The sequence below is a fragment of the Schistocerca piceifrons genome, chromosome 11 (assembly GCF_021461385.2).
Source record: "Schistocerca piceifrons isolate TAMUIC-IGC-003096 chromosome 11, iqSchPice1.1, whole genome shotgun sequence".
Taxonomy (NCBI): Eukaryota; Metazoa; Arthropoda; class Insecta; order Orthoptera; family Acrididae; genus Schistocerca; species Schistocerca piceifrons.
The window spans coordinates 55433918-55578096 of NC_060148.1; the positions used below are offsets into that span (position 1 = coordinate 55433918).

General features: G+C 39.7%; 1 protein-coding gene across 1 annotated transcript; it reads left to right on the forward strand.

Annotated features, from left to right (window-relative positions):
- The first annotated feature begins 47150 nt into the window (after window positions 1-47150).
- LOC124720513 lies at window positions 47151-101917 on the forward strand. The gene is made up of 4 exons (XM_047245872.1): window positions 47151-47255; window positions 77669-77749; window positions 88083-88163; window positions 100592-101917. Exons 1-4 carry the CDS (start codon window positions 47244-47246, stop codon window positions 101396-101398), a joined length of 981 nt encoding a protein of 326 aa, XP_047101828.1. The 5' UTR covers window positions 47151-47243; the 3' UTR covers window positions 101399-101917.
- The last annotated feature ends 42262 nt before the right edge of the window (window positions 101918-144179 follow it).

Here is a 144179-nt window from a genome sequence, read left to right on the forward strand (position 1 = left end):
CCTAATCCGATGAGACCGATGACCACGCTGTCTGGTCTCCTTCCCCAAACCAACCAACCAACCAACCAACAGAGATAAATATCTATATATACTTATATTCATACCTTTGCATTAATTATTTTTTAAAAAACATCATCCTTTGTCCCCATTCCAAATATTTTTGAGCAACAAATCATACGATTCATCATTCTTATCTTCTCTGTTTTCCTACTCATTTGATCTAGCATCCCACAATGCCCACAATGACTTATACATTTCTATGCACTTCAATCTTTTCTTGTTTTGAGCTTATTTCCCACACAACAACAAATGTAATCCGCCCAACTGGTCTGTGTAGTATGCGGAAGACTGTCAAGAACTTTCAATACTGCCCACAGACGGCACAATATTTCGAGCCAACACAATATAATTCCAAAGCTTTTGAGGTTCTCAATATTGCTACACAACCCCTCAATTTCACACTTAGATGGCCAATATTATTGCCCACCTGGGAAATATAATATTAATAATTTTATTGCAGCCCAGTAGCCATACAAAGTCCAAGTATAATGATAATAATAAACGAAATTAGAAATTTTACATATTCTGATTTGCATAGTCACTTATTGACCATGTCCTTTTGGTACAGAGTTCTATATTGCACCGTTTGTATATTTGATGGTACAGTTTACATTCACATATTACATTTGGTTTATGATATGACGTGTTGTTGCTAATATGGTGCTGGAAATCATGAGCTGCCATTCTGGTGATCACATACCTTATTTCGAAGTTTTCCTTTCTCCATGTTTGGTCAATCATGGCGCCTGTGCTGGAGAATCCTGGAGATACATCTTCCCTTTTTTACTTCAGTGGCTTCCAGGCTTTCTGAAAAGCTGGTGTTGGGTAGCATCAATGAGGAAGGGTTCCCTTGCCAGCAAGTATACAAGTCTGGATAGTGTTTTTTTGGACAGTCCTATTGCTTTCTTTATATAGGTCGCCTTTATTCTTTCTAGTGTCGCTAGGTTTTTCACTGTAAGATGATTTCTATGGTGTAAGTCAGTATTGGAAAGATTTTGGCTCTGAATAATGGCACTGAGGCCTCCAGGCAGAGGGATATAACGTTTGCCATTTCATGGATTGCTACTGTTGCTTGTATTGCTTTCTCTGTTACATGTTTTGTATTTTATAGTTTTTTGTATCGTGACCCCTAGGTACTTGAAGTCTGGTACGATTTTCACATTTCTCTCCTATATAAAGATCTCTGCTGATGCAGGTTCTCTTCCTCCATTTCGGAGTACCATCACTTCTGCTTTTGACACATTTATTTCGAAGCCATGATCGACACACCAATCTTCCATATCGTTTATTGCTTCTTGTAACTTTGCAATGTTCTTTGCGCCTATTACAATATCATCTGAATATGCACATGAGATTACACCCTTGCTTTGGGGTATTCTCACAATTTCTTCCACACCAACGACAAATAACAGGGGACTCAGTGGGTCTCCCTGAAGTACTCAGCTTGATTGGAGTATCGACTGCAATAGGGAGATGTCCGAGATCCTTATTTCATTGCATCGCAGTTTTCAACTTACGATTTGTTTCCATATGTTGCTTTCCCTTAGGATTTCTTCTAGTTTTTTAGTCACTAATTTGCTGCTTATAAAGTCAAAAGCTTCTGTGAAGTCTATAAATACTATGTACAACTTTTCTCTGTCTTCAAGGGCTCCCCATACACTCTTTAGCAGCAGTTCTGTTGCAGCCATGAGTTAATCTTACTTTCCTGCATCCCATTTGGCTTTTGGGGAGGTGTTGATCGATTGTTCGCTTTATTCTTTCTGTTATTATTTTTGTAGACACTTTGAAAGTTAAGTGTACGGGGCTATGCCTCTGTACTTGCTACGGTCCTTGGGATCTCCTGCTCCTTTATATAGCACTGTTGCTATTGACTGTCTCCACTGCTCTGAAACGGAGGCTATTTCTAAACACATGGGAAATGAAGTCAATATTATTCACCGTCTAGGGCCCACTTAATTTCTTAAGTAGTTTATAAGATACAGCAGTCACGTGGCGTATACTATATTTGAATTGGTATCTGCAATCACAGTTTGCACTGGTCTATACATGTTGCCCTCAATACAAGGAATTGTAGTACTTACACTACTGGCTATTAAAATTGCTACACCACGAAGATGGCGTGCTATAGACGTGAAATTTAACCGATAGGAAGAAGATGCTGTGATATGCAACCGATTAGCTTTTCAGAGCATTCACACAAGGTTGGCGCCGGGGGCGACATCTACAACATGCTGACATGAGGAAAGTTTCCAACCGATTTCTCTTACACAAACAGCAGCTGACCGCCGTTGCCTGGTGAAACGTTGTTGTGATGCCTCGTGTAAGGAGGATAAATGCGTACCTTCACGTTTCCGACTTTGATAAAGGTCGGATTGTAGCCTATCGCGATTGCGGTTTATCGTATCGCGACATTGCTGCTCGCGTTGGTTGAGATCCAATTAATGTTAGCAGGATATGGAATTGGTGAGTTCACAAGGGTAATACGGAATGCTGTGCTGGATCCCAATGGCCTCGTATCACTAGCAGTCGAGTTGACAGGTGTCTTATCCGCATGGCTGTAACGGATCGTGCAGCCACGTCTTGATCCCTGAGTCAACAGATGGGGACGTTTGCAAGACAACAACCATCTGCACGAACAGATCGACGACGTTAGCAGCAGCATGGACTATCAGCTCGGAGACCATGGCTGCAACTACCCTTGACGCTGCATCACAGACAGTAGCGCCTGCGATGGTGTACTCAATGACGAACCTGGTTGCACAAATGGCGAAACGTCATTTTTTCGGATGAATCCAGGTTCTGTTTACAGCATCGTGATGGTAGCATACGTCTTTGGCGACATCGCGGTGAATGCACATTGGAAGCGTGTACTCGTCATCGTCATACTGCCGTATCACCCGGCGTGATGCTATGGGGTGCCATTGGTTACACATCTCGACCGAGATGTGTAACCCCTCAATTTCACACTTAGATGGCCAATATTATTGCCCACCTGGGAAATATAATATTAATAATTTTATTGCAGCCCTCTTGTTCGCATTGACGGCACTTTGAACAGTGGACGTTACATTTCGGATGTGTTAAGACCTGTGGCTCTAACCTTCATTCGATCCCTGAGAAACCCTACATTTCAGCAGGATAATGTACCACCGCATGTTGCAGGTGCTGTACGGGCCTTTCTGGATATAGAAAATGTTCGACTGCTGCCCTGGCCAGTACATTCTCCAGATCTTTCACCAATTGAAAGCGTGTGGTCAATGGTGGCCGAGCAACTGGCCCGTCACAAGATGCCAGTCACTACTCTTGATGAACTGTGGTATCTTGTTGAAGCTGCATGAGCAGCTGTACCTGTACACACCATCCAAGCTCTGTTTGACTCAATGCCCAGGCATATCAAGGCCGTTATTAGGGCCAGAGGTGGTTGTTCTGGGTACTGATTTCTCAGGATCTATTCACCCAAATTGCGTGAAAATGTAATCACATGTCAGTTGTAGCATAATATATTTGTCCAATGAATATCTGTTTATCATCTGAATTTCTTCTTGGTGTAACAATTTTGATGGCCAGTAGTGTATATGATTTCGCTTTCCAACAGTGATCAGTCATGCACATTTTCAACAATCTAATGGGGTTCTCACACATTCAATACTGTTGTCAATATATTAATCATCTGACAGTGAGTTCTGGCATATTGTCAATACCAGGAATATTGACAGAGCAGTACTGATAGACGCTAAAATATTCTCCAGTTTCACATCATTTGCTGTCCAGGTGTTTGCCCAGTCTCATGAAACAGTTGCAGGCCACTAGCTTGTATCACAGAACTATTGTTTACATTTACATATCCGACCAGTCTTTAATTCACATTGACAGCTATAGAGAGAAATGAATAGACAATTAATGTTGGAGTTTATTGAATTTTAGTATTGGCGGACATAACTGCGCTCAACTTTAAACATTCAAATGACCTGCATGTGCCCAAAAATCCTTACGTTACACTTAACCTTTAATCAACAGGAACTGTGGATTTAGTAAAGGTGGATTACACTTGACAGAACGTCACCATCACATCTGTCACACCAAAAGATTTTCCTCTACGGTTCAAATGGTGGCATTCGCACACACTGTCAATGGAACGTCTACAACATGTCACGTCGAGGTTTCTCACGAATAATGTTCCAACAGGCGATAGTGTAGCGTACTTAGATAGCAACTGTTACATTAAGTCACAGTCTAACATAACAGTCGCGACACTCACTGCTGTAAAAGATGTTACCGTTTGAAACCTGGAGCGACACTAGCGCTCCAAGCGGCGTGAAAGAAGAATGCCAGATGCGTCATAAATACGAGTATAATGTTTTGGATGAAATGCTGTGTGGCTAGGGCCTCCCGTCAGGTAGACCTGTCACCTGGTGCAAGTCTTTTGAGTTGACACCACTTCTGTGAATTGGGTGGCGATGGTGATGATATGATAATCATGATGATGATGATCAAGACAACACAACACCCAGTCCCTGAGCGGGGAAAATCTCCAACCCAGCTGGGAATCAAACCTGGGTCCCTTTGCATAGCATTCCATCGCATTGACCACCCAGATATGGAGGCAAAAACTTGTGAATCCAATGGCAACCTACAAAATATTCGTGAGGAAACATTTGTGACACTGACAGAACTGCAGCTTACCACATTCATATTAAAGGAATATAAACACACAAATTCATATGCATGAAGCACAGACGTGTACCTCTATGTGCAAAGGGGACCGACACCTCATTTGTCGTTCCATAGGCCTACTGTGTCCTAGTCATTGTCACCTGCTACCACAAGTACGACCTTCATCTCTATATTATTCTAACTGCGACAAGCAATTGCCAAATAGTGGCAGAAATACGATGAAAACATTACGATGAGCTAATTCAAGCGTCTACTTAAGCACCTTAGTGAAAATAACATTACTGCCAAAGTCACAGTTTGGATTTCTTAAGGGTTCCGATATTGAGAGTGCTATTTACACTTACAGTGAAAATGTCCTTAATTCATTAGACAACAAAATAGAGGCAACTGGCATATGCTGTGACCTGTTAAAGGCTTTTGACTGTATGAATCACAACATTCTTTTAAGTAAATTAAAATTTTATGGCATCACTGGTAGTGCTGCAAAGTGGTTTCTGTCATATCTTAATAATAGAAAACAAAGGGCAACATTACGTAACACTTCAGCAGTAGGCAATCAGACATCATCTGACTGGGAAGAAATTACGTGTGTTCCTCAAGGTTCCATACTAAGTCCATTAGTTTTTCTTGTGTATATAAATGACTTGTCACATGTTACATTATCATATGCCAAGTTTGTCTTATTTGCAGATGATACAAGCATGGAAATAAATAGTAAATTAAATATAAATTTAGAAAGGGCAGATAATCAAATTTTTACTAACATTTATAAGTGGTTCATAGCCAATTCACTGTCACTAAACTTTGAAAAGACCCACTATATGCAGTTCAGAACTTCCAAGAAATTTCCTTCTAGCGTATGTATAAAACATGACGACATGGAAATAGGAGAAGTTGAGGGTGAAAAATTCTTGGGATTACAACTTGATAATAAATTCAGTAGGGAGCGACATACTAACGAACTGCTAAAGTGCCTAAACGAGTCTGTGTTTGCGATGCGAATGACGTCAGACATAGGAGATATAAATATAAAAAAACTGGTATTTTTTGCTTATTTTCACTTCATTATGTCATATGGTACCATATTTTGGGGTAGCTCCACAAACCGAGAAAAAATTTATAGAGTACAGAAGCGTATAATAAGTGTAATGTGTGGTGTAAATCCAAGAACATCATGTCGAAACCTATTCAAGGAACTGGGCATACTAATCACATATTCGCAGTATAGTTATTCATTAGTGGAGTTTGTTGTAAATAACACATCTCTTTTTCCACCTAACTGCTTACTACACAGTATCAATACTAGCAACAAGAACAATATACATAAAGATTTAAGATCACTTACTCTTGCCCAGAAAGAAGTCCAGTATTCAGCAACTTATATTTTCAATAAATTACCAACAACCATTAAGAGTTTAGTTTCAGACAAGGCACAATTTAAACATAGTTTAAAAGAATTTTTGGTAGCCAACTCCTTCTTTTCCATCTATCAATTTCTCAACAAGTGCAGTAGACCATTTTAATGAAAATTTATTATACTTTAATTTTTGACAATACTTGATTGTAACAGCCAACTAACTACCTACTGTGTGAATGGATCTATGGAAAGCGGTTGTAAGTCTTAAGTCTGTAAATAGTGGAAGTTTAATTTTAAATCTTGTACATAATTTGACTGTTCTTAACTGAGACTCATCGAAATGAGTAATTTACTTTAATTTTTGACAATACTTGGTTGTAATAGACAAGTAACTAGCTACTGTGTGAATGATAGATTTAATGAAAGCGGATGTTAAGCATTAAACCTGTAAATATTAGAAGTTTAATTTTAATTCATGTACATAATTTTACTGTTTATTGACTGAGGATCATTAAAATTAATTAAACTCAAGTTTTTCTAATTACATTTTTGTAATGTTTGTATTTACATGTTCCAGACCCAGGAGGATTCCCTCTTTAGTGGGTCTATGGAATAAATAATTAATCTAATCTAATCTAAATCTAATTACGCTATATTTCATGCAAAATCAAACATTTCAATAATTTTCAAACAATCTGTCAGTGAACAAGGCGCTAAACAAAAGAATGTCATCACATGAAGGAAGCAAAGACAATTAAGTGACAAGCAACAGAAGTGAATGAAATACATGCCAAAGAAGTCAGCAGCCCAAATGAACCAACTTCTTCAGTTTCTTATTTGGTTTCTCATTGTTAGAAAGTAAGTCTTGATTCCAATATCTGAGGCAGTGAAAGAATGTCACTTTCACAAATAACCTGATCAACAGCAGCTTAATTTCTTCATAACATCCAGGAGGAAAATTTGGGATAGCCATTAACAAGTCCACATATAATGCACCACAAGTTTCCTTGTGAGCATGTTAATCAAAAACTGAAGCCATCTGATCTTCACAATCCCTCAAAAAAACTAACTTTTTCATTGCTGATAACCAAGCTTCGAAAATTGTCTTCATAACTTTTAAAATGGCAATGAAATTTGTCATTTGCATCTAAGTCCTGGCTGTTGTCTACAAGCAGAGTCCTGCATTTGACACAATTATGTTAAGGACAAAGTTTCTTCAAGATGTAGTGAACACATATCTCATACTATTTTGTTCTCCCAGATCTGCTGGAATTTCCATATTTGGTATATTTGTGACAGAACTTGTGTGACACTTGCATAACAATGGTGAGACCTGTAATGTGTGAGCAGATTTCATGTCTAGTATTGCCTGACCCCAGTCAATTCCTTCACAAATACTGCTTGCCACATTGGAAGAGTTTATCAATTTACTTAACATACAGTTGTTAAATGCAGCACAAAATTGCCTTGGAATGTGTTGCTGCAAAACCATCTCTCTACCTTATACTAAAAAAAAAGTTTTCCAATGTGTCTTGGTTAATTTTACATGAGAATAAATACAATTTGGTTCCAGTCCATACCTCAGCAGCAAGCATTTCCAATGCACATATATTACTTAGAAACTCCTTTACACACTTTATCCTTGTGGAGTAATCATTTCCATCATAGTCTACAAATTACAGAGAGTGAATCCATGGCTTCATCAGATGTAGAACATCTAGATGCTATACAAAGGCACAGGCCCTTTCACACTGTATGCATTAAAGATTTCAAAAATGTCATTAACTTTGTGACAAAAGCCTGCAGTAACGATTTCAGATAATGGCATATTACCACAAAAAACAAGTGTCAATACCAGCTTAACACATGAAGTGCAGTTCCATTTTAGAAAAAGCTGGCAGTTCCATAACTTTAGTCAGCTTGAGAGCTAACTTGTGTCTTCTGTGGAGTTCATCTGAATAGAGCTGGGACGTATCCTTCTGAATAGAGCTGCAACATATCCTTCTGCATAGAGCTGGGACATGTCCTTCTGAATAGAGCTTAGACATGTCCTTCTGAACAGAGCTGGGACATGTCCTGCCAAGAGGCAGCACCAACCAAACAATCATTTAATGTATGAATTATATCATACCCATACAGATTGTTTCTGATACTCCTTAACAAATGAGGGGTGTCATAGAAGAAGTAGATCTTCATATACCAAACTTGGATTGTCTTGTGTAATTCCCAGTCTCTTTCCGCTGTCCACAAAACCTGAACCCTGGTCAGTCATACAAGTCTTTACCACCAAGCCAATTTCCTTAAGTCTTTTTGACTACTTCATGCAATATAGCTGTCAAATGCATAGCTCTCACTGTTCCTTTACAAAAACATTACAGCAATGGTCGTTTGAAAAACGAAAATTGCCATTAATCATTATCACCAACACACTGTGGCATGTTTAGCTGTGGGTGTAAACTCCAAGTCCTCAAAGCCAATAACACTATCAGAAGTGTTGTTATATGTTAAATTTGCCAGTAGAGACATTTCATCCAATGACACATTCACTAGTTTATCAGTACTGGAGAAATGCTGTAACTTCTGCTTTAAATAGTGGAATATATTGTCACTTATCCCACATTTTATTTGTATGCCTCCCACATACCCCAGTAATGTACACATTGATGAAAGCATAAAACATTCTGACAAAAATCTGTATGCCTGAGTGGTGTAATATAATAAATTTAGAGCAAACAGCTTATTTTCATCTTTCTATCTTGCAGCACGTTTCTCGTTCAGTGGCGTGCTAGGCTCAACAACAAGTCAAGGACATCTTTTTTTAAATATTGGGATCCTATAGTTTTCAAAATTTGTTTCTACATCTTCGCATGATCCTTCAGATGCAGTTTCTGTTGCTGTCTGTACTTAAAATAATAGGCACTTTCCTTGTCCCATAATAGTTTTGCACCAAATCTATCTGCACCTTCTCTTGCTTCACATGCTTTTGCAAGACAGGAATAACTAAACTTAACCTAACAACTTCATCATCAAAGCAGGTCTGTGTTGATGATTCAGATGAATCTGGCACTGATATATGGAGAGTTGAACTGACTGCTTCTGTGCCATAGTACTGTTCCACAACTGTAGACAGATTGTCAAACCTTTGTGGCAGTTTCCTCTTTGTTCCTCAGTTGAGGTAGCTAATTCAGGATGCCAAAGAGTGCGGGTACTGCATTCCACATGAATTCATTATTGTCTGCATTCATGAACTGGTTTTGCTCGAAGTTCAGCAAAGAAAACATAACATTATTATAAAGGTAGACAGTGTCTTTTTTCATAAGATTTTCTCATCTGCTATTCACTACGTAGCCATTTTCTGACCTCAAACGAAGTCATTAATAGACATGTAGTTTGCAAGCAAATCCTGATGACATAGTTTGGTAACATGATGGTATATACCTCTGGGGGTCCTTAGGAATCCTAAAAAGACACATGTGGTTTCTTCTTCTTTTTGTTGCTGCAGTTTATTGCGCTACAGACACGCCCATTTGTGAAAATCATTGTACAAACCAAACTAAACAACCACTATTCACTTTTGCTTTCACCATCGTGCCGAACTCAACAGAAGTAAATTTACAAACACTAAACAGCTCAGCTGTGTGTCTTATGGGACATTGGTGTGAAGAGAATGAAAGCTCATATTTAGCCTTAGCCTCATATAAACTTGCTTCTTTCTACAGTAGACACTCCATGAAATGTGGGGGTTAATGTATTTATGTGAAGAGAGTTATTTCATTTAAAGACAGTAATGACCTTACTGCATTAAGTGTTGATAAATATTATGAACTCTCCGCTATTGAAGTAACAGAACACAGCATTTTAAAAAAAATGGTAATTTGTGTGTAGCAACACCGAGTGGTGATGTGAAAATTTTTTCTCAAAACTGAATCGGACACAAGCTAAGGTATCTTGCTCAAAAACGAGCATAATCGTCTGTGAGGACCTCAGTATCAATACAATGAAGTCATATGATGTCATCTATGCATATTTAAATGTTTTGCACAGTTATGGCATGAATTCACATGTAAACTGTTCCACTAGAATAACCAAACAATCGTCTACATTGATAGACCAAGTAGCAACAGACACACACAGAAAAAATGCTGTATACGTGTTCAAGAGCTAGGCTTATCATATCATTTTTGCCAGATATTAAAAGTAAATTTTTGTGTAGAAATACCCCCTAAATTAAAAGTATACAAAAGGCTCGTCTCAAAGTCAAACTTGCATGAATATTCAGCCCAGATACAATATGAAAGATGGGAGGAAGTCTATGCAGAAACAAATGTGAACAAAATGCTTTATAGTTTCTTGCCCATTTTTAAACTAAAATTTGAGGAACCATTCCTCAAAACTTTGCATACCATTGAAATTTAAGAAAAAAATACATAGATAACCAGAGGAAACAAAAAAATCCTCTGTAACTCTTAGATATCTCGTTTCAACCAAAAATAGACAGACTGACCCAGCCTTTTTCCAATTTTATAAAAACTACAAGAGAATCTACAGAAAGGTACTACTAGCTGCTAAAAACCTCTCGCACCATAAAATACTACTGTGGGCAGAAAACAAAAGCGAAACAGCCTGGTATATTATCAAATGGGAAACAGCAAACGCAGAGCAAAAACATTTGAATTCACAAATTAAGAACAAAAATAGACAAACGAACCACCCAAAAGAAATAGTATTCATCAACAGTATTGCTAAGAAATTACAACAGAACCTGGAAGACATATCTTACTCACCTAGAACCATCCACGCAACTCAATAGCACTCTGTCCAACAACTGAGAAAGAGGTCGCACATGTTATACATCAACTACAAATCAACTGGTCTAGATGAAGTCCCAGCTTAAAGAATACGCAAATTCCATAAAAGCTCCATTAACAAAAATACTCAGTGAATCATTCAAATATGTTTCCCTGAGCACCTAAAAAAGCGATAGTCATACCCATACTTAAAAATGGTGATGTGTAAAATGTAGAAAACTACAGTTCCCAAATTTTTGAAAATGTAATGAAAAATAGGTTAATGCAGTATCTAAATAAGTTTAATCTTCTTTGCAAAGGGCAACATGGTTTCAGGCCCAAAAGACGTAGAGAATAAGCTATTGCACAGCTTACAAAGGTCATTCGTGAGGCACTGGATGAAGATGACCATGTGAATTGAATTTTCTTAGATTTATCGAAGGTATTTGATACAGTGGACCACATAAGTTTATTATATAAATTAGAGTTACCAGGAGTAAGAGGTGTGGTGAAGAAGTGGTTTAAGTCCAACCTAGAAAACCTGATGCAGCATGTTGAGATTTCACATACTTCAGAAGGATTTCTAGTAAAACACTTATTAGATCCAAAATATATTAATATAGGTGTCCCACATTAATGATTTTCCACAGAATACTATTTACTGATGACAGCAACATAGTGATCACAGCCAAAACGCCAACATACTTGTCAAGAAAGGCTAATGCGGTCTTCAAAGATGTTCACAAGTGATCACTGAAAAATAAAATAACATAAAGAAAACTAATTGTCTGTACTTTCAGTCGAATGAAAGACACAATCATGGTAAATTAACAATGATGTAAATGAATGTATCATGGATACCAGTTTTTTGGGATTGAAGCTAGACTGCCAGTTGAAATGGACAGAACATGTAAAAGCTTTAACAAAGAGACTGTCCACAGTATGTTATGCTCTATAAATAATTGCACCAGTGTGCAATATTTCTTGCCTCAAATAGATATATTTTTGATACATACACTCAAACCTCAGTTGTGGAATCATGTTTTGGGGAACAAGAGATGGAAATATTCAGTCTGTCTTTGATGTACAAAAAAGAGCCATATGGATAATAACAAATAACAGAAATAGGGCCCATTGTACTGATTTATTCAAAAAGCTAGTACTTCTCACTGTCACATGTGAGTGTATTTTAGAGACTGTAACGTATGTGAGGAAAAATATTCATCTGTGTGCTACAAACAGCTCAATATGTAACCATGAAACTAGATCCAGCCACTACTTATGCCTAAACAGGAAAAACAAGTACAAAACACAGAACAGTATGCTATATAATAGCCTAAAACTGTACAACTGGCTGCCACAGGAAATAAAAATAAACTTCATATCTTTAGCCAAAACCTAAAAACATATTTATTAAGTAAAGGTTGTTACAAAGTAAATGAGTATTTACAGTAATTGTAGATAGCTATTTAATTGACACAAATATCACATAAACCTATATAAATTGACAGTAAGGGGCATCATTATATATATTGTAAGAACTGACCTGTAAAAATTGTAAGAATTGAATTGTAAACACTATAATAACCCGTGTATGTTTTAGTTCGTAAGACACAACTGACGTCATACATACAATTTATATTGTTATACGGATGAATAAACATATCAGTCAATCAATCTGTTTAAATTACTGGCCATTTGGCGTGCTGCTAGGACAGTAGGCAACAAAATCTAGCGAAGTGTCTCAGCTGTGAATTAAGTACACAGTGTGAACTAATACGAAAGTATTCCCCACTGACTGGTATTACGAAAAGGTATTAATATGTACTAGAAGACAATACTAAATTAAAGTATTTTATAGGCTGAAGGAATACACTGCAAAATGAGCGACATGTATCTTGTTCAATGTGCTTTGGTCACGATTTTTCCAGCAGAACGGAGAAAAAAACTGGGAGTGAGGCTAATGTGGCACGCAGAAGTTCAAAATAAGATTCGTAATAAATTAACGAAGAAAAGCATGTATCAGAAATATATCTAGACATACTGTAGGCAAACCATCAGCTTCTGTGGAGGTGATAAATGATGACTCCTCCTCTTCCAGCACCTTGTAAAGAATGTGGAACTCTCCTTCACAGTCTCGATTTTTTAACATTTTTAACATTTTTCGAACCCAGACTCTTTTTGCTCTCTGTTCAGCATCAAGTGCAACAGCAATCATTAAAACTGCTTTAAACTAAATTTTGGCATTTTCTTCTAGAATAGTTTCAACGAGAAATATTTGGTGTACTTTACAACTGAATGCTCATTAGCGCAGCGGTAAAAACAAGTCCTCTATTGGGAATGCTATCAAGTGGACGTGAAGTAAATTATATGAAGAGCAGTTACTTATACATGTAAACATATATGGGAAATGTATTTTTCCTAGTAATGTTTGATACGGTATACACACACAGCACTCCGATGCATCTGTTGTATCAAACATTTTTACATAAACTTTATAACACCATTATATTTACAAAAGAAGATAAGATTGCAGATTAGATTTGATTAGTTAGATTTGATTAGTTAGTTACTTTTATGTTCCATGGATCGTCATCATGATGTGGACCAAGTCATGTTACTTTCATATTTCAAATTAATTTGTACATCTATTTGCACTCTAAACAACACCATACAATTTTTCCACCTGAAATGAAACAAGACTCACAGATTAAGTTAGCAATTCCTACCTACCACCTCTTGCATATTACACACATAGCAATTCTTCTACGGAATAGAAGGAGTTGTAAGGAGAAACTTTTGCAATCTTTTAGACATTTTAAATCACTGGGTAAGTGGTCAAAAATTTTTGTTGCAGCATTGTGCAGCCGTTTCTGTGCCGAAGACAACCTTGATGTTGAGTAATGAATGTCATTTTTGTCTTCTCGTATCGTAATTACTTACCTCATTGTTCCTTTTGAGCTGTAGTCGATTATTCCCAACAAACTTCATGAGGCAATAAAAGTACTGTGAAGCAGTAGCCAGAATAACCAACTCTTTAAACAGATGTCCACAAGATGATCACAGGTGAGCACCACATATTATTCTTATAGCACGTTTTTGGGCAATGAAGACCTTCTTAAAGATGGGTTACCACAGAACATTATTCCATATAATATTAGTGAATGAAAATAAGCAAAATATTTCAACTTACTGATTTCTCTCTCCACAAACTTTACTATGATTCTAAGTGCAAATGTAGCTGAACTATGTTGTTTTAGGAGTTCCAAAATGTGTTTTTTTCCAATTTAAATTCTCATCAATATTGACACCTAAGAATTTTGGTTTCCACCTTATCTATTACTTCATCACCATGTGTTACACTTATCACTGTTACAGTACCCATAGAGTTGCAGAATTGAATAAAATTTGTCTTTGTGAAATTCAGGGTGAGACCATTTGCAGAAAACCAGTCAATGATACTTTTGAGAAATTTTTTCTTCCATTTCTGTATGTATACTGGGAGTGATTACAATACTGGCATCATCAGGAAAAAGAACTAATTCTGCTTATTGTACATTATCCAGTAGATCATTTACATATTTGAGAAACAGTAGTGGAACTAAGATTGAGCCTTGGGAAACTCCATAATTGATTATTCAACAGTCAGAATTATGTCCCTGGTTTTGTTGGTTGTATTGCTACTAAGTACAACTTTCTGCATTCTTTTGGTTAGGTATGACATAATCGATTTGTTGGTTATACCATCAATCCCATAAGACTTAGGTAATTTAAAAGTCAGTACCCTGTATCTGTAGCAAAACCCACATACCCGTAATCGTTACAAGATTGGAGTATGTGTATTGTTTCATCTGCATATAAAAAACTACCAGAGTTTATTTACACCAACAAAGGAAAATTTATTTTCCGAATTTCAGTACCCATCCAGAGAGCCAGAACGCTGATGCTGCCTATATGTACCTCAATCTTTCAAAAATAGTGTAACATCAGTAATTCCCTTTGTATGTTGAAGTTTACTATCATTTAATCATCATGTGAAAGGTACTTTTCCAACAAAGACAACTGTTGATCTGCATTAAATATAAATTTTGTTTATGACTAATGCTGTAGTGATCTATTTCACTGTTACTTTAGGTGTCAGGTATCCTTAGCAATTATGTTAATAATTTGTTGGAAAAAATGAGAGTAGATACTTATAGCTACTGAGGACCTTTGGTAGCATGCCATGAGGAACGTTAATTGCATTCAGTTCCTTCTGTTGTGATGTATTGAGATTCTAAGGTCAAAGTTGTTATAAAATATTATTTAGCACAGCCTAATCAGCTATACAGCAGCCAAGTCACAGACTGTGATAATTCTAATCCTTTGAAGTACAGACCGCCTGATTCTTCGAGTGTTATTCCAATACTGCACCTGACTGCGTTCTTCTGTGCAGTTTTTGATGAACTGGAGCTTCTCCATACTAGAGACAGTCATATTCTCATAGAAACGAATGCTGTAGAATACCAATTGTGATATAATTAAGTAATTTAAAAATTAATTTTCTGTACTCCCCCTCCCCCCAAAAAAGTAGGGTATAGATCAACCAGCCAGCCATTGATATAATGTGGCATGTGTTCATATGAAATTATCAACTTCCGTAATACAGATGCGAGTGAAAAAAGACAATGTATGTGTATACAATCTGTGTGTTTCACTATCCACATGTCAACTTACAGTGTAGATAAATTAGGTGACACTTTATTGCACTGTGACAGTGTCAGGTAATTCATTATTACATATTTTATGAACAAGTTCATTTTTGTAAAATTTTAAGCTCTGTAGGTAAACATTTGATGTTTCGTTTAATAGTTATGGAATGAATAATTATTAATTCTTATATGTGCAATAAAATTAGACAGCCCATAGTGATTCTCTGTTCTGGATTTACTGATGTTGGTTACTGATTTGTTGATCTATAAATGAGTTTCTCAGGTCTAGTGAAATTTCTTCCATGCTTTTGTTTATAATGTAGGCAGTAGTGCTTCACCCATGCTCACATTATCATCAATTTTGTGGCCTGAGATATTTGAATACTTAGCACGCTCCTTACATTATTTACCATACCTGATTAAAATTGTTTGCCATTCACTTTGTCACTTTCTGACTTAATTTTAAAGATACAGTGTTTCCTCACTGTTGTGACTATTATATCCTACTTCAGTGTGTGACACGTAATGACATAAAAACAAAAGTTTTAAAACATTTAGCCGTGCCATGTACTTATTTTTTTAGGTTTGGAACTGATATTCTGCTAACAGTTTTTCTTATAGTAACTAGCACACATTTTTTCCAAGCTTTTCAGTTAGCATGTATGCTTATTTTCTTGCAGTATTAGTTGTAGTGTACTTCAGCTTTTGCCCATTAGTTGGTCTACTAACTACACCTGAATACTTTTTTTTCTATTCAGAAGTAGTCTAAGTGCAAACTTTTCCCAATTTAACTGTATTACTTTGGCTTTCATTGAACTGGACGCTGGGATCTGCTTTGATCCCTGGTAGTTTCCATAGTTATGATAATTGCAAATTATTACATTAAGAAAGAAAGATAGAAACAGTGTTTTATGTCCTGTTGACAGTTAAGGAAATAAGAGATCGAACTGTTCTCAGATTTGATGTTATCATAGGGAAGGAAAGCTACTGTGGCCCTTTCATGACATCATTCCAGTACTTGCCTGTAGCAATTTGGAAAACTATGGAAAACGCAAAAGTGAATGGCCAGCCCAGAGATTGAATCTGGGTCTGCTATATTATCGAGATACACAGTGTAATGGGCTAGTTATTTACACAGTAAAAAATAAGCAATGTCTTCAGTGAATGGCTCAAGTTCACTTTTAAATGTGCCTAAGTCTAGGGTGGTTATGACTTGCAGCTGTTTGCCAAAGAGGTAACAGCAAGAGCAGTTAACAAATGTCATTTTTTGAACTCTTTGCCTTTCCATGGAGACACAAACATTGGCACCATCCTAAGAACCCTACTTTAGTGTGTTTTTTGTTTCCACTATACCCTTAAGATAAGCAGTAGTTTCCTTTGATAATCAATAATGCGTTTATGTCATCAAACATCAAATCATTGAATTTTTTTGCTCATACAAGGGCAGAATAAGTTTCTAGAGACTTAGAATTAGTAAGTGTTTATTTACTAAAATGTAAATTCCTGGGTGGAGCAGCACATAGAATAAGGCTGATGCGTGGAGCACAGAAATGTGCAACAAAACTGTGAATGCTGTTTCCCATGCTCCACACATCAGTCTGCTAAAGTGAGTACTAGCCTTTCCCTTGCTTCACATATAAGTCATTATTGTGATTATGAATGTAACGTATTAACACAAAATTTCCAATAATAGAATGAGTGAAGCTACAAAATGATTTAACACTAAACACGATTTAATGCTAAACACTTAGCAATAATTCCACATTTTCGTTTTCTTTTTCTTAATGTAGGTGGATACACCACATCTTAAATCTGCCCCACTGGACAATGTGATTGGATTCCACCCACTCAGTATGCGCTGAATTCTGTTTTTCTATGGGATTGTCAATGTTCATTAATCATGAACACAGTTCAGCTTCCTTGTTCCACTTACAGCCAAAAGCTTATTCTTTGTCGGCTGCAAATTTGCAGGAACATTAAAATTTCATTCTCAGCTGGTGTAACTACTTCAGAAAGTCATCAAGAATCTTTATTCATTATAAATCATTTCACAATGATATGGGTTTCGTCAATTTGATTCCAAGATAAAGTATATACAATGTGTAGCAGTACATTGTGTAGCATTAAATATTTGTTCTACAAAGTTTAACAATACATAATAATACAATTAAAAGTAACAGTTTTTAAAAGTTAATATAATAATCTGGTAAATCAAAGTATTCTTTAATATTATAAAAAGGGTGATCTGTTGACCAGTTCTACCACTTACGTTTGAAACTAAATATATCCATGGTCCTAGCAAAGACTGACTACTTACTGAAAATTCTGAGTGGCTTTACTTTGTGAGAATTTCCAGTCATTGCTAACCTGTGCCTAGGTAATATATATATATATATATATATATATATATATATATATATATATATATATATATATATATCTTTAAAAACAAAGATGATGTGACTTACCATAGAAAGGCGCTGGCAGGTCGATAGAAACACAAACAGACACATACATACACACAAAATTCAAGCTTTCGCAACAAACTGTTACCTCATCAGGAAAGAGGGAAGGAGAGGGAAAGACGAAAGGAAGTGGGTTTTAAGGGAGAGGGTAAGGAGTCATTCCAATCCCGGGAGCGGAAAGACTTACCTTAGGGGGAAAAAAGGACGGGTATACACTCGCACACACACACATATCCATCCACACATATACAGACACAAGCAGACATATTTAAAGACAAAGAGTTTGGGCAGAGATGTCAGTCGAGGCGGAAGTGCAGAGGCAAAGACGATGTTGAATGACAGGTGAGGTGTGAGTGGTGGCGACTTGAAATTAGCGGAGATTGAGGCCTGGTGGGTAACGGGAAGAGAGGATATATTGAAGAGCAAGTTCCCATCTCCAGAGTTCGGATAGGTTGGTGTTGGTGGGAAGTATCCAGATAACCCGGACGGTGTAACACTGTGCCAAGATGTGCTGGCCGTGCACCAAGGCATGTTTAGCCACAGGGTGATCCTCATTACCAACAAACACTGTCTGCCTGTGTCCATTCACGCGAATGGACAGTTTGTTGCTGGTCATTCCCACATAGAAGGCATCACAGTGTAGGCAGATCAGTTGATAAATCACGTGGGTGCTTTCACATGTGGCTCTGCCTTTGATCGTGTACACCTTCCGGGTTACAGGACCGGAGTAGGTGGTGGTAGGAGGGTGCATGGGACAGGTTTTACACCGGGGGCGGTTACAGGGATAGGAGCCAGAGGGTAAGGAAGGTGGTTTGGGGATTTCATAGGGATGAACTAACAGATTACGAAGGTTAGGTGGATGGCGGAAAGACACTCTTGGTGGAGTGGGGAGGATTTCATGAAGGATGGATCTCATTTCAGGGCAGGATTTGAGGAAGTCGTATCCCTGCTGGAGAGCCACATTCAGAGTCTGGTCCAGTCCCGGAAAGTATCCTGTCACAAGTGGGGCACTTTTGTGGTTCTTCTGTGGGGGATTCTGGGTTTGAGGGGATGAGGAAGTGGCTCTGGTTATTTGCTTCTGTACCAGGTCGGAAGGGTAGTTGCGGGATGCGAAAGATGTTGTCAGGTTGTTGGTGTAATGGTTCAGGGATTCCGGACTGGAGCAGATTCGTTTGCCACGAAGACCTAGGCTGTAGGGAAGGGACCGTTTGATGTGGAATGGGTGGCAGCTGTCATAATGGAGGTACTGTTGCTTGTTGGTGGGTTTGATGTGGACGGACGTGTGAAGCTGGCCATTGGACAGGTGGAGGTCAACGTCAAGGAAAGTGGCATGGGATTTGGAGTAGGACCAGGTGAATCTGATGGAACCAAAGGAGTTGAGGTTGGAGAGGAAATTCTGGAGCTCTTCTTCACTGTGAGTCCAGATCATGAAGATGTCATCAATAAATCTGTACCAAACTTTGGGTTGGCAGGCCTGGATAACCAAGAAGGCTTCCTCTAAGCGACCCATGAATAGGTTGGCGTACGAGGGGGCCATTCTGGTACCCATGGCTGTTCCCTTTAATTGTTGGTATGTCTGGCCTTCAAAAGTGAAGAAGTTATGGGTCAGGATGAAGTTGGCTAAGGTGATGAGGAAAGAGGTTTTAGGTAGAGTGGCAGGTGATCGGCGTGAAAGGAAATGCTCCATCGCAGCGAGGCCCTGGACGTGCGGAATATTTGTGTGTAAGGAAGTGGCATCAATGGTTACAAGGATGGTTTCCGGGGGTAACACATTGGGTAAGGATTCCAGGCGTTCGAGAAAGTGGTTGGTGTCTTTGATGAAGGATGGGAGACTGCATGTAATGGGTTGAAGGTGTTGATCTACGTAGGCAGAGATACGTTCTGTGGGGGCTTGGTAACCAGCTACAATGGGGCGGCCGGGATGATTGGGTTTGTGGATTTTAGGAAGAAGGTAGAAGGTAGGGGTGCGGGGTGTTGGTGGGGTCAAGAGGTTGATGGAGTCAGGTGAAAGGTTTTGCTGGGGGCCTAAGGTTCTGAGGATTCCTTGAAGCTCCGCCTGGACATGGGGAATGGGGTTACCTTGGCAAACTTTGTATGCGGTGTTGTCTGAAAGCTGACGCAGTCCCTCAGCCACATACTCCCGACGATCAAGTACCATGGTCGTGGAACCCTTGTCCGCCGGAAGAATGACGATGGATCGGTCAGCCTTCAGATCACGGATAGCCTGGGCTTCAGCAGTTGTGATGTTTGGAGTGTGTGTGTGTGTGTGTGTGTGTGTGTATGTGTGTGTGTGTGTGTGTGTGTGTGTGTATGTGTGTGTGTGTGTGTGTGTGTGTGTGTGTGTGTGTGTGTGTGTGTGTGCGCGCGCGCGCGCGCGTGTGTGTGTGTATTTTTGATAAAGGATTTATTTTATGATAGTTTTTTCTTGTGCCTATCTGCAGTTCAGCATCCGCTATGTGGTGAGTAGCAACCATCCTTTTCATGTTCATGTAATACTGTATGTCACAATACCCATTTACTCCCACTGATCACATTTTTCTCGTATACTAAGTATAAGCATGCGATTTTCACCATATGCGTGTATTTGTCTTGAAGAAACAACAAAATTAAGCAATTTTCTATGCAGTAAATGCATGAATCAGTTTAAGAGAGCATGTTGCAGTCTTTAAGAATGATTCAGTGTTCATGCTTTTGAAATCAATAGCTTACATTAAGTGCATCTGAAAAGTTTCGTGAATCATCTCAGAAAATAAAGGAAAGCAGGCTTACAAACAAAATACCTTTATTGGCATACAAAGTACTCACCATTAGCCACAACACATTTTTGAAATTGGTCATAGATGTGTTGAAAACTGTTAGCAGTCCTTCTGGAATTCTCAAAGCACTGTGGTCATGCAACAATTGCAAAGCCTAAGCCTTTCAGGGGTAATTTAAGGCAGGTAAACAGAAATAAACCTGCTGGCACCAAATCTGGAGAGTAAGGGGGGCACTTAAGAGCAGTCACCTTGCACTGAGTCAAACAGTTGAGCACATAGACGTTGTGGGTATCCAACTCGTGATCGTGATGATTTGAGCGATTCTTCAAGAGGTGTTTGCCGAGTTTTCAAAAGCTTTACTACCAGTTTCAGAAGTCTGTTGTAGTGAATGGTAATTACTCTTGTAAGCCCCTAAAGGTATTTTGTTTGTAACTCATTTCCTTTATTTACTAAGGCCATTGAACTTTCCAGTTGCACCGAGAGACAGATGGCTGAAAGGAGAAGAGGAATGCATCCAGAAGAAAGGAGAAGACTGGACCAAGCTGAAGACGGAGAGATGGTGGCAAGACAGAAGATGATGGAGAAGCCTATGTTCCATACAGACCCGGCCAGAGGCTGGAAACTGTCGAAGATGATGATGATGACTGCTAATAGTACATGAATGACACCCTGCTTCTAGTGAATTATAGTAATACTGATGTGTATATGCAATACTGTTAATGGCCTAAACAGTATGGGAAAAAACAAAGGTCAGAGTAGATAACTAAAATCTCAGCAGCACAGACTTCCTATAACGGTGAGCCACCAAACAAAACACACACACACACACACACACACACACACACACACACACACACACACCATCCATCCGAGATGAAGCAAGCTGGGATCTCTCTATTCCCTCACTTGTTTTCCCATCTGCCTCCTTAAATTCATTTTATTTTCATTTTTGCCTAATTATAGTACCATTAACATTCATGAGTATACCCTACATTTCCCTAAAAGAGAAGGGTTGGCCCTCAGTCTTAAGGAATACAGCGCCAACTCTAATTTTGTGCTTAGTTTTTTTAATGTAATTAATTTTCCAATTTATTTTGACCATTCATAGTTAATATCTTTTGCCACACATCATTGTAGCGTGAAATCAGTAATTGTTTCCGGACTTATATTCTATTGTTGATTTATAAACAAATATAAATTTTTTACTAATTATAAACATTTGGAAGAAGAACTATTAGTATTGTTAAAGTATTTATTTGGCTCTATTCAAAAACATATTAACAAAGCCAGCTCTTAATTTATTCCAAAATAATTACCAGGTTTGTCAAAAGTATTGTTTGTACAACTATATCTCTTAATTTAATTATTTAAACAAATAATTTGGCCTAACCTTTGTGATAGAAGGAACTGTTAAAAAGAAGGAATTTTTTGATGTATTCAGTTAATTGAATGAGTTATGTTTTAAATGTAGTTTCTGTAACTTAACATCGAATAGTATACAGTTTCAGTGCCTATTATTGTGAGGTTATGTAAAGGACCGATTTTTGGTCCCCAGACAGTCATTCCAAGGCCGATTCTCAGACGTGAAACATGTAATGTTTAGATTAACAACAATGCATCAACTTAACAGTGCAACAATTAGGCCATATGTCAGAAAATTAATGACAATGTGTGTTTAATTTATTTCAAAAATAGTGTCACACATACCATATTATTCTGCAAGAACTGTGTGGTTCGGTTTTTACTGCTCATAGATGTTCAACACCAAACTGTTGTGACAGTATGCTGATGCCTGCAACGCATCATTGAGGCTTATCAACATTTACCAATAGTGAACTGACCATAGAACTGTGTAATATTGGGGGGTTGTGAACAGTGAAACTAAAAGAACTATGAAATGACATTGTGCAACTGTCGGCTACATCATTTACGGTAGTCAGTGTTGAACTTCTACCCCCCCCCCCCATTTTTCAGCCAGTATAACAATGCAATATACCAACACAGAGGACTATCAACGTAGAAATAAAGCATGTGAATGTCACACATCCAGTGGCCGATCAACAATCTGCTTACAGATGCATTATCAACAGGGCATTCAAATGTACCTTAAATAAAACACACATATATTCAGTCTGAAATTAGTCTAATCCACAAAACAACAGCAAGTGCCTGAGAACAATTTGACACTCAATAGAACAATTGTGAAGCATACAGATTACACGGCAGCAAAACACTGTCCTGCAATCAGTAGAAGAGCTCCCACAAATGTCTGCTGCACTGTAGCACTACAAGACAGAAAAGAGGTTAAATTAATTTACAGGGTGAGGCCATTAACACAGGCCATCCCAGCCTATTCAGACAGGGTAAATAGAGCACTATGTTTCAGTGGATAGTGTGAAGAATTGTGTGATGTGTGTAAGTAATTTATTATGTTTATAGTTGCAGAATTATGACACCAACTTTGTTATTTTTTATGAAATCATTAAGTTTTTTTCTGTAGCACTGGACAGAACCCTGTAGCAGGGCCTCAACAACATAACATGTATCAGATCTCACTGAGGAGCACCAAGATTAGAGGGCAGCAAACCACTATCCTCCCATCAGCAGTAGAGCTGTCTGCTGTACTGGAGTAGATGTAACCAAAAATAACCTAATGTACAACTGATGTGTTTACCTGTGTGTCTGCAGCCTGAAGTCCCATTAATTTGTGCTCTGCTGTTGCAGCGACTGGACAACTTGCTCATAAAGCTGTTGAGACGCTCACCATGTATAGGAAAGATGAAAACATTAATATAACTATGGCAGATGCCGCCAAGATGTTAGAGCACTGGTTCAGTTGCCTGGGAACGGTATCCTTAGTGTAGCAGCAGCGTACCATTTGTCTTTGCAAACATTAAAAAAATGCTAACAATTATAAATGTGGACAGTAAAGTACACCAACAAAGAATAGAAGCAACTGACGAAACAAATGCAAATAATATTTCAGCAGCAGTAACATACAATCCAAAAGCTACTTCATGTAAGAGGAATCACAGATATACAATAGGGATCTACCAAAGGAGTGTTCTGCAAACACTACAGTCCATCACATTTCATTCTGTCCACATTTCACTCCATCTCTAGGTGTCTGGCAATGACTTACAAAATTAGTTACAGATTTGAGAATGTTACGTAGGAAAACTGCAGAGAGATGTGGCATATCTATGAAAAGTTTTGTTTACGGAAGATGCATCCTTTATAGACCACGAGCAAGTCAGTCTTCACAATTTCTGCCAACAGTCAGTTTACAATTCACAGTACACAGAAATGGATAAAAATACAATGCTGGTCTATCAAAGTTTGGTGCACGTCTTAAATACACTCTGCTACCTACATGATATTTTTATAGATACTGACAGAGAAAAAGCCTTGTTTCCTAAAAGTCCCCTGTATCGTCCAGAAATTATTTTTAGTGAAATAGCCAAATACAAAAGGATTTTCTGATTAAAATTTTTTGTTAGTATTTAATACATGAATGAATGTCACTGAAATTCAAAAGGATTAATGTTTTTTAAAGGTGTGTGTGTGTGTGTGTGTGTGTGTGTGTGTGTGTGTGTGTGTGTGTGTGTGTGTGGGCACACGCATGCTGCGCTCATGCTCTTTCAGCTCAACAACTAAAGGCTCAGTGTGTTGGGTTGTTGTCTAAGCTATTTTCACATAAGACACAGAAATTGCCTACAGTAACCATAACCCATAGAAGGTCACAACGTTTTAAAATTATAGAACAGATATGATTCTATGTACTAGTCAAGTAATTACACATTTCATTTGTTCATATGTTGTAATAACTTACGTTTTGTTTTGCTGTTTCACTTATATTGTGTTCCTTCACACTACTGATAAGGATTTTCCTTGTACTGTAGTTAGTAATAAGAATTTGTAATACTTCAGACACTGTTTAACAAATGCTAAATTGGTATGACTAGTGTTGGCAGCACACTCACGTTTGTGTTTCTCATTTTGTAGGCATGCATTTTGTTGTTTAGCACTAAATGAAAACATTTTAGCCTAATAACACAAGAAAGGAAACAATCTTCCACACGAAACCAAACAAGAACTAATATTAGACATGAAGGAACCATGTACCATGGTAAATTATTGACATTAATTTGCCAAATGAAATGAAAATCAGAATAAACTAGTGAAATTCAAAGTAGTTTTGAAAGTGTTCTCCAGGTCTAGATGAGCTCCTCCAAAATCTTGGGAAAAATAACATAATATTTTATTGTCATTGCCAATCTAACATCATTGTTTGTTCTTAACAAGTTGATAACATTCAACAAATCTGGAGAGTTAATACACTGATTTTATATGTTATTGGCAAAGGTTATACAGGCTCCTTTTTGAGGTTAGATTTTTAACATTTAAAAAGTACTTAATACAATATTACTGGTACAAATTTTCTTTTTCCCAGCACAAGGAATGAGCATAGCCATTGAATGGCATCGACATGTTAAGTACTAGCCACAGATTATGTAGAAATACACTGGAACAATTTAGTTGTATGTTGGAGTACAAAATGAAAAACAACAGTATAGCTTTACTTTATGTGAATGCACAAGTCAGCAAACCTCTCTCATCATATGCATTATGATCACCTAAACAGAAGTTGTGACTCCAAAAAGTTAGTAACTTCTCATGCCCAGAAGATACATTTTGTAGGTGGTGGAAGTACAGAAAAGATAAAATCTTTTCAGTCTTAGTGAAAATAAAGGACACGCTAAATTTCGATTACGCGATAAGCCACACAAATCTGAAGGCATTAAATTCAACTAAATACTTAGGGATTACAAATACAAATACCCTACATTGGAACGATCATATAGATAATGTTGTCGGTAAAGCCAACCAATTATGCAGATTTGTCAGTGCAAAACTGGCAATCACACTGTTTAATTAAAACCAAAGTTTTCCAGAAGTCTTGAAACATCATTGACGTAAAAGTTTCCATTGACTGTTTCCAATATCTGCCGTGATTTTCACGGTACCTGAATACTTACTGAGGCAAATAAAACGCAATACTTAAATAAAATTATTATTCAGTCACAAATACAAAAACAGTTACATTAGTATTATGAACATATCATCAATACTAAACATTTCTTGCGAAACTCAGCTATCTCTTTGTACTCATGAAGTAATGAGTGTTATCGGCAGGGGATGTCAAATTGATTCCATATTTTTAGATTTCCAGAAGGCTTTCGACACAGTTCCTCACAAGCACCTTCTAACCAAACTGTGTGCCTACGGAATATCGCCTCAGTTGTGCGACTGGATTAGTGATTTTCTGTCAGAAAGGTCAAAGTTCGCAGTGATACACGGAAAGTTATCGAGTAAAACAGAAATAATACCCAGCGTTCTCCAAGGAAATGTTATTGGACCACTATTGTTCCTGATCTATATAAACGACACAGGAGACAATCTCAGTAGCCGTCTTAGAGTGTTTGCAGATGATGCTGCCATTTACTGTCTTGTAAAGTCATCAGACGATCAAAACGACTTGCAAAATAATTCAGATAAGATATCTGTATGGTGCCAAAAGTGGCAATTGACCCTCAATAAAGGAAAGTGTGAAGTTATTCACTTGAGTACTAAAAGAAATCCGCTAAATTTCGATTACGCGATAAGTCACACAAATCTGAAGGCATTAAATTCAACTAAATACTTAGGGATTACAATTACAAATACCCTAAATTGGAACGATCATATAGATAATGTTGTCGGTAAAGCCAACCAAAGACTGCGATTCATTGACAGAACACTTAGAAGGTGCAACAGATCTACCAAAGAGACTGCTTACACCATACTTGTCCGCCCTATTCTGGAGTATTGCTGAGCAGAGTGGATCCGCATCAGATGGGACTGACGGATGATATCGAAAAAATACAAAGAAGGGCAGCTCGTTCTGTATTGTCTCGAAGTAGAGGAGATAGTGCCACAGACATGATAAGTGACTCGGAGTGGCAATCGTTAAAACAAAGGCGTATTTCGTTGCGACGGGATCTGATGAAATTTCAATCGCCAGTTCTCTACTCCGATTGCGAAAACGTTCTGGTGGCACTCACCTACATAGGGAGAAATGATCATCATGATAAAATAAGGGAAATCAGGGCTTGCACAGAACAATTTAAGCGCTCGTTTTTCCCGCTCGCCGTTGGAGAGTGGAACGGAAGAGAGACAGGTGATTTATTGAACTCTCTGCCAGTCACTTTATTGTGAATACCAGAGTAATTACGTAGACATAGATGTAGGTGTACCCACACGGTGTAGTTATTAAGGTACTGAAATCTAAATTGGAGTGACTCTGTTACAATTTTTAGCACTCCTCAAACTGAACTAATGTCACATCCAAGTAACTGCATTATTGATAGGCTGTAAATTTTTTTCTTATTCCCATAATATATAACAATGTTTCTTTCTGTTTTCGCTGGTAACCAAGAAAATATCTTAGTTAATTTGTTTTAGTTTTGACAATATTTCTGCTGAAGGAATCTTAATGGGGTTGCAGAATAATCTATGGTTTGCTCTGTTTGCAGAATCAAGGCACCTTCACAGGAAATACAAATTCACTCTGGTCATCATAAAATCAACCATTTTCAAAACATTGAAGGCTCGAATCCACTCAAAAATCCACAAAAATGCATCACTAATATTGTTCATGTTGTGTCCTCCTATCAACATACCTACATGATATAAATTGCCCAATTCTCCCGCCTTCCCCATACCCTTCTAAGCATTTTATAAAATTTTGATGTTTGTCACAAGTATTTGATTTGACTACATTACAATTAGTCTCAGCTTTATTTTTCTGTGCAAACATAATTTTCGTTGAAATTCTGAAAGTGTTCAATATGTTTCTCTTGTGGCATGCCTTTTCTTGATTTGATGAACCAGTTTTTGATGCTGGTTAACATCTTCTGATTGTATTCTGCTCTGACTGACTGTCATCAGTGAGAAACGCACTTGGTTCATGGAAGGTTCCCCCCCAAAATTATCCCCTACTAGCTCTTTCAAAATCTGGAACCCTATTTCCAAAACTTCATAGCTTTCAGATGAAGTCACTATAATGCCCAGCAGCAATCCTCCACACTCACTGTATGTGAGTAATACAAAAACTCTGCAACCATCATGGTACAGAGAACCTGTAGAATCTATAAAAACCATTTTGCATGCAGCTTGCCAGTGTAGGTACACTTTCTGCATTAATGGTGAACAATTGCTGAAAAGAAAATACACTTATATTAATACTGGCAGCATTTATGCAATCTACACTTGATAGACTACAACTTACTGAAAGTGCTCTCTTACCATACTATATAATCATCACCACTCAAAACCATCATAGAACATACAGTCCTAACTTCCACTAACTTGCCCTGATACTTATCATGCACAGCATGGATTGTGACTTTCATTTTTGAAGGGCAGTTGGTGTTCTATGTCACCTTATGCACTGCTAGATCATGAGTTCTCTCAAGACATGTGTTATACTGACAGTTTAACCTTTGTTTAAAAATGACTACTTTTTCTGAAACTTGTTCAGTGTGACCTACTGAGTATGCTGTCCCACTTTTCTCTTGAAACTGTGCCAACAACTACCAAAATTCGTATCTTGATTTAGCTTCCACAAGAAAATTCTTAGCTCTGGCACATCACTGTCATTATCCTTAATATCCAGCACATATGTTTTCTATTCTGGAAGAATTTCCTGTTGAGAAAAATAACAGTGTGTATTAGTAAGATGCCAAGTTGAAGATCTACCTCTCTTGAACCACAAATGAAACATGTGTGGTGTACACTAGAATGTCATAAATTCCATGAAGAAAAAACCAAGCATAGTAAAATTTTCAGACGAAACAGAACAAAGTGCCATCAGCCTCAAAAACTTTGGATAATTAGAGACGGTTTCAGAAAGACACAATAAACTATAATGAAGATAATTACTACGAAACCAATTCCATGCAATAATACAAAATCTTTGGGAAACAACTACAAGTGTATGAACCCCCCCCCCCCCCTACACTAATACTGAAAGGAGAAGATGGAAGAATGTCACACAGTAACAAATAAACAGTTGAAATCATGGCAAAAGCATTTAATAAACTGGAAGCAACCCACAGAAGTGTTATGAATCAATGTAGATATCCAAATAAAATCCAAACTCAACGAATTAAACCCTTCAACTTTCCAAGAGATATGAAAGGCACTCAAAGGACAAAAACTTAATTGTGATATGGTGAAGATTACGTTTTTGTTGAGATGTGAAAGTATTCAAGTGACAATAAGGACCTCCTTAACTGAACAATTTCCCCAAAACTGTATTATAGCTTCTGTCCATCCACTACACAGAAAGAGTGATAAGAGCAATCTGGACAACTGCAGAGGAATCTCTCTCCTTGACCGTACATGCAAGTTTTTATCAAAGATTCTATATGGAAGAATCAAGGAAGAACTAGAACAGGAATTACAGGAATACCAAGGTGGTTTTAGAGAGCAGATCATTAGTTTAAAGTCAATTATAGCATAGTACAGATAACAGAACAAATGCCTAGCAATAATAATTGTGGACTCGTAGGCTTTTGGCTGTCTCTACAGACCATCAGAATTAAAAATTATAAGAAAGCCCGGACTCAATCCTAAACTAATAGAATTTACTCTAACCAACACAAAATCAAACGTATTTCTGAACTGTTCCTCATAAAACAAACTTGTGATAAGGTGAATTCTCATCCCAGTTACCAGTACTGTTCAGCTGTGGACTGAAATGTGAGAATAGTGCAAGGTTAACTCAAAGCAGACAAGAACTGAAAGTACAAAGAATGATATAAGTTTAAACTGCTTGGAATTTGCTGGTGATCTTGCTCTCCTACCTAACAATTTTCAAGAGACTACACAGCAAGTTAAATTATGGCAAGCACAAAAAATTTGCTTATATCATTTGGAGAAACAAGAGATCATGGTAACTGACCCCCACTTGCAAAAAAAATTATAACTGAGGAACAGGAAATCAAAACTGTTTATAAATCTAAATTATTTCGGTGTAATCATGACATACAATCAACATGAGAGAGCAACATGGTAAACTAGAATAAAAAACTGAACAAAGTGAGTTACATTATCTGAAACACAACAAAAAAGAATGTCTACAGCTGGAGAATTAAAACATTATAAAACAGTTATACAAGCAGAAAGAACATATGGAGATGAAACCATCTTCAAAACAAGTAATACAGTAGGAAATGACAAAATACCACATGCATACATAAACTATATCAAGTAAATGGACATTGAAGGATGGCAACAAATGAAACAATAGACAAGGAAACAGAACCAGGAAGAAACACATCTAGTTCTTTGGAGATCTGATGAGAGCAGCAGAAAATAGAGTTAGTAACAGGATAGCAGATATATTGCAAATTAGTAAGTGAAAAATGAAACGGATCACGGAAATGGAGGAAGATGTAGGATAATTCCAAATTAAAGTAGATGACCTGAAAAAACAAAACTGTGAAAACTAGAATACTGCAAGAAACATGAACTACACTACAAACGGTGATCAATTAACTGACAGTATTGAGATAGCTCTCAAACGAAGAAAGAAAACATCTCAAAGTACGAAAACATCTCAAAGTACAAAGAAATGTTGGGCAGACAGAAATAAACAGCCTTTATCCAATAATACATCATCCTTGTAGAGACACTGTATAAATCTATGCATAACTGGCTATAGCTGCCCAGTAAAGACCATAAAATAATGTTAATAATAAAGGTAAAAAGCTAAAAACGGTAGTAGCAAAACAGTACTGTAAATAAACCACTGGCCATTAAAATTGCTACATCAAGGAGAAATGCAGATGATAAACGGGTATTAATTTGACAAATATATTATGCTACAACTGACATGTGATTACATTTTCACGCAATTTGGGTGCATAGATCCTGAGAAATCAGTACCCAGAGCAACCACCTCTGGCCCTAATAATGGCCTTGATATGCCTGGGCATTGAGTCAAACAGAGCTTGGATGGTGTGTACAGGTACAGCTGCTCATGCAGCTTCAACAAGATACCACAGTATATCAAGAGTAGTGACAGGTGTCTTGTGATGGGCCAGATGCTCAGCCACCATTGACCACACGGTTTCAATTGGTGAAAGATCTGGAGAATGTGCTGGCCAGGGCAGCAGTCGAACATTTTCTATATCCAGAAAGGCCCGTACAGCACCTGCAACATGCGGTCGTGCATTATCCTGCTGAAATGTAGGGTTTTGCAGGGATCGAATGAGGGGTTGAGCCACGGGTCGTAACACATCTAAAATGTAACGTCCACTGTTCAAATTGTCGACAATGCGAACAAGAGGTGACTGAGACGCGTAACAAATGGCACTCCATACCATCACGCCAGGTGATACGCCAGTATGGCGATGTCAAATACACGCTTCCAATGTGCGTTCACCGCGATGTCGCCAAACACGGATGCGACCTGGATTCATCCGAAAAAATGACGTTTTGCCATTCGTGCACCCAGGTTCGTCGTCAAGTATACCATCGCAGGCGCTCCTGTCTGTGATGCAGCGTCAAGGATAACCACAGCTACGGCATCCGAGCAGATAGTCCATGCTGCTGCGAACGTCGTCGAACTGTTTGTGCAGATGGTTGTTGTCTTGCAAACGTCCCCATCTGTTGACTCAGGGATCGAGACGTGGCTGCACGATCCGTTACAGCCATGTGGATAAGATGCCTGTCATCTCGACTGCTAGTGATAAGAGGCCGTTGGGATCCTGCACGGCGTTCCGTATCACCCTCGTGAACCCACCGATTCCATATTCTGCTAACAGTCAGTGAATGTAGACCAACGCGAGCAGCTATGTCGCGATACGATAAACCGCAATCGCGATAGGCTGCAATCCGACCTTTATCAAAGTCAGAAACGTGATGGTACGCATTTCTCCTCCTTACAAGAGGCATCACAACAACATTTCACCAGGCAACGCCGGTCAACTGGCGTTTGCGTATGAGAAATCGGTTGGAAACTTTCCTCATGTCAGCACGTTGTAGGTGTCACCACCGGCGCCAACGTTGTGTGAATGCTCTGAAAAGCCAATTATTTCCATATCACAGCATCTTCTTCCTATCGGTTAAATTTCGCGTCTGTAGCACGTCATCTTCGTGGTGTAGCAATTTTAATGACCAGTAGTGTAGTTACAGCTATTTCACTCTTTTGTTTGTCCGCAATTTTATCACTGAAAGTAATCATGATGAATTATAATTGCTAACTTCGACCAAGCGAATAAAAAGCGAAAATACCACGACTCCATGAGAATACAATGCACGTGTTACACACCACAGAACAACAATTACATACTGATACAGGTTTACGTGCACGCAGGTGAAAAATATCGCTCTCCCACTCCCCTTCCAGTTCTGTCTTCTCAATGGTCGTTTGGTTCGAGCTGGTATGACGTGGTGGAGAGAGTGCGAAACCACAGCGTGTGTTGTGACATCACAGCAGGTGTCACACAATATCGGCTCTTTGGCAGCCTGGAAGACCCTGCAACACAGACTGTTCAATAATGAACAAACGTTCGTGAATCTACCATTAATTCCCGCGTCTTGTGGTATAAACCTAAATTGTCATTTCAAATAGCATAAAATAAATATGGACGTAAGTTCCTTCACGAACGCCTATTACAGCTGCAAATATCATATTCGCAATATTTCGACTTTGTTGATGTGCAACTTCATAATTTTAACATAAGCTCGTAGAGTGACAATACATAAATGGTAATGTGCCTTTTCATATAACGATTAGCGATCCACACCTGTGCATGTTTTATGAATCAGAATAAAACTAACGCATTTTAATGGAAAACAAGTGCAGATGTGAACTGTAAAATATAGCAGGTGCATACCATGTTCATTTTCTGTTAATGGAAAATTACCACATTGGCTGTAACCTAGCCACCAATTTTTTTTTTTTACGTAGGATTACACAGTTAAAGCAGCAGCACACAAATTAATGCAAATATTACTGAAACTACTGATTCATGTCACGTCCTCAGTGACTAAGGGAACTAACATTCACGACTCTAAAATAATTGAGAAATTCAGTTACATGTAATTTTCACACATACACAAACACACACACACACACACACAGAAAGTGAGGGGGTGGGTGGGAAGAAACAGAAAGGAATAAAAATAAAAAGGTAAAAGTGACTTTATTTCGCCTCATAATATGATTACCAAAACACTGTTCTACATGTCAATAAAAAAATTAAAGTACAGTTAGGTTACATTTTTTTCATTATTTTAAAAACATTTGTATTTTTCTTCGTAGATGCCTCATTTCTTCACTTAGTATAATAATTTAATACAATATTTACACAACAGAGCAGTATGGAACACCTGGTAGAGTCGAGGCTATGTCTGTTTTTACATTGAAATCCACTACCTCTACATCAACACAGATACTCGGCAAATCATATTTAAGTGCCTGTAGAGGGTTCATCAAACCACTTTCACAATTCTGCTAGAGAAGGGAAGTTACTGCTCACAATATAACGGAAATGCTGAGTCGCAGCAGATGGGCACAACAAAAAGATATTCTTCACACTTAAAGCTTTCGGCCAAAGGCCTTTGTAACAACAGACACATGCTGTGAGCGGTGTGGTTTCAGTTGCCTGAGGCTGCAGTCGTGTGTGTGTGTGTGTGTGTGTGTGTGTGTGTGTGTGTGTGTGTGTGTGTGTGTGTGTCTATCGTTGACAAAGGCCATTGCCCAAAAGCTTTAAGTGTGAAAATGTTTTTGTTGTGCCTATCTGCGACCCAGCATCTCCGCTATTGGTGAGAAGTAACTTTCCTCCTCTAGTATAGTTACATTCCATCCTGGATTTTCCATTGTTTGATTTTCACCTTCACAATTCTCTATTATTCCCATCTCGTATAGCGCACAGAAAGAACGAAGAACTGTATCTTTCCGTACAAGCTCTGATTTCCCCTATTTAATCATGGTGATTGTTTCTCCCCATGTAGGTAGGGACCAATAAAATATTTTCACATATGGAGGAGAAAACTGGTGATTGGAATTTCGTGAGAAGATTCCGTCGCAACGAAAAATGCGTGTGTTTTAATGACGTCCATCCTAAATCCTGATCATTTCAGTAACACTCTCTCCCCTATTTCGCAATAATACAAAACGTGCTGCTCTTCTTTGAACTTTTTCAATGTACTCTGTCAATCCTATTTAGTAGGGATACCACACTGCGCAGTAGTATTCTAAAAGAGGACGGATAAGTGTAGTGTAGGGAGTCTCTTTAGTGGATCTATTACATTTTCTAAGTGTCCTGCCGATAAAAAGCAGTCAGTCAGATTTGACTGATTTATCGTGTAACCAAATTTTAACGGATCCCTTTTAGCACTCATGTAGATGACCTCACACTTTTCGTTATTTAGGGTCAACTGCCAATTTTTGCATCATAGAGACATCTTCTCTAAATCGTTTTTCAATTTTGTTTGTCTTCTGATGGCTTTATTGGTCGATAAACTACAGCATCATCTGCAAACAACCTAAGACAGCTTCTCAGATTGTCTCCCAAACCGTTTATAAGGAACAGCAAAGGGCTTGTATCACAGCCTTTGGGTACGCCAGAAATCGCTTCTGTTTTACTAAATGACTTTTCGTCAGTTACTACAAAGTGTGACCTCCCTGTCAGGAAATCACGAATCCAGTCGCATAACTCAGGCGATATTTCATAAGCACGCAATTTCAGTACAAGCCGCTTGTGTGGTATAGTATCAAAAACCTTCCGGAAATCCAGAAATACGGAATCAATCTGAAATCCCTTGTCAATAGGTCTCAGCACTTGATGCGAATAAAGGTCTAGTTGTGTTTCACAAGAACGATGTTTTATAAATCCATGATGACTGTATGTCAATAGACCGTTTTCTTTGAGGTAATCATAATGTTTGAACAGAATATATGATTCAAAATCTTGCTGCATATCGACGTTAATGATATGGGCCTGTAATTTAGTGTATTACTCCTACTACCTTCCTCGAATATTGGTGTGACCTGTGCAACTTCCCAGTCTTTGGTTATGGATCTTTTGTTGAGCGAATAGTTGTATGTGCTTGTTAAGTATGAAGCTATTGCATCAGCATACTCTGAAAGGAACCTAATTGGTATACAGTCTGGACCAGAAGACTTGCTTTTATTAAGTGATTTAATTTGCTTCACTACTCCAAGTATATTCACTTCTACGTTACTCATGTTGGCAGCTGTTCTTGATTCAAACTCTGGAATATTTACTTCATCTTCTTTTGTGAAGGCATTTTGAAAGGCATGCTTTTAGTAACTCTTATTTGACAGCACTGTCTTCGATAGTATCTCCATTGTTATAGTGCAGAGAAGGCACTGATTGTGTCTTGCCACTAACATTCTTCACATACGAGTAGGAGCTCTTTGGATTTTCTGCCACATTACGATACGAAGTTTCGCTGTGGAAACTATTATAAGCATCTCACATTGAAGTCTGCACTAAATTACGAGCTTCTGTAAAAGATCGCCAGTCTTGGGGATTTTGCGTCTGTTTATATTTGGCATGTTTGTTTCCTTGTTTCTGCAACAGTGTTCTCAGCTGTTTGGTGTACCAAGGAGGGTCAGCTCCGTCGTTTCTTAATTTATTTGGTATAAATCTCTCAGTTGGTGCCGACACTGTTTCTTTGAATTCAAGCCACATCTGGCCTACATTTATATTGTTAATTTGGAAGGAGTGGAGATTCTCTCTAAGGTTTTCGGTTTATGTTTGGAGGATTTTGTTACAATATTCAATCTCGTTATGACAACTTTGCGTTCGCTAATCCCTGTATCCATTTTGATGCCGATTATTAACTCAGAATTATTTGTTACTAGGAGGTCAAGTGTGTTTTCACAACCATTTACACACGCCAAAAAACGTTTTGCAACACCCCAGTTCCCAGAACTCCTGAAGATAGACGTCGACTGTGAATACTGTATCACAGACCCAGTTCCTTTGACTGTTCAGAGATGTCACTAAACCCACCCAAAGATGTAAACAACCATGAATGAGCAGCGCCTATTAGACGGAGGGGTCCGACAGCCGATCAGTTCCAGTCATTCCACCAGGAAGGAGATGCACGACTTGTGTTGTCTGTAGTTCAACCATGCCTAGACAGTCAATGCTGTGGTTCAATCGCATCTGCATTGCTACTTTGGGCCTGGAAGGACTCTCAGTGAGGGAAGTGTCCAGGTATCTCAGAGCGAACCAAAGTGATGTTGTTCACACATGCAGGAGATACAGAGAGACAGGAACTGTCGATGGCTTGCCTCACACAATCAGCCCAAGGGTTACTACTGCAATGGATGACCGCTACCTATGGTTTATGGCTCGGAGGAACCCTGACAGCAACGCCACCATGTTGAATAATGCTTTTCGTGCAGCCACAGGATGTCGTGTTTAAACTAAAAACTGTGCACAATAGGCTGCATGATGGGCAACTTCACTCCCGACGTCCATCTTCGCAACCATGACACCATGTGGCGCGGTACAGATGGGCCCAACAACATGCCGAATGGACCTCCCAGGATTGGCATCACGTTCTCTTCACCGATGAGGGTCGCATACGCCTTCAACCAGACAATCGTTGGAGATGTGGTTGGAGGCAACCTGGTCAGGCTGAATGCCTTAGACACACTGTATAGCGAATACAGCAAGGTGGAGGTTCCCTGCTGTTTTGGGTTGGTATTATTTGGGGCTGACGTACACTGCTGGTGGTCATGGAAGGCCCCATAACGGCTGTATGATACGTGAATGCCATCCTCCGGCCCATAGTGCAACCGTGTTGGCAGCATATTGGTGAGGCATTTGTCTTCATGAACGACAATTCGCGCACACCATCATGCACATATTGTGAATGCCTTCCTTCAGGATAACGACATCGCTTGACTAGAGTGCCCAGCATGTTCTCCAGACTTGAACCCTATTGAAAATACCTGGAATAGATTGAAAAATCGCCTGTGAGGAGTGGGACAATCTGGGCCAACAGTGCCTTGATGAACCTGTGGATAGTATGGCACGATGAATTCAGGCATGCATTTGTGCAAGAGGACGTGTTACTGGGTATTAGAGGTACTGGTGTGTACAGCAATCTGGACCACAACATCTGGAGGTCTCACTGTATGGTGGTACAACATCAATGTGTGGTTTTCACGAGCAATAAAAAGCGCGGAAATGGCGTTTATGTTGACCTCTATTTCAATTTTCTGTACAGGTTCCGGAACTCTCGGAACCATGGTGATGCAAAACTTTTTTTGATGTGTGTACTATTCACGTGGGCTCATGAACTAACAGCATGAAATAATTTTCAGAGAATGTGCTTAGCGCTATTTTTGACTATGTTTTATACATATCTCTGGAATTAAACATATATTTTCTTCAACATATCGAGGGTAAATTAAAGACACCATCAACTACAATCGTATAAGTCGGGTACATGTTTGAAATCAAACTCAAGTTTTCTTTGAACCTTCAGCAATTGTATCATCTGAATTGGGAGGTCGGGAAAAGCATCCAATCATTATTTTATTCTGGTTGCCAACAATGACCTCTGCCCATAATAATGCACAGGAGCTGTCTACTTCAATTTTGCAACAAGATAAACTAGTTCTAACAGCAACACACACGCCACCGTCAACCGTCTTCAGGCTATCCTTTCAGAACTCCGTTAGGTTCTTCACGAAAATTTCGGCTGAGCTTATCTCCAGCTTTAGCCTGCTTTCAGTGCCTATAACGATTTGAGTATCAGTGCTTTCTATTAGCACTTGCAGCTCTGGTACTTTCCCAACACCACTATAACAATTTACAACTGTTATACTGATGGTTCCTGTGTCTATGTTCTTCCTGTGTTCAGCTTGCGCCCTTTCTGACTGAAACCCTTTTTGTGTTTTCATGAGACCCTCCAACCTAAAAATCCGCCCAGTCCACGCCACACAGCCCCTGCTACTCGTGTAGCCACGTCCTGCCTATAGTGGGCTCCTGACCTATTCAGTACAACCCAAACCCAACCACCCTTTGGCGCAAGTCGAGGACTCTGCAGCCTACACCATCGTAGAACCGCTAAGCCTCTAATTTGGCCCCTCCACTCGGCTCTGTACCAGAGGTCCGCAATGGGTCCTATCGACTATGTTGCAAATGCTCAGCTTTGCCTTCATTTCGCTTGCAAGACTGGCAGCCTTTACCACTTCTGTTAGCCTCTAGAAAACAGAGAGAACCTCTCCTGATTCAAATTGATTCACATCATTGGCACCAACGTGAGCCACCACCTGCAGTTGGCTGCATTCTGTGCTCATCAAGGCATCCGAGAGGACTCATTCATCTGGAGTGACTCCATCCGGTGTGCACACATAACGCACATTGGTTTTCTTCCCCTTCTTGGCAGCCATGTCCCTAATGGGCCCCATAACGCGCCTAAAATTGGAGCTCCAAACTATCATTAATCTCAACCTCTGTGATTCTCCAGCGCTTGCAGGATGAAAGGTTTCCTCTGAAACAGGACAGGCAACAGCCTCTGGCTCAGCGACAGTGTCAGCCACAGGCAATACCTGGAACCTGTTAGTCAGACTAACAGAGGAGGCCTTACTCGCGACCACCTGGGAAGTCTTTCGTCGCCTGCTACGCCCTGGGCAACCTCCCACTTGTCCACAGGTGACGTGTCAACTTCAGTATGAGCGGTAACTGGGGTGGCCGCCGGTGAGGACCGACTGGACGTGCTGGACGTCTGTTGGGTCCCCATGGCCGGCCCGCGACAGTGGTGCCTATCCACTGCAGCCTTAAATTGTGTAACTGAAGCCATCATGGCCTGGAGCTGAGAACAAAGTGTCACCATCTTGGATCGCACCCACACATGACAATCACAGTCCCTGTCCGTACTGAACACCATGGAAAACTAAACTATCCTGATAAACAGACTACCAGCATCTGCTGAGGAACTCTACTGTAGGCACTGATGCGAACACAGGAACTGTGTCTAATAAATTAGATCAATACGCAGAGATTCGAAAATCTAACTACCAAAGCACTCAGGTGAAACGAAATAAAGGATAGAAAAATTTCCACTATCAGTCACAATAAAAGATTATTTATTCATCACACAACAGGTGTTTAAACATTCATATACTTGTTTATATTGCTGGAGATCAATAAAGATGAAGCTTCATTATTACAATTAAGTAATTTACATCCATAGTGGATAATGTAGAACTCCGTGGCTGTTCCCTAATGGTAAACTTAATAATTCGCCCCTGATTAGGAACTTGTAATATGCCACAAATTCGGTTTAATTTCTGATGCAATCAAAAACACGAGAACTGTGACTATTAGATATTATTTTAACACACAGGAACTCAAGAAACTACACTATTAAAGCACACAGATGATGATATAAAATTCGCTTCTGATTAGGAACTCGTAAAAGTTACAAAATCAGTTATTTGCTGTGTGTGTCTCAGCCATCTGCTGCTGCCTGACTAAACAAATTACTGGGAATATTACAGCACACACCTTAGATTTGCCTGTTGCAGAAACAAAATATTATGTTTTTTATAATTTTGTAAAAAGATACAATATTATGAGAAGGAAAGTTGTTACCACCATATAGTGGAGATGCTGAGTCGCATAGGCACAATAGAAAGACTCACACGTATAGTGTTGTTTCAGTTGTCTGAGACCGCAGTCGTTTGTGTGGGTGGCGTTTATGTGAGTGTGTATGCCTGTCTATTGTTTAAATAAACATAAGTTATACATGCCACTACATCTTCTTTGACATGTGCTAAGCCTCCTTGATCCTTTGCCATTATGAAATGATCATCCTGCTTTACTTCATCTGTAACGAGAAATACTTTGCAATACTCAGTGATTTTTTTTTATTTTTCAGCACTTGGTGTGAACAGGATCCTGATATGTAGTGCAATATTGACCAGGTGCCCTCCACTATCCCTTCAACATCATTCCCACCTACTACCACATTTAATAAATCTGGTACTGGGGTATCTTTAACTGCTGAACTTCAAAAGTTGTTTCAAAAATATCTGACACCTTAATAACCACACATCCAACTACTTCAGATTATACTATGAGGGAAAACATGCTCTCCGCCCTAAGTTTTTGCTCAGTTTCAAAAACCAGTCTAAGAGAAATGTGGTAATTTCCCCCACTTTTTTTGGTGGTATTTACAGAACCTATCTTCCAGACTGTCAGTCTGTACTTTTCCACGGAGTAAATAGGACCTGTTTTTATCAGACAGCCATTAGCTACTGAAATCAATCGAAGCAGTTGTATATTTAGAATTAGTAGTTACAGGTTCCTAGAAAACATTTCGTAGCTTCTGGCCCTTAAGTAATGTTTTTACATTCATAATACATTACTATAGATTTATTATTTTTATAAATTTCGCAGTGCTTTCCCAATTTTGAATTCGTTTCTTTGAACATTGTTTCTGTAAAGCAACCACTGTCATCTCATTATAGATACAAAGCACCAGTTCAACATTTTGCCTTTCAATTGAAGTTGGAAACAGAGATTTTACAGTTAGGGAATTTACATATAGTAATGAATCATCTTTTTCAATCATGTGTAGCTATTTTAGTGCTGTGACTGATTCAAAACCTCCCTCCATGCTCTCACTGAAATCAGGAAAACACAGAATCTGCTCCTTTTCATTGAACCAGTTGTTCTGGATACACTTTGAAAGATGAATTGCAGAAGTTTTTGCAGAGTGACAATACTTTATCTTTACTTCTGGCAGAGTACTAAAGTTAGATATTGCTTTTCTATTAACTGAATTATTGTCTGCCACTAACACAACCAGATCAATTTCAGCTGCTTCTAATTTAAGGATTACTTTTTTATGTATGAGAAAAGTACATCAGCCTGAATTGTTTTAACTGGGAGAATGTGTACCACATCCTTGTAAGGTGGATCTAAACTTTGTATCATAAAAATACAAGCACTTGTTGCAAACAAAAATTTGTCACTGTTGGAGGCACCACCGACAATATTCCCACCTTTGTAATCAAGCTGGGATTTCAAATGTATTTCATCAATTAACAGAAGCACTATTTTATCCTGTGAGGCTAATGTTCCAGCTTTTTGTATGATATAACTTCTAAATTGATCACTATCTTGTTCAATGCCTGGGCTAGTTAAAAGCTTACTATAGACCCTGGACAATGTATTTGTATTTGCCACTGCTTCTCAGAACCTTATGTCCACTTGGGCTAATAGTATTTACTAATGACCACATAATCAGAGTCAGCATAATATCTAAACTGAGATGAACTTCAACATTTCAGGAAAGAAACTTGTTCCTTTAAATAAATGTATTTTAGTTTCCCTTTCTGGCACCTTCTCTACTAAATTCTGCAAATTATATTCAATGAACGACATAAAATTATTAATACTGACCTCATCTTTATTGTACACAAAAAAATTTCCGTAACAGCATCACTCAGCTCTTGCATGTTGCAGACTTTTTTGGGAAATTTCATCTTTCCAACACATTTCAATTCCACATCATTCATAAAAACATTGAGAAATAAATCGCTGTTTATAACACAGTAGCAAACAACTCTTGGGTAAGGACTGTAGTTAATTAACAATAAACACGCACTGCCTACTTTGTATACTGCCTATTTTGTTAACTACAATCCAGTCACTATGCTTATAGCAGTCACTTATTTTACTTTTTAGCTGCTCTAAATTACGGAAAGAAGTCGCTTCTATCAATTTCTCCTGCGTTTCTACACTTTCTCGAATGGCGATGTGAAGGCACTGTCTTCTAGTCGCTCCCTGCAACTTTCGGGGTCCTCTCAGGCTGATGTTGGCGTATTGGACAAATATGAAGGGCATCCTGGTAACTTTGAAAGTATAGAGTATAGCATCTGAAAAAGAAAAGCTTAATGGGGGTAGGGCGTCAAACGGACCGACTTCGAGAAGGAGAGGCACCACAGGACATTTTAATTTTCACTGTCTGTACTTTTACAAATAAATTCATAAAACTTTGTCAGCATGACCAGGAAGGATTCGGGATTCACACTCATAGCAGTGGAAGTTTAAAAACACGAAAAAATAATATTTTTTAAATGCGAAATTTCATGATTTTTTCACTTACTGTTGGCTGCATTTGTTGCTATAGGTACACTTTTCTTCATAAGTAAGAGAGATTCTTCTTTGAATTTTGCACAGCTTACAAACCATACTTACAGCTGTATGAAACTCTAGAATTTATTTAATCTATGGAAAAATGAATGGGCTGTTACGTTTGAAACTTCGTGTTTAGAGAAAACTTGAATTTTATAGTTAATTATCTCAATTTGTACCACAGTTTTTAACAGATTTGGGGAATTCTGGAGTCTGATACACCTGTAAGTATGGTTTGCATGCTCTGCAAAATTCATCGAAGAATCTCTCCTACTTATGAAGAAAAGTGTACCTACAGCAACAAATGCAGCCAACACCAAGTGAAAAAATGATGAAATTTCACATGTAAAAAAAGTTTGTTTTGTTATGTTTTTTAACTTCCTCTGCTATGAGTGTGAATCCTGAATCCTTCCTGGTCATGCTGACAAAGTATTATGAATTTATTTGTAAAAGTATAGACAGTGCAAATTAAAATGTCCTGTGGTGCCTCTCCTGCTCCAAGTCGGCCCGTTTCACGTCCTACCCCCCCTAACATCAAAAGATAGTGATGGGCTGAACTGCGATTTTCCAATATCAGTGATTTCTGTGAATGCTACTTTTCAGTATCTGTTATTCTTAACTGTGATTTGTCGCAGTTAAGAGTCGCAGTTAAGGAACATACGTCGTGTATCCCTCCGCCACTGCTATTTCTGCGATTTCTTGCGACTTCTGCGATTTCTGTGACTTCTGCTACTTCTGCGATTTCTGTGACTCCTGCGATTTCTGCGACTTACCACCGTATGAAAAAGTTACATCTGTCCACACAGAAAATTGCATCTCAACAAACCTGTCATTGGTAAGTATGTTTTACGTTTTTTCTTCCGTTGGCTTTAATTTTGTATTAAAGAATCAACTGTGAAAATATTAATAGTGTAATTAATATGTAAGTAGCCATACAGTACCGTAATAGTTCGTGTTTAGAAAATGAATTCCAACATATTGTTATGTTCACAGGTACCCGAACTACATTTCAGTCACTCAGTAAAGCGATAACTCAAAATATCATTGTCAAAAGATCTGAAGAAATTGCCACTGCGTCTTTACACCATTTCCGTCAGACGAGAGGTTAGTTTCTAAGCGTTTCGATGGACTTAATTACTCAGTGAGGTTATTCTTGCAAATGTGATATTCATTACAGCAAATATGAGCAATCTACTCTGTCAATTATATTGCTAGTAATTAGTGACAGCAAAAATTGTTTAATAATCCTTGTGTTTTTGCAGACGCAGTTCTGACTCTGATTACTGGTTGCTGTACGTATCTATCCACATCAAGGCTGTTGAGAGAGACTCGTGAAGATTCAAGACAGCTCTTAGAGGATTTGCAGTTTGAAAGTGAAATAATTGTGAAATAAATGTGTGAGTGATTAAACTGTGTTTTATTGAAGTTGTTGTGCGATTTTAAAGGAATAATAAATGTTAAACACAGTGAGTGAATAATGAAAATCTCATTTTCCACATGTTAAGCAGTCCAATACCCGTAATTTTCCGCCACTTACTTATTGGTAAACACTTGTTGGAGAGTGACATGCCGCCCCCCCCCCCCTTTCTACACAATCTTGGTGTGACACTGACCTGTAACATATCCCAAAGTCTACAATATGCATTTTGAGGCTGTTGATATGAAAGTGGGAGGTACAGATCTTCCAGTTAAATCAGGAATAGCTTAAGTGCATTACTTGAAAGTAACACAGGAAGAGCTTACTTATGTAGGTGGTAGTAGTGTCGGCAAAAAGTTCATGTGTGTGAAGTTGCCATGTAGAACACCAGGTGTAAAACTTTTCTCCCTAGTCTTGAACTGTGTTGGAACAAAAGTGAGGCATTCATATGACTCAATAATACTGTTTTCATTTCACTACACTTATACAGATGTCTGAGTTCTGCTGTGTTAACATTGCAAAGTCCTGTAGGCGTGTGGAGTATTAACCAAAACTGTCATGTTGGAAGCAGAATCAAACACATTTGTTACGTTAGTTGATATTTCAGGAGAAAAAGGCAATGTTGTTCCTTATTAATATAATACATTCAGAGTCACAGCAGTGTTTGGCCAATGATAACTGATGCTGAATGTGCATGTCGTCATACAATATGAAGGGCTTGTTTCAATAGTGGTATAAGCCCATTACCTCCACTTTTCTGTCTATAATGCTTCTGAAATTAATAATCCAAACAAACATAAATAAAGGTTAATCTCTAGCAAGAAGCCAGAAGCTTGAATATTTCTGGTATCTCAACTGCAGATTTTTCAGCGCTCATTTAACTTTACGACTCTGTACCTCAAAATGAACAAAAATGGACTTGTACCAGTATTGAAATAAGCCCTTCATATGCACACACAGCACATCGATCTCGTGAGGCACAAGGCTCTCATAACGAGGTACGTACGTTGGTCAACAGATAGCACTAGGAAAAGTATGTTAACTGTGCTTTTTAGTTGCTACTTGCGACTCTTAGTTGCGACGTGTCACCGAAATCGCAGTTGGACTCGATAGCGTGTCGCAGAGATGAGCGTAGTACGAACTTTGGCCAACAGATGGCACTGTTAACTGCGCTTTTTTGTTGCTACTTGCTACTCTTAAGTTGCGACTTGTCACAGAAATCGCAGTTGGACTCGATAGCGTGTCGCAGAGATGAGCATAGTACGAACTTTGGCCAACAGATGGCACTGTTAACTGCGCTTTTTAGTTGCTACTTGCGACTTCTAGCCGCGACTTGTCACTGAAATCGCAGAAAGGAGTATGGAATTCGGCCCACAGATGGCTCACGGCGTTGAATGTGAAATGCTACTTGCGACTGCTAACTGTGACTGAAATCGCAGTTAGATTTTGTAAAGTTGTTATTGTGATATCTGTGACTTCTCAATCACTGTGATTTCTAACAGATACGCGATTTCCTGCCCACCACTATCAAAAGACATGCAACTACGCAATCAGCTTTCTCGTTGCGAGATAAGGCTTCTCCCTAACATTTGGCTCTTTAACCTGCCTTTTCTTAAGCGTCGACGATCCAATGGTGCCGTTAACAGTTTGCCAGTTCTTGGGTCGTATATGCTTGTACTGCTTAGTGCTTGATATATTTTCTTCGTTGAAATGCAGCTCACTAACCTTAAAAGAAGCGTAAAGTTGATTGTTAAAGATGTTATGAAAACTACCGTTAAGAGGGACGAAATTGTGTATTGATTCCATTCGTAATAGATTTTGGAATAAAAGCTATTATGTGTTACAATTTATTTAAGGGTACTGTAGTGGTTAACAAACACAACGATACTTACAACTGAATGTTTGCTAGGCACTCAATCTCGTCTGTGAACGGCCGAGATCTATTTCCGTCTTAGAGATCCATCAGACAGAAAATAAAACACAGAGACCTTAGGCCCATTGCCGTAATTGTCTGTGCAATACACAACTTCCGTGACATTCGATAGCGCTTTAACTTATTTGGCACAATCGAAAACGTTAACGTTCACTTGATCCGAAGCACAACACACCATGTGGTACTAGGTACTCAAAGAGATCGCTTGGTTCATGACTGCACGCATGACGTCACAGCCATCTGAGACGTGCGCTATGAGGCTTTGTTTCTAGAGAAGGCGTTGGCAAAACCACAGTCTAACATAACAGTCGCGACACTTAGCCTCGATTTTGTTGCCTTCAGCGCCAGCAGTGCTCCAAGCGGCCGGTAGGTTGAACTGTGAGTTCGGCGCGATCGTGAAAGCGAATAGTGATTGTTTATTTTGGTTTATACAATGGTTTTTACCATCGGGAGCGTTTGTAGCGCAATAAATTGCAGCAGCAATAGGAAGAAGAAACCACAGGTGTCTTTTTTAGGTTTCCTAAGGATCCTGAGAGGTATATACCATCATGTTACTAAACTGTATCGTCAGGATTCATTTGCAAATGTATGTGTATAAATCATGAATGTTTCGTTTTAGGAGAAATAAAATGGCTAGTTAATAGCAGATGAGAAGACCTTATGAAGAAAGACCCGGTTTACCTGTATAATAATATTAGGTTTTGTTCGCTACATTTCGAACAAAACCAGGTCATGAACGCAGACAATAACAAACTCGTGTGCAATGCAGTATCCCCACTGTTTGACATTCCTAATAAGCCACCTCAACTGACGATAAAGAAGAAACTGCCACAAAGATTCGACAATCAATCTAAAGCTTGAAAACAGTCCTATGACACAGAAGCAGCTAGTTCAACCCTCCATTTATTAGTGCCAGATTCGTGAGAATCATCAACACAAGAGCTGCTTTGACGATGAAGTGGTTAGATTAAGTGCAGCTGTTCGTGTCTTACAAAAGCGTATGAAGTTTCAGAATGTTCAGATCGCTAGACTTCGAGCGAAACTATTATGGTACAAGGAAAGTGCTACAGACAGAAAATTATTCAAATATTTGGTTTTTCGTGAAATGTAATGTAATCAGCTCATTATGTTTTCGGCATATTTCTCCCACTATTGGTCAGTTGCTTGTCCCACTTAGAATAATATAAAGATGAAGGTTGTGGAAACAAGTGACAATGACAAACACAGTAGGCCTACATAACGATAAACGAGCTGTCCATCGCTTTTGCATGTAGAGGTACATGTCTGTGCTTCTTACATGTGAATCTGTGTGTTTATATTCTTTTGATATCAACGTGGTAAGCTGCAATTCTGTCCAATGTCACTAGTGTTTCTTCACGAATGTGTTGTAGCTTGCCACTCTATTCATGGTTTTTGTCCATACTTGCGCTTATTTTAGAATCAATTTTAGAAACATATATGCATTCTGATACTACACAAACTCTTGGAGGCAAGAAACTAACTCGAATAATTCGGAAATTACGTAGGAAATGGATGCAAACAAACATTATGCTTACGACGCGTCTGACGTTCACCTTACCTGCCACTCTGAGCGCTAGTGTCGCTCCGTCTGTCAAACGGCAACAACTTTTACAGCAGTGAGTGTCGCGACTGTTATGTTAGACTGTGGCAAAACCCACTGTCGTTTCCATTCTCGCGGGCCCTTACGCCTTCCAGAGATGTAACCGAAGATAACTCTTTGGTTTGAACAGTTGCTCACCGAAGTTCTTTGGGATGTAAGGAAGTGCGCATGTAAATTCGACGGGCTTTGGTGTTTTGCCGCTGCTAAAACAATTTTCGTTCTGTTTTAAGGATGAAGCAGGAAGTGAGTTGAATTTCTGTTATGTATTCGTAAATAGTTTCATTTCTTATTGTTATAATTACAAACATTGGCGACGTATTCGAAAATTGGACATTACCAGAAACCCATAATCACAAATATGAGTGCCGTTTATCCAAAAAAGATCTGTCCAGTACGGGTCAGCTGTCTCATCCTTCAAAGTGACTGCTCGCGGGCTTGTAGTTGATTTAACTTTATTCATTGTGAGTGCATATTTGATTTATAGTAATGATATTTAATTAGTGAACCCCAAATGTTTCGTAAACATGTTTTCTAAACTGATTTAACCGACATTAACTATACACAAGAAACTCGTAACTAGGTATATAAACATATGAATGTTTCTGGTAAAAAGTATGTAAGTGATTGGCAAAGTGAAACCAGCCGTGGGTTTGCTTCCGAGCAGAAAGTCGTTTTGGTTAGATGTACTTTTGATCTCTTGTGAAGAAATACTCTGAGGTATAGAACATGTCAGGAAACAACAATACACAAATATTTATAAGAAATACGAATACACTAATTACCATCCACAGATCCAAAGCATTTTAAATCCCAGATGGGCTTCATTGGTATGGGATAAGTCAAAAAAATTTTAGAAGAAAAAAATGTCATTTGAAAGGTAATAGGCCTACATAACTTTTCTCAGAACTGTTCAATACACTGAGGTGTCCATGCTAATTCTTAGGCCATTCTCTTAGACATTAAATAGGAGAAAATCATTTTACAACACTTCTTTGCAATGACTGCATTACTACATTGAATTTGTACAGAAGTTATGAAAGATGTGTGTACTTGTACAAAGGACACATTTCACAACCATATTAATTATAGTGACTGTAATTGTTTATGAAGATTATCATCATACTAATTCCATGAACTGAGCTATTGGTTTGACAAAGAGGTTTTTAATGTCAAAACTTCATTAACAAATGAATGTCAGGAAGCAGTAGTTAGTATCCCTAGTTCCCATTTAGTAAAGGTCATACAGTCAGAAACTGTGTGAGTGAAAAAACAAGTGTATTTGTCATGTGTAAGGCAAAAGGTATTTGACATGTCTAAATCTTAACATAGAGAAGTAGGCCTAAATGATGATGTTTTAGAAAGCTTGAACACTTTTTAGTGTGGCAGCCAAATTAGTAATACATTGTTTCTACAAAAAGGTGATGTAGCAGATGCATGTCTGCAAAATCTTGGCTGTGGTGACATTAACCTTTAATGCGGTCAAAAGTCTATATAACTGATATGGTACACTTCCGCTCGTTTGTAGTTGTATGTGACCATGTTGCCTTGGAAACATTAAAATAAGATATAATTTTATGTTTATATTAGCTTACTTGGGTCTAGTGTAGCAGGGGATACAACCCGTCGGCTTTGAACAATGACGTCATTCCTTAGTCATAGATCGTAATGTCTTCACTTCGAGGCATAGACAATAAAACAGTTCTGTGTTCTAATAAGCACTATCATTAAAATAATTGAATGTTAATCTAAAAGCGATCGCTTGATATTTGGTACATCATTAAACGTGTGATTTAATTAACTTAGTTGTTTGTTTTTTATTTGGCTGGTACTTAATATTTTTCGTAATGATATTGAGGTAATGTGGATTGTGTTTTTTGGCTTTTTTTAAAAAAAAAATCTCACGAGATAGAATAAACTGATCCTACTTTATTAAGCAATCAATAAAAAAACTAAACTAAAACGTAACAGCTTTTGCTGTTATGTTTCAATTTCGTTTTTTTTTTTTACTGATTGCTTAATAAAGTAGGATCAGTTTATTCTATCTCGTGAGATTTTTTTTTTTTAAGCCAAAAAAACACTTATTAGCTACTGAAGGGAGCTACAACACTAAGAAGAATCGCTTCTCGGCTTTTGACAAGATCAATGTTTATCTCTCTCGCATTCCTTTGTTTCTCAACATTCTCCTCAGCTCTTTCATCTTTGTAATACATGGTCTCTGGCGACTTGTGACGTCATTGTTCAAAGCCGACGGGTTGTATCCCCTGCTGCACTAGACCCGCTTACTTTTCCCTCCAGTACTGTTCCACTACTCAGCCTCAGTGGCCCTTTTATCTGCCTTGTTTATGAAGTTATGTATGGTGTACTTGTAACATAGCACACATCATTATGCATACAATCTAGTCATTGTATGGCCTCAACTTGTCACAGCTCACACAGTAAACACACATAATAGCGTACACAATACATAATGCACAATGATTTGCAATATGTAATCATTTTGTATCAAGCACACAGTCCAATTACACCCATCTGCTTTGACCCATAACATGCTATGTGACATCACGAGTGTACATTGTGAGAGATGTAAGTGGCCAGTTAAGAAATGATTTTTGTGGTTGTCATTGCAACTCATGTAAACTACACTCTTTACTCGAAATATGACATAGTGGGTCAAAGTAGACAGGTGGAATTGGACTTGCTATATTCTCCCACCAGTTCCCCCCCCCCCCCCCCCCCATACATAAAGATGACAGATTTTAAAATCTACATTTTTGTGACATATTATCTTTGATTGTACCTGAGGATTTGTAATTCTAGTTTAAATTCTAGTGCTAGTTTCTCTGAAACAAGATACATAATATTTACTACTCATGATGAACTTTTTCTCACTGTGGGTCAACAGAAACATCCGATCTCACGCGTCGGCTTTGACCCGTGACGTAAGGGTGTTGTGGTGTGTGACGTCATTACGGTGCGGAGTTTGGTTTGTGAGTGTGGCGTGTTTGTAGATGTTGCCTCGTTTACGTTACCTTAGTAGGAGTTTTAGGCCCTGTAATATATAGTTTACCTTTTTACTGTACTTTTTGTTTTAACGTCGTCTATGAGGCTTTTATCAGTTTGCCATTAGATTGTTCAATCTTTATGGTCTATATGTTTTGTCGTTACTCGTTATGTATAATGAATCAATATTGTTTTTTTTCTTTTTTTTTATTTGTTTCTTTTTTTTATCTTTTGATTGACCTACACATTGATCTGTAGCGTAGCCCTGAATACGAGGTTAGGTTGGGAGTTTTTTTTTGGCGGGGGGGTCGGTGGGGCGCAGCCCCCCCCCCCCCCCCCCCCTGCCTGGCCTTGAGTACCACTTGTTTATTATTATCTTTGTTTGCTATCAATGTTAGCAGATTGTTCTTGTGAAACCTTTGTGTGTGTTGTTTTTCTATGTGTTTTCGTCTTTGTGATACGTATGCAACGTTTCTATATCTGCCATATTGGAATTGTCATTTCCGCTATATTTGTGACGTCATGGGTCAAAGCCGACGGGTTAGATCGGACACTTCCGTATTTCCCTCACTGTCTATTCATATACTCAATATTATAGGATTTTTCTTGTATTAGGATTTTTAGGGTTACAAGGAAAGTCATCTCAGTTTTGAGGTTTTGTAATTATCTGGACAATGCTTGTGTTAACTTGGTACCGGAGTATTGAGGCTTATTTTCAGAGATCTGCACTCTGTATGAAAGGCACTAAAATTATTTTCTGTTTCTTGTTTTATGGGACTGAAGAGTCTCATCGGTCTCCAGTTTTGTGGGATCCCTTAATGAAGTCACAGTGGTCCTGAATATCTACAATGATAACGCATGGACATAAATGCAGAGATGCTAGTTGGGCCTGTAGGTTACCGTGTCATATTTGACCATGAATGGCACCTGTGCAATGTCGTCAATATGTTGCAAGTGTCAGTTGAGGTCAAAATGGTGTTGTGTGTGTGCTATGTTGGACTTAAATGAATTCAAACGTGGGCAAATTGTCAGTGCTCGTATGCCTGGTGTGTCTGTAACAAAGGGGTCGACCGAAGCGTCCGATCCCACCCGTCGGCTTTGACCCATGACGTAAGGCTGTTGTGGTGTGTGACATCACGACGTCGCGGAATTTAGTCTGTGAGAGTGGCGTGTTTGTAAGTGTTGTTTTGATGTGATCGGTGGTGGTGTGTTAGGTGATGTTTTTGGTTTAGTTTGCGAGTGTGGCGTCGTGTGTGTGAATTTTGGTAAATTGCTTTTTTTTTTATCTCTTTGGTAGGTATGGATATGACTGACAGGGTCAACAGTTTTCGGTTGTCAGCGATGATGGGGGACAGTGCATTGTCTCTAATAGAATTTCTTCAACTGTTCAGATTTTGGACAAAGTTGTGAAGTGTTTAGTATGTCGTGAAGAAATGAGGCTTACTTAAAGTTCTGGCGCCTTGGACCAGGGACGGCTGTATGTGGTGATCTCGTAAGGATAACAGGTCAAGGGAAGTGTTCGATTCCATAGGATATTGTTTAGTGCAATTTGGGGAGTTTTGTGTCGTCGTTTTTTTTTTTCATCATTTTGTGTGGTTTGGTATGGTGGTGTGTCTAAATTTGTTTATATTTATTTTGTCGCCACCCAAAACCCCCAATTTCCCATGCTTGTCCCATTAGTTTCATTAAGTTTTTTTGTGGAGCGTGTGTGTGTTGGTTTTTCAATGTATTTTCGTGTTTGGGGTCACGTTTACGTGATGTCATAGGTGCCATATTGGAGTCGTAGTGTATGGTCGTTTCCGCTGTATTTGTGACGTCATGGGTCAAAGCAGACGGGTGGAATCGGACGCTTCTGTATTTCCGTGTTTCTGTGCTGCACGATGACAAGGCTCCTGTTTCATGGAGCTCACGTCATCCAGGACTGGTTTTCTGGGCACGAGGATGAATTATTGCATCTTCCTTGGATGCCACAGTCACCAGATCTGTGTTATGGAACCTTTGTGGTCTACTTTGGAAAGAAGGTTGCGTGATCACAGTCCACTTCCATCATTGCCATTCAAAGATGACTTGAAGCTGTTTTGAATGTCTGCAGTTTTCCTGCACCATGTTAATCATGATACAATGTTGTGTTGGTGGGGTATCCATATTTTTGTCCAGTCCCTGTAATCTGAGTGCCTCCTTTTCTGTAGTTTGAATAATGTTTTATTCCTGTAATGATAGTTCCCCACTGCCCCCACCCCACCACCACCACCACCACCACCACCACCACCACCACCACCACCACCACCACGTGATTCCATGTTTCATATATGGCTCAAAAAGTGCGTGACAGACTGTGCACAAGAGGTCTTGATAGGTATATTATTCCAGTTACATCATTGCAAATATCACTGAGCTTATCTTATTGGAAACCGTATTTATCTGCTAGAAATTTTAACAGTATTGCTGCTGCTTCGAACATCCGTTCTGTACATTTGGAGACCTGACATGATGTGCTCTTTATTAACTTTAATTCTACAACATATTTAAAATGGCAGTGTTCATGTCAGCTGCCAACAGAGTGTAATGGAATGTAAAGAGTGCTTCAGTGTTGATGGAACTGTGGTATCTGCTTGAAGCATCAGAAGTTAATGTCTCACCTTTGTGCTTACTGATGTAACAAACTTGCTTGCTCCACATGCTCTCTATTTTATTCCTTGCAAATGCTATGCAAGGACATGTGGGAAGTAGTGAAGAGTACAATTCAAACTTTCAGTTTTGAATAGTGACACTATAAGACAGCATACGGACTGTGATGCCAGTCATCCACACATATTGTGTTGTTTGACAGTTAGGAATGGCATCGTACCGAGCGAGGTGACACAGTGGTTAGCGCACTGGACTTGCATTTGAGAGGACGATGGGTCAAACCTGCACCCGGTCATCCTGATTTAGGTTTTCCATGATTTCCCTAAATTGCTTCTGGCAAATGGTTCTTTTCAAAGGACACAGCCGACTTCCTTCCCCATCCTTCCCTAATCCGATGGGACTAATGACCTCGCTGTTTGGCCCCCCTCACCCAAATCAACCACCAACCAATTAGGAATAAAGCAAAGGGTGAAAACTACTGCTTTCTGAATAATTTTCTTTTTATAGCCTATGTATACATAATTTTTTCTGAGAAACTTGACACTGTTTTGAAACTTTTAGTACAATACTTATCACAGTAATTTAACATTTGATGTTTCTCAGGAAAACTATTAATACATTCAGCCATCATTGTTTCTAAACTGAAATGCTGATAACAATTCCACTGGCAGCAGGCAACATTATTTTTCTGATCATAATACAAACTCGTTAACTTCTTTTTCTGTTATCGACAGTATGTTAACATTTATCGTCTGAAGTAACTTACTGTGTGGAGCGGGTATAAACAACTGCAAAATTTTACTAATATGAGCAAACAGTTACACTGGTGTAATTACTTATAATATATGGCCATTGGTGATGGCCACAGGTTGGTTAATAGCCTGGGATTGATGTGGTCGGGCCTTATATGGTAGTGAATTGGATGTATTGTGTTTTATATAACTTGAGTGGTAGTTCAGTGAGGTGTACTGTAGTTCTTCTGTTGTGTGCCGCTATTGGCAATTCATTATAGTTACGTGTAGCCAACCAGGTGATAGTACACAGTAGCCAATGAGAATTGCTAAATCTCACGGTTTCTGTCAGCAGAAGATACATAATTCTTAAATTTGCTTTGCATGGTGAATACCGGGTTATAAATACAAAATCAAATAGGGGTAATGCAGGAGTAGGTTTAATAACGAATAAAAAAAATAGGATTGCGAGTAAGCTACTACAAACAGCATAGTGAACGCATTATTGTGGCCAAGATAGACACAGAGCCCATGCCTACCACAGTAGTACAAGTTTATATGCCAACTAGCTCCGCAGATGATAAAATGTATGATGAGATAAAAGAAATTATTCAGAGACGAAAATTTAATGGTCATGGGTGACGTTCAATAGTACGAAAAGGAAGAGAAGGAAACGTAGTAGGTGAATATGGAATGGGGCTAAGAAATGAAAGAGGAAGCCTCCTGGTAGAATTTTGCACAGAGCATAACTTAATCATAGCTAAAACTTGGTTCAACAATCATGAAAGAAGTTTGTATACATGGAAGAGGCCTGGAAATACTGGAAGGTTTCAGATAGGTTATATAATGATAAAACAGAAATTTCGGAACCAGGTTTTAAATTGTAAGTTATTTCCAGGGGCAAATATGGACTCTGACCACAACCTATTGGTTATGAACTGTCAATGAAAACTGAAGAAGCTGCAAAAAGGTGGGAAATTAAGGAGGTGGGACTTGGATAAACTTAATGAACCAGAGGTTGTAGATAGTTTCAGGGAGAGCATTAGGGAACGATTGACAGGAATGGGTGAAAGAAATATAGTAGAAGAGTGGGTAGCTTTCAAGGATGAAATAGTGAAGGCAGCAGACTAGGTAAAAAGACGAGGGCTAGTAGAAATCCTTGGGTAACAGAAGAAATATTGAATTTAATTGATGAAAGGAGAAATTATAAAAATGCAGTATATGAAGCAGGCAAAAAGGAATAAAACGTCTCAAAAATGAGATGAAGTGCAAAATGACTAAGCAGGGATGGCTAGAGGACAAATGTAAGGACGTAGAGGCTTATCTCACTAGTGGCAAGATAGATACTGCATACAGGAAAATTAAAGAGACCTTTGGAGAAAAGAGAGCCACTTGGATGACTATCAAGAGCTCAGACGGAAACCCAGTTCTAAGCAAAGAAGGGAAAGCAGAAAGGTTGAGGGAGAAAATACAGGGTCTATACAAGGGCAATATACTTCAGAACAATATACTTCAGAACAATATTATGGAAACGGAAGAGGATGTAGATGAAATAGCAGATGTGATACTGTGTGAAGAGTTTGAACTGCGTGAAGAGTCTGACAGAGCACTGAAAGACCTAAGTTGAAACAAGGCCCCGGGAGTAGACAGTATTCCATTAGAACTACTGGCAGCCTTGAGAGAGCCAGCCCTGACAAAACTCTACCATCTGGTGAAGCAAGATGTATGAGACAGGCGAAATACCCTCAGACTTCAAGAAGAATATAATAATTCCAATCCCAAAGAAAGCAGGTGTCGACAGATGTGAAAATTACCGAACTATCAGTTTAGTAAGTCACGGCTGCAAAATACTAACGCGAATTCCTTACAGACGAGTGGAAAACCTGGTAGAAGCCGACCTCGAGGAAGATCAGTTTGGATTCCTTAGAACTGTTGGAACACGTGAGGCAATACTGACCCTACGACTTATCTTAGAAGACAGAGTAAGGAAAGGTAAACCTATGTTTCTAGCATTTGTAGACTTAGAGAAACCTTTTGACAATGTTGACTGGAATACTCTCTTTCAAATTCTGAAGGTGACAGGTGTCAAATACAGGGAGCGAAAGGCTATTTACAATTTGTATAGAAACCAGACAGCAGTTATAAGAGTCGAGGGGCATGAAAGGGAAGCAGTGGTTGGGAGGGAGTGAGACAAGATTGTAGCCTATCCCCGATGTTGTTTAATCTGTATATTGAGCAGGCAGTAAACGAAACAAAAGAAAAAACCGGAGTAGGAATTAAAATCCACGGAGAAGAAATAAAAACTTTGAGGTTCGCCGATGACATTGTAATTCCGTCAGAGACAGCAAAGGACCTGGAAGAGCAGTTGAACGGAATAGACAGTGTCTTGAATGGAGGATATAAGATGAACATCAACAAAAGCAAAACGAGGATAATGGAATGAAGTCAAATTAAGTTTGGGTGATGCTGAGGAAATTAGATTAGGAAATGAGACACTTAAAGTAGTAAAGGAGTTTTGCTATTTGGGGAGCAAAATAACTGATGATGGTCGAAGTAGAGGGGACATAAAATGTGGACTGGCAATGGCAAGGAAAGCGTTTCTGAAGAAGAGAAATTTGTTGACATCGAGTATATATTTAAGTATCAGGAAGTCATTTCTGAAAGTATTTGTATGGAGTGTAGTGATGTATGATAGTGAAACATGGACAATAAATAGTTTGGACAAGAAGAGAATAGAAGCTTTCGAAATGTGGTGCTACAGAAGAATGCTGAGGATTAGATGGGTAGATCATGTAAGTAATGAGGAGGTACTAAGTAGAATTTGGGAGAAGAGGAGTTTGTGGCAAAACTTGACAAGAAGAAGGGAGCGGTTGGTAGGACATGTTCTGAGGCATCAAGGGATCACAAATTTAGCATTGGAGGACAGCGTGGAGGGTAAAAATTGTGCAGGGCGACCAAGAGATGAATACACTAAGCAGATTCAGAAGGATGTAGGTTGCAGTAGGTACTGGGAGATGAAGCAGCTTGCACAGGATAGAATCGCATGGAGAGCTGCGTCAAACCAGTGTCTGGACTGAAGACCGCAACAACAGGTGAGTTTGGAATATGGTAATTTTCTTGTGAGTTGGTGATGAATCTCCATATGGAAAATAAGATTGTCATAATAGGTTGGTGTGTAGTGTAGCACAAGATGTGTGTTTCTCATTGCAACAACCAGCTTGTAGGTTTCATTTCTGATTATGTCCAACATTCCATTGATATGGTTAAATTCAGTTTTAACCAAATAAAAGAAAATACCAGCTAATTTTATTTGCGAACCGCAGAAGATTAAAAATGATAATCCCATTGGCTATATCCATATGACTAATGATTTGTCACATTGGCTTATCACAATTCATCATGTGAAAAGCATGCAATAAAAAGCCATAGTACACTGTAAGTGCACTTTGAGACAAAAGTGCACTTGCGCTGTTCACAGGTCTTCTGTTTTGTGCTGCTATTGAGAACAAGAGTGAACCCAGTATTGGTCTGTGTAATGACTATTTCTCTTTCTAAAGGTGCACTCTCATTGTGTTTACTCTTTGGGTTTATAGTGCAGCAATCTACATGCTTTTAGTTAGATGCCATAGAAACCAGTCACTAGCAAGATCGCTGATACCTAATATTTTGTCTTCTCTGGTAGAATAACTGTGTACTGCACCATCATGATTTTGGGCAAGAAAATACCCATTTGCAGTATTTTGTCATTTAAATTTTATACAATCAAACAACGGAAAATTCAGGATGGAACGTAACAATATTATGGAAAGGAAAGGTGCCACTTACTATATAGCACACTATAGTCGCACTTAGGCACAACAAAAGGACAGTCACCAGTTAGCTTTCGGCCAGTATGGCCTTTGTCAAAAATAGACAACAGACAGACACTGCCAGCGGTGTGGCTTCAGATCATAGATATTGCTGGTGGCTGCCTGCAGTTCGGCTACAGTTGCCAGAGACTGCAGTCGTGTGTGTGTGTGTGTGTGTGTGTGTGTGTGTGTGTGTGAATTGTGTTTGCATCAGTGTGTGTGTGTGTGTGTGTGTGTGTGTGTGTGTTGTCTATTATTGATGAAGGCCATCTGGCCAAAAGCTAATTTTAATTAGTGACAGTCTTTTTGTTGTGCCTATTTGTGACTCAGCGTCTCCGTTATATGGTGAGTGGCAAATTTTGTATGTCATTTATGAATTTAAGAATAGCAAGTTCTGTGCAGAGAACCTATTGAAATCTAAATTGACACTATTTTTTTATTTTAATCAAAATTTTTTGCAGGTGACTGTCGACAGCATTGATATAGTTGGAGAAATACATGATACAAATTGTGCTTTCTTATAATACATTTATTCACTACTGGTTTTGATTATGGACTATCTTCACAGTAGAAAAATATTTATAGTAACATGTTCACATGTCGTAACTCGACAGGCCGTAAATAGCGTGTATGGCATGTGAAGTTGTCACAGTAGATATTTTTCCACTGTGAAGGTGGTCTGTGGTCGAAACCGTTAAGACAGCACAGCATATGTGATGCGTTTCTCCATTTAAATTTTTTGAGAGAGGTGCCTTATGTTCTTCCTGGTCAACTGAACCTATGAGTGTTCTGTGACACAATGATGATGTGATGAGTGACATCATTAATGTGTAAACAGGAAGAGAACAGATGACTGATAATATCTTTTTGTCTATATTGTTTTTTGGAGTGTAGGTTTGGATGACACATTGACTTGTAGTGTAACCCAAGATATAGGTCATGTTGAAAGGTGACAGGCTGCTTGAAGGTTGGTGAAGCCAATGAACATGAATGCAGAATTGTAGGTGTGAGGACATACTGATGTGTGCTGGAGTCGAGGCCTAGATTAAGTTGAAATTTGAGTGTTTGGTTAAGAGTTGGCAACACAGTACCGAAGGCTTCAATTAATCTGTTCTTTCTTACATAAGCTTCTCCATTACATTCATGGAGTAGAAAAGTATTTCATGTGATTTAATAGCCCAGTTTTGTTTTCATAACTGCTGTGGTGTATGAGGTAACGCACTGAATGCACAAAATGGAAATTTATTGAAAGAAACATTGTTTTATGATTTGTGAAGAAAGAATCATAAATACAACCCCGTTCCAACTTCGTGTCGAAAGCGTGCATAACCATCTTTTGCAGCTTGAATGTGCAGAAAGAGTATCATTGATGTTTTATAAGGTACTGGCTGGGATTTAGAGCCATGCTGACTCCAGTGCTGTGACCAGCTGAATTTCGTCTCACAATTGAGGATCCGTGGTACAAACAGCTTGATCGAGGTGGTCCTACAGATTCTTGAATGAGTTTCAATTTGGGGTGCGGGTGGCCAGGGTAGTATGGCAAACTCGTCTCGCTGATCCTGCTGCTGTTCGAACCATGCACGTATACTGTGAACTGTGCATTGCCCATTGTGCCAAGTAAATACAGACTGCATATAGCCGTGGACATAGACCTGAAGGATAGATGCATGTTTGTGTTGATCCACTGTGTCTACCAGAATGACAAGATCACCCAGGGAATGCCACGAAAACATCCCTAGTCTGTAACTCCCTCCTCCTGCCTCTGGATGCTTCTGGCGGTTATTGTAGGGGTGTACATGCCAGTGCCTGTCTGTCCAATGGAGCATAAAACGTGATTGATCTGAAAAGATCACATGTTACGGGGGTACGTTTTGTGCCTATGTCCAGAGGTAGACACTTGTGAATGAATAGCTGAAGTGGTTTCTCTTATTTTATCTCTATAATGTGAATTATCTGCCTTCACTTTGCCCTTCTGTTTCCTTGGTTCTTCTCTGTACCTTCTTCTCCACTGCGGCGTTTGAGAATTTTTCTCTTCTTTCCTTTTCTGTGTTTCTTTTCCTTTCTTTCCTCCCTGTGCGTGTCTGAAGGTCGACCCACACGTTCCCACGCATAGCCAGTGACGGGGTGACATGTAATTCCCTGCCCCGGGTAGACAGGTAGGATAGTCCCTGGTAAAGGCCAGGCCCAGAGAGGGGTGATTACCCGAGCTGATACCTTCCGAACATGCCAATTGGTCCCTCTGTCAATTTCTTGGGAGGTGTGACATGAGGTGTGGACAATCACCTAAGGTAGGAGTGCCCTCAGAGAGCGTCTCCACTGTGAAGGAGCGCACCATCGGATATGCCGGTAATCGTGGGGGTTACTTTTGCGATGGTTTCTTCTTCTACTACAACTTCTGCCCACAAGAGAAAGCTAGATAAGTCTCACCCACAGGAAATTCTTCCATCAGTGCCAAAGTTTCTAGTTGTTTCTCGGTCTGACGAAGTTCAAGAATTCTCAACAGTGAACCCTTTCATTATTCAGAAAGGTGTCGACACAATTGCAGGTCCTGTAAAGTCTTATTCCCGGTTACGAAATGGCACCTTGTTGTTAGAAACAGACAGTGCCCTCCAGGCACAAAAATTGCTTCGAACTGCACTGCTACACACCTTCCCTGCCCGGGTGGAAGCGCACAGCATTTTAAACTCGTCATGCGGGGTGGTTTATACAAGATCACTTGACGGATTATCAAATGAGGACATTCAAAATTACCTGTCTGATCAGGGAGTAAAGGCCATATATTCAGTAATGAAAAGGGTTGAAAAGGAATTGGTAACAACCTGCATGCTCTTCTTGACATTGACAGAGTTCAACTTCCTTTGAACATTAAAGCAGGATATGAGATAATTTCAGTTCACTCTTTCATCCTCAACCCTACGTGTTGCTATCAGTGCCAGAGGTTTAATCATACCAGCCAGTCATGTTCCAATACAAATGGGGGTACAAAGCCACCTTGGCATTGCCTCTGGCCCTGCCTTCTCTGTGACCTTTGTCAACTTCCCAAGGATAGTATCCCCCCTATACTTTATCAGCGAACATTTGGTGCTCTATGCTCACAAATGGAGCATGCCACATTTATTTACACTGATGGCTCCAAGACCGCCTTTGGTGTTGGGAGTGCCTATGTTATTAACGACACCCCTATTAGATTTTGGGTTCCCGACCAGTGTTCGGTTTTTACTGCAGAGCTTTATGCTGTTTTCCAGGCTGTTCAATACATCTGTAACCATCAGCAGATACAGTACATTATATGCACGGATTCGTTCAGCTCTCTTCTCAACATCCAAGCTCTTGATCCTATCCACCCTCTGATCCACCAGATTCGGGACTGCCTCCACATGCTGCACTTCAGGAGCATCTCTGTGGCATTCCGCTGGATCCCAGGGCATGTTGGCATACGTGGAAATGAGGCAGCCGATATAGCAGCAAAGGCTGCTGTCTCTCTTCCTCGGCCCACTGTTCGCATGGTTCCCTTTTCCGATCTCCAGAACATTTTGTGTTGTTGTGATGCTCTTTTATGGTACACACGTTGGTCTGCACTTCAGGATAATAAATTATGGGGCACAAAACCTCTTCCCTGTGCTCGGAACTCTTCCTCCTGGCCTCATCGTTGGGAGGAGATAATTTTAACTAGAGTCCGGATTGGACACTGTCTTTTTAGCCATCGGCATCTTTTAAGTGACGACCCTCCCCCGCTTTGTTCCCACTGCTCTTAATCGTGGATGGTGAGACACCTTTTACTTAATTGCCCCTATTTTAATCCGCTACTTGCCCGTTTACAGCTGCCGCTTGGTAAATCTTCCCTTTTAGCAGGTGGAGCTTGGCCAATTGTATCCTTGAGCTTATAAGTGTTAGTGAGATGCATTTGAAGCTCTTTTTGGGGAAACCAAACCCTCTTCAATAGCACTTTTGTAAGATTTCCTTCTGTTTTTAATTTCCCGCCTCCTTCAGTTTCGTTCCCATTGCTGCCGATTTAAATTCCTGTTTTTGCCCTTCACTAAACCACAGAATGGGTGCTTATGACTATAGCTGCTTTGTGCCCTAAAACCATAATTTAAAAAATTGTAGACTTTCAGTTGCTCAACAGTTGCACGTCTGTTTGTGTGTCCACGTCTCTGCAGCTGGATGTGCCACAGTTGCCTTGGCGACCATTATTTTTCCATGCACAGTACTGTTTAAGATGGCAGCATGCAAATAGTTTACAAACTTAGCTGCTTTGGAAACTCTTCCACCCTTTGCCCAAAAGCCAACGACCATGCTCTTCTGGGTGTCACATAAATCGCTCCATTTCTGCGTTATGACGACGACTGCACTGTTTTCAGTTTTCCTTAACACACTTTATATAGGCTCCACTGTTAGTGTTGCCACCTGCCGTATTTGTGTTGTTATTGCACGTCGACACTGCACGTAGGTGGTGATCACATTAATGTGACCGGACCTTGTATGAATTAAAGTGTTGGGTAGTGTTTTCTGGTTTTACTTGACTGGGATGTAGCGTTAAAATGGAATAAAATGCTGCTGATTTTGACAAGAAGAGACTAGGAACTTTTGAAATGTAATGTGCCACAAAAGAATACTGAAGACTTAGTTCATAGATAAGATAGCAAATGAAAGAGCACTCACTCAAATTAAAAAGAAAAAGAAATTATGGCTCATCTTGAGTAAATTTGGGTTTGGTCGGTAGGACACTTTGTCGTGTCAGTCAACAGTTAATTTGGTAATGGAGGGAAGTGTGGAGATGAAACATTTAGAACAAGACCAAAGCTTGGCTATAGTGAGCGTTCGAATGGATTGAGGCTGCAGTAGCTACGCAGAGCTGAAGAGACGTGCGCAGGAGAGCTGCATCAAGTCACTCTGTGGACTGAAGGTGTCCAGAATTCATTTGACACTTCCTTACACCAGACTTCAAATCAAATTGTGTGCCAATAGAGTATCATTTCATTTGCACGACTGGATTCGTGATTTCCTGTTAGAAAGCTCACAGTATGTAGCACTGACAGAAGTCGTCTGTGGTCTACCCCAAGGAAGTGTTACAGGCCTTCTTCTGTTCCTAATCTATATAAACAATTTAAGAGACAATGTGACCAGCCCTCTTAGATTCTTTCCAGATGATGCTGTCATTTACCATCCAGCAAATTCATCAGAAAATCAAAACCAGTTTGCAAAATGATTTAAACACGATATCTGTATGGTGCAAAAAGTGGCAAATGTCTTTGAATAAGGAAAAGTGTGAGGTCATCCACACGAGTAATAAAAATAAATTTTAGTTATGTGATAAATCACATGAATCTAAGAGCTGTCAGGTCAATGAAATATGTTTGAATTACAATTATGAACAACTTACGTTGGCACAATCACAAAGATAATGTTGGGGAAAGGCAAACCAAAGACTGTGTTTCATTGGCAGAACACTTAGTAGATGGAAAACGTCTATGAGGGACTGCTGAAAAAATAATGCCTCTGAATTTTTATGTGAAAACTCTTAAAGCTTTTAAAATAAAACAAACCATATTAACATTCTATGTCTTTACTCTTCAGGTTTACATATTTATTTTTTTAACAAAGGCATTGTAGCGACGAACACGTCTCCCGATGAGAGACCAGTTCGTTGATACCGTCACTGTAGAATGTGTGACTTTGCTGATGGAGCCACAACCTCGCATCTGCTTGCACTGCTTCACATCACTATCAAAGTGAAGTCCTCGAAAGTGTTTTTTAAGTTTTAGAAACTTGAAAATCGAATGGACCAAGTCAGGACTGTACGGAGGATGATCGATGACTGTGAACCCGAGGCATTGGATTGTTGCAGATTTCCCAATGCTCCATGTGTGGTCAAACTGTTTGAATTTTAAACATGATGTCAGAACACTGTTTCTCACGGACCGATTTAGGTACATTACACACTGCCATGTTACGCGCTGCATTACAGAATCCTTTAGCAGCAGAGGACTGCAGATGTATAGGCATGTAGAATGTTGATAACGTTTGTTTTATTTAAAAAGCTGTAAGATTTTTCACAAAAAAAAAGAGAGAACCAGAGACATTACTTTATACACTGCTCTGTCTTCTGCTAGAGTATTGCTGTGTAGTATGGGACGTCACCAGATAATATTAATGGAGAACATCAAAAAGGTCCAAAGAAAGCCAGCTTGTTTTGTATTATCATGAAATGGGGGAGTATTTTTAACGGGTACGGCAGGTGGGGTGGCATTTGTTAAAACAAAAGTGTTTTTCATTACTACAAGATCTTTTCTCAGAATTTCAGTCACAAACTTTCTCCTCGTTATTGCTGCCAACCTATGTAGGGAGAAATGATTGTAGTAGTAGTACAAGAGAAATTAGAGCTTGTACAGAAAGATATGTTTAATTTTTGCATGCGCTGAGTGTGGAACTGAAGAGTAACTGTCCTAAGGTGATTCGAAGAATCCTCTTCCGGGCACTTAAATGTGAATTGCAGAGTAGTCACATTGATATACAACATGAATGACAAGTGTCACATGTGGAATACAAATACCATAGGTTTCTCAGCTGTTAAAATCAGTGCTTGATTTCACCTATGGATGACTAAGAACTGAGATTGAGAGTTCCACTTCATACAGCTTGCAGTGACAAGGACACAACATTAGTGTACCTGTCATGTTAGTTTGATATAGCTCAATGTGGCAGAGGCATATGCATGTATGATCTCTGTGCATGATCTTGCCTGCCTTTGTTCCACTCCAAGGAAGAACAATTCAGCAGTATGCATTGTCCAATAAACTGTCAGTTCTGCAGCCATCAGTGTAGCAGTTACGGACTATTACATTTCATGACTTCGAGGAATCGGTTGATGCAAAAGTCTAATTAAGTAACTACTGTTGTGAATTCAGAGCTTTGTACAGTGCTGTTCTATACGCGCACCCGTACTGCTATCACAGGGAAAGTTGTAAAAAATGAAGCATTATGCACATATTGTCTGATATTGACAGACCAAACAGTGAAATAAACTAAGTATGGAATATTGTTAAAATGGAAACAGGGAAGTGAGCCATAGATGATGACATTATTTCTGCTGGAGGATGGGAGCATTGTAAAAGACAGTTCACGTGTAGCATATATTTTTAATAATTACCTTTTACAGTGATCAGAAAACTGGTGCAAGTAGCTCAGAAGAGAAGGCAAAACAGTACACCAAAGATTCACTACAGAGGACGTTAATGAAATAAAAATTAATCTTGCATCCCCATCTCATATTAGAAAAATCGTTGTGACTACAAAAAGTAAAAGTTCAAATGGGTGCATAGTAACTGAAAAGCTGCAGGCATCTAAAATGTAACGTCCTACTTCAGTTAGGGTAATGCGTGATGTAATGCTTCGTTAGGCTGTTTATCTAGACAGGTTGAAATATGCCGTTGTTAGGTCGAATCAGATATTCGTGCAGTAATTTACTGAGTACATAACAACATCTTTAAACGATAAAATATCACCAGATGGGATCTTTTGTGACTTTCGAAGGCATTTGACTTTGTGAATAAAAATATTCTATTATCTAAACTTTTATAAAGTGTTTAGTTCCACATATGTCTGGTGCAATTATTATCCAAGAAATTGAATGCAGAATGTTAACTAAGGCTTTTTGAGTATTACAAAGAGAGCCGCCATGTCCTCTGCGTGGGAGAAAGTGCAACGGGAGTTCCAACGGATTAGATCGTTGTCCCACTAGTGCAGGGCTTCACAGCAAACATGCTCTGTGAGCAGGCAGTGAACTCATGCCTGCAAGCAGCGAGTACTGTACATCCTCCACCATCACGGGGAATAGGACGAGGAAACCGTGTAAGCAAGGAATTCAATCCTGAGGGAAATTTTTGAAGAAATCTAGACTGCCGTTATATTTCCTGTTGCATTACAGATCAGTCACTTCAAAATGCAGAGTAGTGCTATTTTGTTACTGTAAGCTATTTGATTCTCCCATTCTGTTGCACTACAAATCCTGGTTTTTGCCCCTAATATGGCTGATGGTCCATCTGTAGACACACAAACTAATAAATTCTATGACAAACCCACATTTTCTACACTTTCTTAGACATTGATACAAATGACACATCCAGTTGTGTGCTTGTGTTATCTACATTTGCATAGAGTGCTAAAGAGTGGCAACGAACTTTTTACAAAGATTTTGCAAACTGGTTCTGAACATTATCTGCCATAACCTTTGTGGACCCGTGAGTGTCACAATCGTTCTACCCGAAGTGGACATAAATGTTCAGCTGCAACTACCATGTATTCTTTTATTAAATTACAATAGGTGATAGGGCACAAGGACTTTACTAAAAGTAGTGCAGTTTTGTAGCTCATCCAAACGGCACACTCGCATGATATTTCTTTTTTCTATTCTTCCTCTTCAGTAAGCATCCTCGTAAGTCTCAACAACTCGTGTACATACTCAAGTTGTGTGCATTTTTGCATTTTGGTGTTATTTGGTGTAATAAAAAGGCAGTGGCTTTATAAATTTAGCTTCCTGGAAGTATTGAGCATCTTACGACACAGTAAACAGTGTGCAGATCCACCTTTTTGTGTAAAATAATGAGATTCCTTGTACTGTGGATTGAAGTGCAAAGACATTCTGGGTGATATGCAATGCCGACTCACATAGCTGATATTAAGTGGCACCACAGTTAAAACTGCCCCTCACTTACGTCAATTTGCGCTTTGTCCCTATTGTCGTGGCATGATGCACACACATTTCCCTCACTCCCCACTTTGTTGCAACTGGTGCATTTGTGAGCAAGAGAATGAGCAAATGCAGATGCACACACTGAAAATGAACGAGTTGTTGAGCCGTGCACTAGTGTTCATGCCTTGTGTAAATGATCTGCCATGAGCCAAAATTAGTCCTGTTTGCAGATGGTACAAGTACTGTTGTGAAGTGGAGCAAAGAAGCTTCAACAGAGAAATTAGTAAATCATATTTTTTTTTTTTTTTTTTTTTTTTTTTTTTTTTTTTTTTTTTTTAAAGTTACTGACTGGTTTTGCACAAACGGGCTAGCTTTATACTAAAAGAAATTAAAAAGAGCACACATACACGCACACAGAGGGGGTGGGAAGGAGGGGGGGAGGGGAGAGAGAGAGAGAGAGAGAGATCATTCAGTTGTGGACTGTTAAAAATATCCCACTTCCTAGTAACATAGTGGGCCAACAAGAAATAACAAACAGAATAGAAAGTTCTGTTATTTCTCGAAGATTTAGATTTGACTAGTTTTAGTGTTAGAATAATTGCCAAGTTGGGGGATGTAGATGTCAGTAAGTTAACATATTTTCATTATCTGATGTCTTATGGGACAATATTCTAGGATAACTCCTCACTTAGGCAAAAAGTGGACTATACACTGCATAAATAAAGTAATTAGAATTGTGTTCGGGATTCACCCATGTACATGTAGGAGGCACCTCTTTAAGCAACTGGGAATATCAACTGCATCCTCACAGTACTTTTATTCACTTATGAAATATGGTTTCAACACTCCATCTGATTTTGAGAGCAGCCAGATATATTTACAAGTTCAACACTATAGGGGGAAAAGAACTGCATTACCCTTTAATGAATCTTTAACTTTTGATCAGAAAATGGTAAAATATCCATATAAAACTCTTTGTTTGCCCATTGTTATAAAATGTCTGACAGATAGAAGTGTTTTCAAATGTAGATTAAAGATGCCTCTCCGTAACACAACTTCTAAGCTGTAAATGAATTTTTAATGGAAATAGTCATTTTCGTAAAAAAAAAAAGTAATTGTGCAGCAGCTTGTAGACCTATAAATACCGTATTTTCTCGAATCTAAGCCGCATTTTTCCGATTTTTGTAAGCCAAAAATCCGCCTGCGGCTTAGAATTGAGTGCAAAGTAAGCGGGAGTTTGAAAAATGTTGGTAGGTGCCGTCACAACTAATTTCTGCCGTCGAATATATGTAGCGCTACACAGGCATGCTTTTCAGGCACAGAGATAAATACTGGCGCCAAAACCTCTGCTTCAGTAAATAAATTAAAAAAAAGGTGGAAGACGAGCTTTTTTTCTCCGCCCCGAATTTCGACCACTGCATTTTCATACATTATCCAATGAAGTAAATACAAATTCCGTATTGTTCATCTTCGAATGTAGCAGCCTTTCAATGTAGCTACTACAAAAATCCGACTGGCACCCCCCCCCCCCCCTTTTCCGCATGTGCACACAATGCAATTGCGGTACGTGCAACTGCTGCGGTTAATAACAAGTTGTTGTCAGCCATCTTGAACTTTGACGAAAAATTTGATGACAGTGTAATACCACGTAATACCCCTTCTAGCGCTACGTCAAAGATCTTTGTCAAATATATTTGACGGAATATTTGATCACATCTTTGATCAAATCTTTGACAAAGAAATTTGATAGTGTAATACCGGCCTAATGAAATGGTTTCTCCCTCTGTTTTTAATTGTAGATGGCGGTAGGCCGCACAAAAGCAAGCCATGCCGCGAACGGCGACAGCCGTAAACACTCATTATCAGAATGCGACAAACAATGCATGACACAGTACAATAATGCATTTTCAGCTTAGAGTGACGTAAACACCTATAACAAAGAGAACGGCACTTATCAGATCAAAGAAAAATAAGCAATCAATTCAAGCCAGACGAAGCACGTGAAAAAGGGTACCCTTATAAATACGGACGGAGCGCCTGATGCATAGCAATGGCTACCTGGTAAAGCGTAACTACTAAGCTTACGACTTGAACCAAACTACTGTAGCTGTATCGTCATACATTTGACCTAAATTGTATCTCATATTACAATGGAACAACTGTGTTTCGATTTGGAGGTGCGGCCTAAAACTTAAAACTTTTCTCTCTCCTTGAATTTCGAGTCTCAAATTTCAGGTGCGGCTTAGATACGGGGAAATTTTTTTCCTTTGATTTCGAGTTTCATTTTTCAGGTGCGGCTTAGATTCGAGTAAATACGGTATTTTTTAATCTAATTTTATGTAATTCTTTGTGTATTTGTGTTTCATTTTTGTTCTGTCAAAAGTTTTACAACATTCACCATCATAACGCTTGTCATGAATATGATCTGTTGAAGAAAAAACTAACTAACATACTACGTTTAGACATATTTTGAAAGATACATGTCTCTTCATAGAGGTACAAATACTTCTCATTTCGAATCAAATAATCAGCAGTGCAGGAACTTTTTGTAATACTTATCATGGAAAGCTTTGCTAATAGGCTTCACTGCTACCTGCTTAAACAAGAAATGAAAAAAAAAAAAAAAAAAAATACAAAATGGCAGTGGTTTACATACCAAGAATTCTACTTGTGTCTTCGGCAAATAATTGATGGTCCAGATATGTATTATCAGTGCATGGTTGAGTGATGTTTGTAAAAATGAGTGCAGTTTGAAGTACTCTTTCATAATTAGAGTTAAGTACACCATCCAGCAATTAATGTGAGCACAGTGAAGAGTATATGTCAGGGGGCGTGGGAAACAGTGCAGTCATTGTTGTTATGCAGAGATGAAGCAACTTATCTTACATCCAAAAGGTTATGAGCATTGGCTTTCTAACCAAGGACAGAAGCATTTCTGAAACAGCTAAGGCTGTAAACTGTTCACATGTTTCAGTGATATAACGTGCATGTGCCATTTAGGCACTACCCGAAACTGGTATTGAGGCAACTGTGGTGCACCACAGGCCACAGATGAAAGGGGTGGACGACAGCTGTGGAGATGTGGACGGGCAAATAGACGTGTAACTGTTGAGTGACTGACTGCCCAGATGAACCGAGGGACTGCACGTGTGTGTCCTCAACGATCATTCGGCAAACAATGCGGCAGGTGGGCCCCTGCAGTATTCGTCTGGTTTATGTGCCTGTACTGACAGCTGTTCATTGGTGACGAAGGCTGGAAATTTTCATTGGGTAATAACAGATTGTCGTTTCAGACGCGTAATCTTTTACATTCTATTAAAGAGGTGGCTGTTGGTACGTATAGCCCTGCAAGAATCGTCGGAAGGGTCCCCTCTGGAGGAGGGATTGTTACGGTCTGTGGAATGCTTTTGTGGCTTTCCCCGGGTGATCTCGTCATTCTGGACTGGATCGGCACTAGTCTGTATAGATGTTTGTGGAACATATCTACCACTAAATGCAGTTCCTTTCCCTCAGCACGACGGCGACTACCTGCAGGACGATGCAAACCATCACGCAGCTTTTAACATTTTAATGTTCGTATAATAAGTTGCCATCTCTTTAATCTAAGAATAGATTATCAGTGCAACTAGCCGCTATCTCTGTGTAATGTCTTGTCTGTATAGACGTGTATCTGTTGTCTTTAAGATCCCTTCACCTTCACACATAAGTCTATATAGTAAAGTAATGCCCTCCCAGTTCTTAGCTGATCCATGATAAGACAGGCGAAAAATTAGACTAATGGAGGATTATTACTATTATTTTCATTCACTCTCTCTCTTTCTCTCCGTTATCTATGTATAGTTTTTAATATAAGATTTCATTACGTGATATAGTGATGACAAGAATCAGCCAAATAGAATCTTTGGTGGAGTCCTTCGTCTTGGTAATCAGTGGCTGGCTTGCTGTAAGTGATCTTTACATTTATTATTTCTGTTAAACACTGCAGTCAGTCGGGAGAATGAATCGTTTGGACAATTTGTTCCTTTTACGAAAGATTGGAAATTCCAGATGTGTACGAAGCCTTTTTGGACGATTTAACACAGACTCAGTGATTGCAGGCTCTCTTCGACACAGCTGAAACTTCCCCACTAATTACAGGGCCAACGCGATCAACAAATGATTGAGAAAAAACTCATTTGTTCATTCACTCCACAACAAAAAAGTCACAAACCTTATTTATAGAGGAAATCGTGTATCAAATCCATCTCCATTACATGTCCAGATCTCCGGTGATTCCACACCTTAATTATTTTCCTCTTACAATCTCTTTCTCTTCGAAACAAACCGCTAGCGGCACAAATGTTAATTGGCTCGCTTTAGCGAGAAGAAAATCAGAATATGTATCTCTCGGAAACACTTCAATCCCTCAACAGATACTCCAGAAGCTGTCCTACTTACCCCTCTAACAACCATGGAGAATGCATATATGCATCCCTGTTATTTCAAAGAATAAATGCACTAGAAAATAGTGTGGCGTTTATGAGATGTCGCCGCATATATTACGAGAAAATCAGATCAGATAACTTTTCCAAAGTGAATGAATGTGGATGGTTTGATTGAAAATGATTAATTGGTGTGTGGTAGAGGGTATTTGCTGTGGGGACATTACAAGCTCACAGTGTACATGTGTGAACCGAAGAGCACCAGAATGAGTTTCTGTACTCCACTGACCACCAAAGTCCCTGGATTTACAGCCGATTGAGAATCTGTGGGACCACCTGGATCGGGCTGTTCACAGTACGGATCTTTGACTGAGAAACTCGGTGCTGCTAGCCACGCCGCTGGAGTCGGCACGGTCCTACGTCCCTGTCACTACTTTCCACAACCCCATCGACTCTCGGCTGCACGTTTCACAGCGATTGGTGCTGCAGATAGTGATTATTTATGCTTTTGACAGATAGTCACATCAATATGACTGGACTGTGTGTTTTTGCTTAGAATAAATATTTGTGGTTGCGAAGATGCATATAACAGAAATTTCTGCGGATATTTAAGTAGTGGTGCCTAAGAACTAGGAATTTTAGTGGCTAAGTGATGTGAGTATAATGAACAGAATGTGTTTGGCAGCAAAAGAGAATGAAGATGGTGTGACGGAAGAACATGTCATCACACACACCGACTCACTGAAATCCTTCAATCTGTTACCAGAGTGTGCAGGACTAAATTAGTGACTGCAGAAATGTTTCAACTTTACTGAAATTCAGAACGTTGTTGGGGAAAAAAGCAAACGAAGAACAGAGGTGGTAGATGTGTTGAATTATTTACCACAAGTTTTTTTAAGTGTCATTTTCTACATAAGTTGTCTGTAAATGCCTAACAGGGTGGGGGTTGTTCTGGAAAACGTCTAACTCTCAGGTAATTATGTTTTACCCGGTAAAATCAGGGAAATCTCAGAGAATTTCAGTAATTCTGTAGAATCTTCTGGAATTCTGTGTTTTTAACCTAACATTGGAGCTTAATTTTATTGAGCTTTATCAGTCACGAATTTAAAAATACTTAATTTCATAGTGTTAATCATTTCAATATTAGTCACTATAGATTATCAATGTTTATAAAAACTGCTGCTAAAGTATAGCAGAGAGTAAAGAAAAGTCATTACTGTTAGCTGCTCAAACCCCTCCCCACCTGTTACCGTTAACTTCTCAGGAGCCTTTTTTGACATATTCTTCCCCCCCTTACAAGGAATTGTCAGAGAATATTTTTCCCAAGTTTGAATAGCTACCCTGTCTAGACCAGGGCCTGTGGCGTGCATAGTTGCGTGTTCTGTGTAGCAGTGTTGTCAGCACTCGCTATTAGGCATGGTGGGAAGCAAAGGGTGTGTTTCAACTGCCGGTTCTGCACAGCCAGTGAGAGAGCAGTGTTTTGCAGCAGTAGACAAAGGAATATTGCAACAACGTCCACTGTCGTAACACAGACAGAAGAACTGTACAAACATTTTGAACACAGGTTAATAATTTAATTCATCCTGAGCTGTTCGGTCTCAACCCAGCCACAGCCATAAAATTCATGACACATTCAGGATGAAGCATATATTTGAGACAGCTGAATTAATACGCACTAAAGTAACTGCAACCTCATAATTCATGACATAATTGGAAAAAAGCAGTCAAATCTATGTGATGACAGAGATCATAAATTTAATTTCTTCAAGTGAAACACGCACATTCTAGTCTAATCTAGATCTCGTGTTAAGGTCAGTGTATCACCATCACCAGGATTTTTATAGTCTTCACATTTGTTGGTTTCACCAACTCACAACCAGTTTGTTCCATTCCAACCTAACCACACCCTCATAATTTGTGCCATATTTGTAAAAAAATAGCTAAATATTTGTGACAACAGCAAAGAGGAGAATGGTTTCAATTTTGGTGCTAGAAATTCATTGCCTGTTTTCTGGGCTCTCATCGATTACTGAAGGTATCGTCCCTGTGACTATGCAAAACTGACGCGTTGCAAATCTGTGGACAGTAAAGAAACACTTATGTAACTGCCTCTGGCCTTCTCTTATGTGGACTTTGATGTAAGATGTCAGTTTCTAGTGACAATGTGTAAATAATACAGTAGGCTTTGAAATATATCATGTTTTGTAGGTATAGTAAATAGTAGCTTTCGATAATAACCCTCCTTGAGTTGTTATTAATCCTGATAGTTAGTAGCTTGCTGTAATTTTTTGAAGTAGGACAGCAAGTTTAGAGAACCGATACTGGTGCACTGTGAAGTTCTATACAGATATTGCTGTATGTCTTGAACAAAGACTTATAAACTTGGAAATGTTGCCTTCATAAATTGCATTACAAGGAATTTATGAAGTTGCTAATCTCACAATAGGTTATTAATTAACTTTGTTGATGAAACTCCCTGGCAGATTCCAACTTGTTTGGATAGCTCAGTTGGTAAAGAACATCCCTGCAAAGGCAGAGGATACAGTTTTGATTCCTGACCCAGCACACAGTTTTAATTTACTTTTTATTTTACACTTCTACTTCCATAGGACCAAATTGAGGAGCAAGTCTCAGAGGTCATGGAACATGTCAGTACATGAAATTACAAAATTAAAGTAATGACAGATAAAAGATAATGTTTATGGTTACAAAAAAGACAAGCTATATGTTTAAGTAAATGCAATCGACAATATAATATAGGAATCAGCTTAATTTTTCAAGGAACTCTTTGACAGAATAGAAGGGGTGACCCATGAGCAAACTCTTTAGTTTCAGTTTGAAAGCATGTGGATTACTGCTAAGGTTTTTGAATTCTTGTGGTAGCTTATTGTAAATGGATGCAGCAGTATACTGCGCACCTTTCTGCACAAGAATTGAGGAAGTGCGATTCAAATGCGTATTGGATTTCTGCCTTGTATTAAATGAGTGAAAGCTGCTAATTATTGGGAATAAGCTGATACTGTTAATAGGAAACAAAAGTAAAGAATATATATATATTGAGAGGCCAATGTCAGAATAACCAGACTAGTGAACAGGATTGACAAGAGATTTGTGAACATACACCACTAACTGCCAAAACAGCCTGTTTCTGAGCTAAAAATGGGAAGTGTTACCCCAAAATTGGTAACATATGAGATAAGCAAATAAAGATGAACAAAGTAGACTAATTTTCGTATTGAATGATCACTTCCTTCAGATACAGTTCCAATAGTAAAAATGGCAGCATTAAGTCTTTGAACAAGATCCTGAACGTGGGCTTTCCTCGATAGTTTACTGTCTATCTGAACACCTAGAAATTTGAAATGTTCAGTGTCACCAATCATGTACCCATTCTGTGAAATTAAAGGAGAGATTTTGTTGAATTGTGTGTTAGAAACTGTAAAAACTGAGTCTTCTGTGATTTGGCATTAGTATATTTTCTACAAGCCGTAAACTTCCGCCATGAAGTGCACTATTTGAAACCTGGCCAGTGTTGCACACAACATCCTTCACTACGAAGCTAGTGTCTTCAGCAAACAGATATATTTTAGATTCTCCTGTAATACTAGAGGGCATAGCATTTATATAAATAAGGAAAGGAGTGACCCCCACATTGATCCCTGGGGCGCCCCCCCCCCCCCCCCCTACACACACACACACACACACACACACACACACACACACACACACACACACACACACTCCGCCCCATTTTACCATGTCCCACTCAGATCCCACATCACAGCCATTCTCAACACTGTGAATAATGACCTCCTGCTGTCTGTTGTTAAAGTAAGAGGTGAACCAATTATGAGCTCCTCCCCGCATTCTTTAATGGTCCAACATCTGGAGCAGTATTTTGTGACCAACACAATCAAATGCCTTCGTTGAATCAAAAAACATGCCTAGTGTTTGAAAACTTTTGTCTAATCCACCCAGTACCTCATAGTGAAAAGAGAAGAATTCTAAATCCAAACTGTACATTTGATTGCAAATTATGTGATATAAAATGATTAATTATCCTTATATACACAGCCTTTTCAATAACTTTAGCAAACACTGATGGCATAGAAACAGGTCTAAAATTGTTACGTTATCCCTTTGTCCCCTTTTATAAAGTGGCATTACTACTGAGTACTTTAATTGTTCATGAAACAGACCATTCTTAAAGGAAAAATTACAAATATGTCCAAGTGTATGACCAACATGTGCAGTACTTTAATATCTTTCTAGGCACTCCATCATATCCATGAGAGTCCTTAGTCTTCAGGGATTTAATTATTGATTCAGTATCACAGACAGGTATTTCAGATGTCAGTTTTGGAAACGTATTTTCCAAGAGAGTTACATGATTCCCTGCAGAATGTTTTTATTTAATTCACCAGCAGTGCTCAAAAAACGATTATTGAATACTGTACATATTCTGACTTATCAGTAATGGAAATAGATTTATTGCTAACTGACTTTATATTGTTGACCTTGTGCTATTGACCAGACACTTCCTTCACGACTGACCATGTGGTTTTAATTTTATCCTGTGAATTTTAGCCATTCTATTTGCATACCACTTAATCTTTTGCCTTCCTAATAACATTTTTGAGCACCTTACAGTACTTGTAATGGGCTAATGTAGCTTTTTATGACTTCTTCTAACATTTTGATAGAATCCCCACTTTGTTCTACATGATATCCCCATCCTGCTAGTTAGCCACACACACTGCCTTTTTGCTACTATTACGCTGTTTAGAACATTCAAATTGAAAGCAACTTTCAAAGGGCATGTTAAGTTTGTTAAAGAATGCATTATATTTGTCATCTATGCTAGCCATTCTTGTTTCTTAACGGGGTTTAAAAAACTCTCTGTTGCTGTTGGATTACCTTTCCTGCATAGTTGGTAATTATATGAGACATTTGTTTGGTCTTGTAGTGTTAAAATTTGTGCTTCATGGTCGGAAAGACCATTCACCCATTTACTAAAAGAATGTCCATCTAGTAATGAGGAATGAATAAAAATATTGTCTGTGGCTGTGCTACTGTTCCCTTGCAGCTTGGATGGAGAAAACAGTCTGCATCACATCATATGAGTTGGGAGATCTACCAACATCCTTTTCCTTGGGCAGTCACATACAAGATTAATGTTGAAGTTACCGCATATAACTAATTTTTGGTACTTCCTATAAAGTGAACCAAGAATCCTCTGTAGCTGAGTAGAAATGCTCTGAAGTCATAGTTAGGGGTTAGGGGACATATAAACAACAACAATTAGAAGTTTAGTTTCACTAAATTCAACTGATCCTGCACAACATTCAAATACCTGTTCAGTGCAGTGCCATGATAAGTCTATGGACTCAAATGGAATACTGCTTTTTACATATATGCCCCCCACCCCCTCCACAAAGAACTCCTTGAAAAACAGCCATCTAATCTCTATTGTGGTAAAGGAAGCCTCTGAATTGTCGAACTATTGAAGTGGTGCTCTGATATAGCAAAAATGTCAGATTCAACATCTATAAGCAGTTCACTGACTTTATTTCTAATACTTTTTATTTTTTAATGAAATATCTTAATTCCTTCTCTACTTGGATACCTGACCTCCTCCTGAAGATGATTCCTTTGTTAGAGGAACTTCCTTTAAGCAGGTATACCGATCGGCTGACTACTGTCTAACAAAGGTGCAGCTCTAATACCAACTACTACAGGAATTTTTCCTCAAGTGATCCCACCACCACTCACCACACTGTCACCTATAAGGTTTGCGACGTTCCCTTTCCATACCTATTGAGGTGCAGGCCACTCCTAGGGAAATCCAATCTCTTGATATTCTCAACAGACATCACTGCAATGTGATCCGTGCCCTCTGCCATCAGTGCCTTCTCCAGCCCCATGTTAACACGTGTAACAGCAACATCAAGGTGAGGCCAATCATGACCCTGAAACAGTTGCGCAAAGTGCACATTAGTGCCACGAGTAGATATCTTTACCAGGTCACCACGTACATCATGTTCCTTGTCCCTATCAAGGCTATACCCTCCTCCACCCACAATCACTACCTTATCCTCTTTTGTAAAATTCCTACATAACTCCCCTGTACTGTCAGTCACGTGAGCCAACTGTGCACTATGCTTCAAAATGCTGGTGACCTGGTACTCACTCCCCATTTCCCAACACTTCCTGCAACTGCTGGCCCACACCTCTACCGTGTGATTTACCTAGCAGCAGAACCTCCTTCTTTCTGTTAGAATTTATGACTGACTTAGGTGTCCTACTGCTGCATGTTTCCCACGCTTACATCTACAAGAGGCTCCTCTCCACTCAGCTCTGACAATTGGTCAAATCTATTGCATATCCACAACATACAGCTATCTGAATAGCACCTCCTCCTAGGTGCCTTCTTACCAAAAGCCAGTTACACTTTCCCCAGCACCCTTCACCTTCCTCAACCCATCTAGTTCCTCCTTTGTGTCTTGTAACTGCACTTGAAGGGCACAGATCTTATGCTCCTGCTCCTCTATCAACTTATTTATACTTCAGATTCTGTATTCCCAGGAGAGTATTTCGCATGAATGAATGCCCACTGGCTTCTCCACTGCATTCCTCCCACCCGACCCCTTCAAGAAAATACCTTGAACAAATCCCACACCATAACCCACTACTCACAAATCTATGACAAAGCCCACACTTCTCACTCGCGTTAAAATCTTAACAGTTACTGAAAAAGTACCTAAGTTCAGTTACAACAGTTGAACTAGTTAAAGAACTAACAATAGTGGTCTCAAAATTCTCTCTCTTCTAAGAAAGCAATAACTTCCATCAGTACTACTAAATCACAACTAATACCACTAAAACTTCACACAATTTTGTCAGGAAGTTTTCATATCACACTCCATTGCAGAACCAAAATTCATTCTGGGACCATTGTTGAGATTTGATAATACACAATGATTTTACAGCTACGTGAAGAGTTGTACCGAATGAAGTCATTGAAATTAGTTTCTGCGTGTTCTAGGCATCAATCAAGTAACTGTGCTGAACTTCCTCATAGAAATATACACAGAAAATTATTTCAGTTACTGTAATGTGGGTTGCTACTTATTGAGGTATGCGATACTTTCATTGTGAGACTGGGGAATCTGAATTTATTGAGCTGTTTGACATTTTATATGAAAAATCCACATACCCATGTATTGAGGTATTTACAATATTTGAAGTTTTAAGTGAGACATCTGTATAACTGTGTCTTTTACCTTTTTAATGCTGTAACACTCCTCAGTTTCTTTTTACCCCTTTCTAATTTCAGATACCTGCCTGCTTAGCTGTGAATGGAAGTTCCATCAATGGCGAAGAAGAAGAAGCCAAACTGTTAGAGGTGGTGGAAAAGGTATTTTTCTGAAATCTGACTCTTAGTGTAAACTAAGTTACTCCAGTTGCTATGGAGAGTGTGTTTCATATTATGAAGACTATCCACAAAGCTACCTCTGTTTGACTGTAAATAACATACTGTAATAGTTATACCAAACTTTTTAGAAGAATCTCAAATTTACCAGCTCCCTTAATGAGTTGAAAAACAGTCTAGTCACAATGTGACAGCATCTTCAAATTCATCAAAGTACGGGGTGGGGGGGGGGGGGTGGGGGGGGGGGGGGGTGCAAACCACTTCTTCATATCACTTGAAGCCAAGTATGGGTTCAGGGCTGATGTTCAAATACGTCCCGTTTCTGCTGATTCAAAAGTTTTTGTGTTCGCCGCCCCAACACCATTATCTGCTATTTTACATCTGTGTTAGCATAGAAAACTTACCTTTCATCATTGGTGACAATGTCATTCAGTAAATTAATGTTGCATCTGAATGAACACCAGTTATGCACAGAGATTTATGATTCTGGCAAAGGACTTCAGGTACCCAATAAAAACAGAACTTGGAGATTCCCTAATTGTTTGGTAGCCATTTTGCGCAAAACACTCAGAATTCTGGATAACAATTGAGATGTTGTGTAACACTGGTTTTAAATGGATTTATTTGTTATTTGACAACTACAAGATAACACAACTTTCTGTCATTGTCAAAATTTGTCCTCCACCTGTCGTGTACATGAAACCATTGGTATACAGCACATTCACTTGTCACATTTGATCTGTATACAAAGGATTTTGACTTTCTCTGGAAAATGTGGGAAATTAGTCATTTATTACAAATCATTTTGAAATTCTGCTTCGGAAACAGTTAGTTGGGTAAGGAACAGTGAAGAAGGGAATCGAGATGTTGTAATGTTGTTTTATCACAGCTAATTCCAGCATGCTACCCAGATGTCAGGAATCTTAGTTTTTGTTCATTATTTATTGTATGATTGCTCCAATGTTAGGTTAAAAACACAGAATTCCACAAGATTCTACAGAATTACTGAAATTCTCTGAGATTTCCAGGTAAAATGTATTTACCTGAGAATTATAGATTTCCCAGAACAACCTCAACCCTACCAACAACTTCTTTAGAAAATTACACTAAAAAAAACAGTATTTTGTATCACTTGTGGTAAATAAATCAACAATTCTATTGCTCTGTTTTTCATTTGCTATTTTCCCAACAACTGTTCTGAATTTCAGTAAAGTAAAAACATTTCTCTAGTCACTAATTTAGTCCTGCACACTCCGGTAACAGATTGAAGCATTTCAGTGCCCCAGTGTGTGAGATGACGGGTTCTTCCATCACATAATCTTCACTCTCTTCTGCTGCCAAACACATTCTGTTCATTATACCCACATCACGTAGCTGCTCAAATTCCTATTTCTTCAGCACCACTATTTAAATATCCGCAGAGGTTTCTGTCATATGCATCTCCACAACCAGAAATTTTTATTTTATGTACGAGGGTTGACTGAAAAGTAATGCCTACACTCTCTTAATTCTTCAAGGGTTGGCAGCATTGGTATGCGGTAGATACTGGTTTGTTCCGTAGGCTCTTCTCTACAGCTCCAGTTGGCAGGAAGCCTTAGCATTGAACGGTTGTGTTGTTACAGTGTTAAGTATGGAACCCTGCACAGATGGTCGATTAGTGCGATTTAAGCAACGAGCAGTCATGGAATTCTTGACAGCAGAAGGTGTCACCCCAAAGAAGATTCATCAGAGAATGAAAGCAGTTTATGGTGATTGTGTGGATGTGAGTACTGTGCACAGTTGGATGAGTAAGTTTAAAGATGTTGAGGCGGGAACATCTGACTTGCATGACAAACAAAGAGTTGGATGCCCTGTGACAGCAAACACAGAGTTTGACAAGCAAAATGTTGACGGATTGATTCAGGTCAATCATCATATCACTCAGAGAGAAACTGCAAGCACAATCGGCATTTCACAAGAACGTGTGGGTCACATTATAGCTTGCTTGGCTATCGGAAGATTTGTGCACGATGGGTACAGCAGATGCTGACTCGTCAAATGAAAGTGCACAGACTCGAAATTTGCCAGGAACTCCTCTCGTGTTACGAGAATGAAGGTGACGCTTTTCTCCATTCAACTGTGACAGGAGACAAAACATGGGAACACAATTACAACCAGGACACAAAACATCAGTATATGGAATATCGACACAAAGACTCGCCCCAGAAAAAGAAAATCAAGATGCAGCCCTCAGCTGGAAAAACCATGACCACACATTCTAGTGAAATCCGAAAGTGCTTGCAATTTCTCTCTGAGTGATACAATGATTGTCTTGAATCAATCTGTCAACATTTTGCTAGTGAAACTCGGTGGTTGCTGTCACAGGACGTCCAACTCTGTTTGTCATGCAGGTCAGATGTTCCCGTTTCAACATCTTTAAATTTACTCACCCAACTATGAACAGTACTCACATCCACACACCCACCCATAAACTGCTTTCATTCTCTGCTGAATCTCCTTTGTGGTGACACCTTCTGCTGTCAAGAATTCCACGACTGCACGTTGCTTAAATCGCACTGATCGACCGTCTGTGCAGGGTTCCATATTTAACACTGTAACAACACAACCATTCAATGCTAAGGCTTCCCACCAACTGGAGCTGTAGAGAAGAGGCTACAGAACAAGCCAGTTGGCGCATACCAATGCTGCCAACTGTTGAGGAGTTACGAAGGTGGAGGCATTACTTTTCAGTCAACCCTCGTAAAAATACACAGTCCAGTCACACTGATGTGACAACTCAGGCGAGTCGGCATTGTGTATCACCAAGAATGTCTTTGCACTTCAATCGACAGTACGAGGAATCTCATTATTTTACACCGAAAGATGGATCTGCACACTGTTTACTGTATCATAAGATGCTGAACACTTACAGGAAGTTCAGTTTACAAAGCCACGGCTTTTTTTTTTTTTTTTTTTTTTATTAAGTCAAATAACACCGAAATGGAAAAGGCATCATTGTCGGTAATGGTAAAGTTAAGAACACCACTACAGAACACTGAAGGACCATGCAGGCAGACTTGTGCACCTACAGAGTTCTTGGTTTCAATGGTAATACTGTCTATTGCTTTATACACTGTTGGGCGGGTACGTCTTCTCCTCCTGTAAAATTGTGGCATCGTCTGTGTGAGCAGTCCAATGATGTTGCTCAAGCAGCTGCACGAAGACTGAGAACTTCTTACAAAAATCATTACATATATAGACCAAACTGTTGCATCTTTGAGCGCCCCGGTTCACGATGTACGTTTAGCGGTTCTCAAGTGACACAGCCAATCAGAAATATTGTAAGTTCACTGTCTGGGTGTTATCCCATACATGTGCTGTAGGAATGGGAAAGGATGCAACAGGGGCAAAAGCTCCTCAAAGACGCTCGATGGAGTCAAGTAATATATTTTTTGGCAAGTCTCAGGATAACATAGACGATCCAGGGACTTGCACTCTTGGATCTTCTTTTCTCTCTAGTAAGCTGGGCAGTCTGGTGACCGAGGAGAGGGGCGGTCATGACAACTGACACACACAGGTGGCAGAACACAGGGGCTTCCCTCACACAGTGGGTATTCACAGTTACCACAAAGAGGGTCCACCATCCAGCGGGAAGACATATGCCCAAAACGCAAGCACCGAAAACACCTCGTGGGTGGTGGGACGTACAGCTTCTCATAACCTTTATCTTCTCTGGGAGGGTATCTTCCTTGAGAGCCAGAATGAAGGCACCAGCATCAATGCGCTTGTCTTTACGACTCTTCTGCACACATTGAACAAAATTGACACTATGTAGCTCCAGATTGCCCTGCATTCTTCATCAGTTTGCAGGATGAGGTCCCTATGAAAAATCACTCCCTGGACCACATTCAGAGACTGGTGAGAGGTAATAGACCAAGACATTGCCAAGACAATCGCAAGCATGAAGAGCTGCAGGGCGGAAGAAGAAGCTTTGATCAAGATGGAGCCCGACCGAATCTTGTGGAGTGACTCTACTTCACCAAACCTTGTCCTCTATATTCTCAACAAAAAAAAAAAAAAAAAAAAAAAAAAAAAAAAAAAAAAAAATGGCTTTCTGGCGATGAATGTGTCCCTCTCCATCCTAGTACAGACTATGTATCAGGGAAAGCAGCCATTGCCAGGAGTTCCTATGCCCCAGGCACACAAACAACGACTTCTTGGCATAAATGGGAAGGGGACAGCTCAGGTATCAGTAGTGCGATCCCTGCATTGTTAGGTGAGCTCAGCCAGATGGTTACATTCCTGCCCCACCACACACAGTGGCTACACGTGCTGGTGACCCAGTAGGGTGGAGGGGGGGCTACGGCAGCGAAGGAAGAGAGGAAGGAAGGAGGAAGAGGAATCCACAATGTAGATGTTTGGGAGGGAGTTCTTCCCCAAAGGGTTTACACAAAACACAGAAAATGTAGAAATGGAGGTCAAACCCCAATCGGTGATCTAAATGGCAAAAAGGATGAAAGGGAACAGGCTGGATGAAACCAATCTGGAGGCAATACAGGGAACCAAGAGGATAGCCAGGTCGACATAAATCAGAACACGGAAAGAGGGGAAGGATGGGGAAGCAGGAAAGAAGTGAGGGGAGGGAGGGAAGGGCACGGTGAAGGAAATACAGCCAGGGAAGGAAGAATGGACTGTAATAGCTCAGAGCCCTGTGTGCATCAAACACAAACCTATAAAAGAACCGTGAGCTCCGCCCCCAGGGGGAACTTTACTAACACACTTTCTCCAGACAGTTTACATCTATCTTTAAGAATATTTCAGTTCAGCATGTTCAGTATCTCTGTGACATTCTCCCACATATTAAACAAACCTATGACCACTTGTGCTGCCATTCTCTGCATACGTTCAATATTCTCTGTTAGTCCTATTACGTTCAGGTGCCGTACACTTGTGCAAGTTTCAGGAACCGGTCATATGACTGATTTGTAAGCAATCTCCTTCGTACACTGATTGCACTTCACCAGTATTCTACCAATAAATTGATGGCTACCACCTGCTGCTACAGTATAGCGGAGAGTAAAGAAAAGTCATTACGTTAGCTGCTCAAACCCCTCCCCACCTGTTACCCCCCCCCCCCCCCCCCCCTTACATGGAATTGTCAGAGAATATTTTTTTCCAAGTTTGAATAGCTACCCTGTCTAGACCAGGGCCTGTGGTGTGCATAGTTGCGTGTTCTGTGTAGCAGTGTTGTCAGCACTCACTATTAGGCATGGTGGGAAGCAAAGGGTGTGTTTCAACTGCCGGTTCTGCACAGCCAGTGAGAGAGCAGTGTTTTGCAGCAGTAGACAAAGGAATATTGCAACAACGTCCACAGTCGTAACACAGTCAGAATAAATGGACAAATATTTTGAACACAGATTAGTCATCCTGTACTGTTCGGTCTCAAACCGACCACAGCCATAAAATTCATGACACATTCAGGATGAAGCAAATATTTATGACAGCTGAATTAATAAAGCTGTGGTGTTAGGCACTAACGTAACTGCAACCTTATAATTCATGACATATTTGTAAAAAATGTGATGACAGAGATCATAAATTTTTTTCAAGTGAGACACGCATTCTAGTCTAACCTAGATCTTGTGTTAAGGTCAGTGTATCACCACTACCAGGTTTCTTTAGTCATAACATTTGTTGCATTCCAATCTAACCACACCCTCATCATTTGTGCCATATTTGTAAAAATTAGCTAAATATTTGTGGCAACAGCAAAGAGGAGAAACAAAGCCTTATCAACCTGGAAATGTTGCCTTCATAAATTGCATTACAAGGAATTCACGAGTTTGCTACTCTCACAACAGGTCATTAATTAACTTTGTTGATGAAACTCCCTGGCAGATTCCAACTTGTGTGGATAGTTCAGTTGGGAAAGCACCTTCCTGCATAAAGCAAAGGATGCAGTTTTAATTCCAGACCCAGCACACAGTTTTAATTTACTTTTTATTTTACACTTCTACTTCCATAGGACCAAATTGAGGAGCAAATCTCAGAGGTCATGGAACATGTCAGTACATGAAATTACAAAATTAAAGTAATAACAGATAAAAGAAAATGTTTATGAATACAAAAAATGACAAGCCATATGTTTAAGTAAATGCAGTCAACAATATAACATAGAAATCAGCTTAATTTTTCAAGGAGCTCTTTGACAGAATAGGAGGAGTTACCCATGAGGAGACTCTTCAGTTTCAATTGGAAAACATGTGGATTACTGCTAAGGTTGTTGAATTCTTGTGGTAACTTACTGAAAATGGATGCAGCAGTATACTGCACACCTTTCTGCTCATGAATCGAGAAAGAGTGATCCAGATGCAAATTTGATTTCTGCCTAGTACAAACACTAGTGGACAGGGGTTGAGAAGAGATTCATGAACTTACACCACTTACTGCCTGAAATGATGGTTTCTGAGCCAAAAATTGTTGAATTGTGTGTTAGAAACTGTAAAAACTGAGTCTTCTGTGATTTGGCATTAGTATATTTTCTACAAGCCATAAACTTCAATCATGAAGTGCACTATTTGAAACCGGGCCAGTGTTGCACACAACATCCTTCACTACGAAGCTAGTATAAATAAGGGAAGGAGTGACCCCCACAGTGATCCTTGGGCCCCCCCCCCCCCCCCCCCAATTTACCGAGTCCCACCACTCAGACCTCACTGCACAGCCATTCTCAACACTGTGAATAATGACCTTTTGCGGTCTGTTGTTAAAGTATGAGGTGAACCAATTGGGAGCTACTTCCCATATTCTTTAATGGTCCAACTTCTGGAGCAGAATTTTGTGATCATTACAATCTAATTCCTTAGTTAGATCAAAAAATATGCCTATCATTTGAAACCTTTTGTTTAATTCATCCAGTACCTCACAGAGAAAAGAGAATACTTCTAAAGCCAAACTCTAGATTTGATCTCAAATTATGTGATATAAAGTAATTAATTATCCTTATATAAACAGCCTTTTCAATAACTTTAACAAACACTGATGGCATAGAAATAGATCTAAAATTGTCTACATTATCCCTTTCTCCCTTTTTATAAAGCGGCTTTACTGCTGAGTACTTTAATCGTTCAGGAAACTGACCATTCTTAAAGGAACTCCATCGTAACCACGAGAGTCCTTAGTCTTCAGTGATTCAATTATTGATTCAGTATCACAGAGGAGTATTTTGGATGTCAATATCGGAAAGGTTACATGAGTCCCTGTAGAAACTAAGTATTTATTTAATTCACCAGCAATGCTGAGAAAATGATTGTTGAATACTGTACATATTCTGACTTACCAGTAACAGATATATTTTTACTACGAACTGACTTTATATTGTTGACCTAGTATTGTTGACCAGACACTTCCTTCACAAACGACCATATGGTTTTAATTTTATTGTGTGAATTAACTATTCTATTTGCATACCACATACTCTTTGCCTTCCTAGTAACATTTTTAAGCACCTTACAGTACTTGTAATGGACTAATGTAGCTATGTTATGACTTCTTCTAACATTTTGATAGAATTCCCACTTTGTTCTACATGATATCCCCATCCTGCTAGTCAGCCACCCAGACTGCCTTTTATTGCTAGTACCCTGTTTAGAATATTTAAATGGAAAGCAACTCTCAAAGAGCATGGGAAGTGTGTTAAGGAATGCATTTTATTTGTCATCTGTGCTAACAGCACTGTAAACAGCCTGCCATTCTTGCTTCTTAACAGGGTTTAATACACTCTCTGTTGCTGATGGATTACCTTTCCTGCATAGTTGGTAATTATATGAGACGTTTGTTCAGTCTTTTAGTGTTAAAATTTGTGCATCATGGTCTGAAAGGCCATTCACCCATTTCCTAACAGAATGCCCATCTAGTAATGAAGAATGAATAAAACTACTGTCTGTGGCTGTGCTACTTTTCCCTTACACTTTTGTTGGAAAAAAACAGTCTGCATCAGATCATATGAGTTGGGAGATCTAGCAACATCCTTTTCCTTGCACAATCACATACAAAATTAATATTGAAGTTACCACATATAACTAATTTTTGGTACTTCCTATAAAGTGAACAAGAATCCTCTCTAGCTTGAGCAGAAATGTTCTGAAGTCATAGTTAGGGTTAGTGGACATATAAACAACTAAATTCAACTGCCCCTGCACAACATTCAAATATCTGTTGACTGTAGTGCCGTGTTAACGCTAAGGACTCAAACGGAATGGTGTCTAATTACGTAAATGGCCACTCCCCCAGTCCAAAAAGAACTCCTTGAAAAACAGCCAGCTAATCTGTATTCTGGTAAAGGAAGCCTCTGAATAGTCAAATTATTAAAGTGGTGCTTTTTTTATACCAGTAATGTCTGATTGAACATATATAAGCAATTCACTAACTTTATCTGTAATACTTCTTATAAATTGATGAAATATGCTAATTCCTTCTGTACTTAGATACCCGACCACTTCTGAAGCTGATTCCTTTGTCAGAGGGACTTCCCTTAAGCAGGTATACCTATCAGCTGAATTGAGTCCAAAAAAATGCAGCTCTAACACCAACTGCTACAGGGATTTTTCCACAAGTGATCCCACCACCACTCACCACACTGTCACCTATAAGGTTTGCGAGGTTCCCTTTCCGTACCTATTGAGATGCAGGTCATGCCTAGTGAAATCCAATCTCTTGATATTCTCAACAGACATCACTGCAATGTAATCTGTGCCCTCTGCCATCAGTGTCTTCTCCAGCCCCATGTTAACACGTGTAACAGCAACATCAAGGTGAGGCCAATCATGACCCTGAAACAGTTGCACAAAGTGCACATTAGTGCCACCAGGTTGAGTAGATATCTTTACCAGGTCACCACTTACATCATGTTCCTTGTCCCTATCAAGGCTATACCATCCTCCACCCACAATCACTACCTTATCCTCTTTTGTAAAATTCCTACATAACTCCCCTGTACTGTCAGTCACTTGAGCAAACTGTGCACTATGCTTCACAATGCTGATGACCTGGTACTCACTCCCCATTCCCCAACACATCCTGCAACTGCTGGCCCACACCTCTACCGTGTGATTTACCTAGCAGCAGAACCTCCTTCTTTCTGTTAGAATTTGTGACTGACTTAGGTGTCCTACTGCTGCATGTTTCCCACGCTTACATCTACAAGAGGCTCCTCTCCACTCAGCTCTGACAGTTGGTCAAATCTATTGCATATCCACAACGTACAGCTATCTGAATAGCACGTCCTCCTAGGTGCCTTCTTACCAACAGCCAGTTACAGTTTCCCCAGCACCCTTCACCTTCCTCAACCTATCTAGTACCTCCTTTGTGTCTTGTAACTGCACTTGAAGGGCACAGATCTTATGCTCCTGCTCCTCTATCAACTTATTTATACTTCAGATTCTGTATTCCCAGGAGAGTATTTCGCATGAATGAATGCCCACTGGCTTCTCCACTGCATTCCTCCCACCCGCCCCCTTCTAGAAAATACCTTGAACAAATCCCACACCGTAACCCACTACTCACAAACCTGTGACGATGCCCACACTTGTCACGCAAAATAAAATTTTAAGTTACTGAAAAAAATAAACGTCTACATTACCTAAGTTCAGTTACAACAGTAGAACTTTCAAAGATCTCTTGTTAGTGATCTCGAAATTCTCTCTCTTCTAAGAAAGCAACAACTTCTATCAGTACTACTAAACAAGAACTAATACCAATACCACCAAAACTTCACACAGTTCTGAAGCTAAAACCAAACATACAAGCTGCCACTGGAACATCCAATGAAATTAATACAGTGAATGAAAATTTTACTGAAATATTTCACTAGGAACCATAAAAAGTCAGCTGAATACTACTGCCAGGAAGTTTCCATATCACACTCCACTGCAGAAACAAAATTCATTCTGTGACCGTTGTTGGTATTTGATATTACACCAGTGATTTTACAGCTACATGAAAAGCTGTCTCAAACGAAGTCATTGAAATTAGTTTGTGCATGTTCTAGGCGTGAATCAAGTAACTGTGCTGAATTTCCTCATAGAAATATATGCCGAAAATTATTTCAGTTTCTGCAGTGTGAGTCACTGCTTATTGAGGTATGCGATACTTTCATTGTGAGACTGGGGAATCTGAATTTATTGAGCTGTTTGAAGTTTTATAGGAAAAATCCACATAACTGTATTTTGATACATTTACACTGTTTGAAGTTTTAAGGGAGACATCAGTATAATTGTCTCTCTTACATTTTTAATGCTGTAGCACTTCTCAGTTTCTTTTTACCCCTTTCTAATTTCAGATACCTGCATGCTTATCTGTGAATGGAAGTTCCATCAATGGCGAAGAAGAAGAAGCCAAAGTGTCAGAGGTGGTGGAAAAGGTATTTTTCTGAAATCTGACTCTTAGTGTAAACTAAGTTACCCCAGTTGCCATGCCATCTCTATGGAGAGTCTGTTTCATATTATGAAGACTATCCACAAAGCAACCTCTGTTAGACTGTAAATAACGTACTGTAATAGTTATACTAAACATTTTAGAAGAATCTCAAATTTATCAGCTCCCGTAATGAGTTGAAAAACTCTCTCGTCATAACATCCTGTCACCTGAGCTTGCAGCCACAATGGCAGCATCAAAGTAGTGCGGGGTGCAAACTACTTTTTCATATCACTTGAAGCCAAGTATGGGTTCAGGGCTGGTGTTCAAATACGTCCCATTTGTGCTGATGCAAAAATTTGTGTGTTCGCTGCCCCATCACCTTTAACAGCTATTTTACATCTGTGTTAGCATAGAAAACTTGCCTTTCATCACTGATGACAGTGTCATTCAGAAGTTAATGCCTGCATCTTACGGAACACCAATTATGCACAGAGATTTATGGTTCTGCCAAAGGACTACAGGTACCCAATAAAAACAGAACTTGGAGGTTCTCTAATTGTTTGGTCACCATCTCGCGCGAAACAATTGAGATGTTGTGAAACACTGGTTTTTATATGGATTTATTCATTTGTTGACAACTACTAGATAACGGAGGTTTGTCATGGTGAAAATTTTTCCTCCACCTTTCGTGCACATTAAACCATTGGTATACAGCATATTCACTTGTCGCATTTGATCTGTATACACAGGATTATGACTTCCTCTAGAAAAAGTGGGAAATTAGTCATTTGTTACAAATCACTTTGAGATTCTGCTTCGGAAACAATCAGTTGGGTAAGGAACAGTGAAGATGGGCATTGAGATGTTGTAATGTTGTTTTATCACAGCTAATTCCAGCATGCTACCCAGATGTCAGGAATCTTAGTTTTTGTTCATTATTTATTGTATGATTGCATCTGTTGGCTCTGAGAATTTGTCATGGAGTTATGTATTTGTCGTTCATAAAAGAGCAAAAGTAAATTTTAATTTTATGGAAAGTGTAAATAAGGTAAATATTCGAATACACATGTCAGATCAGCACCGAATTTCCGGTAGTTTCAGTACTAGGATGTATTTTGTCAACTTTCGTGTAGTGTGTGGCTCAAATTAATGTTGTAAGAATGTCAGTTTTTCAACGTGATGTGACATGTTATTGTTATCAAAGCTTTCTGACATTACATTCTAGTGACAACAGTTTGCAGCATCTTTATACAAAAATTTCTAAATGTGTGATGTTTTCGGACAGTGGTGACATGTTGGTAATAAAGAAATTTCCAGGAGTGTTGTTAAAACTTTAAATCTTGGCTGAACTTGGAATCTGTGTTACTAAATTGGTAACCCGGTTCATGGTGCACATTCTCAGTTTGAGGTTGCCTATCTAATGGTGTCTAGGGCAACAAAAATTTGATTCTTAATATTTCATGTAATTACAATTGACCAAATTCAAAATGCTTTGATAATGAGAGTATTTAGTTACTTCCGATAACTTCTAATATAATTTTGAACCTTTTCTAAACATCGTTTGTTTACTTGCTCGACATAAAATAAGTAACTCATTACTTCATTTGTAAAGTAATCAGCAGTGTGAAGCTGTTTGTACCTGGTAGTTTGATTCTTCAAAGAAACACGCTTTACTAGAGATCACTAATAGGTGATGTGGAAAACTTAAATTTCTTTTGTGGCCATGAAAACTAGTTCCTTTACTAAGAACACCCAGGAGAAATGCCACAATGTAATCATCGTATCCCTAAAAGATGTATGAAATAAGTATTATTGTCAAAGGTATTCAGAAACTGCTGAAATCGTTAAATTTTAACGTAGATTCAGGTCCCCATGGAATCCCTTTTAGATTCTGTACGGGATTTGCAGTTGAGTTAGTCCCTCTTTTAACTATAATCTATTGTAGGTCCCTCGAACAAAAAACCGTGCCCAGTTTAAAAAAAAGGCACAGGTTACATCCTTCTACTAGAAAAGTAGTAGAAGTGATCCACAAAACTATATTCCAATATATTTGGCATTGATTTGTTGTTGTATCTTAGAACATGTTGTGAGCCCAAACATAATGAGGTATCTTGAACAAAATTACCTCCTCAATTCCAAAAAGCATAATACCAAAAACATTGATCACATTTTTCTCACATGGCGTTCTGAAAGCTTTGGCTCAAGGCAGCCAGGTAAATGCAGTATTTCTTGATTTTCAAAAAGCATTGTGTTGCAACCCTTGCTGTTCATATTGTATATTAATGACCTTGCAGACAATAGTCCAATCAGGATTTTTTCAGGTGATGCAGTTATCTGTAATGAAATACTGTCTGAGAGAAGCTGCATAAATATTCAATAAGTTCTTGATAATATTTCAACATGGTGCAGAGATTGGCAACTTATTCTAAATGTTCATAAATGTAAAACTTGACACTTCCTAAACAAAAAAAAGTAGTATCCTATGAATATAATGTCAGTGAGTCACTGTTGGAATCAGCCAACTCATACAAATACCTGGGGTAAAATGTTGTAGGGATGTGAAATGGAATGATCACATAGGTTGTCATGGGTAAAGCAGGTGGTAGACATCAATTTATTGGTAGAATACTGGTGAAGTGCAATCAGTGTACAAAGGAGATTGCTTACAAATCAGTCATATGACCGGTTCCTGAAACTTGCACAAGTGTACGGCACCTGAACGTAATAGGTCTTAACAGAGAATATTGAACGTATACAGAGAATGGCAGCACAAGTGGTCATAGGTTTGTTTAATATGTGGGAGAATGTCACAGAGATACTGAACATGCTGAACTGAAATATTCTTAATGATAGATGTAAACTGTCTGGAGAAAGTGTGTTAATAAAGTTCCCCCTGGGGGCGGAGCTCACGGTTCTTTTATGAGTTTGTGTTTGATGCACACAGGGCTCTGAGCTATTACAGTCCATTCTTCCTTCCCTGGCTGTATTTCCTTCACAATGCCCTTCCCTCCCTATCCTCACTTCTTTCCTGCTTCCCCATCCTTCCCCTCTTTCCGTGTTCTGATTTATGTCGACCTGGCTATCCTCTTGGTTCCCTGTATTGCCTCCAGATTAGTTTCATCCAGCCTGTTCTCTTTCATCCTTTTTGCCATTTAGATCACCGATTGGGGTTTGACCTCCATTTCTACATTTTCTGTTTTTTGTGTAAACCCTTTGGGAAGAACTCCCTCCCAAACATCTACATAGTGGATTCCTCTTCCTCCTTCCTTCCTCTCTTCCTTTGCTGCCGTAGCCCCCCTCCACCCTACTGGGTCACCAGCACATGTAGCCGCTGTGTGTGGTGGGGCTGGTATGCACCCATCTGGCTGAGCCCACCTAACAATGCAGGGATCGCACTACTGATACCTGAGCTGTCCCCTTCCCATTTATGCCAAGAAGTCGTTGCTTGTGTGCCTGGGGTATAGGAACTCCTGGCAATGGCTGCTTTCCCTGATACCTCGTCTGTACTAGGATGGAGAGGGACACATTCATTGCCAGAAAGCCATTTTTTTTGTTGTTGAGAATATAGAGGACAAGGTTTGGTGAAGTGGAGTCACTCCAAAAGATTCGGTCGGGCTCCTTCTTGATCAAAGCTTCTTCTTCCGTCCTGCAGCTCTTCATGCTTGCGATTGTCTTGGCAATGTCTTAGTCTATTACCTCTCACCAGTCTCTGAATGTGGTCCAGGGAGTGATTTTTCATAGGGACCTCATCCTGCAAACTGATGAAGAATGCAGGGCAATCTGGAGCTACATGGTGTCAGTTTTGTTCAATGTGTGCAGAAGAGTCGTAAAGACAAGCACATTGATGCTGGTGCCTTCATTCTGGCTCTCAAGGAAGATACCCTCCCAGATAAGATAAAGGTTATGAGAAGCTGTACGTCCCACCACCCATGAGGTGTTTTCGGTGCTTGCGTTTTGGGCATATGTCTTCCTGCTGGATGGTGGACCCTCTTTGTGGTAACTGTGAATACCCACTGTGTGAAGGAAGCCCCTGTGTTCTGCCACCTGTGTGTGTCAGTTGTCATGACCGCCCCTCTCCTTGGTCACCATATTGCCCAGCTTACTAGAGAGAAAAGAAGACCCAAGAGTACAAGTTCCTGGATAGTCTATGTTGTGCTGAGACTTGCCAAAAATATATATCTTACTCCTTCTAGCATTGTTGAGGAGCTTTTCCCCCTGTTGCATCCTTTCCCCCTCCTACCCCTTCCTTACCCCAGCCCCATCCCTTTCTCCTCTCCCTTCCCCCCCCCCCCCCCCTACCCATCATCCTCCGGGTTCCCATTCCTTCTCCTTTGGGAACTGCTCCCTCTCTCTGGTCGAAATAGTGCCCCTCTTCTTTGGCACCTGCCGGTGATCGGGCTTCCCCTGGGACTCCCTCCCCCCTTCCCCCCTTCCTGTAACGTCTGATGTCAGAAGCCTACTATGACACTTAGCAACAATATACACAATCTATGCGTCCCATCGTCCCATGGTCTCCTGCGCTCTCGCAGTTTTGGGCGTTATAGAAGCCTGCTCTCCCTCATTGCCCTGTCCTCCTCCACTTCTGATAGAGAAGTAGTATAAGAAGAAAAATAAGAAACAACATAAGTCCGAGGACAAGATCACCCTGGTGGCCCCAGAGTTGTCATCTCGCCCCTCACAGTTGAGTCTGATGTTTTATCTGTGGATGTCACCCTATCCTTGTCGGTGAAGACCAGCGACTGAGTGAAACGACCTCCCCTTGGCTTCTTTATGTCTAACCTGGACTCTCACCACACGATATTCCAGTGGAATTGCATTGGATATTATTGTCATCTACAGGAAATACAACAGTTTGTTTCCTATTGTTCTGCTTTCTTCTGTGATGACCACTCTCCAACATTTTATAGTTATTGGGCATTTTGTCGGAACCGTGTCGGTCCCGAGATAGCATCTAAAGGGTCTGCACTTTGGTTCGCACCGATGTCATTAGTGACTGGATCCCCCTTCGCACCAATGTGCAAGCAGTAGTGGTTAGAGTGCAAACAGCCCCAGCATTCACTGTTTGCAATGTCTACCTCCCTCCAGGCAGTCTACTTCCTTACATTGAATACAGCAACTCCCATCCCCTATGTCCTCCTCGAGGACTTCCATGCACGACATCCCATGTGGGAGAGTGCCACTTCGACAGATAGGGATCTTCTAATTGACTAACTTAATACAGACGTTGATTTGTGTCTCTCAGTGAGGGTTCCGCTACCCACTTCAGTGCCGCTCGTGGCACATTTACTGCTATCGATCTCATAACCTCCTTCCCTGCTCTCGTGACTTCCCTATCACCCCATAATGATCTTTGGGACAGTAACCACTTTCTGGTGAATCAGTCAGTCCCCTGCCACCATTGTTGCGCATTTGCACGGCCAGTTGTCCTTTATATACATCTGCTGTGCACTTATACGCCTCTCTGTCGAATTGCATTGATGTGGTAGTGCAGGGTCTCTCTGCCACTATTTTTCATGCTGCTGCCACTGCTATCCTCCTATCCACCGGTTCCCTTTGTTGTCGATCGGTAGCATGGTGGACCGAGGCCGTAGCGGTCACTGTCCAGGACTGCTGACACGTGCTTTAGTGATTTAAACAACACCCTTCGCAGACCGACCTCCTCGCTTTTAAGTGTTAAGCAGGAATGATAGGAGTGCTATGTTTCCTCCGTGGGGATGTATGCCTTCTCATTACAGGTTTGGTCCAAGCTCCATTGTATTCTGTTCCATCAGTGACGATCAACTGTCCAGGATCTTACCCTTCAGGTTGCTCCGTGTACTGCTCCATTGGTCTATGCAATACACCTTGTGACACACTGCAACAGCATTGGCGTTCTCCCCCTTCCTGCTACATTTTTCCTGCAGAAATGCTGAGTTGAACAGACTCCCCTCTGTTTGAACCCCCACCAGGGTGAACCCTTCACTGAATGGGAATTCTTGCAGGCTTTATCTCTTCATGTGACATGACTCCAGCTGTGAATTCCATCCACAACCTGGACTCCACTCAGAGGCAATATCTGCTCAGGGTCTTCAGCCGCATTTGGCTCACAGGTGCCTTGCCCTTGCAATGGCGAGACAGTGTAGTTATCCCTGTCCTTAAACTCGGGAAGAACTCGACATCTTGTGACGGCTACCGCCTGATTAGCCTAACGATTGTACTTTGTAAACTGCTCGAGATGATGGTTAGCTTCCGGTTATGTCTGGTACGGTATTTACTCGAATCTAAGCCGCACTCGAATCTAAGCCACACCTGAAAAATGAGACTCGAAATCAAGGAAAAAAAAAATTTCACGAATATAAGCCGCATCTGAAATTTGAGACTCGAAATTCGAGGGGAGAGAACAGTTTTAGGCCGCACCTTCAAATCGAAACAAAGTTGGTCCATTGTAATATGAGACACAATTTAGGTCAAATGAATGATGATACAGCTACAGTAGTTTGGTTCGAGTCGTATGCTTAGCAGTTAAGCTTTACCAGGTAGCCATTGCTATGCGTCAGGTGCTCCATCCGTATTTATACAGGTACCCTTCCTTTTTCGCGTACTTCATCTGGTTTGAATTGATTGTTTATTTTTCTTTGATCTGATAAATGCCGTTCTCTTTGTTGTAGGTGTTTACGTCACACTAAGCTGAAAATGCATTACTGTACTGTGTCGTGCATTGTTTGTCGCATTCTGATAATGAGTGTTTACGACCTGTCTCTGTTCGCGGCATGGCTTGCTCCTGTGCACGCTACTGCCGCTTACAACTAAAAAAAAGAGGGGGGGGGGGGATAATCGTCTCAGTAGCAAAACAATGGCAAGAGACTGCTATTTGCCGTTACCTACACTCCTGCTTTCTTTGATAATGATCAACAAGAACCAAATAATAGACCGCGTATGATAGATGATGTTCTGAATGAGAGTTTAGCGAAAATTTTTCTCCTTTTGAAAATCTTCGCAGATGCCTCTTTGGTACATTATATTCTGCACTGAAATTAGTCATCTTAGATTTAAAAATCTAGTCAATTGCCGTGCTTCATTTCTGACTGTATCACTATTAGGCATAAGAATAATACGAATATAAACATGGGATGATATCTATATTTTTCCGCGTTTGCTGTTGTCTCACTCTAGTTTCGTAGTTTATTAGGCAGACAGGATTTAAATTAGTTAGCAGAAAACACGAAAGAATACATGACAAAATGTTTATATTCGTATTATTCTTACGGTGAAGAGAATACTGCATGCGATTCACAATTCATAAAAGTTCCTATAAGGAACCATCTCTTTTCACATGTAGGAAAAAATTCAGAACGTAGAGTTGGCCATATTGACAAACATCCCAAACAGTCTTGCCAGTTGGATTTTCGTAGTACATTGAAATGCTGCTACATTCGAAGATGCACAATACGGAATTTGTATTTGCTTCGTTGGATAATGTATGAAAATGCAGTGGTCGAAACTCGGGGCGGGGAAAAAAGCTCGTCTTCCACCTTTTTTTAAATTTATTTACTGACGCAGAGGATTTGGCGCCAGTATTTATCTCTGTGCCTGCAAAGCGTGCCTGTGTAGTGCTACATATATTCGATGGCAGAAGTTAGTTGTGGCGGCACCTACCAACATTTTCCAGAACTTCCGCTTACTTCGCACTCGATTTTAAGCCGCAGGCATTTTTTTGGATTACAAAAACTGGAAAAAAAGTGCGGCTTAGATTCGAGTAAATACGGTACTCGTATCTCAGGACCTTTCGTCCCCGTATCAGTGTGGCTTCCGGGAAGGACGGTCTCCAACTGATCATTTACTCAGTCTCCCATGGCTTCCATTTTTCTACCTCCAAAACCCAGGTTATGCATTTTTCGTCGACCCACAGCACACCTTGATCCAGAACTTTATTTAGGTGACCAGCTCCTAGATGTTGTAGTGCAGTCCCTTTTCTTGGGCCTTATTTTTGATAAAATGCTGATGTTGGGTCCCCATATCCACCACCTGAAGACTACCGTATTTACTCGAATCTAAGCCGCACTTTTTTCCGGTTTTTGTTATCCAAAAAACCGCCTGCGGCTTAGAATCAAGTGCAAAGTAAGCGGAAGTTCTGAAATATGTTGGTAGGTGCCGCCACAACTAACTTCTGCCGTCGAATATATGTAGCGCTACACAGGCATGCTTTGCAGGCACAAAGATAAATTCTGGCGCCAAATTCTCTGCGTTAGTAAATAAATTAAAAAAAAGGTGGAAGACGAGCTTTTTTTCTCCGCCCCGATTTTCGACCACTGCATTTTCATACATTATCCAACGAAGTAAATACAAATTCCGTATTGTTCATCTTCGAATGTAGCAGCATTTCAATGTACTACGAAAATCCGACTGGCAAGACTGTTTGAGATGTTTGTCAATATGGCCAACTCTACGTTCTGATTTTTTTTCCTACCTGTGAGAAGAGATGGTTGCTAATAGGAACTTTTATGAATTGCAAATCACATGCAGTATTCTCTTCATCATAAGAATAATACGAATATAAACATTTTGCCATGTATTCTTTCGTGTTTGCTTCTATCTCATTTAAACCCTGTCTGCCTAATAAACTACGAAACTAGAGTGAGACAACAGCAAACGCGGAAGAATATACGTATCGTTTCATGTTTATATTCGTATTATTCTTGTGCCTAATAGTGATACAGTCAGAAATGAAGCACGGCAACTGACTAGATTTTTAAATGTAAGATTACTCTAATTTCTGTGTAGAATTTGATGTACCAAAGAAGTGGCCGCAAAGATTTTCAAACGGAGAAAAATTTTCGCGTAACTCTTGTTCAGAACATGTTCTATCATACGCGGTCTATTGTTTGGTTCTTGTTGATCATTATCAAAGAAAGCAGCAGTGTAAGTAACAACAAGTAGCAGTCTCTTGCCATTTTTTCGCTAATGAGACGATTCCTCTCTATCTTTTTTTTTTTTTTAATTGTAAGCGGCGGTAGCGTGCACAAAAGCAAGCCATGCCGCGAGCTGTGACAGTTCGTAAACACGCACTATCAGAATGCAACAAACAATGCATGACACAGTACAGTAATGCATTTTCAGCTTAGAGTGACGTAAACACCTATTACAAAGAAAACGGCACTTATCTGATCAAAGCAAAATAAGCAATCGATTCAAACCAGGCGAAGCACGTGAAAAAGGAAGGGTACGCGTATAAATACGGATGGAGCGCCTGATGCATGGCATGGCTACCTGGTAAAGCTTAACTGCTAAGCTTACGACTCGAACGAAACTACTGTAGGTGTATCGTCATTCATTCAATCTAAATTGTGTCTCATATTACAATGGACCAACTTTGTTTCGATTTGGAGGTGTGGCCTAAAACTTTTCTCTCCCCTTGAATTTCGAGTCTCAAATTTCAGGTGCGGCGTAGATTCGGGAAATTTTTTTTTTTTTTTCTCATTTTTTAGGTGCAGCTTGGATTCGAGTAAATACGGTACATGTATGCGGAAGCTTAATGCTCTCCACCTCCTGGTTCACACATCAGTGGGGGGGGGGGGGGGGGGGGGGCTGACCGTGCTACTCTTCTCCATCTTTACTGTGCGCTGGTTTTGTCCAAACTAGATTGAGGTAGACAGGTTTACAGTTCAGTGGCTCCTTCCACTCTGAAAATACCTGACCCTGTTCACCATTGTGGAGTGCATCTTGCTATTGACAGTCTCCTCACAGAAGTGGGGATTCCCTCTCTACAAATATGATGGAGCCAGCTCCTGGTTTCTTACGCCATCACCATTCACCGATTCCCTGGCCATCCCGTATACCCTGCTCTTTGCAAATGAGGGACGTCTCCTTCCTGATAACTGGCCACGGGTGAGGTTGGCAGTTTCAATGTGTCTCACTTCCCTCTGTCGGGATCTCTATGCCCGCTCTCTGGAATGCCCCCGTGTTGTAACAGTCACCACCCAGAAACCATACAATATTTGCAAAAAATGTCAACAGTTTTGAAGTTTTTTGCCACTGAAATCTGTATTACACAGTGGATTTCATGTTTGGCAGGATCTTCAGTATTGTAATACTCATTTCGAAGTTTTAATATTGATATCCTTTCAACATACAAGGCATGTTCTAAAACTAAGGTCTGGTGACTAACATTTAACTGACTGTAGGTCTGAATGAAGTTTCACACATGCAGCCCTGTCTACTGACTCTTTAGGAAACAACTGCAATGTTCGTTTGATTCAGTATCATTTGCCAGTTGATGAGAGCAGATCACAATGGCCAAGACAATTGTAGATTCCGCCATTTGTGAAGTGCGGGAGGTGCTAAGATTTTTGCTGGCGAAAGGATCTTAAGCTGCTGAAATATGTCGTGAGTTGTGCCTACTACACGAACCTGAAAAATGGATGACAAACACGTTCAAAAATGGTGTCAATAATTTCAAATTTGCTGTACAAATGTCCATGATGAGCAGTATTTATACTAGCAACATTGTTGATAAAAGTGAACTGAAAACTTCTAAGCAATCAGCGATTGATGATTATTTATCTGGCTAATGAATTCCAAAATGTTGCTTGAATCGCAGTTTACAGAATTGACACTGAACAGCTTGGATACCACAAACTGTGTGTGAGGGAGGCTCCAAAAATGCTCACTGATCAGCACAAAGAGCAGAGAAAACACAGTACAGACAGTTTTTGGAGCACTATAGACAAGGAGGAGATGAATTTGTTTCCCACATTGTTACGACCGACAAGATATGGATATCGTACACCAGTGCAGAATCAAAACAAACCAAATAAGTTTAAGCAATCTGTGTTCTCGAATTGAAAAGTGCTTGCTATCATTTTTTGGGGAAAAAAGAGCATCCTTTTGATTGATTTCATGTACCATGGGTCAATAGCAGCTGATGTATTCTGTGAAATGCTGACCGAACTGAGACATGCAATCCGTAATCGATGCAGTGGGAAAATGTCGTGTGGTTTAATCCTCCATTACAATAATGCACACCTTCACACACTGCCAGAACCAAGGAGAAGATTCAAGATTTTTGTTGTGAACGTTTTGAGCATCCTCTATACAGTCATGGCCTTGTACCAAGTGACTATTTCTTCTTTTTGCATTTGAAGAAGTGGCTGGGTGGGTAATAAATGACGAACTCAAGACTGGTGTTACCAACTTATTCAGTGGCCAGTTGAAGACTCCTGTGAGAGAAGTTAAAGAAGCTGGTGTAGTGTTACAGAAAGTGTAGAGATGTAAATGGCAATTATGTGGAAAAGTAAAGTTGATATATAGTAAAATATTATTGTTGATGAAAACCTTTCCTAATGAGCTGAATTTTTTAATGCCAAATGTACCCTAGTTTTTGAATACACTTTGTTTATTCAAAATTATTAATTTGAGGAACAATGTAGGAAGCTGATATTTGTAGCGCAAAATCTATATAAATTCAGCCCATGTCAGTGATGCATGCAGCAAATGTTGAATATAAGGGATCATTAGTTACTTTTGAATGAGCTGTTACTGGGTATTTATAAAAGAACAACAATACAATCTTTCTTAAGATTTATGCTTCAATATGCAAGGCAAAAAATAATACAGCCTTTTCCAAGTTGGTGTGAAATAATGTGACAAATGGAACCATACAGGGCATTTGTATTTTATAAAAGTATAACAGTGTTTTACATTATAGATTTTTGATTAATTAATCTCTGCTTTTTCCTATAAAATCATGTTTTATGTTAGAATCCTAAGTGAACCAGCTTAAAATTTAAGTTTTGTACATTGATTTTAGTTATTAATTATTCTGCTAATATCAGACTTCAAAGCTTGCCCACATAAATTTAGAAGTACAATGTCAATCTACATTCATAGTCATTATTAGTTTTTGTGAAAGAAGCAAACTGTATCTGAAATTTTTGATTATGTGATGTAAACAGTGGAATGTCCTGTACTTTTGTATTTTTATCTAACATTATTAACTTTGCCACATGTGAAATGTAATTCCAGAATTATGCAAAATTCTCTTATTAGCAATCAGTAGTGTCAGCTTTCTACCAAAAATTGTCATTGCCAAATAAAAAAAAAAACCAAGAAGACAATCGGTAAATTGAAAAGATACGTATGTATCAGGTGCTTCACTGATTCAGAGTAGTGAATATTCCACTACTGTTCTGCTGTTGTGGTTAAAGTTCAGTGGATACGGTAAGTGAATGAGAAGCAATGAAGTGTGGCTTCCACGCTGAGCTTAGTGACCAGGGTAAATGTAGTGACTGTTCTGTCCCCCTCACTGCTTCTCGTGCTAGATTGAAACGGAGGTTACTTTCAGGATAGCCCTCGTAATTTCTACAGATTATTATTATATGTTTAACAACTGAAAATTATGCATCTGTTGCACTTCTTATTTATGACGTACGCCTGTATTTTAACTTCTCATTTAAGGAACAGCAGCGTGGAAAAAGACAGCGGAGTGGAGCTCAGAAGCGCAAATTGAGAATGCAGCGGGCACTGGCAGCAGGAGAGAAGGTGATTCCCAGATCTGAACGATCGCAGAGAGGGAGAGCTCCGGCTAAGGTAGCTCCAAACTCCAGGCCCGTGGGTGCGACGAATGGCAAACTGGAGGTGTCTCCAGGAGAGGAAGCCGGTCATTCGGAACCGGGGCAAAACCCGAGCGACGGCCCCGCGTCTCCGTGCGGGGACCCGACGACCTCCGTGAGGATGGCCGTCGTCTGCAGAGGGTTCCCGTCGGTTAAGATCACCGAGGAGCAGCACGATGCGCTGCAGGATGCCCTGCTCGACAGGATCGAGCTGTCCGGTGGCACGCAGCCGTTGCAGTTCCTGTCTGCTCGGTGCACCGACGGGGCCTCGTATTTCATTTGCGCCAACAAGTGGACGGCGGTGTGGCTGGAGGAGACGATACCCGACATCAGCCCGTGGGGAGGTGCCAGGCTGAAGGTCGGGCCTGCCAACGCCGTGATGCGGCTGGCGAAGGTTCTCGTCTGGATCCCGAAACCTGCGAGCAAGAAGGGCACCCCCGAGATTCTGGCACTTCTGCAGAAGCAGAATATAGGCGTGCCATCTGCAGAATGGAAGGCCGTCAGCAGGAAAGATGCGGACGATGGCACGTCGCTGGTTCTCGTTATCGACGAGAAGTCTTACCGGGCACTGAGGGGGTACAAATTTAAACTGTATCTCGGTATGGGGCAAGTGTCCTTCAAGATCCTCGCGAGACCACCAGGATTCAATTGAATTAATCTCTCCCCACCCCTACCCCCACCCCCCTTCCCCGTGAGGGGGCAGTTCAGCGACCTCGCACACGCGATCGGTGGCTGAGAAACGTTTCTCGGCACCACTTTGAGGAATTGAGACTCGGGATTGTGATCCTCAGGCATGCAGAGAGTAAGGAACTGTGTAGGTGGGTGTCCAGCTGTAAATCTATATATTTTCTGACACGTGGAGGCATTGGAGTGTTAACTGATTTGCTTTGTGGAATTACACCAGCTTTGGTCACACAGTCATGGCTGGACTTTGGTTCCACACACCTAGTGCATACACCTTCTGGCAGAGCTCATTATGTGCTTCAGGCTGGTCTAACCTGGAACTGTTGATTGAGACTATGATACATTGCTCTGTGCTGTAGACAGTCATTATTTGAAAGTTACCAACTGTAATTTGTTAAGATTACTTCTCAATTGTAGCATGTACCGTGTTGAGAGGATAAAATCCTCATGTATAATTCGGGGAAAGAAAGTTTACCTCAAGACTGCATTTAATGTTCTTCATTTTATTTTGCCATCACCAATTTCAAGGCTTTCAGCCTCATCATCAGATGTATTTAGTATAAATACATACATCAAATTGATATGTTGTATGTATATTATATGACTGTCTTGTCAACATAATTTTTCCTACAAAAGCTTGCCCTAGCAAATGGTGGAAAGCTATAATATATGTGTGCACTGTCTAACCATTTGACAGCTATGAGCGAGACTTTGTAGCTGTGCTTCAAGTCCTTCATTACTACACTCATTGCAGTGTTCTGGGTGCTGAGTACTTCTGACTTGCTCATCGTTTCTCAGCTTGCTTTGTTCTTCCAGTCTTCGAACAGGCACTGGGAGAGTTAAGTTAGAAGTTATTTATAATTTTACTCGTAACAACACTGCAGCCGCACAGATGCAGTGATGCAGAATCGCCAGAAGTCACAGGATGTACATTGCAGTGTAATCTGTTAAATGTCCAGCAAACTATGAAGTGAAGTGTGCTGTCACTCCACTGTTAACACTGATGGCAAAATTGTATAATGTACATCACATCACCAACACTCGAGTTCACTGCACGCTACAAAGTTTGGTGCCAGCCTGTTGAAGGTGCTGACATCAAATTGACAGTGAAGTCTCCGGAAGGAATTTTCACTTTGCAATGGAGTATTTGTTGATTGGGAACTTCTCTGTGCCAGACTGGGTATTAAATGCAGAACTTTCTTGGGCAAATGCCCTACTTAATTTTCCTAAGTTCAGAGCAGTTGTCCTGCACACCTTACTGGACTAGCACTTCTGAAAAAGTTTGCAAAAATACCACCTGTCAGGTTCAGAGCAAACGATAAAGTGTGACAGAAGACAGGCGGTAGTGTAGCAATCTACTGTACCTCATATTCCACCATAGCCAAACAATAAAATGAGTGTATACCTCAAAAGTTCTACAAGAATGTCCTAGTTTGGAACAGGACCTGTAAGACTGACGTCCATCAAGATGGCAGTCACCTAATTGGCACAGACATTGCTTCTGGTCAGTCTTAAGGACATCACGGTTTGTGCCTACCGGAGCGATCCATTTTTATTGCTACAACCGCATCGGTGTATCACCTGACTCGGCACAGCACCTCATCTCGTGTCGAGGGATGTGCTCTTGGGGTGTGCAGTCGTCGGTTGCTCGGCCATGTGTATCAGTAATCGGATTTCTCAATGCACCTAAAGCTGCATTTTTATGTACCATATTTTATGATAGTGTTGGCCACAACATTGTTGCTGGCAACATCACTGCATTGTGGCTACAATACGAGGCAGTGTAGTCGTATGGCCTGGCGACACTGCTGACGGAGCAGGCTGCTGCAGGTAGTTACCGAGGTATGCGTGAGGTGTCGCCAGTCGTGCCCGTCTGGGGTGGAGAATATTTCATATGGTCGGGCCATACCTGCCTCTGTCATTGTCTGTAAATACCTCTATCTCGCTCTCACTCTTTTTCGTGCAGACAGCACTGCAGTATTGAGTCACATAACAATATTATTTCACTTTCGTGCATTTACATAGACGCACTCTGTCTGTTGTCTCCAGGAATGTAGAAATGAGATAGCAGGAAAACCACGAATTTCATAAACGTGATTCATTTATGACCACAGCTGTTGTGGAACATAGAAATATAAAAACAAAGATGAGGTGACTTACCGAACAAAAGCGCTGGCAGGTCAATAGGCACACAAACATACACACAAAATTCAAGCTTTCGCAACAAACTGTTGCCTCATCAGGAAAGAGGGAAGGAGAGGGGAAGACGAAAGGAAGTGGGTTTTAAGGGAGAGGGTAAGGAGTCATTCCAATCTCGGGAGCGGAAAGACTTACCTTAGGGGGAAAAAAGGACAGGTATACACTCGCACACACGCACATATCCATCCACACATACAGACACAAGCAGACATATTTAAAGACAAAGAGTTTGGGCAGAGATGTCAGTCGAGGCAGAAGTGTAGAGGCAAAGAAGTTGTTGAAAGACAGGTGAGGTATGAGTGGCGGCAACTTGAAATTAGCGGAGATTGAGGCCTGGCGGATGACGAGAAGAGAGGATATACTGAAGGGCAAGTTCCCATCTCCGGAGTTCGGATAGGTTGGTGTTGGTGGGAAGTATCCAGATAACCCGGACGGTGTAACACTGTGCCAAGATGTGCTGGCTGTGCACCAAGGCATGTTTAGCCACAGGGTGATCCTCATTACCAACAAACACTGTCTGCCTGTGTCCATTCATGCGAATGGACAGTTTGTTGCTGGTCATTCCCACATAGAATGCATCACAGTGTAGGCAGGTCAGTTGGTAAATCACGTGGGTGCTTTCACACGTGGCTCTGCCTCTGATTGTGTACACCTTCCGGGTTACAGGACTGGAGTAGGTGGTGGTGGGAGGGTGCATGGGACAGGTTTTGCATCGGGGGCGGTTACAAGGATAGGAGCCAGAGGGTAGGGAAGGTGGTTTGGGGATTTCATGGGGATGAACTAACAGGTTACGAAGGTTAGGTGGACGGCGGAAAGACACTCTTGGCGGAGTGGGGAGGATTTCATGAAGGATGGATCTCATTTCAGGGCAGGATTTGAGGAAGTCGTATCCCTGCTGGAGAGCCACATTCAGAGTCTGGTCCAGTCCCGGAAAGTATCCTGTCACAAGTGGGGCACTTTTGTGGTTCTTCTGTGGGGGATTCTGGGTTTGAGGGGACAAGGAAGTGGCTCTGGTTATTTGCTTCTGTACCAGGTCGGGTGGGTAGTTGCGGGATGCGAAAGCTGTTTTCAGGTTGTTGGTGTAATGGTTCAGGGATTCCGGACTGGAGCAGATTCGTTTGCCACGAAGACCTAGGCTGTAGGGAAGGGACCGTTTGATGTGGAATGGGTGGCAGCTGTCATAATGGAGGTACTGTTGCTTGTTGGTGGGTTTGATGTGGACGGACGTGTGAAGTTGGCCATTGGACAGGTGGAGGTCAACGTCAAGGAAAGTGGCATGGGATTTGGAGTAGGACCAGGTGAAACTGATGGAACCAAAGGAGTTGAGGTTGGAGAGGAAATTCTGGAGTTCTTCTTCACTGTGAGTCCAGATCATGAAGATGTCATCAATAAATCTGTACCAAACTTTGGGTTGGCAGACTTGGGTAACCAAGAAGGCTTCCTCTAAGCGACCCATGAATAGGTTGGCGTACGAGGGGGCCATCCTGGTGCCCATGGCTGTTCCCTTTAATTGTTGGTATGTCTGGCCCTCAAAAGTGAAGAAGTTGTGGGTCAGGATGAAGCTGGCTAAGGTGATGAGGAAAGAGGTTTTAGGTAGGGTGGCAGGTGATCGGCGTGAAAGGAAATGCTCCATCGCAGCGAGGCCCTGGACGTGCGGAATATTTGTGTATAAGGACGTGGCATCAATGATTACAAGGATGGTTTCCGGGGGTAACAGATTGGGTAAGGATTCCAGGCGTTCAATCCCCCACAGAACCACCACAAAAGTGCCCCACTTGTGACAGGATACTTTCCGGGACTGGACCAGACTCTGAATGTGGCTCTCCAGCAGGGATACGACTTCCTCAAATCCTGCCCTGAAATGAGATCCATCCTTCACGAAATCCTCCCCACTCCGCCAAGAGTGTCTTTCCGCCGTCCACCTAACCTTCGTAACCTGTTAGTTCATCCCTATGAAATCCCCAAACCACCTTCCCTACCCTCTGGCTCCTATCCTTGTAACCGCCCCCGATGCAAAACCTGTCCCATGCACCCTCCCACCACCACCTACTCCAGTCCTGTAACCCGGAAGGTGTACACGATCAGAGGCAGAGCCACGTGTGAAAGCACCCACGTGATTTACCAACTGACCTGCCTACACTGTGATGCATTCTATGTGGGAATGACCAGCAACAAACTGTCCATTCGCATGAATGGACACAGGCAGACAGTGTTTGTTGGTAATGAGGATCACCCTGTGGCTAAACATGCCTTGGTGCACAGCCAGCACATCTTGGCACAGTGTTACACCGTCCGGGTTATCTGGATACTTCCCACCAACACCAACCTATCCGAACTCCGGAGATGGGAACTTGCCCTTCAGTATATCCTCTCTTCTCGTCATCCGCCAGGCCTCAATCTCCGCTAATTTCAAGTTGCCGCCACTCATACCTCACCTGTCTTTCAACAACTTCTTTGCCTCTACACTTCTGCCTCGACTGACATCTCTGCCCAAACTCTTTGTCTTTAAATATGTCTGCTTGTGTCTGTATGTGTGGATGGATATGTGCGTGTGTGCGAGTGTATACCTGTCCTTTTTTCCCCCTAAGGTAAGTCTTTCCGCTCCCGGGATTGGAATGACTCCTTACCCTCTCCCTTAAAACCCACTTCCTTTCGTCTTCCCCTCTCCTTCCCTCTTTCCTGATGAGGCAACAGTTTGTTGCGAAAGCTTGAATTTTGTGTGTATGTTTGTGTTTGTTTGTGTGTCTATCGACCTGCCAGCGCTTTTGTTCGGTAAGTCACCTCATCTTTGTTTTTATATATAATTTTTCCCACGTGGAATGTTTCCTTCCATTTTTTATATATATATATATATATATATATATATATATATATATATATATATATATATAAAGAATGCAGTCTCAGAAATGACATTATTACTGCTACTATTTTAATTTGGAAGATCAGCGGCAGTGAGCCACAGCTGTATTCTACGTAGGTTCTGGCAACATTTAAACTTTTTGTAAGTGTCGTCGCTTGTGCTTCCGTGTTCGTGACCAAGTATACATTGACCTACTTTCCGTGTTCCACATCTCTTTCATACATGTATCACACGTATGAGGTCCATAGTTGTTGCAGTGTACTGGTGAACTACAATAAAATATAAATGTAAACATTTGATACTTCTGACAAACCTTAATGAATTTTTTGAGCCCTTCCACAAAATCATTGAAAGCTTCCTGTATTAAGACACATACCGATGAAAAGTGTGATTTAAAAGTACATCAAACGTGTGTGTGAATCACCAGTAGCCACTAACCCAAGGGTGATTGCTAGTCTTGCTATAATTGGTATACAGTCTCTCATATTGGTATTGCTCTTATCAACTCTCAAACCAATTGCTTTTACAATATATTCAAATTGTGTTGCAATTATAGAAAAACTATCCACCCAGCATCAATTCATGAGTCAGAGTTTCAGTAGCTCTTCCCCTATTTAAAAGAAGAATGCACACACAATGTCTGATTTCACTTTTCCTTGTAAACATTTTTCTTCGTGGGATGCAAAAGCAAGAGAGCTGCAAACTCTTCCACTAATTCCCGTCCATCTATTTTGTAACAGTAATGTGACCCCGAAATTCGTGTCTGCATTGTGTTGCTGAGTCATAATTAGGGCAATACTCAATTTCTGTGTCCCATGTAAATGTACCTCAATCTACAGGACAGCTTTTCTGCCACATTTGTCATTAGCAGATTAAACAGAAACTGGGCAGTGGATACTGCGTAGGATGCCATTTAGAAACAACTCCTGGATACAACTTGTATAAACAGTGTACTCAATTTAAATAAAGTATTGTAATTGATGTGCGGAAACTATCTCGCAGGAAGTAGACACAGGTTCCAACACTTGAGTGGCCGTATTTATGCTGACTGTCATGCCAGCCACAAATACACATTTGTTGTGAATGACATCATTTTCATCTTTTACGTGCATGTACAGAGTGCAGAAAAACATTTTGACCAAACGTTTAGAGCAAAAAGACAGCATCAAATTGAGGAATTTTAGTATAAGAACTAAGGGTCATAGTTGAATATTAACGGCAATATGCCAGTGTGAAAACGGTGATTGGTTTTGAACATATTTAATGTTAATTAAGTCGTGGCTAGTCTGTGCACAAGAGAATACTCATTTACTTTGACCCTTTTAGGACATACTGAAACATCGACATATGATTGTTTTAATTTCTGAAGAAGTGCTGTTGGATTTGTCAGCTAAGTATGATACACGAGTATGTGGTGCTTTCAAGTTTTTCTTGTTGTCATCGTGACGATTGGTTTGTCCAAACATTTTGCTTACGTATACATTTTCTGTGAATTACAATTCATTTTGAGTAAAGACGTCCATATATTAGATTTCAATTACATTCCTGTAGTGCCGAAAACGTGCAGCTGCGACTTCTAGTTCCTGTACTCAAAGTCCTTTGTTTGGTGCTGTCTTTTTGCCCTTTTCTCACATGATATGCTGTGAACAGTGGATGAGGTGCATCAGGCAAATTCCATATTTCTAGATTTTCGGAAAGCATTTGAGACGGTGCCCCATTTCAGGTTATTAACATAGGTACATTCACAGGTACACAGATGGCTCAGAGATTTCTTAAGTAATGGAACCCAGTGTGCTGTCCTCAACAGTGAGTGTTCGTCAGAGGCATCAGGAGTTCGCCAGGAAGTTGTGATACGACCACTGTTGTTCTCTATATACATAAATGATTGGTGCACAGGGTGGGCAGCAGCCTGCGATTGTTTGCTGACGATGCTGTGGTGCACGGTGAGGTGTTGTAATTGAGTGACTATACGAGCATACAAGACGGTTTAGACAAAATTTCCAGTTGGTCTGATGGATGACAGTCAGCTCTAAATGTGGAAAACTATAATTTAATGCAGAAGGTGGCAGGGGTAAAATACAGAGAGCGAAAGGCTATTTACAATATGTACAGAAACCAGACAGCAGTTATAAGAGTCGAGGGGTATGAAAGGGAAGTAGTGGTTGGGGAGTGAGTGAGACTGGGTTGTAGCCTATCCCCGATGTTATTTAATCTGTATGTTGAGCAAGCAATAAAGGAAACAAAAGAAAAGTTCGTAGTAGGTACTAAAATCCCTGGAGAAGAAATAAAAACTTTGAGGTTCGCCGATGACATTGTAATTCTGTCAGACACAGCAAAGGACTCGGAAGAGCAGTTGAACGGAATGGACAGTGTCTTGAAAGGAGGATATAAGATGAACATCAACAAAAGCAAAACGAGGATAATGGAATGTAGTCGAATTAAGTCGGGTGATACTGAGGGAATTAGATTAGGAAATGAGACGCTTAAAGTAGTAAAGGAGTTTTGCTATTTGGGGAGCTGAATAACTGATGATGGTGGAAGTAGAGAGGATACAAAATATAGAATGGCAATGGCAAGAAATGCATTTCTGAAGAAGAGAAATTTGTTAACATCGTGTATAGATTTAAGTGTCAGGAAGTCTTTTCTGAAAGTATTTGTGCGGAGTGTAACCATGTATGGAAGTGAAACGTGGACAGTAAATAGCTTAGACAAGAAGAGAATAGAAGCTTTCAAAATGTGGTGCTACAGAAGAATGCTGAAGATTAGATGGGTAGATCACATAACTAATGAGGAGGTATTGAATAGAATTGAGGAGAAGAGGAGCTTGTGGCACAACTTGACTAGAAGAGGGGATCGGTTGGTAGGACATATTCTGAGACATCGAGGGATCACCAATTAGGTATTAGAGGGCAGTGTGGAGGGTAAAAATCGTAGACGGAGTCCAAGAGATGAATACACTAAGCAGATTCAGAAGGGTGTAGGCTGCAGTAGGTACTGGGAGATGAAGAAGCTTGCACAGGATAGGGTAGCATGGAGGGCTGCATCAAACCAGTCTCAGGACTGAAGACCACAACAACGACAATGCAGATGAGTAGAAAAATGAAACCTATAATGCTGGGGATACTGTATTACCAGCGTCCCACTTGACACAGTCAAGTTGTTTAAGTATCTGGGCATAATGATGCAAGACAGTCTGAAATGGAACGAGCATGTGAGAACTGTGATAGGGAAGGCTAATTCTAAACTTCGGTTTAATGGGAGAATTTTAGAAGAGAGTGGTTCACCTGTAAAGGATACTGCATATGGGTACAATGGTGTGACATGTTTGAGAGTACTGCTCAAGTGTTTGGGATATGTTCCAGGTCGGATTGAAGGAAGACATCGAAGTAAGTCAGAGGTGAGCTGCTAGATTTGTTACCTGTAGGTTTGAACAACATGTAAGTACTGCGGAGATGCTTCGAGAACTCAGATGGGAAACCTTGGGGAGGGGGGGGGGGGGGAGGGGGGGTAGGCGATGTTCTTTTTGAGAACCGGAATTTGGAGTTAACTGCTGAATGATTCTACTCCCGCCAACATACATAGCGTGGTAGGACCACGAAGACAAGATATTTTAAATTAGGTCTAATACGGAGGCATATAGACAGTTGTTTTTCACTAACACTATTTGTGAGTGAGTGTAACAGGAAAGGAAATGGCTAGTAGCGGTACAGGGTACCCTCCGCCACACACCATACAGTGGGTTATGAAGTGTCTGTGTAAATATACACCTGTGGTCAAATTCTTTTTCTGCGCCCTGTGTTTATAGTAAATCCCACTATTGTTGTGGTTTTGTCTGTTAAGTCATTATCAGGGGTTTAAGTGCAGCCAATAGAAAATATTAAAGCCACACATTTCACGGGAAACAGTTACGTCTATTACCCAGTGCCTTCAAGAAGAAGATGGGACTGATAAGTGACGAAACTTATCACATACTGGAAAACAGCAACAGTCAAAGTGGGTACAAAAAATAACTTTAATGTGACATTGTATGGCTCTTCTGAGTATTTGTTATACACACTGTCTGTATAAAGGATCAAAATGTAACATCTTATTATGAGAACATTTCATAAAATTAACATGCTTTGCCAGGTTTAGGGCTATATGTAACAACTGCAATTGATTCTCAAGAAATTGGTTTTGTGGTGTGTACACATTCCAGCACAGTGCACCATTCGGTCAAAAACAGGTGGGTTCAGCTTCAACATTTTTCCTATAACTTTTAGCTTCACATGTAACAGTATATTTGTTTATTCCACCAAAGGTAACAATGAAAATTACAAGAAATTACAAATCCAGTTACAGAAAAAATGAAAACACAAGACTACAACCAAACAGAAACCAAGTGGAAAACAAACACTGAACAAGAATTAGCATATGTTGTTCAATAATACATGACAAATAAAACAATAAAAATGTATGCATGAAAATTCTAGTAATCTAATGAACTTTAATAATTTTACCAAATACATCTTCATTTTATTTTATACAATACTCTATTACTAAATAGATCTTTGATGTTATTTGGCACTGAATTAAATATTTTAGTACTGGAATACTCTACATTTTTGTGTAGAAGAGTTAAATTTTTGAAATCCCAATGGAGGTTGGCCTTCCTTCCTTGTAATATCATTATGGTATATTTCACTGGTTCTCATAGTGCATAGGATTGTCAACCATGTAGTTGATAATGGAATAAATGTATTGAAAAGTTGTGTCTTCAGAGTCTTTCACAGCATCATGCTTCAATAAAATCTTGGTTACAAGCCGTATCATTTCAAATAAAACACTCAATGTTTCGACAGCTGTTTTCACCATTGTCATCAGCCCCGGCAGCCAGTGATTTCATCTTCTGATGATGGTGACAGATACAGCTGTCGAAAGCTCAAGTGTTTTATTGGAATGACGAAGCTTGTAAACTGAGATGATTTTATTATTGAGAAGTTGCTGTAAATATTTCAAGTTTCTTAAAAAGATTACATCTGGAGTTTTCAGGGGAACTGTGTACATAATTTGAACTATCCTTTCCTGCAGAAAGAGAAGTTTCCTTGATGTCATTTGAAAATGTCATAAGAAATCTGTTCAGATTGAGTTTAACTCATTAGTGCCCAAACTATTTTTTATTTTTATTTTTTGTATTTTACATTTACGAGGGCAGTTCAATAAGTAATGCAACACATTTTTTTTCTCGGCCAATTTTGGTTGAAAAAAACCGGAAATTTCTTGTGGGATATTTTCAAACATTCCCGCTTCGTCTCGTATAGTTTCATTGACTTCCGACAGGTGGCAGCGCTGTACGGAGGTGTTAAAATGGCGTCTGTAACGGATGTGCGTTGCAAACAACGGGCGGTGATCGAGTTTCTTTTGGCGGAAAACCAGGGCATCTCAGATATTCATAGGCGCTTGCAGAATGTCTACGGTGATCTGGCAGTGGACAAAAGCACGATGAGTCGTTGGGCAAAGCGTGTGTCATCATCGCCGCAAGGTGAAGCAAGACTGTCTGATCTCCCGCGTGCGGGCCGGCCGTGCACAGCTGTGACTCCTGCAATGGCGGAGCGTGTGAACACACTCGTTCGAGATGATCGACGGATCACCATCAAACAACTCAGTGCTCAACTTGACATCTCTGTTGGTAGTGCTGTCACAATCGTTCACCAGTTGGGATATTCAAAGGTTTGTTCCCGCTGGGTCCCTCGTTGTCTAACCGAACACCATAAAGAGCAAAGGAGAACCATCTGTGCGGAATTGCTTGCTCGTTATGTGGCTGAGGGTGACAATTTCTTGTCAAAGATTGTTACAGGCGATGAAATATGGGTTCATCACTTCGAACCTGAAACAAAACGGCAATCAATGGAGTGGCGCCACACCCACTCCCCTACCAAGAAAAAGTTTAAAGCCATACCCTCAGCCGGTAAAGTCATGGTTATAGGCTTCTGGGAAGCTGAAGGGGTTATTCTGTTCGATGTCCCTCCCCATGGTCAAACTATCAACTCTGAAGTGTATTGTGCTACTCTTCAGAAATTGAAGAAACGACTTCAGGGTGTTCGTAGGCACAAAAATCTGAACGAACTTCTTCTTCATGACAACGCAAGACCTCACACAAGTCTTCACACCCGAGAGGAGCTCACAAAACTTCAGTGGACTGTTCTTCCTCATGCACCCTACAGCCCCGATCTCGCACCGTCGGATTTCCATATGTTTGGCTCAATGAAGGACGCAATCCGTAGGAGGCACTACGCGGATGATGAAGAAGTTATTGATGCAGTACGACGTTGGCTCCGACATCGACCAGTGGAATGGTACCGTGCAGGCATACAGGCCCTCATCTCAAGGTGGCGTAAGGCCGTAGCATTGAATGGAGATTACGTTGAAAAATAGTGTTGTGTAGCTAAAAGATTGGGGAATAACCTGGTGTATTTCAATGCAGAATAAAACAACCCCTGTTTCAGAAAAAAAAGTGTTGCATTACTTATTGAACTGCCCTCGTAGTTCTTCTAGCATGTTTGCTACATTTGAAAAGAAGCATCTAAAGTGAAAAAAGCATTCTTTTCCTTCTAGTTTTAATATAATCTACTGTACCATATATGTACATGTACATGAGATCAAATACAACAAATTACTGTGTAGAATCAGCTGCAAAACATTCCAACACAAGGCCCCACACTACATTTCTTGCACTGAGTATGTGCTGGTGTCTGAAAAGTTTATTCCAGTACACCATCTTTTGAGCTCCTGTATTTTCACAGTCATCTGCTTCATTCCATCATACCAAAGGTCATCAGCTACGGTACTGAAGTGCGGGATTCGTCCAGGCCTTGTTGGTAGTGGCCGTGCTTTCAAAGGATGTAAACCCATCATCTTGAGACATATATGTAACTAAAATTTCATATTGTAGAAACACCAGATGATGAAACAGTCACATTTTTCCAATGAAAATATGCTGTATCATTGAATGCATTATTAAATATGCTGGCCCCTATGATCAGGGCTTGTCAAGCAAGAACACTCTCCATTTCCTATCTGGCAGTGTGCTGCTTACAACATAAATTGCCATTTTATTTGCTTGGTTTTATTTTTGGATTTGAGCTATTCTTGGTTGACAAGCCCTGATCATAGGGGCCAGCATATTTAATAATGCGTTCAATGATACGGCATATTTTCATTGGAAAAATGTGACTGTTTCATCATCTGGTGTTTCTACAATATGAAATTTTAGTTACATATAAGTCTCAAGATGATGGGTTTAATCCTTTGAAAGCACGGCCAAAGGTTGAAAAAGGCACCGTTTGTTGCAACTTGTTGGCTGCTTTGGATTCATTTACTGATCTCTAACTTGCTGAGCTACAGCCATGTTCAAAATATTTAACTTTTTCTTTTGCCTGTGGATCATGCAGTGGTTACTAGAACAGTTCTGGCGCTATTTTTAGTAAACTACAGAGACAAAAAATTATGCCTCTCGTGTTCTTTCTTCCTTGCAGTTGTCCCATGTTATTTCATTCTCTTCAAGAAAAGAATCTAGGAAACCAAATGTTTCAACCCCAGTAATATGTGGTGGCAGAGATTTGCATAAAATTGAGATCCTCCAGTTGTGTGCTGAAACCTAGCAATTATAATTAATACTGAGTCAGCTACATTGTTAAATTCATCCATTTGTAGTGAACATACTGATGATTTGAGACCAAAAAGTATGTTCATTTTTTAACTAGTTGCTAAATCTCCGAGACACTGAGCTGGCATTTCTTTCTTACATGGAATGTTAGCTATTTGTTTTGCTGATTCTTCATTACCATACATTTTACCATCTGCATAGAGGAAAGTTAAGATTTTCCAAAACAGACTAGATTTCACCTTGAGCTATCTGGTAGCTAAGTAAGAAGTCTCAGTTGCTTCTTCATTCGTCAGCTTTGTGGTTGGAACTATAAATATTTTTTTCTGTAAGAGTTCATCACATTTTTGAATAAAGAATTGAAATTTTCTCCTGTACCCTATTAGTGTCCACATTACATTAATGGTACATGTGATACAACTAGCTTTTTGCTGACTTTTTAGACAAAAATGAACTTATATAATCTTGTTATGCTTATTTAAGGATTGTTTACTGTTCTTTCATTCCTTTGTTAGTAGTTGTGAAAAGCAGCCCACTATTGGGGACAACTGGCAACTGCAAAAACTGTATGTAATTCCTTAAATGCAATCACATGTCATTTATTTAAATTTATGTAGCATTACTTGTATTGCAGAAACACATGCTAAATTTTCAGCCTTACATAAAACTAATGCTAGCCCCCAATGAGATCACTTTAGTAATTTTTGTGTGTTATTCTATGATGCCTATTTCTGTTGTAATTTTGTATTATTTTGGTGCACTGGGACTGCGAGAGAGAATCATATCCCCCAAAATTGCCCTTTTCTAAAGGAGGGGGGAACAGGGAAAGACAAAAGAGGTACTTGTCATTCTGCCACATGAAAGGAAAATGGTCTGTTTCTATGTCAGCGTGACAACTCAAACTTAAAAAATGAATAAATAAAGAAAAACTTTCCATGAGAATTCCAGATATGGGAAGAAAGATGGTGTCATAAGAAGGTCCTGATAAATTAACAGGGGGGGGGGATACCACAATAATGATTCTGCTTTCCTTGCTGCTGAGATATACTAGCTATGAGCAGTAGAAAACTGTGATTTATAGAACTCAATAAAATTAAATTTCATGCTAGGTTAAAAACATACAATCCACTTATATATTAATAAATTCCTGAATTTCCTTGGTTGTTCCCCCAATTTTTCCATGTAAAATGTAATTCCTTGAGAATTCCACATTTTCTAGAAGAACTGCCAACCTGCATGTAAATTGCATAACATCTCCATTATTCTTGCAGCATCAAATAAGACTGGTGTGAGTCCAGTAACCAATGTTAGAAGATAACCTCGACAGTCATGAGAACACATTGTACTTCCTGAACTCCCCATCATCACAGAATAAAACAAGCACATGGGTGGGACTGATTGAATGGATCAAAAAGGGAATCAGTACAGGATAGATATCTTAACAGGAAATGGTATGGGGTTCATTTCAGTTGGTTATTGAACATGACTGAATACAGGGTGTCCCATTTATCTTGACCACCCTAAATAACTGTTTGCTCAGGTGCAAATTGCAAAATGTTTCAAGCAAATGTTCTTTAGCCATCAGGGGGATATCAATCAGCATGATTGCCTTTGTTGTAACTTGGTTTTTTTACAAAGATATGGAGGGTGGTATGACTTTTTTAAATGGCACCCTGTGTTTTTTATTCAGTAATTCATTTCCTCTTCTAAATACCTATTCAAAAATGTATCACAGTGTACCATTCCCTGAAACGCAATTACATAACACAACACTGACTTTGAGGCCGGGATCACAAACTCATCCACTTTCTGGAGTTGTCAGAAAACAAATGAAAACCAAGTAAAAACATAACACAAAACTGCCTTTGACACTTCTATACCACTGCCCAGAAGTAGAACATTCAAAGGTACTCAAAGTGGTGACCCTGAACACCAATACACCGGTGCACTTGCTGAATGAAAGAATTATTTACTGCTTCCATTGTTGCCTGGTCATAAGTGTATTTAATAATGTATCCAATGAAATGTGCTGAATGCATATTTTCGTTGGATAAATGTCAGATTGCTTCATTATTTGCTACTTTTCCAATGTGAGATTTTACTTACATGTGTTCCTGAAGAAGACAGGTTTACGTCTGCCAAAAACATTGTCAAAGGTTGATTAAAACAACCTTTTGTTGTTGCAACTGTTTGGCTGCTTTTGATTGATTTTGTATTAAAAAAAAAGATTATCCATTAGTTACAAGAATGCTCTTAATGTGGTCAGAAACTAGCTAAAATTTTAGCCACTAAATAATGATTTATTCAAAATCGCACGTGGGGACATGGGATGTGTATGTGCATATCATCCTTTATGTACTAAGGTCAGGCAGTTATTTTGAGGAAAGATACTGACCTGTATTGTTGCACTGGGGTCAAAATGGATGCTTTCTTTGTAGAACAAAATTTGAAATTGAGAGGTTATTTGAAATAAACTCTCTCATTCAGATTGGCTGTTTAAGTGATATTTTTACAGAGATCAATGAACTTAATTTAACTTTTCAAACCAAACAAGTTAATGTTTTTATTGCTCACAAAACATTCTTACTCTCTATAAAAATGAGTTTGTTAATTTCCCACCAATAAAAAGCTTTTTGGAAGACTCAGGAATTGAAATAAGAAGGAGATGCACTGAAGTTACACAAGGTGTGAAAAGTTTGAATGAAGCTTTTAACAGTTTTCAAACTAAATGGCAGATTAAATATCAGAATGAATTCTAGATTAAAATCCTCTATTGGCAAGACACACACAGGGTGGTCCAAAAGGCTGGAAACACCCTGATAAAATCCGAATGGAGTAGCAAAAAAGGAAACAGTCCCTACACATGAGGAACTGGAAGGGGGAAACTTTATAGGGTATGCCACCAACATGGCGACCATCTTGAAAACCGCCATCTTGGATTCAACTCCAAAATTTCAAATGGGAATGTGGTCATGAGAGAATTTCACTAGAAAAACAATGCCGTCCTTATTTAAACATAGCTTTATTCATTCTCAGGTTATAGCCAGTTACTTGCGGCAGCAGTGGGACGCTCGGCAGTGTGAGTGTTATGTACTGAGAAGTCATAAAATGGAGTCTGAAACGGTGCAAAGTGACTATCCCATGCCTGATATGTTTAACTGTTAGGTATCATTTACTCATGCTAATTTTTTAATCATTGTTTCCTTATTTACAGGTTACAAAATGTCCTTAACACATGAACAACACATTGAAATCATCTTGATATCAGGAGAAAGAAGCACGTGGGTCATTGCTGAGAATTTCAACAGTCGTCACCCAACCAACGGCCCACCACTCACAGCGCAGTTGCCAAACTTTTGGCCAAATTACGAGCAACAGTTTCTGTCGCAGATAAACCTAAGGCTGGAAGACCAAAATCCGCCACTGATGAAGCTACAACAGTGAGCGTGTTCGCATCATTTAGCAAGAGTCCGCAATGGACTACTCGTCGCCTGTCACAAGAATGTGGGGTTCGCCGTACCTCCATACTGCGAATTTTATCGCAGCATAAATGGCACATGTACAAAATTCAGCTGCTCCAACACCTGAACAAGGATGAGCCAGACCGTCGGGTACAGTTTGCAGAATGGGTGACACAACAGCTGCAGATAAACCCATGTTTCCCCTATCAGGTGCTGTTCAGTGATGAAGCCAATTTCTTTATCAATGTTGAATGAACAAGCAGAATCACAGATACTGATCCGACACAAATCTGCACTGGATTGATGCTTCCAAAATGATCGACTCACAAAAGTGATGGTCTGGTGTGGGGTACCAAAGTCGTTGGACCTTTTTTTATTGATGGTACGTTAACAGCCAATGGTTATCTGAAGTTATTGGATGAAGAAGTGTTTCCCTCATTGTTAACGGAGGACGGGACATTTCCGGATTTCTTCCAGCATGATGGAGCCCCACCACATTATGGGCACAATGTGCGAGCGTACCTGGATGTGCAGTTCCCTCAAAAGTGGATTGGTCGTAGGGGTGCTGTGGAGTGGCCACCACGTTCAACAGATTTGACTCCTTTGGATTTTTATCTTTGGGGTCATGTCAAAGCACTGGTTTATTCTGTGAAAATACGGGATTTTCATCATGTAAAGCAGCGCATTGTTGATGCGTGTGGCCAAATTCAGTCAGATGTGTTGGTCAAAGTTCATCAGGACTGAGTTCGGAGGATAGCATTAACAATCCAACATAATGGACAACATATCGAGCCATTCCTATGACTGTTGGTGGTCTCTCGGGACTGTGTAACATCGGTGTAATGTCTCTTCGCCACATAACACATATGCTGCTGAGTGTCCCACCGCTGCCACATGTAACTGGCTATAACCTGAGAAAGAATAAAGCTATGTTTAAAATAACAACGGCATTTTTTTTGTAGTAAAATTCTCTATCTGTTTGATATGTCACATGACCACATTCCCATTTGAAATTTTGGAGTTGAATCCAAGATGGCGGCTTTCAAGATGGCCGCCATGTTGGTGGCATAGCGTATAAAGTTTCCCCTTCCCATTCCTTGTGTAGGGACTCTGTTTCTTTGTTTGCTACTCCATTTGAATTTTATGAGGGTGTTTCCGGACTTTCGGACCACCCTGTACTTTGTGTTCGCAGAAGGATGTTTTTTTATTGAACTGACATCTAATTAATCGTAGGAAGACATTTAAATTAATCCCATCAGCAGAATTCTGGTGCAGTTTAAAAGGTGAGGAACATTGTCTCAAAAGGCTGCTTTGATATTTTTATCATTTCCAACTGCGTATATTTGTGAAACAAGGTTTCAGGTTATTTAGTGACAAAAAATGTTTTGTGTGCACAGTTCAGGTACTTGCCATAGATTTTTTGTGAAAATATTGGGGTAAAGTCATAAATGTTGAGTATTAATATGTAATTTAATTATCGATAACATCACAGCCTACCGTAGCATCCTCTGTTGGTGTATGTGCATTGATGTCAGGTATGTCAGTTTCAGTTGACAACACAACGATATTGGGTTGTCATGATACTTGTTCGGCACTTTCATGTTTTTGGTATTTCCTTTCAATGATGCGAGCAGATGTTCTGTAGATGTTGGATGTTTTAGGCTTTTTGGATTCATTTCGACTCAGGTGTTCCTCTGACTTTTGTTTTCTATAATTCCATTCATATTTATGAGTCGTATGAGGTGACAGCTTTCATTATTTTGTAATTTTTAATTTAATGCTGATCTTCACTTATATTCTAGCAAGTATTTTTATTGTTTCACTACGGGTTCTTGTAGTGCTCCATGAGCTCTTTACAATTACAACCAAATCAGTGTCCTAGCTAAATGCATTTCCAAGGTACATGAATTTATAACTTTTCACAAAGCTAATTTGAAACAACCATGCCTGTGCCTGCATTCGTATGATGATGTCACAAGCAAAGCAAATGCTGTACAAGAAACACTTACAGAAATGATCTACCCATTGTAGGCTCAAGCATTGTTAATGTATGAGCTCACCGACTATGTTCATCAAATTTACTGAGTTTCTCTTCTGTGGCAATTGATACATTTGAAGTGAAGCTTTCGTGATGCTTAGCCAAAAGTTTTGTATATACTGAAGCAAATGATTACATGATCTGAAGAGTTTTCTTCTTCATTACATTCCCATTGATGTATTACAGATAACATGCAAGCGCTTCCAACTGTGAAGTCAGTGTTACCTTTTGCCCCTGCATCTGTGTTGTTCTGTCACTAGCTTCATCTCTAATAAAGTAGTCTTTGACATTACATTATTCTTTCATATCTTTGTCAGTTGCCAAAATGTGCCACATCCTCGTCCTTCAATTACTGTCTGTGGCAGTTACAATACCAGTCCTTTTCTTAATAGATTGTACACATCCCTTGCTATATTGAAATAAATGATAACTGTATAGAATATTTTTAGCACCTCAACGTTATTGCATTTATTCCGGAGTTGATGATTATTGTTGCAGCATCTTTTCTTTTGGTTCCTGCACTGGAAGTTAAGTACTTTCATGTTAATCCAGAGGTTTATTTTGTATACAGCATTTATCCTGGGCAAACATTAGACCTGTTTTGTTTTCTTGTATTAATTACAAAAGATTGTTGTTGCAGTGTGGGATCACTGTAGCTTTGTGTAAATGGACGGAGATGTCTGTCATGGTGGTATTTGTGATTGCAAGGCAAGAGACAGTTGTTGCAACTTCTATGTTGTTTTAATGTCTTTCATTCTGAAGACTGTCTTTCCTATCTCCAATTTTAGGATGCTGAGGTCCTATATAAATTGTTTTGCTACTAGAAGCACCTGTTAAAATGCCTAGTTGCTTTCAAGAACCTTGTAAATTCTGTATGGGAAAGGAGTTGCCTTCTTCACAGCATGATTTGTACTGTGTCGTGCCGGCAGTCAGTATTCCAGTTGTAACTAGTTCACATCCAGACATCGCAGCCAGTTCATCCGTGTCGGCTGACCATAGCTTGGGACATTTTGCTTTCTAAGTGGTCAGTTAGAAATTTATCGCCGTAAATACGACAAATTGAATTGCAATCAGGGCTTGATGAAAACACTCTTACATACAATCAGGCACATGTCACACACACTTGACCACTATCTGCAGCTACTATGGCTGGATTGCAACTGTTGCATTGAACGAACACAGTTGCAGTCTGGCCAGAGTGGCTGGAGATAGTGGTCTGTTTGTTTGTGTGTGTGTGTGTGTGTGTGTGTGTGTGTGTGTGTGTGTGTGTTTCCCTTTCGTTTCTGAAGAAAGCTTTGGCCGAAAGCTCAGTGTGTAACTTTTCAGAAACTCTTTATCCCAGATTCCATGGGGGAGGCAAGTAGGTGCCCCCCTTGCAGATTCCTATGGTGGTACTTCCTCGTTTTGATTGATGTGTGCAAGTGGGAGTTTTTTGTTGTTTCTGTCACTGTGTACTAACAAGCCCTTGTACATTTCCAGAGGCTCCTACAGTTAACCCCTGGCTGTATTATTTGTTTGCATATAGTGTTGGGTATTATTTTTCAGTCAGATTTGTGACACTTTTGACTACTTCTAGGAGGAATGCCCTACTGTTCCTGTGTAGCTATTCATTATGACGTTTTTGCTGACTTTTATTACATAAACCGTAGTAGCTGTTTCTTGGTTTTTTAAATTGTTTGTGAATGATAACATCCCTATTAACATCACTTGAATCGTTCATTTCTGATGTTGGGAGAGGTTATATAGGTTCTTTACAACCGTCGTATCCCCTTATTTTGTTGGGACTAGCTTCATGCTTGGTTTTGTTCTAAGCTTTTTACCTCGCTCTTTGTTTTGCTGTTGTTGCAAACACAGATGTTTCGTTTTGTTCCAGGATAACTTTTTCTTCCATGTAGTTATTCATAGCGGGTGTATTATCTATCCTTTCCTCACATAACTGTGTGCTGGTTATTGCATATAGGGTGCCATATTGATTTTTTTTTGTGTGTGGACTGGAAGCTGGCGGAATGTACTTCACTTGCAACAAATAATATCTTACAGTTTTCCTTCACATCTCCCATTCCATTCCATACAGTGTCATCCATTGTAGTATGACTTACGAAACAGCTTTATGTGAATTGGTTTTTGATTTTGGAACGTTATCCCAGTGTCATCAAAAATGTAATTTGCTGTTCCTTGAAATGATTTGGTAGTACTCCATCCTGAAACTTCCAATCCATAAAGTATCTCATATAAATGACCTACATCTTACTAAATTGTGACTTTTACTGAAGATTGTCATGTTTGATGGAAAGACACTAGAAAAAATCTCTCCTGCTTGCTTCTTTAAACTCATTTGAGCCTTACATGTTTTGTGTTGATCTTCTTGTAGAAGTTGGTGGACATAGGTAATTGGTTTGAGGAATACCTGTATTTTTCCTGCAATTCTGAAGCTGGGTTTATATTCCATCTGTAGTGTGTACAATGTTCTTGGTAATAATTGCCTAGCCTGCTGAGTCTTTTGTTGTGTGATCGCTTGCATTTTTTAAAAATATAAATGACCTATCATTTAACGTAATTCCCATTCAGTACTATTTACAGATATGTGACCAGTACTGAATGAAAATAGTAATGAAAACATCCCGAAAATATCATAGATGCCCTAGAAAACTGAGGTACTTGATTCCAGCTTAATGTATGAAAATTAAATATTTCAAAAACCCATTTGGTACAATTTAAAAAAAAAAATCCACAAAAATCAGGAACTAAATAAAGCAGCCTGTAAAATCCTTGGGAATACATTTGAATGAAAACCTCTCATCGTGTATTGCACACTTGACAAATAAATAGCCTAGCATTTGCTCTGACAACCTTTACTAGCACATCCAACATGTACACAAGAAAAATAATGGGTCATTTATATTGATGATTACTGTAGCAGAATATTATTGAAAGCTCTCGGAAAATTCAAAGAAACTGGCCATATGTCAAGGCTGTTCGTGGTGCCAAAGTTAGTGCCCAGACACCCATGGTTGAGACAGGAATTGACATTGAGGGCAGCAGAGTAAAATCAGAAATGGTGAACTTTTCGTTTTTTTCTTTTCATTTTTCTTCGAATGATCCTTTACAAAGGACAACATGGGCATATTGACCCAGTTACCTACTCAAATCATTGTGAATATGAGCGATGCAGAGAACAGTGCCAGTGATGTTGAGAAACAGCTGAAATTGCTAAAACTGAGTCAAATTCAACGGCTCATTGTAATCCCTATCAGATTCTATATCAGATTTCCTATTATGAAGCCTCTCTTCTAGCAAAGATATACCATAAATTCCTCGGACAAATACCTGTGCTCAGTAGTTAGAGGAAAGCACAAGCCACACTCACCTACAAGAAGGGCAGCCAAAGGCATCTACAAAATTACAGTTCAATATCCGTGGTATCCATTTGTTAAAATAGAAAATTAGAATGTATTCTGAGCTCAGATAAGGAAGTTTATGTAACAGAATTAACTCTACCTTGTCAGACAGCTTGTATTCCAAAAACATCAGTCATGTGAAACCCAGCTCTCACCTTTCTTACATGATGTTCTGAAAGCCATGGATCAGTCAGGTAGCTGCAGTATTTATCAACTTCCGGAAAGCATTTAATTCAATAAAGTAGGCTTATTATTGAAAGCATGATTTATAGGGTTCCCAAATGTACGGAGAAGGGCAACACAAATAGTTACAGGTTTGTTTGACCTGTGGGAGAGTGTTACACAGATGCTGAAGAACCTGAAGTGACAGATACTTGAAGATAGGTGTAAACATGCATAATTTCAAGAACCAGCTTTATGTGATGAATCTAGGAGTACGTCGTCATTCAAAAAATTTCAGGAGAGTCGTAATTTCATGCCAGTGGTTGTGGGAGCGAAATGTGGTTGGCATCCCTGCACATGTCTTTGTTTAGTGTGTAACTGCTGGAAGTTTCATTGTTTCATGCCTTTTAGTTATTGTTCAGTGCTTTATTGGGTAGAGTGTTGTCACACAGTTTGCAAATTTTGAGACATCATATGTAGAGGAGCAACGTCTATGCATTCGATTTTGCATGGAACTCAAGAAACCTTTACAAAGACACACTGAATGATACAGGAAGCCTATGGTGACGAGTGCTGAATCAGTACTCACTGTTACGAATGGTTCACATCATTTAAAAATGGACGGGTGGAAATTAATGATGACCCTTGTTCAGGATGCCCTTCGATGTCTACCGACGATGCTCATCTCAGGAATGTCAACGAAACTGTGCGTGGCAAACGAAGACTGATTGTGTGAGGGATTGCAGAAGAATGTAACATTTCAGATGGATCACATCATGAAGTCCTGATACATCATCTTGAAATGCATTGTGTTGTCGCCAAGTTCGTCCCGTGGCTCGTGAGTTGAGACCAGAAAGGTCTTCGTTTTGCAAAGAGCTTTTGGATCACGCAAATGAAAATGAGATGTTCCTTAAGAGAATCATATGGCCTCTGGGAAATATTTTTATTTCCAAAGTTGAAAACTCTGTTGAAAGAACGAAGATTTGCAATGATAGACGAGATAAAGAAAATTTGCAGACGATGCTTCACTTGATCCAGCAAAAGGCGTACCAAGACTGCAACCGGGAAATGAAAATGGTATTGGAAGCAGTGTATCAGTTGTGGAGGAGAGTATTTCAAAGGAGACCGTGTACAATAAGTAAAAGGTAAGCGCAGAAAAACGTGGACAGAGTTCTGGGATTTTTTCGGCAGATTTCGTATGCTATAAGCCTGTATGTAGAAATTGTGAGGACAAGATTATATTAATTACAGTGCACACAGGCATTTAAGCAATCATTCATCCCATACATCATACATGAATAGTGTGGGAAAGAGCCTAATAACTGATACAGTGGGAAGTGACCTTTTCCGTGCTCTTCAATCGTTTGCAGCGTGTGTGTGTAGATGTATATGGTTTTTGCCTTGTGTGTATTTATGTTAACAGAACTGATATTTCAATAAACCGTTGGAATCTGCGACAGTCTGGAACTTGTCATATACCGTATTTACTTGAATCTAAGCCGCACTTTTTTTCCGGTTTTTGTAATCCAAAAAACCGCCTGCGGCTTAGAATCGAGTGCAAAGCAAGCGGGAGTTCTGAAAAATGTTGGTGGGTGCCGCCACAACTAACTTCTGTCATCGAATATATGTAGCGCCACACAGGCATGCTTTGTAGGCACAAAGATACATACTGGCACCAAAACCTCCGCGTCAGTAAATAAATTAAAAAAAAAGTGGAAGACGAGCCTTTTTCCTCCGCCCAGAGTTTCGACCACTGCATTTTGGTACATTATCCAATGAAGTAAATACAAATTCTGTATTGTTGATCTTCGAATGTAGCAGCATTTCAATGTGCTACGAAAATCCGACTGGCAAGACTGTTTGGGATGTTTGTCAATATGGCCAACTCTATGTTCTGAATTTTTTCCTACCTGTGAGAAGAGATGGTTGCTAATAGGAACTTTTATGAATTGTGAATCACATGTAGTATTCTCTTTGCCATAAGATTAATACGAATATAAACATTTTGCCATGTATTGTTTCGTGTTTGCTACTATCTCATTTAAATCCTGTCTGCCTAATAAACTACGAAACTAGAGTGAGACAACAGCAAACGGGGAAGAATATACATATCATGTCATCTTTATATTCGTATTATTCTTATGCCTGATAGTGATACAGTCAGAAATGAAGCACGGCAACTGACTAGATTTTTAAATCTAATATGACTCTAATTTCTGTGCAGAATGTAATGAACTAAAGAGGCGCCTGCAAAGATTTTGGAACGGAGAAACAATTTCGTTCAGAACATCATCTATCATACGCAGTCTGTTATTTGGTTCTTGTTGATCATTATCAAAGAATGCAGTAGCGTAAGTAACAACAAATGTTTCGCTAATGAGACGACTCCTCTCTATTTTTTATTTGTAAGCGGCGGTAGCGCGCACAAAAGCAAGCCACGCCGCGAGCGGCGACAGGCCGTAAACACGCACTATCAGAATGCGACAAACAATGCATGACACAGTGCAGTAATGCATTTTCAGCTTGGAGTGACGTAAACACCTATAACAAAGAGAACGGCACTTATCAGATCAAAGAAAAATAAGCAATCAATTCAAACCAGACGAAGCACCTGAAAAAGGAAGGATATCCGTATAAATACGGACAGAGCGCGTGACGCGTAGCAATTGCTACCTGGTAAAGCTTAACTGCTAAGCTTAAGACTCGAACCAAACTACTATAGCTGTATCGTCATTCATTCGACTTAAATTGTCTCTCATATTACGACTAGACGAACTTTGTTTCGATTTGGAGGTGCAACCTAAAACTTTTCTCTCCCCTTGAATTTCGAGTCTCAAATTTCAGATGCGGCTTAGATTCGGGAAAAATTTTTTTCCTTGATTTCGAGTCTCATTTTTCAGGTGCGGCTTAGATTCGAGTAAATACGGTAGTCTTCCAGTTGCTTTAATTACTTTGTGAGACTGATCATAAAAAGAAACATCACATAATTACCCAAAATACAGCAATTGTGATTTAACAGTTTGGGAATATAGGGAGCTTAAAGTTAATTTGTCAAATACAATTTTTGAATATACGCAGTCCAGTCATTAATCTGACCACTGACATTTTTCGATGTCAGTTTGGAGTAACCACTCACAGGTGGCACATGGCGGCACTAACAGTGGAAGGTATATAAAACATGTCAGGAGGATGCAGGAAATGCTGCAGTCGTCGTCGTAACGCAGAAACAGAGCGATTTATCTACCGTCAAAAAAGGCATTATCATTGGCTTTTGGGTCAAGATTGGAAGCATTTCCTAAATGACCAAGTTTGTACACTGTTCACGTGCTGCCACGGTTAAAGAACACCACGTGTGGCAGAATGGCACTATCCAAAACTGGTGCTGAGGCAACTGGGTGCACCACGGGACAAAAATAACGGCAGTGAACAACAGCTATGGAGATTTATACTTGCAAATAGATGTGCAACTGTTAAGTGACTGACTGCCCAGATGGACCGAGAGGCTTCCAACAGTGTCCCCTCAATGACCGTTCGGTGAAGATTGCCGTGTATCGGCCTCCGTAGCTGGTGCCCGGTTCGTGCATTCATGCTGAATGCTGATAGTTTGCAACGAGGACTGGCATTTTCACTGCATACTGCAACTGGACATCCACCGTGTAGCGACTTTGGCCTTTTTTGATTAATCGCGTTTTATGCTCTGTCAGACAGGTGGCCATTGGCATTGGCATTTGTGGCCCTGCAACAATCGTGAGGTCCCAGGTTGAGGGGTGGGGCTGAGGGAAGTGTTATGGTCTGTGGAATGTTTATATTGCATTCCGTGGGCGATATTGTCATTATGGAGGGCACAGTGGATCAACACTGGCATGTATCTGACTGTAGGGCCACGTCCCACCCCTACGAGAAGTTTGTTTTCCTCGCCACGACGGCATTTCCCAGCAGAACAGTGGAACCTGTCACGCAACTCTCAATGCGTGTGCGTGGTTCGAAGAGCACCGAGACGAGTTTCTCTGATCACCAAATCCCATGGATTAAACCCAACTGAAAATCTGTGGGACCACCTCGATCAGTCGGTTCGTGCCACAGATTCTCAGCTGAGAACCTAAGTGCAGCTGGTATAATGGCTCTTCTTCTTGATGATTTTGTTTGATTTGCACTTGGCCTCGGCTAAAACTCGGCGACAGTCGGTAGAGTGTTGAGGTCATTATCAAGTTACGAAGACGATGTTACACAAAACAACAGTGCTGAACCGGCTTGTCACTGTGCGTGAGATATTTATTTCACCATACCAGAGTGTTCACCACATTGTCAGTGAATGCAGGATTCGAGCCTATCGTGGCGCCAAAGAGGACTTCCTGCTAGCAACTCCAGATGCAGTTCAAATGGCTCTGAGCACTATGGGACTCAACATCTATGGTCATAAGTCTCCTAGAACTTAGAACTACTTAAACCTAACTAACCTAAGGACATCACACAACACCCAGTCATAACGAGGCAGAGAAAATCCCTGAACCCACCGGGAATCCCAGATGCAGCGCTGGATTGAAGGACTGGATATTCAGTTGTAAAGACAAACTTAAGTTTCTTGTGTGTCAATATGTACATATGTATATGTAATTTAATTTCATGATATGTCTGTATTAGCCATACGCTAAATAATAAATAAATAAAAATTCACCAAGAATCATAATTAATCGTTCGTAATCGATGTTTAACTGATTAATGATGAAATATTAATGATAAAACCAATACAGTAACGTCCACAACAAATTCCGTACAAGCTGGTCATAGTTTCAAGTATCTAAGAAATCGTAACTGTGGGCTTGTTATTTGAGTCAAAGATTCTACACAAGCACCGAGCGCTACACTCAAATATTATCGCTGCGTGTAATTATTACTTGGGAGTTTTGTGTCAATTTGATAGAATTTTAAATCACAAATGCACGACTTGGCACGAGAGGGTGTTTTATTGCACAATATCAGTCCCTTACTAACCGAGCCTTGAGAAGAAAACTTTACCAGGTGTTGGGGGGGATTTAAATTATATGCTTCGGACCTATCACTGAAGTTCCATAAACCACTGGCTATTATGAATGAAAATTGTCTATCAGTGTTCGTTGCCTAAATCACTGTCTAAGTAATGTTTAGTTCAATTATCTAGTTAAAAGTTCACTTTATTCTAGTAGGTAAAAGTCCTACGTTCGAATTCTAATGCTGTGATATTTGAAGTCAGAAGGTCGTATTACTGCGACATAATAGATTGCAATTATTCAATCTCAAAAACAATCTAAGCGCACCTACACGTACGAGCATTCAAATATATGACCTGCTTTGGCTAACTCTCATAACGTAGTGACGATGCATTGAATTGTACTTAGTCATTACTCACGATTCCCAAAGAGTACTCACACAGAGTATTCTTCGGGATTGTCGGTTCTACTTTGTTAATTTATGCCGATTTTCGATTTATTATGATTTCGATTTTAATTTTACTGAAATTTAATCTTTCTTTCGTAGATTGCTAAATTGTCACCTCCTAGATTCCTGATTTAATTACTTGTTATTGTCCTAATAATAGTGATAAATGGAGCTCCGTTCGCTTATTCACTTTTCTGGGAATTTGGGGTTTGGGGGGAAATCTTTGGGGTATTGGGAGCTAATTTTTTATTTTTATTTCTCGTCCAAGGAAGTGGCATTACTTTGGAGTTGGCACGGCTCGTGATCCCTGTCGGTACCTTGCAGAACCTCACTGACACACTGCAGAAGGTAGCTTTTGTCAGGTGGTCACATTAATGTAATTGGGCAGTGTAACACTTAATGTGAATGTGATACATTGTATTCAGCTTCACAATAAGTTATGGGTTGCAGAGTACCTGTCGTGTACATAGTTCCTGCATTAGTCTGTACCAGTCTATAGTCAAGTTTCAGTCTGCGCCTAATAAGTTCCCATATTCCTGTACATAGCCACAAAGATAAATGTGTAGACACTTATGTCAAGTATCAGAGATGTATGTGGGAATAAGATTAACGAACCAATACCAAAGGAACTTCAGATTGTCAATTGTAAATAGCGTCCAGAACCAAGTTAAGTGATTTTTATGCTTGTTATTATTTTAATAAATGTGTGTGAAAATTAATCGAGTTTTGTTTAAAGTTGGTCTGCTACTCTAAGCATGCAAGTGGCATTACTATCGTCTGACCTAACGGCAGAAGATAAACACGCCACAACAAGACCACAAGACATATTGCTGACACTCGCCTACTTCGTTAGAGCAACAAGTCAAATAATCTGACGGTGTGTGTACTGAAGGTCTTACAGTACGCACACCACAGTACCCAACAAATGACAGTAAATGCAGAGTTTGGTAAGACAAACAAATGTTAGAGGAAGAAGTCATTTTTACCATCAAAGGAGAAAAGCACTAACATGTGTCTGATGATAATATTAGTGGGAGACTGACTTTCTCGTAAAGTTTCATTACGGTAAACCACTACGTGGGATAACGAATTTTTGCTGTGTGCAGTGGTGTATGCTCTGATTTGAAACTTCCAGGTAGATAAAAATTTGTGCCAGACCACGATTTGAACCTGGGATCCTCGCCTTTCCCAGGCAAGTGCTCTACTGACTGAGCTATCTAAGTGAGATTTGCAACCCATCTCCACAGCTTTGCTTTTGACAGTACGTTGTCTCTTTACCTTCCAGATTTCACAGTAGTTGTTGTGCATACCTTGTGGGACTAGCACTCTTGGAAGAAAGAATGTAAGTTTGGAAAGTAGGAGATAAAAGTACTGATGGCAGTAAAACTGTGAGTTCAGTTTGTGAATCGCACTCAGGTAGCTAGCTCGGTCGATAAAACACTTGCCCACAAAAGGCAGAGGATCCAGCTTTGAGTCATGTCTTGGCACACAGTTTAAATCTGCCAGAAAGTTTCAAATCAGCACACACCCCATTGCTGAGGGGAAAATACATTCTGAAAACAGCCCCCCCCCCCAGGCTGTGATCAAGCCATGCCTCTGCAGTAACCTTTCTTACAGGAGCACTAGTTCCACATTGTATATGAAATAACTTCTGTGAAGTTTGCAATATAGGCAATGTGGCTCTGGCAAAAGTAAAGCTATGAAGTTGGGTCATCATTTGTGCTCTGATAGATCAGTTGGTAGAGCAGTTGCCCACCAAAGATAAAGGTTCCAGGTTCGAGTCCCTGTCCAACACACAGTTTTAATTTGCCACGAAATTTCGTTACACAGGACACTCCAACCTCAGATTCTTAAGTTTCAAAATAAATGAAGCTACCAAATGTGAATGTGCCAGGTACATCAAATACTTTCATTGTAATTCCATCAAACACTATACAAATACATTCGTAGGGAGTGCAGGAATGTTCTGTTTCCAGATCATAATGGGACACAATGGCTGGCTTGAACATGGAGTTGAGTATTGAAAGTGTGCAACATGATCCACAAGTGACAATATTATTTTTGTGTATAATTCATTGTCTGATCCATATTTAGTCAGGCACCTCAAATTAAATGATGTAAACACACACTTATTGCAGACACTCCATTTAAGAGTTTGACCTATTTAAAAATATTTAAGTGCTTTTATTCCTTAATCAAAGTTTCTCAAATTTTTGTCAGCTCTCAGTGATATTTACGTGCATCATATAGTTTTATTCTTCTCTGTGAAGCAAATAATTATGATTTAAGTAGAGCTTATGCAAGATTACTTGGCTTGTGTACAGAAATGCATTCAAGTTGTCAATGCAGGGCGAGTCCTCTGTTCTGAATGGATGGCTGCCTCACTTGTGTGTCGCCTAGTGAGCTGTGAGCTTTGTCCAGAAAAAAACCCATTCTCTCATATCTTGTGGCCTCATTTGTCAGCTTCTTGATGAACTGCTTTTCATTTTGTGAGCATTCATTGCTGTATTTGGTAGGGTACTGCACAAAATTAGAGTAGTTTGCAATAAAAATTGGGGTTGCTATGAATTTGCATTTGGTGCATGTTAGATTACATATTGCTGCATACAAAATGCCACTAATGTACTGAATTCTTTTTCAAACTTGAGATTAGATCCATACCTACCACCAATCTCGAAAAATTTGCATATAGTGCACTCACTTGTGATCTCGTGTGCAAACAATACAAGTGGAAGTGAAAGATTCATAATATCCCACATATCTCATACACGATTCGAGATTATGAAACAAATTTTTGGCAAATGATAGCATACAAAGCAGCTGACATGCAAAACTTTAGTATGTACTGCGATATAAGAGTGACTACAGATTTTGCTAGTGAAATAATGTAATTCTTTGAAGAGCCATCCATGTTGTTGTTGTGGTCTTCAGTCCTGAGACCGGTTTGATGGAGCTCTCCATCCTACTCTATCCTGTGCAAGCTTCTTCATCTCCCAGCCATCCATAGCTAGCCTGAGTACTTGGGTTGCAAGACAATCAATCGAACAAATCGTATTAATGAGTTTTATTACAAAAAGAAAATTACAACGCTTAACTTTTGCAATTGCACAGATGTGTTACAAGCAGAGGGCGACATAAGAAATAATCTATCTTCTTCAGTATAAACAGTACCAAGTCTGTGGTACATAGAGAGTAGAAGTGATGCAACTAGAGTTGACGTTGCTATAGAACTCGCCAATCTCGAAGCGACTATCGAACTGCGCCACCACCAGCCGGCCGCGGCACTTACGTCCTCTTAACATAGGGGCCACTGCTGTAGCGATGTCATCCTGGATGGAGGTCTGGTCAGCGTGCAATTGGCCGATCTCTTCTCACTGCCATCTCTCCTCTACCGTTTCCGACTGACGTGCTGGCACTCGACTTTACACCGTAACACTTATCCTCAATTGTTTCATTAATAGTTGGCTGTTTTAGGATTCCATCACAGTTGCAACTGCACTAGCGACTTTATTGAGGTGAAATTGTGTAAACCTCTCTGTGTTTTTGGAAAATAAGCTAATTTTAACTTTGCAGCAAGTAATAAAAAGATGCTCAAGACAGGCGAAAATCAATCATTCCCAGTGTTGCAATTTCAGCATGATCCTGCACCTGTTGTACTTTAATAATAAATTGTTGACTTAAATTATTCGTCATACTGGCATAACCTGTTGATATAATCATTTGCAGATGCACTAGCTGTATCTTACATGTCGTGTGAGATGATGTTTGTGTGAAGACGTACACTGTAGAACTACACATCCCCTAATATGCTGTTCCCTTGACAAGGCAGCCCCCACCACTACTGTTGTTCCTTCACCCACCACGCAGTCTACGAATATTGCCTGCACTCTACTGCTGAATAAATTCTCCTTCTCTTTAACATAACCTGTGCCTGTTATCTTACTGAAGTGGCCGCTGTGTGTTGAGTGTATGTACTTCTAGCATTTAGTAACATCAAAATGGAAGCTCCACATAGGAATATCAACAATGTAGGAAATATAGATTGCTACTTGTAAAGAAGACACATTAAGTTGCAGACAGGCATAATTAAGACACTTACACAAAACTTACACCCGGCCAAAGCTGATGGTCGTCTGTGTGTGAATTGTGCTTGCATGTGTGTATGAATAGTGAGAACTTCTCGTTTGCTGATGAAGGCTGTGGCTGAAAGTTTTGTGTAAGTGTCTTTTAATTGTGCCTGTCTGCAACTTAATGTGTCTTCTTTATGGTAAGTAGCAATTTCTCTTTCCTACTTTGTTCGTATTTAGTAAATTGAGACGAGAAAGAAATGAAACTGCAACTTAACGCTATGTAAATGATGTAGAATATGTGCAATACATACCGGGCAATTTCGTTTATGATATCTTCTTACTTATTTGTAAGGATAAAACATCTGCTGACAACAGAAGGTGGTTGGAATGATTATAGAACCAAGTACACAACAACAAAAGGAATAAATGTGCACTGACAACAACCAGAAGTGCCAATTATTGTGCTGAAAAGGGTACACTCTTAAATTGTGTGTTACAATATACAGAAACAATTCGGCAAATGAAACAAGGATATTGCCAGGAAGTTTCATATCAGCGCACTCCACTGCAGAGTGAGAATCTCATTCTGGAAACACCCCCCAGGCTGTGGCTAAGCCATGTCTCCACAGTATCCTTTCTTTCAGGAGTGCTAGTTCTGCAAGGTTCGCAGGAGAGCTTCTGTAAAGTTTGGAAGGTAGGAGACGAGGTACTGGCAGAAGTAAAGCTGAGGACGGGGCGAGAGTTGTGCTCGGGTAGAGCACTTGCCCACAAAAGGCAAAGGTCCCAAGTTTGAGTCTCGGTTCAGCACACAGTTTTAGTCTGCCAGGAAGTTTCATCACTGCTGATACTTATTGTCAACAACTGAAACATCTTTCAGACGTGATCTGGGGACAATGATCAAGAAGACTGCATCAAGTGATGCCCACTCCATGTTAACACCCATCCACATTCTGCTAGGTTGACAAAAACACTGCTGGAGTTGTATTGGAGAGTTATTCTGCAACAGCCTTATTCACCTGATCTTGTGCCCTCAGATTTTCACCTTCTTCACTCTCTATCAGACAACTCTGAAGGAACTCTTTCAGGATGAAAATGCACTCCAAACATTGTTAAGTGAGTTCCTTACCTCAAAGCTGTGTGATTTCTACCGTTTCAGAATTGAAAAATTGCCCCAGTGTTGGGAGGCTGTGGTAAATGGTGAAGGAGAACATGTTCCTAATGGTCTCTGTTATGTGGGTCTGTTGTGTCCATTAAACTTGTGGAAAAATGCTACAGACTTGTGCATGAACCCATAACGTCCTCAAAAATAATACATGATTCAGCACAAAATAAAATTTTCTCGTCGCCTTACCATGCAAATAACATTTCAATCATCACACTGTCTCATAAACTGTGGTAAGGGACGCAACATAATATTTATTGTAGCAACAAGTTTGGAAGTGGACTGCCATTCAGGAACGTATTCAGTATCTATATCTGAGTTGTGGGTATCCACATCATGCTTGCCTTTTTACCAGTTGTCCTGAAAAACATTTTCCTGCCATAAACATGGCACATGTTACTACTACCTTTTGGTGTTTACACGCACACATTTTGACAAAGTTGACATTATTGAGAATCTGAAATTCAGAGATAGAGCTGTCATTTCTTGGTTTGTAGTAAAACTGTCCACCAATATGAATGAATACAATGTTTTACATTAAAGGATTCTGTGTCTCATTGACTGTGCCTCACTGTTTATGGATGAGGTCTTCGATTGTTCTGATAAAATGTAATGCAATTTCACGAACATACATTTTTTTTAAATACTAGATTGCACAACCAGTTTTACAAGTGTGTGTCATTGAGACATTCAGCTGTAATCACAACTTTAAATGCATGGTTATTAATGGCACAGTTACAGCCAGATGCCCATTTGGTCTCCCCTGAAGCCTTCACCACTAATGTAATTGTGAAATAGTTTAAACTGCTGGTAGGGCCAGACAAAGCTGAGGCCTTCCTGCCACAGCAAGACCGGGAACTGGCGGCGTAACTGGTTCTTCAAAAATGCGGTTTTTGTTATATTTCTGTAACAGTAGTTTGACCGTGTACTTCCCACATTGATATTTCAGATGTCATCACCAGAGATATACCAACTCCTTCAAACCCAGAAAAATGTTATCTCACATACACCACATTTTAAGAATGAACTTTCCTCAGTATTCCTATATGACTCAGTATAAATGGTGGCTATAATTAAACTTCCGCTTCTTGAGCCAGTGTAGATGGATAACAATTTACCGTATGTATACAAATTTTATAGGAATGATGTTCAGAATGTGCACTGCAGTCTGTGTGTTGTTACTGGTGCCATGACTTGCTGTTAGGTGTTGGTGCTGGTACGGCAATGTAGGGTTTTAAACACAAACATCAGTGAGCAGTACAGTTACAGTCTACATGGGTCTGGATGAGATGAGTAGGGCCTCACTTGTAAAGCTGTTTTATCAAAACAACAGCAATAGTGCTGCTGTTCTTTGCAAGTATCGAAATATTGAAGGAGTACGTAGAGGTCCTCTTTCTGCATTGGGTTTGAAGAACACGATTCAGGAGTTGGAATTAACTGATGATTTGGGAATTGCTCCTGGGAGAGGCCGATGGCCAACTGCGGCACAAATCATCACAGCTGAACATTCTGTAGTGCACCGTTTGAAAAGTGCTGCGAATAATTGTGAAATGGTATCCAGGCTGGTGTGGATGCAGGTGATCGTCACATTGAGCAGTGTTTGTAACCTGGAACGTAAACATGGTACACAGTAAACAACAGTTACACTTTCATAAGAAATTAAAATATGTTTCTTCCAATGGTTTATTCTTTATTTCCCTACCGCATATCCTTACAGCTGTCTCCACAAAGTTCGATTGTCCTACAATCACTTGTTTTTCGAGGTGGTCCTCTCGAGTAGTGAAAGTTTAATTATAACCACCCTGTATATTCTTTTACTTTAAATACATCACCCAGTCATTAGTAACATGTTAATGCTTCCTTATACAAGGTCAGAATATCCATCTCAGAAATTAATCTGGCATCCCATTTTAACATTTTGATATGGATATGAAAGTTCTCGGGAAGTACGTGCATCTCCAGGGCAAGATAGCGATCGACGTAGTACTTATTGACGTGTCTCAGCCGGTATTTCCTCTTGCTGAGGGGGAAGATGTACGTCAGCCCACGGTATGGCTCACCGTGCGCGCAGTAAAAATAAAACCAAAATACAGTATCTGCACAATTATATTAGACATATTATTTTACATTTTTATTTTCGTACTGTATAAACTGCTTCTGTTGCGAGTGTCATTCGTCAGTAAGATGCTGTAGGGATGTGCCTCTCTCTCCAGGAGTGGTATATTTCACTACGTATTCCCCCACTTAGGTGAATGGTCATGCTGTGAATAAATCTGTGTGCCACGTGTAATATAAAATTTTTATACTATTAAAAGACATTAGCTGAGTTATAGCTCTTTCTGCTATCTCTCTCTATATATATTTTACACGTATCGTAGACTGTATGACAACGATACTCTGGCAACACCCACATTACGTATTATTACTGATGCTGCTCCTGGTAAAGAAATTTGGCTCTACACACAAAATGATATTTTTTTTTTTTTTTAATTATAAATTCCTACTTTTAATTAGAGACAGTAGGCAGTTTATCACAAATTCGTTGGGATAGGAGTATTGAATGACACATGGATATGGCATTGCTTGACCATAACAAATATTTATGATATCATCTTCATTTTGGTGATTAGGATTTGAGATTAACAGAGTTGAAAATTGATTTTATGACAACTTTATCACTATAGCGGCAAGATTTTGCTGGAACCTGCTTCCTAACTTGAACTTCAATATTGAAATGAAATGTGCTTACATGCTATAGTTAGAGGAAAGAGCCTTAAAAAAACCATTGACTTCCCATAAGTAGCATAGCATACTCTTGTTACCCCATTATTTCGCAGTAGGATTTATTTGAAACGTTAATTCGGCAAAAGTATGAGGGAGATTCAAATGAAAATTTAAAAGTGCTATAATATTTTTAACTGTAACGATGAATTGTCCACAGCTCGCGGTCCCATTCTCGCATCCCGAGCACAGGGTCCCGGGTTCGATTCCTAGCGGGGTCAGGGATTTTCACCTGCCTCGAGATGACTGGGTGTTTGTGTTGTCCTCATCATTTCATTATCATTCCTGAATGTGGCAAGTTTGGACTGAGCTAATAACCGTGCAGTTGAGTGCCCCACAAACCAATCATCATCACGTAACAATAAACAAAAAAACTTAGATGTCATTTTTTGACATGTTCTCCCTGACGTGGAATGCACATATTGCACCGCTTCAGAAGTGCATAGATACCTTGATGAAAGGATTCTTTTGGTCGTGTGCTGTAGTCAGTCGCGCATCATGGTTCTCCCCTCTTTGTTACTTTTGAAATTCCTGTCTCCCATTGCTTGTCTGAGTGCACCGAACAGATGAAAATCGCTAGGAGTGAGGTCTGGTGAATGAGGATGATGTACCAGACAACCAGATTTAATTTCCTGAATAGTCTCAACTGTCTTAGTGGTTGTACGCAGTCAGACATTGTCATTCTGTTGCAGAACTTCTGAAGTCAGATTGCAGGGTATATTTCAGCATATCTGAATAAGTATTACTGGTTACTGCCACTTCTCTACCCATGTAATGCTTCAAAATTACTCCATTTGCATCACAGAAGAGAATGAGCATGACTTTTTCCAGCAGATGATTCCGTGCAAACTTTTTTTGGTTTCGGCAATGAGCTGTGGTGCCATTCGTTGTTTGACCCCTTCATTTCTCTCTGGTGATAATGGACCTATCTCATCACCTGCAACAATGTTTCACGGAAATACATTGCCTTCAATGCGGAGATGATGCAAAAGTTCTTCACAGGCATCGACACGGCGGTCTTTCAATTTGGCAGTCAACTGACTTGGCACCCATCTTGCAGACAACTCATTAAAGTGCAGTACATTGTGAACAATATTCTGCAATGAACCAATACTAATCTTCAGACTTGGTGACTATTTCGTTCAGAATCTCCTCCACAAATGCAATGTGCTTGTGGCATTACTAGGCAGTGAGCCTGCCGCCATCTTGACACGCCCTCACAGAAGTAACACCATTTTTAAATTCTGTACATGTGCTGTAATGATAAACAAAAATCACCGTACTGCACTGTCATTCTGTGATGAATTATAGTTGGTTGAACCTTCACTACCCAAGAAAGACATCACAGTTCACTGCTCGATCGTGGTGCATGTTGGCAGTGGGGCAGCCATCTTGTTGTGAGTGCCGCTGCCTTCTCCTGCATTGTGCCACATGTTGATCACTTTCTGAACATCAAGGAATACTCCTGCCTCCTAGCAACACCATCACACAATTTTTCAGAATTTTATGGAACTTTTAAGGTTCTCATTTTAATTGCCCTTGTACACTTGGAGAACTTAGAAATATTATGCTTTCACGTAACTTCTCTATTCCAAGAGAGAGAGAGAGAGAGAGAGAGAGAGAGAGAGAGAGAGAGAGAGAGAGAGAGAGAGAGAGGGGGGGGGGGTTTGTCTTCTTGTTCGGTATCAGCTCAGCACAATTGCAGATAATTTTTATATCATTAATACTTTATTTACGCAAATTCCATAATATTTTCGTATTCAGTTTAGCATTATGTTAGTTTCACCTCATTCCTCAGATGTACTCATTTCATTTTTGATATCCACTTCCTTTCTTTTCCCTTCAGATTTGGTGCCCCTGTATACAGCATCCTCATACCTACCTTCTGGGTGCACTACCCAATCTCCTGTCGTTCTACATGTATTCAGGTAGATCACTGTGTTCATAATCAATGCCTTCCCCTCGTAACTACCGTTAACTTTTTTACACTGTTTGATATTTCTACGTTGCAAATGAAAAAAAAAAAATTAATGACCTGTTTGTGTTTCTTTATCTTACTTTAAATCTCCAAGCACACACACTTTGTTCATTCCCTCCTTACTTATTCGTATGCCATTGTAGCCAGCAAATTATGCCATTTTATCATGTCATCATGTTGTTAGTTATTAAACTATGTTAGTACATTAGAAGTGTTATTTTAGGGGTCATCTATTTGCAGTTTCTTCCTCATCACAATATGAGGTTGCTAACATGTGAAGGAAGAAACTTAAAACTAATGCACCATAAAATTTAAAAAGTATTGTATACTGGAATTTAGTCAACTGGCTTGTCAACAAAGAACTTAAGATGTTTTACATGCCTTTTCGATAGGCATTTCTTATGGTGAAAGTGTAATCACAACTATTCCTAATAATGGATTTCACAGTGATATTATTGTAATCATTTTTAAGAAATAGATGAATTGTGAATACATATATATTATTATTGATTTAAGCCCACGAAGGAGCACTTATGACTAGTTCTTCTTTGATGCCCTCTTCCGTTCCCAATATCTCTTGAGCCCTGCCGATAAGTTCTCCTTCCTCTCCTGTGAAAGGGGCTTCCGACGTTTAGGGACTCTAAGTGGTGGGGTCCAAGAGCCTACTGTAGCACAAAATTTGGAACAATCTTCTACCTCAAGATCAGAGATCCCAGCCGAATCCAAGTTATTTAGTACTTCATGAAGCCACAGGCTTCCAGTCTTGTAGCTTTTAACCAATGAGAAGATCTCTGTAAGCCTATTGTTGTTCATTCATTGTATGTGCCCATAGAATTTGAGCCTCCTTTGTCGCATACTAGTGTTGGCTGATTCTAACTGTTGATGCAGTTCAGAATTGGACTTCATTCGGTAGGTTCCATCTGGGAGCAATCTCAGGCTATGAATTTTTCTGAGAATACGTCTTTTGGCTTTCTCCAGGTCATCCATCGTGCCTTTTCTGTTCATCAGGAGGGTCTTTGTGGCATACAGAAACTGTGGTCTGACAGCAGTTCTGTAATGACAGACCTTAGCATTTTTCCAAATGCGCTTCTTGTTGTACAGATTGTGGGACAGATGGTATGCTGTGTTGATTCTGTTACGCCTTTCTAAGATGGAGTTGCCATCTCTACCATTTGGATGGACCCATTCACCAAGACAATGAAAGCAATCGACCCTCGAAATCATTCCACGTATCGTCGTCAAAGGAGTATTACTGGAGTGCCAGTTCTCAAAGTATTTGGCCTTGTCATATGATATTTGTAACCCTTGACAGCAATGACAGCATCCTCAGAGTTGTTGGTTAAGATTGCAGTGTCATCTGCGAAAGTAAGGCACCTTATCTCAATTCTTCAGGTCCCGGCTCCAATGGTAACTGGTTTGATTCCTAGATTCCTTAGCGTACATTCCCAGGTTTTGATGACTTTATGAAGCAACAGACTAAACAAAATGGGTGATAGACCATCAGCCTGTTGTACTCCTGTTTTGATGTTGAAGCTCCGAGATAGTTCTCCTCTGAACTTCACCTTAGAAGACATATCTGTGAGAGTCTGTTTGATGAGGGTGTGTGTGTTGTAATCCATACCTCGTTCTTGGAGTACTAAGAAAAGTGTTTGGTGGTTGGTGGAATCATAAGTGTTTGTAAAGTTGACAAAAACCATGCTGATGTTCATACTCCTTTTTTGTTTTAGTTAGAGAGTGGTTTTCAGATTGAAGATCTGTTCGGTACAGGACCTTCCATGAGAATATGTATATATTGCAGAAGAAATTAAAATTATAGAAGACAGCAGTAAACTTGGTGAATTTTTCTGTGTGTACCCCGATTTTTATTTGGTTTTAAAATCATTTCTCATTATCTGAAGAAAGAAGACAATAAAAGTGATTACAGGTAGTATCAGGTACTAGCTGCTACTGTTCATGTACTTCAGCTTGCCTGCTGATTTTCCACAAACAAATCCGTCAGCTATTTCATTGTCATGAAAAATGTTGTGAAAGATTGTGTTTTGAAAATTGTGCAGGAAGTTAGGTAAGATAGAACAGTCAAAGTCATTGCAGTATTCTTGCTCTGGGCTCAGTTTCTGTAACAAGAATTCCTGAAAACCCTAGAGTATGAAGAAAATGAGGTCCACAAATATATCTGAATCTGCTAAAAATTGGCTCAAGCTTAGCCTTGAGACTCCTATTTGTAGGGTACTGAACAGTATGTTACACTCGATAGAGCAGTAACTCGGGTGTGATCTGTTGAGATTCAGCCCTAGCTTGAAGTACTGACTTTGGCCATGGATGAGACTTCGTACCTTACACGGAAAAAATTATTTTGACGGTGCAAAATTTGTAGATGCATTTGATCAGCAGAGTCCTCACGTAACTTCTCAGCTTCACCAGAGGTCTGGTCGAGCTGTGTAATGACCGTATGTTGTTGTTGTGGTTGTCGAAAGTCCAAAGAGTTGTTTGATGCAGCCATCCATGCTATTCTATGCTTTTCATCTCCAAGTAGCAACCAACATCCATTTGAACATGCTTATTGTATTCATCTCTGGTCTTCCTCTACAATTTTTACCCCACCCGCAACTCATCCACACAAATTTATGTCTCCTGTCAACGGATCCCTACTTTTAGTCCTATTGTGCAACAAATGCCATTTCTCCCAATTGTATTTAGTACCTCCGTATTAGTTACATGATCTACTCATCTAATCTTTAGCATTCTTCGATAACATCATATTTCGAAGGCCTCTGTTTTCTTCTAGTTCAACTATTTACCATCCATGTTTTGCTTCCATACAGTGGAACACTCCAGACAAATACCTTCAGAAAAGACCTCCTTACACTTCAGTCTGTATTTGATATTAACATATTTCCCTCCTTCAGAAGGGTTTTTATTGCCTGCCCAGTCTACATTTTACATCTTCTCTGCTTTAGCCATCATCAGTTATTTTCCTGCCCTAGCAAATTCACCTACTACTTTTAGTGTCTCACTTCCTAATCCTTTCAGAGTCATCTAATTTCATTCGATGACATTCCAATACCTTTCTTTTGCTTTTGTTGATGTTCATATTACATCCTCCTTTCAAGACACTGTCCATTCTGTTCAGCTGCTCTCCGAAGTTGTAGCTGTCTGCCAGAATTACAATGTAATTGGCAAACCTCAAAAGTTTTTATTTCTTTTCCCTGAACTTCAGTTTCTTCTCCAAATTTTTCTTTAGTTTCCTTTACTGTTTGGTCAGTGTACAGATTGAATAACATTGGGGATGGGCTACAATGCTGTCTCACTCTCTTCTCAACCACTCTTTCCCTTTCTTGCCCTTCAACTCTGATAACTGCCATCCAGTTTCTATACAAATTGTGAAGAACATATTGCTCCCTGTATTTTACCCCTGCTACATGCAGAATTTCGGTGAGTGTATTGCAATCAACATTGTCAAAGCTTTCTCCAAGTCTATGAATGCCATAAATGTAGGTTGGCCATTCTTTAACCTATCTTCTAAGAAAAATCACAATGCCAATGTTGTTTTATGTGTACCTACATTTCTCTGGCACCCAAACTGATCTTTCCTAAGGTTGCCCTCTGCCAACTTTTTCATTGTTCTGTAAGGAATTCGTGTTAGTATTTTGCAACCATGACATATTGGCACCTGTCAGCTTCTGTTCTCTTTGTAATTGGAATTATTCATTCTTCTTGAAGTCTGAAGGTATTTTACCTGTCTCATAAATATTGCACACCAAGTGGAATAGTTTTGTCATGGCTTGCTCATCCGAGGATATCAGTAGTTCTGAGGGAGCATCATCTACTCCATGGGCCTTGTTTTGAGAGGTTTTCCAATACTTCGCCAAATTCTTCTCGCAGTAACACATCTACCATCTCATCATCTACTTACTCTCCCCTTTCTATAATAATGCCTTCAAATTTATTTCCCTTCTACAGCCCCTCTATATACTCCCACCATGTACAAGTACAGAAATGAGCAAGAAAATACAATGTTGGATATGTAAAGAGTAGAAGATAAGATCATTATGAAATGATAAAGCAGTCGTGTACCCAGGAGTTCTTGCAAATTCAAAGTCCAATAGTCTATAGATAAATACATCATGCTTGTAACTATGAATTGCTTGTAGGTTGAGACAGAAATACACAATATATTCATTCATTTACAATGAAGCTAAGACGAAGTACGACATACCAAACCTCACTTGCGTGTATGCAATTGTTGACGCCTTACTATAGAAATGAAGACCTGTTAGATTTTTAAGATGAGAAATATTCCGTAAAATTCACTACACTGAAGGCCATTGTGCAAACTGTGGTTAACAGCCAGTTAAGCTCTATTCTTGAAATAGTAGGAAAATGCGTTATACTGGTACGGAATAGTGCCTAATCAGTGTATGAATCTGGGATTACTTAAATGGTGATTTCAGGCTGTGTTAGCAAGATTATCTGGAGAATAAGATTGATGATGGCAGGTATAGGTATGGAATCAGATATTGGTGATGATATTTAGGAAGAATTTATTTCTTAGAGTGAGAAAAGGAGAAGGAAGTGAGACACTGCCTCCAATTATTTTGAAGAATATGGCAATTTCGAATTTATGTCTTGATATTGACTGTCAAAGGAAGCCATACTTCATCTTTCTGGTAATGTAAGTGAGGAACTACAGCATGAAACTGACAAGTGAGACTATTTCTCTGCCTCCTAACATATACCATTTATTGGAAGTAACATGTATTGGTTATCAGTATTTCATGAACGATATTCTGTCATGTTATTTCATGAACAATATTCTGTCATGTTATTTCGTAAACAATATTCTGTCGTGTTATTTCATTTATGACGTTAGATACATAACCTGCATAAAAATGGCCATTCGTGCCAAAATAGTCTCCCTCTTTAACTATTGCCACAGACATCACCAAAATAGATGTAGTCAAATCGAAAAACCACAACCATCTTGGACGCTATTAGTGTTAACACATTTTTCATTGTTAGACAACACTGACTTTTCGTGCAGCCAAAAGTTTTATAAAATGCCAATTTCCTGATTTTACTCGACCACATTATATCTATAGCAGAAAATATTGTTGCATCCTATCTCCCTTTGGGAATGACCCTTTTTCTGAACATCGCAACAGTGTTGGGACATCTCTCCATCTCTCCATCTTTCAGAGCAACAAAATTCTCTCTCACAAAGCATTATCCCATAAACCTGTAAACTATTTGTGCTTGCTAATGCTAAGTTCAAAACTATAAAATTAGCACAAAAGTCACTACATTAAAAATGATGATACAGCTGTTGTGTTTCTTAATTATTAGTTTATTATCCTCATAAGCACGTCCATGTTTATCATAAAATAATTATGAATTTTGTGTGTATGTTTGTGTTTGTTTGTGTGTCTATCGACCTGCCAGCGCTTTCGTTCGGTAAGTCACCTCATCTTTGATTTTATATATTATTATCTTTTGTGTTATAAGAGTGCCAATACTTGCCATTCAGCTAACAGGAAGCCTTAGTTTTTCAACGTACGTAATTACATAGCATGTGGAAGCAAT

Coding starts and splice junctions, on each gene's coding strand:
- LOC124720513 (XM_047245872.1), top strand. Junction 77,750..88,082: donor TGTTAGAGGTGGTGGAAAAG/GTATTTTTCTGA, acceptor TTCTAATTTCAG/ATACCTGCATGCTTATCTGT. Junction 88,164..100,591: donor TGTCAGAGGTGGTGGAAAAG/GTATTTTTCTGA, acceptor TTCTCATTTAAG/GAACAGCAGCGTGGAAAAAG.